This window comes from Syngnathus leptorhynchus, chromosome 22 (genome assembly GCF_054491065.1).
Source record: "Syngnathus leptorhynchus isolate UIUO chromosome 22, UIUO_Slep, whole genome shotgun sequence".
In the NCBI taxonomy this organism is placed as follows: Eukaryota; Metazoa; Chordata; class Actinopteri; order Syngnathiformes; family Syngnathidae; genus Syngnathus; species Syngnathus leptorhynchus.
In genome coordinates this window covers 638,811-775,031 of record NC_141216.1, presented here as the reverse complement: position 1 = coordinate 775,031, position 136,221 = coordinate 638,811, and the positions used below count along the sequence as shown (strand labels likewise).

Genomic DNA, 136,221 nt, shown 5'->3' with positions numbered 1-136,221 from the left:
GTAAAAGTCCTTGTAGTGCTTGCAAATGAGATATAGCAAGGGGGTCCCACATCACACGAGATTGTACATGCCAAAATTTGCTTACTGCCTGAGAGAGAGAGAGTGAGAATGAGCCAGAATGAGAAGAATGGGGAAAAAAAAGCCACAGTGGCAATTGAAATGATTTGAATATTTCCCTCCTCCCATATTTGTAATACATTTGATGTATATTGTAAGTGCATTCAAACTTGAGGTGCAATAAAGTGTTTCACCTTTCCCAAGACACGGAACAGAATCCAGCCTTTAAAGCGTATAAAAGGAAAAGTGCTAAAGGCTACAAAAGAATACGGGCGAGAACCGATCTGACAAGGAACAACTACATTTTAGGGTATAGAGAGGTTTGAGTTTTATAGATTGATTTTTTTTTTTTATGATGAGAAAGTGGACCTGAAAGTTTTCCCATTGAGTCAATTTTTTCACGTAATTCTTCGAGTCACACTAGTCAATGTTTGATCACAAATGCGAATGAGAAATGAGAATTGCAAATGACAGTAATTATGGTGATTCTTGCCAAGTTGCAAAAGATAGAGGTCACATGAAAGATGTCAATCATTTAGATTTTTTTTTAGAATTTCATTTAATCATTGCTTAATATCTTTTCTTATCTTATCTTTAATCATTTTGATTTATCTGAGTCCCAAATTTGAATGGAACAAATGTGGAATTTAAAGAGGGGTGTGTACAGTTTTAATATCCACTATATGCACACGAGTTAGCCTGTGCTTTGCGTTCTCATTGGATTTTAATAATCTACAAAACATCTGTTGTCACACTGATAAAAGGAAAGGATTAGAGCTCCTCCAATTTTTCAAAAAGACAGTATTACAAGTTTTATCAGACCATTGTATCCTCGCCCCTTTGATGACAACAGCAAAGAACTCATTAGCAAAAATGAATCCAAAGTTCAGCTTTTGCCCTCAGCACACCCAACTCAGTTTTTGAAATTCAATTTCCACAAATCAAATTGAAACGAGAGATTAGGAATATAATACAGCCCAATATATTCCCGACTAATTCAAGTCAACATTGTTCAAAACATGCCTATTTTGAAGAGAAATCAATCTCATCATCAATGTTGAATGAAAATAAACAACGTCTGCGGTGTTTCTGATTAGAATCCAATTCTACCACCTTGTCCGCCATGTTTCTCAATAGAAAGTGCATTTCCTCTGGCCGTTTCAACGGACAAACCACAACCTTGATCGATGGGACCACAAAAGAGCTGAGCATATTTCCAAAAGTCTTGCATGCACATGGAGGCCCCTGTGGCAATGGGGATGTTTTGAGTGTTAACCTAAAATATTCAACAGGTTTCATCCTTGTGTCTCAAAAGAGACTGTTTCCAAAAGTTTTCAAGGAGAAACATATCAACACAGACTTCTATTGTGTCAAGCAAGGACCTGCTCTGTTTTAAATCCTCCATAATTTACTATTAAAGATGGACACCTGACTTTGTGCTCTGAGATCCATGTTTGCATTATTTATGTGCAGTATGGTCAACCAAATCTCGAATACTAACTTCATGCCAACTTCTCAAAACTCACCAAAATGATGATTATTATTTGGACTCATTCCATTTAGTGGGACAATTGTGTGAAAGTGAGACGGGGAGAACATGCAAAGTATAAAGGTCTCGGGGTCCCTTGATAGAATTGACATATATATATATATATCCTATTTGTTGCAATTCAAAGGCCCCAAAATGATGCTTGATTTTATGATGCTGATGTATGACTTGATTGGATGGCTTCTCTGGCCTTGCTTCCCTCCCTCCCTCCCTCCCTCATCCTGTGTGCAGGCAGGGTAAGCAGAAGAGAGGAAAATCAATGGTCGGTGTCTCAATGAATATGGCCGGCTCAGAATTGATCGGGACTCTAAATTAGGTCAACAGGATTGTCTATTTAAAGGGCAAGACCCTTTAATCATCGTTTTAGTCGAGATAAACTCTTCAGCGTGTAATGGGTCTTTTTTTTTTCAAACATTTTGATGGCAGCGTTATGATTCGACAAAAAATAAATAAAAGGTAAACAAACACAAATGAAAATTGTCTTGGCTGAGTTAGCATCACATCTATAAACAGTAACTTTCACGTAACTTGCATGACTGTAATTTGCGGTTCGCTTAGAACGAAACCCAACCACCAAAGGGAATAAAAATATGGTTTACAAGTGATGCAATCTATTGCCATCTGCCCTTTAAATGTGTCACTAGATTCATCTGAAAATGTAAACATGATTGATCAAAATGGAGTTCACTTGTTTACAACTTTTTTTTTTTCTATTCACTGAAAATCACATTGACTGACCAGTTTGGAGGGTCAACCAAAGCCACATATTGGAAATAGCAACAATGCTTTGGTGTACGACCAGGCTGCTCGTGACCTTTCCCCTTCAATACATTCAAGGCCGTTGACTACAGAAACACGGTACGGCAATAGAGGCCATTAACAGGCTCCGTTTATTTAGCATCGAAAATGGCTTTTTCTCCTGGGAGCATAAAAGAAAAAAAAAGCCAATTCAGCACTTTTCCTCTGGTGTCCCCTCGGGTCCCCGTGTTTACAGGCTGAGTAAATATAGGTGCGCGTGTGCAGGGTTGGAGGTTAAACAGTGCATGGTGAATGTTGGTTGCCGGTTACACATGCTTTGCAGACAATGTCTTTTCAACTCACAAAAAGCGGCACAAGCGTGAGATGTACTCATTTGCATTGCATAAGAAAGCTTGAAGGGAAAACGCATTGACTTTGAACTTTTGGCAGTGAAGACGTAAACTAATAAACGGCAAAGTTTGTCTCATAAATCAAAAGGAGGCTTGACGTGATTCTCGGCGATATCCCATCATTCAACCTAAAATGAGGGTGGATGTGTAGCTTTCTTGTGTTATGATTTAACGTCTGCCGCACACAAGCACACGCATTGAAGTTGGGACCGTGACGGCTCACACAAGCAAAAGAAAAAAATAACAATGACACACCAAAGGAAGCGCAGCAGACCTCTTTTTAATTAGGAAGCTGAGTTAATTCTACTGGAGTGATGCGATTCCGCCAATGGCTGAAATATTTGACGGAAAATAGAAGGGCAGATCTGCCAGACTCGGCCGGCCCGGCCACGCGGAGCACAAACGCCGTGTCGGCTCAAATCCACATCCCGTGGGTTACACGTGTTCCTGTAGAATCATACATGTTCACGGGAGCGCTGAAGCACGACTGCTGGTGCTGGCAATGATTAGATCCGGCCGGGGAGCACGTACGCTTTGCAGTGGAACATGCAGATCAAGTCAAAGCCTAAACGCTGTCAAGCTTGGGGAAAGAACAGCATCAAAGACAAAAGGAAGGCTAATTAAACAAAGAGCGGAATATATCAAATATGAGAAGCTTGGATTTCAGCAGCCGCTTGCTGTTTAAAATGGAATTCCTTCTAATTCGCCCTTGTTTTTTCTTCGGCCCGGACTCAAACACAGAGCTGCGATGCCCCGATCCCCCGTGGGACTTGAGTGGGAATCTAATTAACCAAGATCAATATTAGCACCATCTCTAACTCTCCTTCTCTCTCTCTCTTTCGTGCTCGCTCTTTGTTGCTATTCCCTCCATTTTCCATACCTTCACTGGAACAGCTGTAGGAAATCATTTCTCCAGTCTAGTGATGATGGCATAAAAAAGAAAAAAAAAGAAAACCCAACCCAGTAAGACGAGCAGTGAGTTTGATCACGGGCGGTGGGAAGGAAAACAAAGAAAAATGACCCCAAATCATAGAGAAGAGGAGAGGAGCGCCGCGGACAGAGACAATGATAAGATTTGAAAAGCGTTAAGGGCCCAGTCTGTAAATGTCGCTTTGTATTATTTCCGTGGATGCAGATGCTTTCAATATACAAAGGCAAATGCCGCTAACTGAATCAACAGATTGATGGGGTTTAAGGGGAAACTTGGCATAAGGCAAGAGGGACTGCATAGGCTTTAAAAGCTGCTTTGCCCAAGTCTCCAGACAAGAATGGCTGGCTCTTTGGGGTTTATGATCCTATCAGATCAGATCAGATGATAAGATATCATAATTCCTTAATCATACTTCACCCACTTCATTAGAAAGGTTGAAAGTGAAACTTGGCAAAAAGTAAGAGGAGTAACAAGCAGCTGAGAAGAGTCGGACGAGCACAGGCGGGGATGAAAGGAAGACACAGAGGGAGAGAGAGAATAGGGATGGTGGAGCGCTGCAGATACAGAGAGAGGGCAGTGTGGGAGCTGCAGTATATGCAAACCCTAGAGCCCTCCTGCTCTCCTCATTAGCCACAATGGAGCACTGGGAGAGTGATCAAAGGACGGGTGTGGACAGAGAGCGGCACACAGCTGTCACACTGTCACCGCTCTGAGAGGACAGACAGACACACAGACCAACGTGACGGCGGTAGGATGAGGAGAGAGCCGAGGAAGGAAGGAAGGAAGGCAATAAGACCATGGAGGAATGAATGGCTGGCCACAAAACATATGCAAAGAGAAGACGTCGCCCAGGGGCCCAAGGAGTGTAAATAGCCATTGGGGAAATCAAGGTGAAGGGTGGAATTTTCTTGTGTGGAAGACAAGACATTGTTATGTATGGAGTTGATTAAAAAAGCAAATGGGAGTCCAAACACACACAAAGTGGGATGTGGAGCACATCCATCATCAACATCCCAATGGTTCTACTGGCTCATTGTCTCTCTGGATTCCCAAGTGCTAATCACTCCATCCAGGCCGCCGAGGTGAACAAAAGCGGATGTGCCTTCTGCAACTCATCAGTCACCGACCGCTCTTTGTCACGCCGCCATCCTCCCGAAAACGCTGTCCACCTGAGGCTTGCAATTTGATATTGAAGTGCTCGACTCATTCATTGGGTGAAAATATTCAGATATGCCCATTAACTTGTTATATAATCAATAAGGCTTATGTTCCAAATGTGCTTTGGCTAGACTACAAATTGATTCAAATTTGAGGGGGAGGGAGAGCGACAGAGAGACGAGAGAGCGCTATCTTTTTTCCTCCCCCCTCAGCATTAATTATGACCGTCTCCGCTTTGAGGTCAATTATCATAAATCAAAGTTAGAATGATAAAGCCCATCAAAGGCTTGTTCACTCATTGGCCTTTCCTGTCCTATCACACAGCTTCATCGTGTTTGATGTTCACTATATCACATTGAGAAGCAGCTTACTCCATTTTTAATTCACTCGGGAATTCCACAGCTCAGAGACGTCGATTGAGAAGAACAATGCGTCCCGATCGGCCCTCATCCATTCTCCGCTGTATTAGTCAATAGACTTGTGATGAGAAGGGCTTTTGCATCGCCCGCCGCAAAAGAGTGTCGCCTGGACCACGAGGCGTTGAGCTAATATTTAAGATGACCTTTTGAAAAAGCCTGTATTCCAATAAATACTCATTTCCTGTTGATCTAATTAGTGCCTGAAGGAATGTGTCTTCATCAATTATTGAGTGAAAACAGGAGAAACTGCCATTGTAATGGATTTATCATGGACCGGGGGGGTATTATTTATGAAGCAGTTCTTTAATTGTGTTGAAACCACCCGCTGACGCAGTGGCAGATAGCGGACAGTCCACATTCACCACAGAATTCAAATTTGGATTCCATTTTGGTAGCACAGGCAGAGAGGTGAACTTTATCGCTAGGGCTTATCTTGCACTTTGCAAAGTTTTCCTTCCACTCCTATTTTTCCCTTTCAATTTTTAATGAACATAAAAACAAAAGCTTTATCAGCTCGTATTTTTGAGATAAATCATCATCCTTCCTCAATTTTCAGCCAGGACAGATAGATGCCTTTGCTTGTCTATTTTCTTTATATTCTGCCTTCCTCAGGTTGGCGTGATAAGAAAGTTAAGCAAAGTTGATAGCACCAAATGCTGGGTCATTTCACTAGCCATTGGCAACTGTGCATCTGCAGCAAAATTCCATAGCGGCGTCGTATGTAAAGTGCTTCCCATCCGACGAGAATTACTCCCCTCTGTTGGCTATACACACACAAGTATACATCTGGAGTAGATGGCCAAGGGGGAGGGAGGGAGGGAGGGAGGGAGGGAGGGAGCGGAGGAAGAGACAGAGAAAAGCTGACTTAAACATTTTTCTCCATTTCACAAAAGTAGCTGTGCTGCTGTCAACATGATGAATGAGAGTATAAAAAGTGAGAGAGAGACATAAAAAAAGAAAGCAGAGAGAGTGAGAGAGAGCAAGGAGAGGCAGACGGGGAAGAATGCACGGAAGAATACGTGCTTTGGGGGCGGTGGCGGCGTAAGGTAGAGTTCTCTGACCTGCGGATGTGACAGCAGCTGTTGAACATTTCCAACAGTGTATAGTACGTGTGTGTGTGTGTGTGTGTGTGTGTGTGTGTGTGTGTGTGTGTGTGTGTGTGTGTGTGTCATCACTTTCTAAGCGATTTGGTTGCAAACATGGCCTTTCACCATCTTAATGATTAGGCACTCAGCACTTGTACAGATGTTTTGACACCATCATCTTCATGAGCCCCCATTAAACAGACTGTCAAGGAACCTCAGTAAGAAACAGCCTTCAGTTTAAAGATCCAGTCAAAACTGCTTACAGAGCATCCATGGCAAAAATGTCCTTTCACAAGTTTAGATGGCTTTTCACTTTTTGGAATAATAATCCATCCAAAAGGAAAAGTTCGTATTACGCTTTGGTAGCACCTTGAATCCAATTGAGGTGACTGTATGCGTGGCGTGTATTTGATCTGCTGGTGTAATTTCGAGCCTGTGTACGAGCGAAACAAAACCATTCATTCTTGCGCCACCAATTCCCCTCTTATTTTTCTTTTAACAATTGAATATGTTGTAGAATCATTCCAGCCAGTTCAAATGAATCATTCGAAAGCCCCAAATGAATACGTAGTTTTGCGCATGAGTGCAGGTCAAAACAATAACTGTGTGGCTTATTCATCCCATTGAATGAAAACACCATCTGCTCGACTAAATGTTGACGTATTGATGGAAAGTCCATCCGGATCAAATGTAAAATGAAATGAAATGAAACAGTTTCTTCGGTATGATGTTACCTTGAGTTACAGATAGTGAAAAAGATCTGGTACCACCCGCTGGCCGGCGAAGAGGAAAAACACGGACAAGCAATCGGAGTAAGTGTTTGGGCTTTATTCAGTCTAATGCTTGGAATGCATTGTCGTCTGAAAATGAAAATGAATATTCATTGCGAAACGCCCGGCGGGCAGACCTGCTTGCTGATTGTGATACATGGCAGCTGACAATCATTGCAGGGGGGCCATAACCTAATGTTTGCACGCCGATGACAGTGTGAGGCAGCGGGCCGGGCACAAATACAGCGGTAATTGGACATTACTCCCGCAGAAAGGGGCTAAAAGCATCTCTGCCAGCCGTTGTGCTGACATCCCTCTTTTACTCTCATCACACCCGTCTCCATTTCCCTTTGCTCTGGCCGGCGCCGCTTTAATTGTAATGGCCTTTTTGGAAGTGTTAAAAGCAGCTCCGAGGCACCGCGAGGCGCATCACTTGAACAAATAGAAAGAGAAGTGGAAGGCATTTACGCCGCAGAATCAGTCGTCTGGGTTGCCGTGCGTTCACGATAAAAGGCAATCAAATCCACATTGAGCACAGCGCAGCACGGCAGCACGGCAGCACAGAACTAACTTTTCCTTCCTTTGCCATTCGAGCTTGGTGTGTACATACACATACGGAACACTGTAAATTTCCCTCCAGCCCCAAATTGTGTTTATTGGTGTTAATAATGGAAAGGTGGCTCTCCGCTCCTTTGTACTATCATCATGAAGGCCAAGCTTGCATTTTTAATGAGGAGCAAACAAACACAGCTTTACACTAACGCCAACTGAGGTCGAATTTCGACAATAAGTACCAAGCGATCGACAGTGATCAGCGTCAGAAGTAGATTTGAGATCAGTTTGGAGATGACACAAAATGGCTCCCTCATTATTAACCTGTATTCTTAGCATCCATCTCTGATTGAAAAAATAGATAACAATTGTGAAATATTGTGAAAGATTTCATTGTGAAACTTTTTGGGACTGGCCAAGCTTTGCAGTTTGGTTTAAGCAATGGCTGGCAGCTTAAGTGCGCTTGAACGTTTGTCTCGGATAAAATACAATGCAATTTAGAAAGATACATTTCATTTTGGCACATTTGGAGGAGAAATTATTTCTTAAGATACACAGTGTTTTTTATGTTGAGCAGCGAGACTGTATCCGAATACACATCTTCAGAAACTACCGTACTGGAATATTGCAGTACTTTTTGCAAAGTGACTTTGTAAAGGATGGATGGCATATTAACATCTTACCACTGTGTTGTTCCTCAAAGGCAATTATTTTAGCTTACCGTTCCGCCAAAAATGTTTTAATCAACCTAATATGCAGAAAATTAATTTTCACTGAAAACATAATTGGGGGAGTTTTGCTGTAGGGGGAAGATCCTCTGGGATAGAGGCTTGTCCACAAGCATTACTCTAATTGACTAAGTGGGGAAATATGCCACCATTCATTCACACAACAACCTTTTGGACATTTCTACCGCGGCAAAATACGATTAGACATTGTACTTTTTATCGGATTGTACCAAGGGCTTGCACTGTCAAAAAGCACATTATGGATTTGAAGGCTCTTCACTTTAGGTGGATGGAATGGAAATGTATACAAATAGCCACATCGCCTGATTTCTAGCCATAGACTGACCCCTCCGACGGAGAAAATTCCATCTCAAATGTAATGCCTATCCCAAATCTGCACCTCTGTTTTGCGAGAACACGGTCAGAGCAGATTTACTGCACAGGTAGAAAACCGCACGCAAAATAAATCGGGGGGAAAAAAAGAACGGGCTTCCATTCAATGATGCACATCAGACACATTGTGACACCAAGCAGCTCTCGCACCATATCACCAAAACACATCAAAGGAAGCCGCAATTCTCTCACCAACATCTTTACTGTGAGTAGTGCGCTACTTTTCAATTAGTTCCATGTCAGCGTGATTAGGCGTCAGAGCTTTTGATGGGCCTGGAGGCCTATTGATGAACACCGATAGAGGCGAAAGAAGGCTGAGCTGTAATTGCTACCATGGATAGGGAACAATGCCGTGTGTGTGCGTGTGTGTGCGTGTGTGTGCGATTACTGAAAGTCTTTTATGAATTCCCGTCAGTTTTCCGGTAAAATATTCAAGGCATGGCCTCTTCTGAAAAGATGTACAGTCATGCTAAAAATCATGGAATCAATAAAACATATCATAATAATACATAAGAATAAATAAATGTACGATGAAAATATATCTAGATATGTATTTAAGAAAAAATGAATCTATCTAGAAATAAATATATCTACATATACGGTGTGCCGCAGAGTAATTGCATGCATGCGCCGTGTATATTTCCACACATCTAAGCTAGTCGTCAGTGATCCGCCCCTCTTCTATTAGATTAGTATGGACGAGAACAGATGGCCAAATGTAACATTTCTCAGCAGTCACCTCAACCGCATATCTCATTGAAATCATCATCCTAAATTTGTGATGATCAAACTGTATGATGTATGCGTGCTCCAAGTGTGTTGCGGGCGAGCCATTTCACATTTCACTCCAAAAAGGCTGCAATGAAAGTGACATTCCATCATCACACAGCAGGAAAGCCAGAGGAAAGAAAAGCCAACGGATAGATGGATAACAAGAGGAGAGAGAGGATGTCCAACAACATGGCCCAGGCAGCAGCTGAATTAAAGAGTCTCTTTTTTTGGTGCCGTTTAATATCCATTCATTGGCTGGACTGCTGACACAGTCAGAGCACTGCGCTCAGGATTTATAGCCACTAAGAGTGGGCATGCCCAGAACCAAAGCGCTGCAGTCAGCACATTTGCACTCGGAAAGACAGCTGGCTGCACGCACGCACGCACACGCACACGCATAAAAAGCCTCACCTGGGTACCGGAGGTCTTTTAACATTTGGGGAAATTGTATGCAAAAAAAAAAAAAAAAAAAACACCACCAACCTGCCCAAATGGGGGTCTCCATGTACAGCCGACTGACTGGTCGTAACCAAAGGCCCTGTTGACAAGCACAAAAAGAAAGAGAGAGAAGCATTTGAGATATTTAAGACATAAACTTGGTGCTTCCATTGGCTCAGACAAAGAGCAAGAACAGGATGTTATACTTCTTGCTGCTGCTGTATTGTAGTAATTAGTTTGGCGTAAAGGCAAGGCGAGGCCAATTCTGATTAAAAATGTATATGGCAAGCGCAAGATGGTGGCAATTGTGGGAATGCGAGCATTTCTTAAATGGCCGGTATTCATCTAATGTGTTGCTCTTATTGGACGTGATAGGGAGAGCTCGAGAGGGCTAGAGAGGGAGGGGAGCTCAGAGACAGATAGAGAATTAGGCTTTCCATTTCCAAGGGTGCTGTGATGCCTTAACCCAACAAAATGTGTTACCCAATCCATACGGTATGTTCCAGCACATTGATATTCTTCTCTTTCATCATAACTAGCACTAGATTAAAAAAAAAAACAAGATGAAAAGATAGGACTTAAAAAAAAGAAACATAAGCATCAAGATAATATTAAAATATGTAAATGAGTCATAAAAATCCTAGAAATTGCTAGAAGACAAAAGATAAGAATATGAAATAGTCATGAATTCCACAAAAAAAAAATACAGATCATTAGCTCTCTCCATTTGCAACACTTGAACCAATAGAGACATATTAAAGGCATGGCCACACCGGCGGTGGTCACAATGGCCTCTAATGAATAGCGAGCGGGAGGACCAATAACAAGATTAGAAAGAAAATGAAAGCAACAATCCTTCTAACTGACCGTATTGAATGATGTCAGACATCAGCCAGTGATGTCAGCGTGTTTCCTTATCTGAGCCACTGCCAGCTTGTGCACTCGCTGGCTGGCTGGCTCGTGGAACATGATTGGGTTATGTGCGTGCTTGTGTCTGCGAGAGACTCGTCAAGGGGCCACCCGGCAGGTGACTGGGCCTGATTCCATTAACCATCCGGTAATTTGACCCATGTTTAATCAAATCAACTTTAATACCTCCAATCAAATTACATCAGCCTCCTGTGTCCTATCACACACTGAGACGGAGCTGAAGAGATAGCGGAAGATGAGACCCAATTTGAGTCCAGGTATTGCCTAAGTGCAAAAGGGAGCGTTTGGGGGGGGCATGAAATCAATGAATAGTCAGCAAATTCCAAATATTTAAGATGAAGAAAGTATGGGAAGTCTCCCCAGTGTGCAGATTCCATCCATTCCATGATCACTTTTTTTTTTTGGCAAACAATGTGTCAGTACTACTTGGCAGATGAGTGATTGCTTATGGGAAGGTTGTAAAATTCAAAGTTAAAAAAAATACCTAATTACAATTTCTTTTATCATAAATAACGTACAAAAATAATTCATGGATCATTAAAAATCTTATGCTAACCAGCTTGTGTGGATTTTTAAAAAATGCATCAAGACATAAAAGGTAACAAGCTGCAATAAAAAAAAATAAAAAAATCATGTCATTCATTCACTAAATCCCTCCTGATTTGGAATGAACGGGAAAAGTCATTTGCTTAAGGGGGAGGACTGGTTGTTATAGTACAGCTGAGGCGCTACTTTTCCATTAGTGATTAGGAGGATAAAGAGCACTGGAAGTTCCTTAAGGGTGGATGCTTGACAATGGAGTAAGGCTGTTTTCCTTTTTTGGATGATGATGATGATGATGAGAGCAGAGCTCAGAGGATGTCAGCTTTTAATGCTGGGATCACAGCTTCCCCACCAGCAGTAATCTCATAGATTTCATCTCATTTAATTGGAAACTCCTTCACTTCAACGAATGGGCCTTTTTATTTTCAGATCTCCACATGCTGCTGGCCACTGATGAGACTTCCTTGGCTACGACCCCACCCCCACATTTAGTCACATAAAAAGATTCAAGTTAAAAACAAAGATTTCAAAATAAATAACAGATTTTAAAGCTAAGTGTTCATTTATACCACAATAGTACCATCATTAAATTCATGAATACAAGCAGACATAACCTTTAAATTTGGGTCTAACGGTTGCAGTTCTATGAGTGTTTCATAAATCTATATCACGATACATTTCCAGAAAGTGATTGATCAGGTTGTGGTAGTAAAAAAAAAAAAAAAAAAAAAAAAAAAAAAAAAAAAAAAAAAGACATAAATATCATCCAAGAAATGAATGGCTGAGTAAGTTCCAAATTTCAAATGTTTGGTCATTTTTGAGCGTCACTCATTTAGGATCTTTCCTTCCCTCCAGTTGACTTGAAGTCATTTCCCACAAATGTAACTTTGTGGTTGAGTGTGCTTACTTTGTGAAGAGCCAGAGTCCACAGAATGGAGCTTTGAGTTCCCACTAGCGTTTATTGTGCCAGGGCCACATAAAAGCTTGATTGTGGCCATATACTCCAGTATGCTTGGCTGTGCGTTATGGCCACTGATCTTTATGTCTCTCTGCACAGGAGGAAGACCATAGCCTCAGCAAAATGTTGGCTACATAGGCATTTGTGCTTGCCTTGTGTGACTTTGCGAGTGTGGGTGTGTGTTTGACTGAAGTCCCATACGCCGCCGCCGCTGCCGCAGCCGCAGCCGTCGCCGCCAGTTCATCTGCATACATTCTCCCGGGGGATGCATACAATAGGAACACTTAAATGAGGCATGCATAAATGGATGAAGCGCCTCTTGCATCTTATACAAGGCCTTGTGTAGATTTTCCTAGTTGCATGTGTTTTATTCTCCTTTCTCACATGCCTAGCGGTGGCAGTTAGGTAATTGAAAGGGGAGGAAGAGAAGATGGAGAGGGATGAAGGGTGAGGGTGAAGCATCAAAAACAATTAACCCCTGAAATAATTCAGGGATCAAATGTGCTGTAAACACCTAGAATGGAGAAAGGCACGGGAATGGTGTGAGAGGTTGAATGATTGAATGGAACATGAAAATGTAATGAGTCCCACTGTGGCTACATGGAACAAAGACAATGCTGTATTACTGCATGGATGTATGTGTGTGCGTGCCTGCGTACAGTGGACTTGTATTGAATTTCACTCAACCTCTGTCTTTTTGTAAACATCCCAATGCCTGGAGGTACAATGGGTGAGCGGTAAGCTGCCATCTCTGCTAGGGTGAACTCTATTTCACGGGTTAGTGCTACAGTGAACAATAACAGCATCAAGCCTCTTGGCTTCATAAAACATGCTACAGCGCAGCTTCCATTGCAAACAACTGTCAACAGAGGGAGGGAGGGAGGGAGGGAGGGAGGGAGGAAGCGAGGGAGGGAGGGAGGGAGGGAGGGAGGGAGGGAGGGAGGGAGGGAGGGAGGGAGGGAGGGAGGGAGGGAGGGAGGGGAATGAGTCAAATATTTCATATTTGATCGGGTACAGAGCATCTAATATGAAGCTTGGAATATTCATTTCAGACCTTTCCCCACTCAACGTGCATTTCCCGCAGTCACCCTTACTTGCCAGCTTGGCTGAAACTATGGCGGAATAGCAAGTGGGAGAAAAAAATGGCTCTTTTTATGTCTTGATTGATTTTAAATAAGAAAACTGCAAACATGTCATATTATTATACTAACTCGTCAGTAGCTGTGTTTTGCTGATAAACACTCCCAAAGTGACACCCATTCGTCTATTTTGACAAAATTCATTGGTTGAAAAGAAAAAAGTTAGCAGAAGCATAGAAATTCCCCCAAAGAATTAGACTTTCAAAAAGGCCACGTAAACATTCTATACAGCCTCGGTCATTGTCAAAACTGCTGATCTCAGAATAATCCAAGCTAGCATTAGCAACTTGTGTCCGTGTTGGAGGGGAACAATGCAAGACTAATGGGCGAGTGAGGGAATTAATGGTTGCGTGCACATATTTGTGTGTGTATGCGTGTATGCATGTGTGTTGGCCAGTCAGCACGGTTCTTACCTACATTTTAACTCAAGCGAATGATTATATCATCAAACAGACCCCAGATGAATGAATGCGCACCTCAAATGTGTGAGCAAAATGACTGTTTCCATCACTTTCAAAGTCATGATCAAGTCCAAAATACTTTCCAATCAGCTGTAATGATTCATTGAGTCTCAATCAAGCAACAATGATTTGGGCTGTTTTTGGACTCTCAGCGCCCGCACTGTGTGTGTGTGTGTGTGCGTGTGTGTGTGTGTGTGTGTGTGTGTGTGTGTGTGGTTTTAGTACATCACTATACTTGAGTGTGTGTCAAATAGAGAGGAGGGCCATTTCGCACCCCATTCTGCTGACAATCGCAAAAAGAAACCTAATGCCCCCCCCCCCCACACACACACACAATCCTCCACGTGCACTTCCACACTCATCCTGCTGCCTTTGCTTTATTGATTCTTAAATGACACCGGAGTCTCTGCTGCGACCACTCTGCTGGCCTGTCGCTTTCATGAAATCAAACAACACTGAGGATTGAGTGGGCACGCTTACGGGGGTTTGCGTCGTTGTGAGCGTCAACGCAGACCAGTCACAACATTCGAATATTTGCCAACTTTTCCATCTCATACCTCCTCTTCCCTTGCTCAAGTGTATGAGTCCGACAAAGTTGCTGGCTAAAAAGGGGCTTATTTAGCAAAGTGTAAAGTCCACTTTAGCCTTGGTAACTCAAAGGAGCTATTGCTGTACTGGAAGACTGCTGCTATACTGATGGAGCTCTCCCCAGAACTCTTGGCCCAGCAGCCCCGAGGCATTTAATAGCGTAGTAGTGGCAGGGAGTAGCGGCTCAGAACGGCCATGCTGGCAGAAACCAATTCCCGCCACAGCAATCTCATTCTTTCACTCATTCCCCACAGTGCCTGGCAATAGGTGAGGAGCAAAGTTAGGAACCTTTTGGGGTTTTTTTTTCCCCGGAATCGTGGTTGATACCACAACAGTACATAAATGATATAAAACATTATTAAATTGAATAGTCCTTCTTCAAATTAAGTCTAACTTTACTAACCACGATTATTTGTCAACCCAGATGTTGACAGACAAGCAAATTGAGTGTCGATATATCAGTAATGGCTAAATTTGGAAAAAGGTCAGGCTATGACACTGAGCTACTGAAAACATAGACATTGTATAGCATTCTACAGAAACAGACAAATAAGCGCACGCACACACACACACTTGGCCAGAAAATACTGTTTGCTCCTAGTAAATAAAACATAAAGCCCATGTTTCCCAGAAGAATGGCATATTACAATTTGTGCACAGGACAGCAAAGTTTGCTGCTATTGTGGAGACATCTCTATTGGCGATGTCCTCTCCTACTCTTTCAATTTATTTTCATTCAATTCACCACAATGCATGGACATAGAACAACACTGTCACGGAAATAAATCAACATCCTAGGCTGGAATTGAAGGTTGCTCTGGATGAGGAAATCAATTCAGACTTGGTCTTTATTGTCTTCATATTTGTATTTGAGACATTTTGAGTGGTGAAAAGCTGATTCTCTCCCAACACGGGTGGTCTGCAGTAGACTGGATGAAGTTCATTTATGATCATGCTATTGCGGCTTCTGAAAAAGCCTTTTGGAGTGCTTTATGTCACCCCTCGGTGAGCCCGCCATAAGTAGCTGTCGTCATTCATGAAGAGTTACGGCTCGTAGCCGCAACACTGATGGAACAGAAACACCGGAGAGAGAGAAAACAAAAAAAGCTGCAGACAGGGTATAATTATGAGGAACACAAATTGTCTTCAACAAAGTGATTTTGGGGATGTCGTAAACCAACCTGCCAATGATTGACTCCATTTCATCTCAAGTGTCAGTTAAAGTTACTTTAAATTCAATCAATCAATAAATCGAGTTTCTCAACAAATATGAGAAGAGAATCATGAGAAGAGAAAGAAGTGTGCAAAAGAATCCAAAGTGGATCAAAAGAGCAAGTGTCTGATGATGAAACGCTATCGGAAATAAACGGAGCAAGAAACAGAGAGTAAGTTTGGACGGAGAGAGAGAGAGAGAGGGCTGGGCTTCTTAAACTAATGAGATATTGATTTGGGAGATACACACCTCCTCAGGGCTTCCGCCTGACACTCAGATAAACGGGCGGCCATTCATTACCAAGAGAGAGAAAGATATAACACTCATGCATAGAGGTGGATTCATGGATGGCAATAGGAAGGAAGAAACTGCCAGAAAATCAAATCAACGAAAAGAATGAAACATTTCCCGTAGAAAATTGAAACATCACAACAACTGTCAAACAATCTATCCTTTGCCCCTTCCTTGCTTTGATAATAGTCTTCTCAATTACTGAGAAAGATTTCCAATGAATGAAGCAGGGTGATCTATTTTTTTTTCCTCACTTCTCAACCTGAGCCCCAAAATAGCCCATTGATCCTTACTGGAGTATCTGGAGTTGGCCTGTTATTGCCACTCCACATCTTAATGGGTCAGCTATCGAGTGTACACTGATTGTCTTAGCTGGTCGGCGAGGGCCATTGACCCAGCCGGCCTGTCCAACAATGGGCCCTGTGGGATAACAAACCAAGTCCACAGACAACAGCCACGGAGATAAGTGCCCTCCCTCTCCAAGTAGGCAATCAAAAGGCTAAACAGATGTTGAGTGGCAAAAGAAGAGTGCCAGACTACGAGTACTGAAGGTGAGCAAAATCGACAAGGCTCAGAAATAACACAGTTTACAAACCTCATGAAGCGCATTGTGTCGGGTTTCATTTATCTGAGCAGTCGTACAATGTTGCAAATGTTTCCAAGGAAAAGTCAATAAATGGTGTACACCACATGCGGAATTATTGTTTGAATGGGACAGGAAAAAATGAAACCAATTTTACCTTTCTCTGGACTACCTGCGCCACCAGAACAATAGCATTGTCTTACAGAATGCCATTATGAAATATAACCTCATTCACACGGCCAAGACAATATTGGCTTGTGATAAATTGTTCTCGCTTTACACAAAAGGAAAACATGTATAACCAAAAGATGGGAACAGGAAGTAGCGTAAGGTGACCATATCGGGAGGTGAAAAAGAAGGGAAAATGTGCATTTGTTTAGGGATGGTGGCGGCCCTGGTGGAGCGAGAGAGGGGGGGGGGGGCAAAAAAAATAACCCTAGTTCCGCCACTGGGTAGGTTATTAAACTAGCATAAACATAATTTCTGGCAGCCTTTTGGCATGATCAATGGATGGCTAGTTTTTCTTCAGATGCTTTCCATGTTTTGTTTAGTCATCAAAAAATCAATCAGATGGTAAGAGTTAGTGTCAACTTAGTCCCGCAGACATCCAAACAATGAAACAATTCTGTCTTCATCTGTTTGAAAAGATTTACTTTCAAGCCAATATCTGGAAGCTCAGCCATGCTTCAAGTCCCTCTCCATTTCACTCAATGGTCAAATCATGATGACAAACAAAGCTAAGGGACTTGATGGAGAGCAATTTCCATTTGTGCTTGCGAGGGGCTGGTGTTTCCGTCAATCCTCCATCTTCTCTGCAAAGGCTTAATTCTCCCTTTGTGCCTCTTGGATTGTTTGGAAACTTGAATATCCTGCCATATTAATTAGTCTCTGCACTAATTCAAGAGCTGGCAACGTTGTAGCTGGAAATGCAGGACATCTGGGATTGAGTTGACATGAATGATTTAAGTCTCAAGGCTTGGATGCAAAGCACTGTCACAACATTATCCCCCTTGTGCTTATTCTGTTTGCAAGGATATTTTTCTTCTCTTGGGAAGATTTATTTGCATTGAAGGCATTTGTAACAGACAATTCATTACGACAATAATTCAATATTTTTCCTGCAAGAGGAAATTTCCTTGATACTCATCGTGCATTTTCTTTTAAAAATGTTGAATAAGTGCCCGTTGTTTATATCTTTGTTAGGTTACAACAATGGGCTTTCTGTATTGAATTGAAAAACTTTGCATAATCTGAATAATTCCAGAGTCAACAATTTCCATTGCAGCCATTAGCATAAGTGTAGCACAGCACTCCTGGTTTTATTATATAGGGTTATTTTTACTTAACTGCAAGCCAGCATATCCTTTAACGTGTCAAAAAATAGCTGAGTAGCCCAAGTAGGAGACGTAAAATAAGTTTGGGACCATGATATTATCGGCGAAATACAAGCCTAGTCACATCGGTTGTGCGTCTACTACAAAAATCATTCCCAAAAAAAAATGTAAACATGATCTTAAAAGCTTTGTCGGTGGAATATTTCATTTATCCTCTTCTCATCTTCACCTAAACTCGCCCTCGTTCAGCGCAAGTTCAATTTAATTGTGCCTCATAATAAAATCTCATTTGAATGGGAACAATCCAGTGCTGTTCAAATGAACAAAGTCCTCCTTTGATTTTCAATTATCTCTGCTCCATTGGCTGCCAGCCATGAGGCAAATGATACTGTACGTACAGATTGACGAATCACACTTGAGAAGCAGACCGACTGTAAAAAGGAGACCCATCACCTGACATGCCTTATTGATTTACTTCCCAAAGAGTGGCCAATAAAGGCAATTAAAAAAATGTGAAATTTCAAATCATGACTCATTTTGTATGATCAAACAAAAGTAATGAGTTCATGTCAGTATGGGATTGGCAGTCATAATTAGAGCATTAGCCTGTCAATCTGGGATTGACACCGCCATGATAGGAGGATTAGCCTGTCAATCTGGGAAGGGCGCTGTCATGATCGGAGGATTAACCTGTCAATCTGGGAATGACACCGTCATGATTGGAGGATTACGCCGCCAATCAGTCAAACCTCATATCAGAGCTCACCATTCCATTTTGCTCATCAATCCAAGGCCCGATTGGCTCAGTGAATATATGATGTATCTGGTGGGGTTGCTGAGGTGGACACGCAGGAGAGAGCGAGATACGAGCTGGCCCAACAGCTGAGAAGATTCATGTCTTTTATTAGCCTCTGACAATAACTGTCAGCCAGCATTTCATATTCAAAGTAATGTGTATAATTACAGTTTTATGAGCAGCCTCTGAATACATTTAGACAGTGATTTGATTTCTGAATGTGATGCTTTTCCACAGATTATCAATAGTTAATGTGCTGAGAATGATAGCGCGAGGGAGAAACACCAGAGCGTGCCGCCAACTTACTTTATATCTGCCAATTTTGATAGAAATGACCTGCTGCAAATCTTATTGATTTATTTATAGGAGTCATTCTAGTAATAGTGGTTTATGAAAGGGGAACACTAGCACAAAAATCTGTGACGCCTCGAGTTGATGCTGCTTTGGTCAAACTAGAAAATAGAGAAGTTAACACGAGCGAGTGTATTTTTTATTTTTCGGTCAGGGCCCAAAAAAGTGTTGTTATTTTTTTTTTACTTTCCAGGATGATTAAATATTTAAGGTATTACCTCGGTAGCCCTGGCTCCCTTGTTTCCCAGCATCAACCCAACATTTTTCTTTAGAGCCCCTCGTGAAGGCCATTATTGCTGCCAAACAACATTATTTCTACACTGCTGGCATATTTGAATTTGTTTTACTCTTGGAAATGTGGCACGTCTGTGGGAGCAAATTAGTCAAACATGAGAAGAGGACCGACCAACCCAAAAAATAAACAAGTCAACGATGACATCGTACCAGCAGAATGTAACATTACAATGAATTGAAGCTTTCTACATTTCAATCTTCAGTTCCAATTGAAGACAAAATCATGCATGTTGATGGACGGTGAGATATTTCAACATTGTCTCCCAAAGTCATCTTGGATATCTCACCCACAAACGCTGTGTTCAAGTTAAATCCTCCATGAAGGCCTCAAAGGGAAGCCCACACACCAAACATGCAATCCTTTGATATAATTACAATCCTGACCTTTCGGTTAAATGACTGCTGGCATTAACGGCCACATCTGCTGACACACGCGTGCACAAGTGGCTTTTCAACTGATTCAAGCAGAGCTCAGCAGTAACAAAAGTGCACGTCATACCAAATTATAACAGTGCAACAAATACTTTCAATTGGAGCAAGTGCGCCAGGTTGCAGAATGATGGGAGGGAAGGAGGGAGGGAGGAAAAGCAAACGCTTGGGAGGACGCTGACGACGGTGATGAGAGGCTTGACAACCGGCATAATAAAGCACGCTAAGTGGAAGCCGCTAGATTTACGGGACCTTTACCCCAAAGCCCAATGTGCCATTATTTTTCCCTCCCAAAACATTAATGTCACACAGGGCGCTCATAAATACATCTTTGCCTTAATTTAAGGTTCCACAATGGAGAAACTCACTCCATTGTTCTTCCCGGAGGCTGGAAAAAAAAAAAAAAAAAAAAAACGCTGGAATAATGGGACTTTTTATGAACATGTGGGAAAAATGATATGCTCGATGACACTCTCGTGGCCCTGCGGCGGACGTGGGCTAACAAATGCCGCCAGGCCGATGGCTTCTTGCTCAGATATGTCATTTCTGTTGCTCGGGCTAACAAGCAACCTTTGGCAAATGATTACAGCTTTTATATCCACCTTATATTTTTGTGTACGGCAATCTCAATGGACAGATCATTGAAGAGATTACCTTCTTTTGTATCATTTGTGCGCCTTCAACATTCATTTTACATCCTCAAAATAAAGGGCCTGTTCCCACATCTGTATGCAGGCAAAAAATAAATATGGCACATTGCAATTACGCAGCATCACGTAATGAGAGGTGCAAGTTTAGACGACGCTTAATAAGCAAAAGAGGACCAATCTGCACTTCCCGGGGAACTAATGAAGGCTTTAATTAAGTGTCAAATGGAACCGAGGCCTCGGAGGCAGAGGAGAAAGCAACAAAATATCTCCCACTGGGTATTTCTTCATATTTGGCTGGAGGTTCCAGGAAAAACTGACGTGTGGACCGCTGCGCTGCCGGAAGAAAGTAAGGGTATTAAAAATGTAGCATGTTTTGTAGTGTAGTCTTTGTTTTTTGCACTGGACTGGCCTGAGTCAGGAGCAGGCCACACACTGTCGTCAGCATTCCTGTGTTATCGGCCGAGCTCCAAAAGGTAGACAGACGGACGCGTGGCGGGCGGGCGCACAATGATAAGAAACGTAATCAAGACTCTCACCGACCGACAAAGGGATAACAATCGTTTTAGCACTGTAGATTCAGCGACAAAGTTGCAAGATAGACACAAACATAAAAAGCAGGTGTGGTGACAAAACACAAAGAGCATCCAAGCAGAACAACATATTTTGCATGAATGAATTGCATGTTATCAAAGTCTCCACCAGCTGTTTATGGATTGTTGCGGTTTAAAATAAAATAAAATAAAAAAGCAGGGAACGGATAAAGCCAGGTGCAGCAGACAGACCAGGAATTTAAAAAGCTTGACTAATGAGGTCAGATTGGCAATTTTCATTTGAAATAATGATTTCACTATATGAAGTATTTCTTCTTATATTGTCCGGGACTGAACTTTTGAATGACATAGAAATGCAAAAACAAGTCAAATATGTTACCTTAGCGCGCACACAAAAAGATTGTCAAATATATCAAGTTACTTGTTCATCAACAGTGATTTTATTGCGCTGCTTTCATGCAGTACCAGTACAGAACCGTAGCGAATGTTTACACTGCCATCTCTTGGCAGATCCCAAACATGGCTCCAAAGCACAAGGGATTAGATTGGGTTGGTGTTAGTAGGGAGGGATGAAGATTTCAACGGCTCCACAACATTGTATAATAATAATGATAATGATAATAATATTATGATAATAATAACAATAATATAATAGCAAAGTACCATTAAAAAGGAGTACTGATATAATGTAATTAGGGCTTACAAATACCAAACTAAAATTGCATAAAAGTAGTCACGCGTTCAATCAATTACAAGCGTGTTTGCCTGTGGGGCAAGTGTGCACAAGTTGAACCCATTTGCAGTAAGCAGCCTTGACCACCAGGTGGTAGAATCTCTACAGTAATAGCTACAAACCTGTCCTGGGTTTACCTCATGATCCAAAAACAGGACCTCTCTTTAGCATTTCATTAGTTTTTTTAGTTTACAATGATAAGTGTTGATACCTCCTCCATGCGCAATTGCTTGTATAAATATTGCATCCGCCGACTAGTGATTATTTTTCATGACAATGACGACATCTTCTGCTCCCACAACTACTTTCTTGTCACCACTTCCATTATTTTGACCTCTGAATCACACGCATTCATCTTGGGACGGAGAATCGAAGCATTCAAATGTCAAATTTCGAGTGAAAACAAACCTGAGTTGGACAAAGCATCAAGGAAGGTGCTGCAGTCTGTCAAACTCCAGAGGAGAAAGGGCCTGCTTGGGCTTTCCAAACATCAGAGGTCAGCGAGATATTAAGATGAAGAAAAGATGGGCAAGACTTGATCCAGGCAAAAAAGAAGAATGAGACGAAGAACAAAGAGAGGTAGGAGGACAGTGAAAGACAGCTTCCATGCTAAGCAGTGTGGATCAGAGCGCTGGCTGCCTCCTATTCTCTGAGCAAAACAATCTTAGACAATCAACTGACTTAGTGATGAGCATGCACAATCTTCAGCTGGAGGACATTGAATAGAGGTAAGACGCTTATTTACGTCCTCTTTTTTGTCGAGGGCCGCGAGCTAATAAACCTTTCCGTTCAACTCGGGGAATCTCTTGACTCGTTTGTTTGCATCTTAAAGGGAGGAAATACTTCAGACAGTAGTGATCTGTGAGTCTCTTGCAAGAAAGAACTTGCTTGGGACAGGACACTGTAGTTCTGCTAATCACATAGGAACCCATGTAGAAACATCTCCTTGCTTTGACATCAGAGTGTAAAGATGTGCGCTGAGGTGTGTAGAATGCTGAGCGTCTTTGTCTATGAGGAAGAAATGGATTCAGAAAATGTTATTAGAAGCATTATTATCCAAAGATTTTAACCTTAAGTGTTCATTTATACTACAATAAGTTTTGCTTTTCTGAAGGATACTCTGCCCAAATGAAATAGCTTGGATGTCGTTGAACTTCTTTGGTCATTTTGTGCTCCTTTCAATTGCTACGTTTCAGGTCACTAGGAATTTTTCTCAAAACAGCTTGACTTGTTGAATGGTGTACATAAAACGTTGACCTTTGCTTGGTAAAAACATGACCAACTGTGTCTGCCCCACAGCCTTTCAAATCCAAATTGTAATATGCCTCTTACAGCTAAGAAGGGAGCATTTCCTCATCATCTCCGGTTTATACACAGACAAACACACCTTGAGAGGAAAAGGCCACGCGCTGCTTTCAATTTGATTTGTATTTGAAAATACATTTTTCCCCCCCCTTCACACTAGGCTTAAATCCCTCCCACGGGCGAGGAGATAGTGCAGGTAAAGCCACTGTGGACAAGCAAATAAGAGCTGAATTGCTAAAACTGCTTCTGCTGCTGTATTCATGAAGTGAGCGAGGGAGGGAGGGAGGCAGCACGGGCAAGGGAGGCTTTCCAAGGTCGCCAGTGAAAGTAATTTCAAATCCCTGAAGGTGTCTCTCAATGAATGTCAATAGAAAGCATAATGCTGCTTTTATTCGACACTTTCAGATGTGGAATGATGGCAGGAGGCTGTGGGATGGCGGGGGGAAACATCTACGAGGGCTGACCGGTAAACAGTCATGCTGAATGAAGCGAGTAACATGGGATCTGCTATTTACAATGGCTAGCGTTCCCTTCCGACACCTGAGTAGAGGATTAGTGGAGACCCAGTTCTTCCCTTTACGCCGCTGCTATATCTCCCATAGCACATTTTAATCCATAAAACAGAGCAAATAGAACATCCATCCATTTATCTCCGGCTTATTCTATTCAAAGTTATGTGTTGCTGAGTGCCTATCCCAGCTGAATTGAAGTCTTTTTCAATTGTAATGGCACATCCACTACAGTAGGTGGCAGCGGCGCGCTCATGGTCAGACTTTAGGCGCAGGAAGTCCATTTTTTCTTTTCCTATTTTTCTTGGCGAGGGTCGGCAGAACAGAAAACATTTGAGAGATGTTGCACAAGCACTCGTGCAGCGATTCAAAAGGATACTATTCTTTTGATTCTACTACACATTTAACAGAATAGGCTGGTCAGCCTGATAGAAAAAAAGGAGACAAACACAAATGAAAAATAACCGCTATTAATCATCGTAAGTAATGGCTGGTAAATGAATTTCTCCCAGAAAAGCCATATCACAGAACATGAGTAAGGAAATTACCCTTATAGTCGGCAAGTCATCATTGAAACTTTGTGTGTGTGTGTTGCAGTTTTGATTAAATTGAAAAGGCGTGCTGGGATAAATGAAGTGAGGAGTTGGACTGTACAGAGCTGACATGTATTAATGGCCACAATAGCTTCTCCAGACACTGCTAATAACCCATCCAGTGCTAGCAAATAGCGGGCGGGAAGGAAAGGCAAGGAGGAGAAGAGGAGGGAAGAATGAATTACGCCAAGTATGCTGATGTTTGCCTCCGATGCTGCAATTTCTGCAGAAAAGAAATGTATCCACAGTATTTTGGTAGAAAATGTTTGGAAGGCTCAAATTGAGGTCAGAAATCCCAGGCATGCAAGCACATTCTCGTTGCACATCCTCCCTCTAGTGGCTCTAATCCATCTGGGGCTTTTCAGCCGTCGGGGTTTAATGTAAACATTGTGATAACACAATCAGCCGCAGTCCTCTCCATCCTTCTCTCCATCACTCTCTTGCTTTTTCTTCTCCTCTCCTCGCTACTGGGCCAGATAATGAAATACATAAATGCAAGATGTATTTCTTTTTGGAGACAGTGGGCCGTGTTCCTCCCCTTTCCTATTCTACCTTTGATGTCAGCGCGTGTTTGGCTCCAAAACAAAATGCAGAACAGCCGATGAATAATGGAGCCAAGTGCCAAACAGCCACCTTCTAATCTCAGCAGGCCTGCAGCAGAGTGCTTCAAAGCTTTATGAGCTTGCAACAACACCGCACTGATCATCTGCCGTACGGTCACAGCGCCAGCCACGGAGGGACGGACGGACGGTGGCATGGGGGAAGAGCCACTCACCGGACTGCCATCCTCACTTCATGTTGCCATCACAGCACAATTGTCAAGTGCTAAAGTGAAACGATATTATCTGGACCAACACCATTTGGATATTAAATTGGCCATTTCTAATTGGAGAGATACGTTTACATAGTTGTGTCACTGGCGGCCCCCCCAAAATAGGTTGAACAAAGGAAAGGACTGAGTATGAGCTTCATTCAGGCTAATCGTGCACAATGGCAATCTTTGAGACATTGCTTCACATTTAGAATCAAACGCAAATTTGTGTAGGTTGGCACTTTTGAAAAATGTATTGAACAACTTCTTCCATTCCAAATCACATTCCGTATGTTGCCAAATCTCACCATTTATTCCCAATCTGTTGTTTGAGGTTTGTTTGTTCTCAAACAAATGCTCCACTTGTCTGCCTTGGACAACACTGCCATAATAAATGACAACAAGCCTCACAAGCAGATGCAAATGAGGGTGAAATTACAATGTCATTATTCAACGTGAGGAGGAAGGCAGTTCATTATTCCGACAAAGGTTCTGAAAGGCGGCAAAAATATAAAAGCACAAACAAAATCAAATGAAAGCTTCAAATCGTGGACCGTAGCCTACCCAATCTGACTTTAGGCGAGAAGCAGAGTGCAAGCGCCTTTCACAATCATATTTAGAGTCCGGACAATTTACATTTCAATTAACTTGATCTACTTGAGTTTTGGAAGGTGGGAAGAAGCTGCATGGAGAAAAGACACACAAGATTGATTGGAGCTTATGGAAGTCGATTATTTCAAGTCATATCACGTTGCAAACTAGTTGAGAATGGAATCAAGAGCATTTCCGCGACTTAAACCCCGGCCTCTGTTTTGATCTTTTCTCATTCCCCTGTCCCCTAATTAAAACCAAAAAAAAAAAAGATGAATCAAGTAAAGCCACACCCAAAGCCCTGTACGGCAAACCGAGATTTGGACAGGACCCTGGCTTGGGTGATTTTGCAAAAGGGAGCTGGCAATTAGAAAGAGGAAAAAAAAGAAAAGAAATTAAAACGAGTGTACTAGTTTTAATTTGTTCCAAACCAAGATAAACTGACCACTTCATAAACTAATAAATGACAAATAAATCCAATCAAACAATCCAATCAAGAGAAATAGACTCACTGAGGTCTGAGCGTGATTTTGGCAGGGAAACTGCTAGACCCCCCCCCAGGATTGTGACGTGGGCAATTGGAGACCCACGACCGTGTGTGGGAAATATGAATCATTTCACGGTAAGACTCGAACAGCCTGACCCTTTTATGAAATATGTGATCATTTCAGCGACATGCTTTCAAAGCACTTTGAACCGATGTCCTAAATGTGTTTTTTGATGATTGGCTTGGACGGGGTGGGGGGGGGGGCGAGTCAGCCTTACTTACCCTGTAAGAGTTAAGTGTTTTCAAATGTATCCCGCAGCGTCAACACTGCCACTGCTGCCTTAGCTTCATTACCATAAAGAAATTTAGCGCTGGAGATTCCAACGGCAACAAAATGGTGAATAGATGAGGTGTGAGTGAGATGGATGAAGTAGACGAGAGAAGGACGGATGAGAGGGTGAAGCAAATGCAATCCTATGGATTGGAACGCTGGAAGCACAAGAGATGTAGCGATTGCAAACCTGCCTAAAGAAATTGTTGGAATATTGTTTACTACATGTTTTTGCATTAACAAGTGACCCCTCCCCTTGGGCATTAAATAGATTTTTGTCGTGGCTTTCAAAGTTGATATGAAGAATGCTATTTCCAAAAGAGAAACAGCAGCGATGTTGACAATAGAAAAATATGAAGTAAATAAATAAATAAAAATACGCTAAATAAGAAAAAAACACCAAGGAAAATATTTTGTTTAGAAGCTGATAATTGTGAAATTTCACATTCAACACTCCTGCCGAGTTAAAAGCAATGTTGGCTTTTGTCATATCTATTATTCATGTTTTGCTATTTCAGAGGATTGCTATGAAAATATAATTAAAGAAAAGACAAAACATTCTCCCAAGACCTTGCCTTTGAAAATGTTGCCTGCCTGGAGCAGAAAAAACCTGCCACATGCCTTTCATGTTTTCTTTTCGTTGACAAATGTTGCAAGATAAGACGTGCACACACGCTGGCTGGCTGGCCGACCTTGCCTGGGTGTCAATTGTGACCTACGAAGATGTACAGCCTGGATCATATCACGGGTAGTAAGCACTAACGCACAATGGACTGATAAGAGAATGAGTGATTTCGGGGGACAGTGACTGGAAACGTCTACCGTACATTTGTGTAAAGGGGGTTTGCACTCTTAACTAGGTACAAGCTGCAATATATTCCAAGCGTCTCTCCCCGTGGAGCTTTTACTGAACACAAGCGAGCCTTCCTTCCGCTCGCCAAAAGCTCCAGTTGAAAAATCTCCCATTCCTAATCCATCTCTTTCTTTTGATTTGAAAGATTTCACAACAGCGAGAAATCCCATCGGTACCGTCGGCTCCACCTGCTCGGGTAGCTTTAATAGACACAAACGCCTGACAGATATGTTTGAGGAAGATACCCTGGGGGAATCTCAGCAGTTATGAGTTATTTATTTGCACTTGTTTTGCTCATTACAGAATCAGAAGAGATTTCAAGTGCAGACAGAGGAGCGGAATAATTCAGCACCAAGTATAGCTCTCCCTCCCTGTTCCGGTTCCGTGGCTTTGGAGGGCCGGAGCTCCCTATGAGAATTCAAAAGGTTTTCAAACTGACAAAGAGTAGACACACCCAGTGTGATATACAAATGGACTTTGACAAGAAAACCACCTCCAAAAAGCATTGTACTACTGTACATGTATATTACTACAATGAGGACAGGACAGCATCTTGTTTCATAAACGCCAATGCTAAGGAATAATGGAGTACATCAGAGTCCATGTTGTCCTTTTGCATGGCATTACGTCAAGCCTTATTATAGACGCAGACACAAAGACTCTGATGACTTCTTGCCTGGATATTTGATCACTTTCTGACTTGTTCTGTGCCTGTTTGATTGTCTCTGCGTCACAGGTTATCCGTCTGTTAGCTCCACTTTTTTTCCCCCCGTTTCATGCTGCAACCGTTGCACATCGTCTCAGTGAAGTACATTTTACGTACTGGAAAATCTGAAACACATGCAATCCTGGTATGGCGTGTATCTTTTGAAATATTTATTACAGAAGAGGTCTTTGTAAAACAGACAAAAAAGAAACAACTTAATGAAGACTTGCAATTCATTTCACAATACATGAACATTTGCAACATTTAACATAACCCACACCAAACCACATACCATACGTACATTCTACATTCATACATTCAAGTTCACGTTGTTATTTTAGGCAGTAAAAGTCTCAATAATGACAGATACAGGACTTAGCAGAGACAATAAAGCCGCTTTAGTCATATACAATACACCTTTGGGCTCATCACTGCGTTAGTCTCCGCAGGCGTCGCAAATGGTGGTCATGAGCAAATTCAAACTGCAGGTGAACCTCAAAATGGGTCACGTCGGAAACAAAAGACCACACGCTGCTCAATACATTTTGGATTATGATACGCTACGTAAAAGACAGAGAAATGCCTTGTTTTCAGCGGGATTCAAAGACCTGAAATGAATAAGGTTTGCATTTTTGGATTGTTGTGACCTAGGGCTGTGTTCAATACAAGCCCACCATTACACTCCCACTAATGAGGGAAAGGCTATTCATTCCAAGGTGAGTCGGAGAATATCAAGAGGAAAAAAAAAAAAAAAAAAAGACTCAGACTCATTTTTTGAGAATACACAGTGTGCATGCGGGCATCCTTTTTCTTGCTGTCCCCCTCCCTCGCTAAGTACTTAGCGTACAGTCGAGAGCTCATCATCATCGGGAAATTTCAGATAGTTCTGGACACCAAATTCACTTTGTGTCTGACTGAGCATCCTTCTTCTAATATCTTTCATTCAAAGCAAACTGATTGGAAATTTGACACGACAATGATGTAACAAAAAAAAAGTGTGTACCTACTTACTGCGCTGGACAAGTCTTAACGTGTCTTCGTTGAATGGAAACCTATGGAGGAAAACAAAAGGCAAAATTTGAAGTGGGCTCAACGCTCTTTCACTCCTAATGCAAGAACATTGGAGCTATTCATGTGGTGCTGTGGGTGTGTCCAGCCTCGAGTTTTATAACAAATAAAATCAACACAGTGGTTGGGCGTATAGGCCGTGCTGCTCAGGTCAACAGCACGGAAAGATGTGGTGTGGTGTGGTGTGGTGTGGTGTGGTGTGGTGTGGTGTGGTGTGGTGTGGTGTGGTGTGGTGTGGTGTGGTGTGGTGTGGTGTGGTGTGGTGTGGTGTGGTGTGGTGTGGTGTGGTGTGGTGTGGTGTGGTGTGGAGGAGTTGGAGGTAGAAAAGGAAAGATGATGAGAGAAAGACAGCATCCAGTTTATAGCTCTGACTGCAGTATTGTCATTGCTTCATCTGTGCATCTGGTGACAATGAGCCAGGTCAACAAGTTCTCTGCTGACATTCAGCTATTTGAAGAGCCAGACGAGTAAGATGGCTGCGATAACCACATTGGATCTTCAATCGGGTATAACATCCAAGACTGGAAGTCATCAGCAAACAAACAGGCTACGGCCTTGTCTATCCCCCGAGGGTGAAACTCATACACATTCACTGGCACGACATGATTTATGGAAATATTACGCCAACCAAATTAACAAATGACGCGGGCCCATTCTCTTCCTGCCTGCCTGCCTGCCTGCCTGACTGAATAACACACAGTGGGAATTCATGCAGAGCAGGGCAGGGCAGAGCAGGGCAGGGCGGCCCAGCACCCTGACACAACTCCTCTGGATATTCTTCTTTTCTTTCCCTGCCATTGGTTATTTATTTATTTAGCACAGTTGCGATCCACTTTCCCCGAGGTATTGAGCCAATCCATTCTGTCAGATTCATGTGGTTAACCAGGGATCACCAGAGTTTGACAGGATGCATTTCAGCTGCATGGGCGAGGGTAATGAGGCTCTTGCAAGAATGCTATTAGAGGCTTACTGGGGTGGGGCATTTTGGACTTGGAAAGTTACCCATAGGGGACAAAAAGCTATGTTGACCACTTTTTCTTTCTCAGCTCAATACTTCATGGAAGGGAACAGTGAACCAGAGGTGGACAGAAAAATACTTTCAATGGGCTCCATCAAAATGAAAGAGTTTGCCACTGGATGTGACAATCCAATTTTCTCCGATCGATGCCATTGGCATTGAGCGGGGTAAATAAGGATGGATTGTTTGTCCGTTAGCCCACTGCGCTGTGTAACCAGCACCTAAATGTAAAGTGACAGCCACCACCACCGTACCAACCCCTTTAAGTCAGTTTTTCTTCTTAACCTCCCTCTCTTGAATTCAAGTTGTTTTTCTCAGTTGCACTACTACTATTATTACAGTTCCTATGATTGTCATTAACTGTCCCGACTCAGTCCATTATGTGTCTGTTGTCATGGTTTGTGTCAGTGTGTTTGCCCCTCCCCTTCCCTCCTGTGTGCCCATGAGTCGTTTGATTGTTCTCACCTGCCTCGTGTTACCTGTCGTGTATATAAGTCCTGTCTGCCCCGCCTTCACCCTCCCGGTCGGGGCATTGTTGCCGTCACGTCTCGATGTCGTCACGTGTGTAGTATTCTTGTGTCCCGTCCCGGTTTGTTAAGTTGTGTCAGTTTGCCTAACCCTGGTCTGGAGTGTGAGGTGGAAGCTTTTGCAATATAGCATTGGAAAAGATTGCTTGTTTTTTTACTTTCAGGCTGAAGGATTACACACAGAGGTTCATGTGATATCGGCACAGTTTGAGAGCCCAGCTTAGCTGAGATTAGTATCAACACAGGTGGGAGGCTGTGCACAGAAACACACATTTGGTTACAAGGTGCAGAGAATAATCAATTCCATTGCCGCTTCATGTGAATGGCTTGCACAGCTGCACACACACACACACACACATGCACACAATCCGTTATTGCTGAGGTGCTGTTTGCCATCATTCATGTTTTAAAGAATGGCTCCATGCACACACTCATCTGTCCCTGTCTGTGTGTGAGCCGCTTCCATTTTCTTGGCCAGCCACCCAGTCACTTTATTTTGCAGCAGGTAATCACAGAATGACAAGGTGTGGCCTGCTCTGATTTACTGCACCACCATGCCTGGAAGTTAAAAATGGAAAAGTGATAAACAAGACAGAGGGAACGCTCTCCGGGTCCCAGCGCACGGAGGGAGGGAGGAGAGGAGAAGCCATACAGTATGTGTCTCAGGACAAGATTGTGCAGGAGAGCGGTGTAAAAATACATGTTTGTCATATATTAGAAGCAGACAGGAAAGGAGATTGTAGTTTTTCTCTGCTGCTATTCCAAGCACTGTGAGACAGTCACATACACACACGGGCGGCCAGCCCAGAAGGGAAAAAACATTTCAGGAAAATGTTTCCAGTTAAAGTAACATTTGGTGTCAAATCAGCATACAAGCAAAGCACTTTCTTTCCAGAAGGAGTGGGCCAAAATCCTTCCTGAGCAGTTTCTCCACAACTGACATTCTGTCCATGACCATCATCAACAAATCTGAGACTATTCATTTCCTTGTAAATGTGCCAATTCAGCAGGGGGTTGGTACATATTTGGATTTATTAGTGTGTTAACTGCATTGACTTTTGACTTTTAGCGCAAGGAGAAGCACTAACTCCCTTCTGTTCTCTTCTCTTGACTTTCCAGAGCGCTTGTGCTATCTCCACCGGAGCAACTGGAGGGTTTGACTGCACAAACAATAGAATCCCTCCTACTAACATTCTCATTGTAGTGTACTTGAGGCTGCCCACAGCTGCCAGCCTGCCTCCGCCACGTCCCACTCCTACTGTATGGTTACAGCTATAGAAATAGCAAGGCGTTTTTTTTTTTTCTTCCTTGTCTTTTTCTTTATTGTTACCAGTGCTAATCCCCAAATCAACAAGGCGTTGAAGAAAGGGCTGCTTGGGTTTTCTTCCCTCACAGATGCGGTGACAAAAATAAATCAATAGCAGGGTGTGTAGGTGGCCATACTTAGCGCCGCTATCGGTCGGTCAAGTCACTTTCCGTTTGCAATTGGAGATCACTTGAAAAGAGGGATAAAGAGGTAAAGAACCATGTGAGGAAGATAAAGGAGGGATGGACGGACAGGAGGATTAAGATGATCATTCTGGAGTGTAATAATGGTAATTGAATTTCGATTAATTGCACAGCCTTAATGCAAACCATTAGCAAAGCGTTATATAAACTGCCGTGAGCACATGGCCATGTGACAGAAATAAATCAATTTAGGGATGATGGATGACAAAATGGAAGAAGTCATTATGACTTTGTCATGTTGATAAGTTGACAGTCAAGACTTGAAACAGTTAAGCCACCAACCTTGCAGGATGAGCGAGAATTTCAAAAGGTGAGATCACACAATTGCGCCCGACAGAGCAAAGCAAATCGGAGCGGGGTTTTGTCAACTAGAGGTTGGAAGTTCAGGTCTGCTCACTGAGTGATTGGGCAGATTATTGGAGTAGTTTTGGTAGGCTGACTGCTTTTTGAAGAAAAGCCATCCAGCTCTGCTATTGACTTGTCATTGTGATTGATTGGCTGTGAGAGCAAGCCCTAATGGCTTCATCAGCCCCAGGCCACGTACACATAGTACCAGAACAGCACAAGCTGACTGGCAGTGTCATTGGAGCTAGCCCGGAAAAAAAGTTCACCTCCAGTCTGGAATCCCCCAACCCTAAATCACTCTCCGAAAGACACACTAATTAAAAAGAGTTGATTTGATTGCCGCTTCCTCCTGTATAAGTGATTTCAACGGACTCCCTATTAACGCTGGAATTGTTTCTTTTTCGCTTGGCTTACTTTGCCTCATTCTTTTTCTTCTTAACTCAAGCTTGGTCCTCAGCGAGTGATTCTTTCAAGTCCCTAACAAGCCCTTTGAATGTCTGAATTGTCAACTGTTCCAATGAAAACAACACGTCTTCTCTTACCCTTTTTCAATCACTTAGATATTTTTCATGTTGATTCTTTTAAACGCTAGACACAAATACAAAGAACATGGCCACGGGTAAAAAAACAAAACAAATAAAATTACAAGTGAAGAAATTAGAATCAGGCATATTTCATATTGTAATTTAAGTAGCACAAAAAAACAAAATCATCCACGACAGGCCAAACAAGGATTAGGGTAGGAAAGGGGTGCAAAATGCTCCCAGGCAAACAAAGCCAGGTTTTATCCATTTCAGAAAAGAAAAAAAAGATAAGACACAAAGATCAAAACGTCAGATTGTAAAAACAAAAAAGAAGTGGAAATTTCCAATTCAATTCCATCCCTGCGCTCTTAATACAAAGTGGCCTCTGCAAATGTAAACTGACCTCAAAGCGCAACGAAGGGTGTTAAAAATACCCTTTGCAGAGAAATGGGATTTCAAGAGCAAAGAGATAATTGTCTCAACTCCAATCTCGTTATCGGGGAACACGCAATTAGAGAAATGAAGCCATCCATTAATTAATCTTAAATGCAAGCCTCCGAGCGGCTGGTGCCTCACAGCTGTCTCTGTGACAGATTGCGATTCAATTACGCAACCTTATTGGAACACCAAGAACTCAAGTTCGTCATTCTGTGATCCCCCCCAATTAGAAGAAGTTCACTTTTGCCCAGCACTGTTAGACAGAAGGCTTAAATAAACTCCTGGTTGCATAGCATTCATCAAATAATGACTCAAATTTGTTTCGGAAGACGTGCCTACTCCAATCGTAAATTGAAAAAAACAATCTTTGGACTGCACTAGCCGAAAGTCATGATGTCATCAAATTCAAAATGCAGCAATAATCGGGACTGCTCAAGTTAAGCCAGCATGGAGGAAAAAAAACAATGAAAGTTTCACAGGTACAAATGAGCAAAAGAAAATCACATTTCATTCATCCCCCCTGAAGGAAAATATCTAAAAATATGCAATAAGAACATGTTAAGACAGTGATATTAAAGAAAAAGCGTCTTGCTCAAGGGCACGACAACTGCCATGAGCTAGCAAATGAGCCTGAATTTCCATTATTTACTCCATTGCTGTTCATCAATCATGCAGAATGGCAAAACATTTGAAAATAAGTCAAGACTATCATCAATAAATAACCAAATTCCCTCCAAAAGACAGCAAAGAGTATTGACCCGAATGAGCTGCAGACTTTCCCCTTTTGAAGGCTGGAGTAGGCAAGATGGAAAAGTCAGCTCTTCAATCACTCCCCAGCCATCACCCTAACTGCTCATAAATCAGACCTGTGGGCCCCATTTCAAACTAATTAGAGCCTGATTATGTTCTATCATAAAACATAACTGCAGCCACCATTAATTAGGCTCCGATGGCCCTCTACGGAACGGAGCTGCATATGTGTGTGAGTGCGTGCGTGTATAGCCACGATGTGGCAAGAAAGTGACATGGAAAAGGCTCTGATCCTACCAGATGATGCCACACAATCCTTGTTATCTTCACCTTCAACTCTGTTGTTGCTCAAGGGAATAAAAGGCTTTAGGAGGGTGGTAATGCCTCAGAGATCAAGGTTAAGAGATTTAGCCTGCCTGACACACCTCACACCTGAGGCATGTTCTCTTTTTTTATTTTTTTTTCCAGAATATTTTAGGCCTCATGTCCCGGTCTGATGCAAGACCGACACATTCACTGCAGAAGCTAGACACTGTGTGGTTGACATCCAAAAAGGAATTGCCTGTTTTTTCCGAGCGCACGCCGACCAGAACAAATAGAAGACGAGGACCTAGTATCCAGTTAACATCCATTCTCTCAAACAAAGACATCCTAATGTCACCTGGGTTTTTCTACCTCACACGAGGCCACGCTATCTTGAATGACAGTCGAGCTGATGCGCTGTCATCCCCTAAGAGCTCCTGTGACGTCTTCTATCCAAAGCATCTGCACATGATTTATGTCAGAGACCTTAAGTTCACTTGGAGACACAAGACAACATGCAAATAAATAGCAAAAGCAATGACACTGTCAGAAGAATGTGACAGACTGAAGCGCCTTTGCCAAGTGGCAATTGGGATCCCCGTCCTCTATGGGAGGGAGGGAGGGAGGGACATCAGGACCAATCAGGTCGAGACACTTTACAAGCGTGACCGGGATGGCTCACAAGCTTTACACTTGTTGGCATGTGACATTTGGAAGACAAATATTAGTCCATGGAATTATTGTTTGTTTGGATGAGACACGAGCTGTGTTTCGTACATGGGAGCAACGTCAATCACCCGCTGGCACCCACTGGTGCCACTGGTGCCACTGGCTCTGTGCCATTGGAACAAAGTCGCTTACGTTAAAAAAGAAATCAGCCGTTTCATTTGATTTCTGCTTGGGAGGGGTGGAGGAAAAAGAATGTGTGTGTGTGTGTGTGTGTGTGTGTGTGTGTGTGTGTGTGTGTGTGTGTGTGTGTGTGTGTGTGTGTGTGTGTGTGTCCCAGCGCATGTTGTGGCTTCTCCTGGCCCTCACCTCTCATGCTCATGAATGAACAGGAATGAATGGTTTGATCTGCTCCCAGTTCATAAAAGATTGCCAGCTGGGCCGCCAATCTACTCAGTCTCTTATCTGTGAAATTGTGTGAAAATGTCAAGAAGCCAAATTAGCTTCAACAAACACATCACACTCCTTTCCTGTCAGCTTGCCAGCCAATCCGCTCGCTGCCGGCAGACACGCAACTGTTCGCCGATTGACGTACACGCAGATAGCGTCGCCCAAGTGCTAATTACTACTCCGACGCCCTGCTATTCATTTAGCCATTTCACATTTTGTTATCTTTGCGCTGGAAAATGTAGGATTAGGCCTCGGACTAGTCGGTGGAACCTGAATGAGGTCCATTGGGCATGAACAGACACACCCATTCCAAATTGCTTGACAGCTGCATGGGTGCAATGAAACTCTGGAGTCTTCTAAATGAGGCTGCTGGCTGCTCTAAAAGAAAGCCTGGGGGGCTTATTCGCTTCTTGGACCCAAAACAAGAGACAAGAAAATAATCGGTGTCCCAGCTCTCCACCGAGACACTCAGTGAGCCCCTCCGTGCTGGCTTGCCCTCTCAAAGTCAATCAGCTCTGTGACTGAAACTCAGTGAAGGGGAAAGAAAGCATGGTGGAGGGTGGATTAAAGAGAAGTGGAATTGGCAAAAGTATGGAGAAATTAAAAAGACGGCTCTCTCGCTCCGTCCAAACAAGTCAAGGTGACGCATTTAATTGCGAGATGTGATGGCGGAACCGACTTCTAGTCTGTCCCCTTCGGATATGTTTGATGAAATAATTGCTCATCTTTACGTGAGTGTTTTCATTTTGAAACATACGGTGGAAAGAAAATCAGATGAAGAAAAATCAACAATGTGACGCTGAAATGACATTTTTATATTCCTTTAAGGATCAAAAATTGTATTCAAGGGGAAACCCCAAAAACAAATGGCTTGACTCCTTTGCAGTTAAAAGTCCGAGGATAAAAGATGCTCGCTCCGTTCGTCGGTGTGTGTCAAGGCCTCTTGAGGAGCAAAACTAGATGTGCATGACAACATATTGTGAATGGCTTTACAGCGTTTTGCCATATCTGTTTTGCCAAGCGTACTTTTCTCTCCTTTTGTCCTTGTCTTTTAGAAAACCACACAAGGAACATGGTCTTGGAGAGCAAACAAGTCAAGTGAAGAAGGAAGAAAAAGCCACATTCATTGGGATTCCACCTCCAGCCGTGTTTGGCCACTGAGATGTGACGGACGGCAGCCAACAAAACCAGAATCTTCTCAAGTGTCTTTTTTTAAATTCCGTTTAGCTACAAGCAATCATTTGGCATTGTAGTATGTTCATTCTATTCCTGTTAGCGGCACACATACGTCTACTTGAAAGATGATTGTGATCAAAAATGGACACGTGTAGCCACAGCGGCTTGCATTTCAAAGCCAAGACCAGTTGCCTTTCAAATGGGAAATATTCTCCTTTATCGCCGCACCAATTAAAATGAATTTGCCTCTGGAGCTCATTGTGTGCCCGTGGCAAAGATACTGCATGCCAATGAAAAGTCATCTTTTTCACCTTTAGCTTGTTGGAGCGTATCAAAGAAAATAAATGAGTTGAATGCAGCGTGTAGTACCAGACTGCCAAGAGCAAAGATGTGAGGCCACTTTTCGCAGACAGTGACTAATCCTATAGTTCTGTCTTTTATCAGAGATCATTTTATCTCGAGGTCTTAATATGTCCATTTTTGAAACGAGCACAAAAAAAGAAACACACATGAATAGAAAAGGTCCTTTTTTTCACTTCATTCATCTCTGATTCTTTTTCATGATACCGTATAATTGGTGCATATTAGATCTTGGTGCAGATCTTAGATTCTGTGGGTTGAAGAAACTGAAAATATGTGTCGCCCTTTTTTGTCCTGTGTGATTCTTTCTCGACCATGATTTTTCTCATTCGATGATATCATCCATCAAACAAGTGGACAAAAATCACATGAACAGAGGTTTCAAAGTCAAGGGCCGGGGGCCAGATAGGGGGGGGGGGGGCAGATACCAAGACATCTTTCTTCCTTTCAATTCTGGTAATGAAACGATACCATCATCTGACAGTGAAATGATACGAGTAGAAAATGTGCGAGGAGTAAATCAAGCCGTGTGAGTCATTCAGGCTGACAGCTCTTCAACTTGACTCTGGCTAAGTAGAAATGCCGATTGAAAGTTGCAAAGTTAGCCCAAGGACACAGCTCTGTACATTTTAATTATAAGAGCATTTTGAAAGACTAGACACAAAGAGAGAAACAAAGCAGCAACAGCTTCAGAGAATAATTTGTAACCACTCACCGGACACTCCATGATGTGCTACACCGGCACAATCTAATGAGATCCCATACATGAGCAGAATCAAGAATTCTGCCTTCACAAAAGCGGCTATGACTGACATTGGCGGTTCACTGTTCTTTTAACTGGCTTATCGCTGTCGTTGGAATTTCCACTGGCTGCTGCTTTGCACCTCATCAGAAATTGTCAGTCAATTCATCTATCATGGTTGACCTATCTATCACCAAGGATGGGCTGTGGAGCTAACCTACAACTTTACCTGAGCTCTTAAGACTCAAGTTGGATTGGATGAAAATGTTTCCAGTTCTGGTTGTTAACTCATTCAGTGCCATTGGCGATTCTAGACCATCTTACGTATGTGGGTTGAATGAGTTCATATTGAACCTTGGGCTTCGTAACAGTTTCTGTTTTTTCAAAGACCTCCGTTATCTTTTTCCATTTCTAATTGCATATTCTGCCACGTCTTTGTACAGCACATCACTGTCTCCCCCCGCTACCTTTCATCAAGGCTCTGTTCTGTCAGGTGAACTTCTGAAGGGACGCGAGGGCTTAACCTGACACCATTCATCACGCAGTCATGAAACATTGGGACTATAATGACACGCACCTATACAAACCTATGTCAACAAACTACAAAGAGTCTTTTCATGTATTTATAAATATGCTGTCGCAAGTATGAGAAGGAATTACTGTTAGTTTGCCTTTTGACATGCTGGAGTAGGTTAGACGGGGAGTAAGTTCCAGACACTGTGCAAAAGTCAGATTTTGGATCAAATAGGTGCGGGGAAACAATGAGAATTTTTTTTTTTTCCCTGCCGTTCACCTTTTTTCAGAAATAAATACTTTCCCATTAAACGACAGGAGGTGGGAGGAAGCAGCGAGCAGATACAACAATGAAACAATCTAAAAGAGTGATTGTGGTCCTGTCCTTTTAAAAAAACAAGTTCATCACCTAATAAATCTGCCAGAGACTAATAAAACTGTCATCAGTATGATTTTCCTGGAGAAGGAGGAATCCGGGGGAAACAAAATATGACCCCATCAACCTTATCTGGCTGCTCTGTTTTCTTCCAGCTAAGGTCACGATGAACCAAATTCATTTGCTATTTTTTTTCCCCAAGAATTATTTTTTTTATCATGATATTAATCTGACTGTAAATAAAAATAAATAAAAAAAGCGGGGGGGGGGGGGGGGACTTCACTCCTGTGCATGAAGTCAATTACAATGGGAATGTTGTCCTCCAAAGAGGCAGGTATTGTAAATAACCAAACAAAATGTGTTTTGACGAAGTCTAAGAAATATGTGTTTGGAGGCCAGAACCGGCAGGGATGGCCATACATTGTCACCTTTTCACCTAACAGCCTCCCTCCTCTCATTGAATCTGTATTTTGCACGGTGGGAACTTGCTATTCCACCGCTGCTTGGCTTTTATCCCTCCCTCCCTCCCGCTGGGCTGGAAAGTGATGTGCTTTCCATCTATTCCTGCCAAATGTGTTTATAGCAGTGAAATGAGACTCCCATTTATGAATGTACCCAGGGCAGAAGGAGGTCCAACGCGATGACTTTTTGGATGGGAGGGAGAAGATCGGGCCGATTGGGTGTGTGGTCGGGGCGCCCTTTGGAGAAAGTCGTGATAGTCAGCCGTGATTATTCTTTGCTAAGCTCTATAGTTGGATGGGATGGGATGGAAATGGACGTGTGATAATAAAAGACAACATTTGTATCCCTGATTGAACTTTTGAGCTTCTCGTTTTCAGCTTGCCACTGCGCCCGTGAGCGGAATCTGCCGGCCGCTCTGCCGCTTTGCGTGGTCACACAAAAGAGCACCTGGTCGGGCATATAATCATCACAAACCGCCTTTAGTGCCTGGAACTTCCCCCGGAGGCCAAAAGTACCTCCGAACAACTTGGTGCAGCTGGCCTTTATCACAAACACAATTGAACGTGAGATTTCAATGTGGCATTGCGTAGATCATTTTTGGGAGCACATTTACAGCCATGTTCAAAGGGGTATGTTGGTAATTAGGTCAAATGGCCAAGATACAGAGTATTGCTTTAATAAGATGCTTTTAAATCCTCCATGTTGTACAAATTCACTCACACACGCTTGTGTTTATTTTGACAAGTCCATTTCTGTCTTTATTTTCCTTTGTTGCCTCTTTTATTTGAAAGAGGACAGCCTTAAAAGCAGTCATTATCTAACAGAAACTGGCAGCTAAGTAGGGAAATAGGGGGAGAGCAAAAGGCACTCCCCCGAATCTAAAAATGAGCCGGGAAAGGGAAGAAAGGCAAATAATGAAACGTAATCCCCTTGTGCCCAGTAAAAAGGAAATGATCTATCTCCTTTATCTAAGTGTGCTATTTATAGCTCCCTGTACTTTCTGTTTTGGTTCTCTGCATAGTTTGAACACGAGAAGATTGTAGGCTGGAGAAAGGTTGGAGGGTCACAAGATGGTCCAGCGTTGATAAAGGGAGTCTTATGTGGCAGGGAGATGGTTAGAGGAGAGGTGGATTGGAAGATTGGAAGGGTTCTTCCCGAAGGGAGCTTCCCAAGCCAATTTGCAACAGCACGCCGGCTGTCTCGCTCAAAAGCACAGTTTGTCCATCCCGGCCTGTCAGGCACGGCTGCAGTCCGAGAAACAGCTTGTCCTCGCTGTCACGTTTGAGAGATCGGCATACAGTTGTAGGATCTGCCATTGTTGATGTCTGAGGCATCATTATTATTCACTTCAAATGGTAGGCTATTTTCAAACGGCTCACCTAACATTACATCAGCGGCAAATTGGCTCGTGGGTTTGTTTGGTTTTTTTGGAATTCCTACAATGCTAGACTAAGCGACGCACGCACGCCCGGCCGCCGGCCCGCGAGTACGCACACGCTGGTGATAATATTTGGCGATGTGGGTTTGACTGCCTTTGATGTGAGCTTCCAGTCCCTGCATGGTGCCTCGTCCGCCCGCAGCTCACCAGCTTCAAAAGCCGAGCTGCTGACCTCATTTCCGAGTCCTCCTGCTGAGTCTTACGTGGCGCAGATGGTCAGACACAGGGAGCTGATGGTCACGTTTGCAACATTTTGTTTGAGTCACCTTTGCTCTCTGAATGGAACGCAGGTCCGCGCAGGTCACGCTCCCTCCCGTCTTTGACGCGAGTTTGGAGCTCTGCGGGATGTGGTTCCCTTCGTGTCTTTCCAAAAGGCTTTTCCCTACCAATGTCATTCAGAACAATTGTTTTTGGATTTGTTTTTTTTTTTAATATTCACACATAAATAAATGGCCGGGCGTGCGAACGCGACTGAAACACTAACATACTGACCGTATCAAGCCCGTTATCTCTTTCCATTTTTCACAAGCTGTGCGGCAAGCTTCAGTGCACATGGAGAGAAAATGATGGAGAGAGATACCAAGGGACGGGAACCACGGAATCATGTATCCATCCCGCTTTACAATCAACGCAAGCATTGTCAATTCATATACGCATCATATTAGCGAGGTGAGAATTAAGGTTAGAAAACATTTGCTCGTTTGGCTTTACTGCACTCGTGAAAACACGGTGAATGGCAGCCTGGGGGCAATTTCAACGGTTTCCATCAAGTTACTTGCCGCTGGTGTCACACTCCAATGAGTCACAAATCTATCATACCGCATGTCTAGGAACAGTTGTTGCGTTGCATTGCTTTAGGCAAAGCATTTCCGACTCTGAAGTCAGCGGCCCCTCTCCTACAAAAAACAAGAACTTTCCTGTTTATATCCCAAAATCAGATTTTATGAAAACTAGGATCTTTCTTTTAACATGTGTCTTTACACATTTGGAAAGAGTAAACTGGGCAATTTACTGTCTTAAGTGACCATGAAGGAGTGCCCGGAGAAATGATAGAAAAGTACAGACAAAAGACCGGCACTTTCACATGAAATGCCAAAAGCCAAATTTTCAGCAACATTTGACGTCATAAAACCATGCTCTACAGCTGTCTTTCTCCCGCCACACATGGAAAAGTACAGAATCAATGAGGACCAGAAAGCCCGAGTGTCTGCTTTCAGAGTGCGCATATCCGTCCGTTTTTACGGCTCAGATCTGACTCTGGCAGAGCGTTAGGAATGTTAAGCGGAACGGCGAGGGCTAGTGATTCATGTTGACACAGTAAGAAGAGGCCACCCTGTTGATATCAATTATTGCTCTCCGCTTAACGAGGCCAGCCAGCCAGTGCTGCAGATCCACAGGCGGGGCCGGGCGGGCGGGCGGGGCCAGGGTAGACACAAACACACGTGTATGAGAGCATTTACAGTATGCCCTCAAGAGTAACTCTGTGTGATTTAGACTCTGGCCTGAATTCCTGAGACTTTATACGGTGCACTCATGCCTCCCTCCGTAAGATCAAATATGGGATGTGCTTTGGTTTTAGGATCAAACTGTATCAACATCAACAATGGGATTGAATGAAAATCAAAGTTGTCCAAGTATGTATTCATTTTAATGAGGACATGTGCGAGTCCACCGCATCTCTTGAAGAAGTCAGAGTGCATTGATTTGTAATTGATTGAAGACCCAGGGACGCTTTACAACTTGTAATTGACCAGTGCAGTAATCATGTTGAACAAAGACACATTTTTATCATATACAAAATCACGTACCAGTTTTAGAATCGATATGACTGTGTGGGAATAACTGATCTTTCATTGCTAAGTACCGCTACTGTTTGCCCCTCCTTCACTGTCTGTCTTCAGCCCCTTTTTATCACCTTAGACAGAGAGAATTGTTCGATTAATTACTGTCTGCTGGATGGTGTCAGCGCAGAGTCTCGGAACCCCGGGAGAGAAGGCAGCTGCTGCTGCCGCTGCCGCTGCCGCCGCCGCCGCTGCTGCTGCTGTCGCAATTACAATGCTCTACAACAGCTCCAGCTTTTCTCTTTCCCCTACTCCTTCAAGCTACCCTCTCATTATCACAAAAGCCCATCTTCTCTTTGAAGAGGGGGCCCGGTGAGAAAGGTAGATCGTGATGCAACTTTAGGCCCTACCTGCCAGTTTGACAGAGTCTGATTCGAAATCAGCACAGGGATGAATGGATTGATGGATGGATGGACGGACGGACGGACGGACGGACGGACGGACGGACGGATGGATGGATGGATGCCAAGGGCTTTTAGGACCAAACCGGTGGCCACTTCAAAGGGGCATTCACTTTGGTCTCAGAATGGACGTGTTGAAAGTCAGGCAAATCTGACTGGAAGTTCAATTACCTGCGGGGAAGATGATTGTGGAAATGGGAGCAGGTTGAGTCGTCTGCTGGGTTACTGTCATGAAAGATGGCTGTTTTGTCCTTCTCTGTGAGCCTGCACAAGTCAAAACCAAAAGGACAATGTCAACACTTGAGAGCATTCTGCGCAATTCATATCACATAACCGTATTGTTCTCAAACACAAAAAGTGACCTAGATGCACGAAACTATGGTCGCTAACATAGCTACTGTTAAAAGTTGCATTGAAACTTTTGTAAAATGCTTTTAAAAATGTGACCAGTCAGGAAAACAGAATTGAGAGCAAGCAACATTGAAAAGAAACTAAAAGTAAAAACAGGAGAAAGAAAAAGTCATCTAAATAATTCTTTCTTTTTTTTTCTCCCCCAAAGTCCAGTCTGGGTTCCCATCTCCACCTTGTCTGGGGTCTGATTGTATCGATTGGAGCCAGAAACTCCAAAGAGACGGGCATAATTACAAGAAGATAAGGCAATCCACTGCAATTAACTGTCCGTCTCTTGGCGGTCTTGGCTGGGGACCATCTCTCATCCGAAGCAAGAAATAAATTACCCCAGCCAGCCAGCCAGCCCGCCTGGTGCCAGCCACCGCTGCACTGAAACATAGGAACAATTCAATCAAGGAATTCCTTCAAATTCCTGCAGAACTAAGGGGACAGATTTGAACAAATGTGCCGCTAGAAGACCAAATGTATTCTAAAATGCAGTCTGTGTGCCCCTCTCCCGTGGAAAAGATCACGTTAACACTGTTGTAAGGTTAGCGGGTCATTGGCAAAGGTCCCTTGAGGAGATGTTTTTCATTAGGATAAATGAATCTTGTCATGTGTGGCCTTCACGGAGAAGGACGGGAATTTCCTTTAAATGTCATTTGCCCTTTTATATTGCATGAATCCTTTTATCCTGATTTACACAGATAATGACTCTGAAAAAGTGTTTGTGAGAAAAGCTGGATATAGGACTGCATTTCACCCTGTTCACCATAGTTTTTATATCCGAAATGTAACCAAAAAAAAAGGGGCGCTATTTTGAGCGCACGCTTTCTGATTGACTTCTAAGGGTTGGAACAAACTTTTTAAAGGGGAGCGAGGGGACGGGGGTGGGGGGGTGAATAAGCAAACAGCCACTCTGCAGGTAATTAGCTCGTGGATGAAGAGAAAGCTGCCGACTTGAATTTGGCTTCTATTTCAACGACGCTTGTGTTGGATGTGAGAGCCCGTCGCCAGCCAGAAAGGAAACAAGCCATTACATTGAAATGCATTCAATTTTGAAAAAAAATTCCCCGAGCTCCCTTTTTGTGCTTCCATAGAAATTAGGGCTATTCCCAATTTGTTTGCTATTTTTGTCTTCGACTGGTGCTTGACAAACAGACTGATCGTGTCGACACAAATATGCAGTATTTAGAACGACGTGAAAGTGTCAATTTGGAAAATATTACAAACAGAGCAAGACATGCTTATATCAAAATAAAAATTCTAATGGTAAGATAGAATGTCAGAAATTGGCACTGCCTGGAAAAAAAGAACATGCTCTCTGGATTTCAGGTGAATTACAGTCCGTATGGTATAAATGTCCTAACGCTGCAAAATGAACGTCTGTTACATTGCACTTGACTGTTTTCAGTTTGTTTTCACATTTTTGATTGATGGGTTTTTATGGGTTTTCACAGCCTTATAGTGGGAATTTATAGTTTGTGCAAGTGAGAGAGTGAGAACTCAGGAATTCTTTAAAAAAACAAAACAAAAAAAAACCAATATCATTACTAATACTACGAGGCACAAATACGGTCACCGGTGGGATGTCTCCGTCAGTGGCTTAGCGACAGAAGGGAAGATGTGGCAAGTGAGAGTAGAGAAGTGCGGGATGAACTGGAAGAGGAGGGGTAGCTGTCAGATGGTTATGCATGGCTGCACTTAAGTCGCATTGACGCAAGGCCGAGCTGAGCTGTTCCCAGACGCTAACCTCGACACACACACACACACGCACAAGGTCCAGCCTGGCTACTGCTGCAGAATTTTTTCTCCCCCCCCCCATTCACAATAGGCAATTATTTATCTCCAGCGGTGAGTGACAGGAATGGTCAACTACAAGTGACCTCTAACCTAACAATCACTCCCAGGATGCCAGAACATATGTCCACACTTCTGGCCCACTTGACGCATGCGGCTGAACTTTAACATGAACTCTCACTGTGTAACTGCTGTCAGTTTCTAAGATGGCCATCAAAAGCCGAAAGCTACATTTGCAGCCGTATATTAGGAGAGGGGAAAAGATTGAGCTCCCCAGCAGAGTAATGGAGAAGGGCTCCACGGTGAGATTGATAACCCAGAGGTCACAACAGATCCACAGTCATTTTGTTGACCGCAGGGGGGGCCCGACCACTCCAAAATAAAGAGGCTAGAATGAAGCTTTTGGCTCACTGGCCTCATGGATTTTTGCCACGGAATTCATTGACTGAAAGTTTTCGATAACAGACGAAAGCGCACAGATCTGAAGATGCTATTTGCGGGATATTCCTGATACTGTACATAAAGCATGTTTTGTCTCTTTCCTTTTTTCATAGCATCCATCAATCAAGCCACGATCTAGCCGTGTGTCCGGGTTTTACGAGCCTATCCCGGCCGGCTGATGGTCGCATGGACAGTAAATCAAAAGGTACAATATTGGACACTCTCTCTCTGGCTCTCTCTATGGTCTTTGAAGAATCCAACATACTTTTTCATCTTTTTGTTTTGTGCCGCAACACCAATTGGTTTTTTTATTTCGGCTCCGGGCTTTGATCAAACAAGAAAGCTGAGTGAAGTCAAAATTTCAAGGCAACAATATCTACAAACTGCCTTTGTCTCTTTCTAGATAAGGAATGCAAAACCATGTTAAATGAATCCCACAGTAAGTTTGTCCAACCATCAAACACAATATATGCATGACTAATCCAAATACAATACTTCTCTTGAAAATGCAAATGCTATCAATCACCTGAAGTGTCATTTTTGGGTGGACAAGCTAGAGCATCTCAAGTGGGCTGGCTACTGTGCTGTTTTGATGCTGCTGCAGCAGAGGATGCTTTTTAAGGAGGGCTTTAATTTCACACTACATTAAGTCTTTTACAAAACAGACATTTGGGCAAATAGTTTGTGGAATGCCCCCCCCCCCCCAATACACCTCTCTTAGTCACCATGTGGCAAAGATAACAAAACCCACAGGGGATTAGAAATCTCTTTCTTGTTTTCATTTCTGTTGAAGACAAATTTGGTTGAGTTTGCTTGTTTGATAAACACTGACAATTTATGGGTTTTGACCAATCGAGCGTAGCTTCTTTAATTCTGCCATCAGGGCCTGTTCTTCAAGCTGCAGTTTGAAGGCGCTCCAAATCTTCAATCTACAACCACACGTAACAAGTTTCTGCCATTGGCTCAGCACAACAGATGCCGAAACACAGTGCCACCAACAATTACGCTGATGGAGTCTATCACATCAACTTTGTGTTCGTTTAATTTCACGCTGACTTAGTCTGAAATCTTGTCACTTAATGACATTAATTCATGCTTTAGGAAAATCTTTGACCTGACCGAGGAAATACCATCTGAACCCGGAGGCCAATGACACAAGTGTTATCCTTCACGCTGCACTGGAAATTCCCTTTCATGGCAACCTTTACAAAGCATCTTTTTCAGCCCTTAGCACCATCTGGTGCATCATGTTTTCACTGACATCCACATTTTAGAAGGACCTCCATCATAGGTGTCAAACTCAAGGCCCGGGGGCCACATCCGGCCCGCCACATTATTTCACGCAGCCCGCAAAGGCAAACCACGTGTGTCGACTCAATGTTTCTTATCAAAATATCCAAACTGTAAATTGCCTTCCTTCTAATAACAGTGAGCTCTTGCAGATTTTTTTTGTCACAATCCCACTTTTGAAATAAATGCTAGAACTTTTTATCACTGGATTCTGTTGCGCGTATGTGATAGTACGATGGGCCATCCATTTCTATTCAAGTCTTACGCTGTGGCCCACAACGAAAAATGAATTTGACCCCCCTGACCTCGAGCCCCGCAGGCAGACACCCCCATAATCACCAAATGTTGCCCTTTTAGTGTTTTTCTTTGTATTTGTACATTTCCCCTTTCCACCTGTTATTTTATCTACCCTTGGCTCCAAAAAAGGGCACAAAAGAAAGAAAGAAATGGTATTCCCCCCCTCTCCCTTTCTTTGTTACCCGTTGTCCTCGCCACGCCAATGAATTAAACATTAGAACCTGCTGATGGGACAGCGGTCTGACTTTGGATATGCAGAAAGGTTTCGGAGGAGGAGGTGAGGTGAGGAGATTAGACGCAAAAGAGGGGGAAATGAAAGTGAAAGCAAGAGTCTTCGACCTCTATTTGCTGTCCTCCGCGTGCCCCCCTCCGAGTCGTCTCTCTGTCCCGTCACATCGTCTGATAAGTCTCGTCAGCCAACTTTGTTCCCCTTCACCTTTTCCACCCACATCTTCAAAACCCCGCCGATTGGTTTTCTAGGGTGCCTGATGTTGTTACGCTTTCCCCATGCATCGGCTTTTGTTTTGCCCGCTTCAATTCTCTTTCTCACTCTCCAAGTGCTTCTCTGCTTTTTAAGTACAAAGCCTTGGTTTTGGCACACACTGGTCGCTGTAAAAAACCTCTCCCTAAATTTGCCCATGTTTTGATTTATACCCTAAAGGAATTTCTTTCTTTCTTTCTTCTGGTTCATTACCCTGAATGCAAATTTTCTAGACCTAAGGCATTGTTTTACACTCTTCATATTTATTGAACATTGAATATTAAGTATGTTCCAAAGTGCCTCTAAAAATGGAGTGACACACTTGCATAGCTAAGTGTATTCTGAAGAGACGGATATTGGACGGAAACTTCCATCGTTACTCAGCTACGGTTATCCAGCGCAATTAGAACACGCTCCATTGAGCGACCTCTAATTTGTTCAAATTTACAAGATTTCCCAGAGGAAAAGAAAAAAAATGAATACGCCTTAAAAAAATGTAATGAAAAAAGAAGATGGTGTGAAGGGCGCGCAGAGAGAATTACAACTTGTGTTTGGAAGGGTAGTCAAGCATATGCTATTCTTGTTGCGCAATCTTTTGGGCACAAACGAAGTAATGGCAGACTAAACTAGTTCAAGTGGATGACGCAAACAGCCATTAAGAAAGGAAAATTGCCAAAGCACTCAATAAATCTTTCCAAGTGTACTGCACACGTACGTAAGTAAAGTGTGCGTATCCTCTGATGCCAGATGTTTGGCTTGAGCTGCCTGCAAGTCCCAAGTCTATCTGAAATGTAGATAAAGCAACGGCATCCACCTTGTATCAGCAGTAGCCTGCAGGCGAGTCCTGAGATAATTGAAGTTATTAGCTTGCTGCCTCTTAGCTGGCACTGAGCTCAAGGGTGCTCAGTCAGGTTTCACCTTGCTACAAACGACACACATATGCACAAGGTTAGCCTGTCATCGTGAAGGCTGCTGCAAAATATGCTCGAATGGGATGTGCGCTGGCTAAATATCTCGGGGGGGCTTTATTCTGCTGCATATTGGGAAAGACTTGATTGTTTTAACAGTAATCCAGCTACCTTTTGGCCGAGGTATAGCATATCCGGACATTGTGAAGCAATCGGAAAAAAGGAAGTTTTATTTTTGCAACTTTTGCTCATTTTTAGATTTTGGCAGAGGTACCGTTTCGGTACTGGTATCGAGGTACTTCATTCAGGTATAGTCATAAAGTCAAAATGTTGGTATCGGTATTTGGTAGGATGAGGAAATAGAAATGAAAAGAATGGAAAAGGGTCAATCATTTTGGGGGGGATATTGTATTTCTCGGTGCTTGGTAAAAGTTGTATCAAACATCTCTAAAAAGGTTTGCCGAGCGTTACTCTAAAGCCTCCCTCTGTTGATGTACCAGAAACATCCCTCAGTGTGGGCAATAAGCACAACAAACACCCAGTCAGGTGGTGCAATGCACTCCGAGACTTCCGATGTGTTTGTTTTCACATTTCCATTATTTAGTGCTAAATGTGCTCATTAAAAGTCAAGATGATGCCATCTTGATCCACTGCCGAGCCGCGGGGGGAGATGGTAAACTAGTTCAAAATGACAATGCAAGAATGCAGACAGTCACCAATGTCTGTCTCAAGCAGCATTATTTTCTCTTTCGTACTTGCGAGGAGAAGTGAGCCTTGGAAACGCTGCTGCCAAGACATCCAGTACTTTATGTTCATAGTGAATGCCACCATACTGTAACGTTCTCAAAAGCACCGTGCCAAAGAGAACATGTTTTAACAAGTGTCTGGTGCAGACATGCCTGGACAGAATTTCATGCAATTTAAATCTGCTCATTATTTTTCAAAGTGGAAAGCAAAGGGTAACCACAGATGGCCTTTGCCTGCTAGGCAAACTTGTTAGAATCTAACCTTCTCTAATAGGGCAGAGGCGAAAAGGTACTTGAGGTTTTTGGGCAGACTAATACGGAAAGCGTAAACAGGTTTGCTGATACTTATCTCGAATAAGTTGCCTTTTGGCTATCGGGGATCAAAGTTGAGCTGAGGGCCTGGATGAACTCAGGCCTCTCATCATCTAGCCTCGCCTCTTCCTCCTTTTCGAGATGTCCATATTGTTGCAGCTGGAATTGGATGTTTAACAACCTGACACAAATAACCTGCGGTCGGTGTCAAATGCATGTACACTGCCTGTTGTACAGTGTGACAGGCTTCTCTAATGACCTGCCGTGGTCATTAGCGTGTAGCCAGATGGCAAGCGGCTACGCTATTGCATTCCAACATGTAGGGCATGAAAAAAGGTCCAAAAATGATTTGCCTGCCGCATGTGGTGAAAGAAACGCAGCTGGAGCTTGTAGATAGAGTCAAATCACTTTCAAAGAATCTGCTTAAGCTCCTCGCAGGACAGCCACCCAAAAAAAGGCCATCTAACAAAGTGGTGACTGTCTCCTCACGCTGTATTTTGTGACTCCTCTCCCTTCCCCAGTGACACCAAAGGGAGTTAAGAAGGTCAGGAATGAATCGCTGTAGCATTTGGGGTTTCTGTTTACCTCATAAAAGAGGCAAACATGATCATCTCAGTTTGGGATCCCTCATTTCACGTATCTGACGATAAGCTTCATTTGCTCGACTCGTAGCGTCTCGTCTCGGCTCGGATATAAACAATGCCGTCACCTCGAGCGGAAAAACGTGATCCGAATCAGACCTGTTGCTCTCTGACCGACCGGTGTTACAGAGCCAACAAGACAAGGGGATTCATGTCAAACTTGAATCCTAACCCAAATGGAAGGGTAACCAACCTTGCGTACGAGTTACGGGACGAGAGACAAATCCAAGTTGGGCCATCAAACACTCGAGACAGGGAAAATTCCCTCAAAAGCAGTGAAACGAGACACTCCAGAGCTAGATAAAGCATAAGGGGAGACTTTCAAATTGTTCATGTAGTTCAACAAAGTGTGGAGACAGCCCAGTAGGCGGTTGTTACAAAAAAAAAAAAAAACACATTTGCCCAACAACCAAAACAATGTTGCAACGAGGCTTTTTCATCCCAAATGTCGGTCATTTCATGCTGGAACAAACAGGTAGGTATCAAAGGCATTTTGTCATGTAGAATACCCAAATGCCAAATTTCCACTGTGTGGATATTAATACGCTTGCGTGAGCCCCGAGGCTTCAGGCGGCGTGTCGGGGACCTGTAGCTGCTCTAAACGCTCAAAATAGATTTCACAGCTCCACATGGAGATATGAAGGATGCCTGCTGAGGAGTCATGGGGGAGGGGGGCGCACAGCCAGAAAATCAGAAATCCAAGCAGCAAACATATGTACGCTCTGAGCCCAGACACTTGGCTCAGCTACTTGTCCGACTTGAAAGTTTTCTTTTCTTGTAACTACTTGAACTCTCCCGCTAACAATGTAGCCCTAAAGTTCCTCCAAATGGATTGAAAGTTATCAATTATCGTTTTCAATTTCAAGTCGATTGCCCGCCTGACGTCTATAGCCGTCAATGGCGGTGAAGGAAATCAAGCAACATTCCCTTAAGGATGTGATTTCCTGAATTTCGTGTGAATTCAACTGGATCCTGTCATCCACCTGAAATGGATTGGGTCTTTATAGCTCATCTAGCTGGGCTGACCTTAGTTCAGCTTTAATTTGGTGTCATGCTCTCTTGCCAGCCAGGATATTAAAAGCTAGCGCTCCTGCTGTAATGGAGGGCATTAAAACACCTGCAATTACCATCAACTGTCAATGAGATGACTTGCTCACTTCACAAGAGCCATCCAAATACCAAAAGGGATATAAAGGAGGGCGAAGAAGAAGAAGTGTTGGGCGGCAACAATGGATGAGCCCTTCAAATGAGTGGCAACATTCACATACTACGGACGGACCGTTTGAATTTCACTCAAGCTAACTAAGCAATAAATATTTGACAGCAATAATCAAGGTGAAATTCAGGTGAAGGGTGCTGTGGATTGAGTGAGTCAGGTGGGGCATCCTGAAGCTGAGGTGGAGGAGAGGCCGGGAGAGAAGGTCAAGGGCTCCCAGATGGGAACTTTTGCATTATGCGCACGGCTGCATATTTTTTGCATATTTGCTCGGCTAACCAATCATGTTTTCACTATTCTCCCCATATGGTTTGATTGGTTTCACTTTGGCAGAGATTTCTTGTATGTATCACTCTTACGTTCAATCATTGACGTGGAACAATAACATGGTGATATTAAAGGTGCATTATTGATTTGCATACTCAAAACATTGGCATGTTCATTAACAACAGCCTGTCGGCTCTCATTGATCTGAAGTTATGGATGAACTGGAAATGTTCATTTTGCTACACAACGCCCCAAATGTGGCCAAATTTGACCTTCTTCTATGACACTTTTTTCACTCCCTCTTTCTCCGTTTTTTATTTTTTTTATTATTTTGGTTTAGCAGTGGCAGTGGACCAGATATAGTCTTGTTTTTATATTACAAATAATACAAGATACCCGGTACATGGCTATGGATTAGTCCAAGACAAGCCATATTGCGTTTGCATTTGCTTTAAGGCATCTTTGCTTTCTTAATCCCCCCAAACTAATCTAACGGGATTTAAGACACGAAAAACAAACGTGTGCATAGTTTGTATAAAGCATACGATCATCAGTCTCTTTTAGCAGAGCAAAATGACCGCAATTATTTGAACAGACCGAAATTAAAGTTGAAATGACGATACATTTTTCTTCAAGCTACCCAAAATAAAATACATCGTACTTTACTAACATTGAATGGACCGCTTTGATTGTAGTTTTTAATTCTTAAATCCCTGTCTAAGTTGAACATTTTCCATTTCTAGTGTAGCTAAGCAACGTGGCTCTGACCTTGAAGTGAACCTTTTGCTGAAATAATCTTGTTGCAGGCAGGAAGGCAGGATGTGTGCGAGTGTGCTTCAAGAACAAAATCATATGTATATTTTTCTATTTGTGTTTTTTGAAGCACTCTCGTGGGCTGACCCAGCTCGTATTGCGTCTGCTCCATCTCTTGTTAATAGCAACCTTGACCTGACAGGGTCAAACTCTTTCACAAATAAAAACATTTTTTAAGGTTTTGTCATCACCACCTTTCATACAAAATGTTGACGATTTCACTGAAAGGAAATTAACTTTTTTTTTTTACCCAAATGAGTTCCTGGCTCTTACCTCAAAGGTAAATGCATCAAGCGGTCACTAAAAGCAAATATACAATAGATGGCTGGAAAGCATTTGCATGCACAGTGACACGAGAAAACATCGGCGCTATTACTCATTTTAGTATATTAGCCTTGGGCAATTTCAGGTAGAATCAACTAAAGTCTGGTGGATGAATCAATTAGTGGAGATGAATCAATCGGTGGATTCCACCCAAACATGGCCAAGCAGCATTTAGCTGTTAAGCTGCTGCACAAAAAAGAAATCAAGTCGGCCCAAGTGTCAATGCTTTTACATCCCAGTTAAAAATCATAGATTATTTTTTATTGACAGTACGATTAGACTAAAGTATGGGACATTTCCCCCTGGGTTTCCTTCTCCAGACTTTTGGCGGATGGAGGGGAAGATGGTAATATGTCTTAATTGGAAAACGGGTTTGGAGCTCAACAACGCACTACAAATCCTTTGGCTTGACTGCTCGTGACAGGAACTCGATAATGAGACGGGAAATGCTGTCTGATTCAATATAGTCGAGAGAAAAAAAATAAAATAAAAATCCAAATGAATTTCTTCAAAGTTCTTTGGGGCGTAGTTGCTGTCTTGGAACCTAGATTATTTTAACTCGAGTTTTCATTGTGGATGCTCAACCATCATTCCAAGACCAAGAATGAACATAAAATAAACAAAGAAATGTCCGAGTCAGCAACCTGACCTGGACCAATGAGTAGAACATTTCGCAGATTGAAATGGTCAAACTGAATGGACTCTTTTAATGGCACTTTATAGTAGCTACTCCTTCTGGTGTCTTTCTTCCCTCCAGCCCTGTCAACTCATCCCCTCCCTGCCTCCCTGCCTGCCTGTGTCTCACAATAAAAAGGGTCAGCTGTCCTTTCCCATAGCTGTCAACGTCCAGACCCTTTACAAGAATATGAAGACCCCTCCTCTTCACATACATCCTTGCTTGGCTGTCAGGTGCACCAGGGATGATAGATGGGATGGGAAGAAGGACAAATAAAAGGAGAAGAAGGGAAGCTTGGGTGAGTTGCTTCATCTCCATGGATTTAAGGGGCCAAAAGTCCTGCTTGTAAGCTGTCACCAAAGCATACTAGCAGCTGGGCCAAAGGGCCGTGACCGACGCATCCCACTGGCAAAGAGAGGAGATTGGATGGTGCCGTTTCCTTTGGAAATCTTTCTCTTAATCTGTGTGCACATTCATGGGAATTTTTAAAAGACAAGAAAATGAAAACACCACATGATATTAATAGTTGTTTTATTTCATTTTGACATGAAATATATGTGCCGCAAAAGTGTTTTTTGTACTGTCTTGCAATCTTACCTTCTTTGTAACAACAAGCTCTATTAAGCCTTTCTTTAACTGTCTGGATTTGCCTTTGTGAAAGATGCCCACACCATCTCCTCTGTGATTCCTGGTGCCAACCCCTTTTCACCAGTTAATACCACTTCAGCTCCCCCCCCCCCCACCCCCACCCTCGTCCTCCCGCCCTGGGGACTTGCATTCAATTGTGCTATCTTCCCGAAGCAGACCTGTCAAACGCCCCGTCATCGAGCCAGGCAAATCGCTCTGGAAGTGTGGGTGAGGGGTATTAAGGTTTGTGGATGAAAGAGGAGTTAGGAAAAGATAGTGATGGAAGGAGAAGGACTAAGAGGAGGACAAGTTCTTGCATAGTGGGGCCAAAAGCAGTCATCCCCCCCCCAGCCCCTGCAAAAAGCCGGTCTCAACAGTCAATAAAAAGAGAGATAACTTCAAATGGATGCTGGGTGTGTTGGGCCATTGATGTGTGGTCTGCAGCACAAACAGATTTATGGGACTATGTCGCCGCTGCAGTCTGTTGACATAAATAAGGCTGAGAGGAAAAAGCCTGCCATTGAACATGGACATAATTTAGGTCCCTTTGTCAAGACATGCTTGGGGTTTGGTGGTGAAGAGCCAGCCCACTGCGCTTGGAGGAGACTTCATCAATCTTTTCCCACATTTTTGTCACGACGTGAACTTCAACAGTCCATGCTTGGACAAATTCTCAAAAGCAGACAAAGCAGGCTATACCTAAAAAAAAAAAATCATTTGGAGAACACCTGTTTCTGAACGTGCCAAACGTTTGGCACATTAGCAGCTTGCATATCCCCTAAAGCCCTTGTTCACATGCAAATCCTCCTCTTCCTGAAAGAGTGTATTAGTGTGTGTTCATCCCCAACATACACAATACTATTTTGTGACTTTTTTTCATACACGTCTCTGTTGAGTTCTCAAAGAGTTCTTCATCCATCTGGCGTTGTTGGGGAGTGGAGGGATTAAGCTTCACGCAGAAAGAAAAAAAATGGACTTTGTCAATGCAGAATGGTAGCCAATGCCCACATGCTTCCGTACAACCTACACTTTCACTTTACTACAACAATCATCATTTAAAGATGATACAATACTGTGCAAAAAAATAAATAATCAGATGGAAGGGTGCTCCACACTTCATCCCAGGTTTCAACTCTTGTAAAGGATTTTCAATGAGTACTTTCCCCCAATACTATAAATCTAGTGGAGCAGAGGCAAATCCTGATCATGAGCCAAACTTGGGCAGGATTTCCTGGAAAGTAGCTGCGTGAGTTCACAAAGTTGTCCATTTTTTTTCAATCTAGATGTAATTCTTCTCATTAGAGTCACAGTCTCACATGATTGACAAAAAAATATCATCCCTCATTACCATTTAGGCCTCATCTCTGTAGCATGTGGTATTCAAAACTGCAAGCACCCAGCAGTGATTCAATGCCACACCACTATGCCTTCACCCTGAAAAGTTCTCCTCCCTTCCCTCTTAAATCAAATAGATAAGCATCAGTGACCCCACTTGCTGCACCTCTTTTCATTGAAGTGGCATCCACTATATCTTAGGTGGAAGAGGAAATCCCAACAAAAGAACCCAGTGCTGCAAAAACACCATTTCAGTGCTTCCTCGGGGGAGCCCCCCCACACACACACACACAGACGCACGCACACTTCCCCTCCTTGACACACTCACACCTACATTTGCGGAACTCCAAACACTTGGTGTTTTCATGTATTGTCTCTCGTGGCGCTCTGTTTAATATTTTGAAAACATCTGCATTTAGATGACATTTCAAGCAGGAGCTTTTTGACTTGATTGTCGAGACGGTACGATATGCCTAACGGTGCAATTTTCTTTTCACCCTGGAGAATTGAATATTTCCTTGTAGAAAGAAATTCCACGATAACGGTGAAACTCATTTCGCACAATAAGTGAGTTCAACATTGATTCAATTTTTCTTTCTCTATGATCCATGCAAAACGAAAATACTTTGGAGAGTTATCAAATGCTAAACAACGACAAACAGTCAACAGATGCAAAACAAAAGTGACACAAACTAAGAAACAACTCACAGTATCCCATTGAGCAACACAAACAAACTCCAGCCAACTCCATTCAAGTGATGCCATCCTCTGCACTTCTTCTGAATTGCTACTCTTAATGCAGCAGGTGTGGATGGATGGATGGATGGATGGATGGATGGACGGACGGACGGACGGACGGGCGGGCGGACGGACGGACGGACGGACGGACGGACGGACGGACGGACGGACGGACGGACGGATGGATGGATGGATGGATGGATGAACAAACTTCATTTAGTTCATGAATGGAGAATAACGCACAGCCGAGTACTTACAATGGTCAGGAGTGGCGCTTTTTTCTCAGTCCGCTCAGTCCCGCCTGGTTTACGTTCACTCTCCCTTTCTATCTGTTTCGGAGTTTGCTACAATCGCGGCTGCCAACACAGGCGCCAGCCAGCCAGCCAGCCAGCAAGCGAGCGAGCGAGCGCGCCGCCGAAAATGCACGCCGTATGCAATGTAACGCGCTCTGTCCAACAACTGCTGTGAGCAACGCTGAGATGGAGACGGAGAGAGGGAGGGAGCGAGAGGGATGGCTATACAGTAGCCAGAGCAGGAGGAGGAGGAGGGAAGATTAGCGGGAGGAGAAGGATGCTGAGCAATGTGTGGAGGGAGGGAGGCAGGGAGGCAGGAGTGTGGGCTGAGTGAACAAACTACAGTAGGGATGCCGGAGGAGGAGGAGGAGATTCAAACTATACACAGTGTCAGGAAGAGCGCGTGGCAATTTCTGGAGCTCCACATACATTCCGACGTACATCACTGTGCCAATTAGAGGAAGAACTCAAAAGGTACTGTGGAAGTTTCAGCACTGCTTATGTAAGACTAAAAGCTGACAGCAATGCTTGCAAAGGGAAAATACTCTACCAGGGCTCAATTGACAAGGTTGAACTCTTCAAATAAATAACTGACCTGGAAATCATGGCGTGCAGTAAATGTTAAAATATGATGGACATTATGAAACACATTCGCCGCAGTGCGCTGGCTATACATTTTGCAATTTGCATGAGAAGTTTTTTTACATGTATATTAGGGATACAAATAACGTTTAAATCATTCAGTGGTTCAGGACATTATTTCAAATGAACAGTGGTTTAGTATGTCATCATATTTTCCAAAACAAAAGCAAATATTTGGAGTTGATTCATCACAAAGATAAGACATCTGCTATCATGGACGACAGAAACCTGAAAGTGTTTATCGTTGAAAATGTTCACATACCGTATCCAAGTGATTCATTGATTGGCAAAAGTCATTCATTAACATTTTGACATTCAATAAGTTGTCAATGATTACATCAGTAAGTCAGACCACAAACGTGATGGGTGCCATGCTATAAATAGGCATATTAAAGATATATTTATAGACTGAAATGACAGTCAGCAACCTGGAAGTCAGCAGAGCGTCTTTTGCAGCTGTGGAGCACGAGCACAGCCGTTGATGAACAAAATGCCCTCTGAGCCTTTGGAAATTCCCAATTTATTCGTCTTCGTATTTGTAAATGGTAGGCCGCCCTTGCATTGCACCGGTGCTATTGTGAACATTTCATAAAGATGAACCAAAAAAAGAGGAAAACGAGCGACAAATCAATCCTACAAATAAATATGACTTCCATGTCTCAGTCTGGCTTTCTTCCTCTTTATCTGTTTTACTGGCTCAGCCAGCCCCCACAGAAGGGCCTTGGGATTTTGTGGGTGGCATCTGTAAATAGATCATCATCTCCCTTGGTAAGGTAACACGCACACATTTACACGGTCTCACACAAAGTGGCCACGCATTCTTCAAACGGGCTAGGAGACTAGCATTTGGAGAAGTAGCTGCAGCCAAACTTGCAGCAAGCGCACACACACCCAGCTAAATAATGAAGCCCCATTTATTATGAGTGAAAATGCTGAGAGCTCTTTCAAGTGCTTTGGCGATACCTTCATCCCTCTTTCTGTCACACTCATGTTTTAATTCTCTCTGCCCTATTTATTACTTCACAGTGTATTTTGGTTCTCCTTCCTCCATCTTTTACTGATGACTTTAATCTTATGGAAGAGTCATTATTAGAATCTGAAACGCATCAAAGGTGAAAAGCAGAAATTTGAAATGAGCCCAATTTTGTATTGGAGGCCACAATTCAGATGAACATTTCACACTAGGTTCAGACTAAATTCTGAATTGTAAATTAGCCCGCTAAGGTGTATTTCTGATTCAGAATTGTAAAAGCTCCGCCGTTCGCCAAGAGATGATTCTCCAGTCAGTCCTTCACACACACCACAAAATTCTATTTACTCCCCGGAGAGACAGCTCGGAAAAGTAGCTCATTTGGGGCCAAGTCGATGGCGGTGGCGACTGAAAGTCATTTGTTGTACTGGGAAAAACCATTGTGCTATTCACTCAAAGCCACTAAAAACAAGTCAAAAGGCCATCCGTCATCCTCTAGCGGATATTTATGATGAAGTGGGCCTAGACAAAAGACTTGCATTGGTCAGTGTATCCACTCGCTTTCATATGTTAAAGTCATGCATTTAGAATGACTCTATTTGAATCAAGCATTGGTAATTAGCTCATCATGTCTCCCAGGTCGTGAGAGTGACAAGGACGCAATTGCATTGCATTGTTGATCCCCTTCGGGCTTAATGTTTTGATATGATTTGTTTTTTTTAGGATTCCAAGTGCTACCTTCACATTGCATTTCTACAAACTGACATTGCATCAATAGCTCCCAGATGCATACGGCAGGGTATGAGTGCGCTTTATCAAATAAATGCAATTTTCTTTTACGCTGCTGGGAGAAGTTTGTTGTTTAAAAGTTGGAGAGATGCCAGCTGGTAAATGAAAGTGAGTGTTTAGAATAGCGCTGATGCTTTGTTTGCTAGCTAGGTAATATTCTCTAAGTGAATATCCTGTCAAGCTCTTTGCCACACCATCCTTCTTAATTGGCAATAACTCACTTTCTTTTTTTCTCAATAGAGAAGCGGCAGAATATTGGAAAAAAGAATTTTAGAGACGCTCAAAAACAACACTACAGCAGCCCATGTGGTTTCCAATGTTGACATAAACTATCAGGTAAAGGGCAACACACCAAAGAAAATAAACAAGCAATAAATAATGAATGGCGTCATCCACATTCAATTTGCTTTTGTTCACTTTGTGTGTTTATTCAAGAACAAACTTCACCCTGATCAAATGGAGCTGCCAGTAAATGTCATGAAAATCATTTTGCTCTTTCTGAGTCAAACTGGTCTGATAAGAAAGTCGGAGCAGCAGTACTCCAAGAAGGGAATCACTTCACAAACTTGTATTGATCTGCGATCCTACACAGAAAAGATAGAGTGGAGAGCTAATGAGTGTTTAAAAAGGATGGAGAGAGGGAGTGAGACTCACGCCGACGCCAATGAGATGATGAACAAAGATGACTCAAGTGAATTTCAGTGGAACTAAGTCAATTCCCACTCAATAAGTGGATTCCATCTGCTCATATTTATATGATAAAAAGCAATTCGTCGCTCGAAGACGTATTAAAGATCTGTTTGATTGCTGACGTAAAAATGAAAAAATCAAAACACTTTTTATCATCTCTACATTCATAAGCAAACTCTGCTTTCTCCCAGGGATCAACAGTGATTACAAGTCCAGCGGTGCAAGGCGAAGCAGTAAGATGGCCGCCCAAAAAGATCGATTTCCCTTTTAACCAACTTAATTTAATGCGGGCTATTTAAACTGGCAGGGCAGGGAGAAATTAGATTGTATTTGCTGGCTATAGATTTTTTGCCTTGCCAGAGGAGCCAGAGCAAAAAGGGGGGGTGTTACAAGGCCTTTTGCCCATTTAGACTCTCCACACACGTAGCGGAGTAATCAGAAAGCATTATCTCCTATTGATTATTCAATATTTTCCCAGATCATGTTGTTTTCATCTCTACTAAAAGTCTTAACTGGTTATTGATACTCACTAACCGAGGTGATGACGGAGAAGAGCGGCTAAAGGAATGCGCTTCTCAACGTCAGGTGATGATGACGGGAAATTGATCATGTCCTTTATCTGAGGTGAACGTGTGTGTTCCTGGAGAAAGCGGGCAGAACAATACAGATTTTCTTCACCTATTCCAGGTTTGGGTGAAAATCCGCCAAAAGTTGATTGATTTCATGTAGTGCACCTCAATGGGTCCAGTGTTTCAAATCTGGAAGACAGTCCGTGTCGGAAGCCTTCAACCGTGCTCCGACAACTCGTGTCATTTGGGAGGAGAATTAAAGGCACAGTTGAGAGGTCGTGCCGGAGCTCTCTGGGCTGCAGGTCAAAGGAAAGAGAGAGTGAGATTGAATTGATCCCAGGTGGTCTGATCACTACTTCCATTTGGGCTGTCTATCTCAACAGGATGCTTCTTCCTGCCACCGTTGCAGTCCAGTAGAAAATAAAAGCAAACAATATCTATAGCAGGAAGACAAAAATAGTCATGCTGAGTGGGGCACCATGCAGAGCTGATACCATCTGGTGGAAAAGGACCATCAGGTGAATTCATGAATATTTTCACGGTACACGCACAAGACACGGTTATTAAATAGGTCAATAATGCTGATCACGCCACGCAGGTACGTCGCTCCAACCACATCCAGCGATTGTATCCAAAGTCAGCAAAAGTTTGTGCCAACATTTGTTTTTCAAAGCCCGCGCCATCAATCAGGAGAGCGGCAAGAGTGAGAGACAAACAGAGAGATCTATGGCAGCAGATGCTCCGAGTACTCGGCGCTAATCTCGCTTTCCTTCCCAAAACGCCGACAAGCCTTCAAGGTGAGTCATATTTCAGCTATACCTTGGTCATTTAACAAGAGGAGCGATCCTTCACCTCCGCTGTAAATGCTCTAGTGTCCATTACAAAGATGAGGTGCTAAGGTGTCTGACCCCTGTTATCTAATGAGCTGTGTCGCCATTAAATATGTCCCTTGTGCCCTGCTCTGGCCTGAAATAAAAAATCCTGATTCACACAGCATGGAAGTTACGGGTGGGATCTGTTTTTTTTTTTTTTTTTTTTTTTGCACAAATGTGGCCCGATCACAACGTGTAAAAATAGTCTTCAACATTCAGGTTCCACCTTTCATCAGTGCACTACTAGCACCCAATCCATTTACGCATAGCATTGGAATCTGAAGCACTGAGTCAGAAAATGAGGTCTGTGCTCAAATATGACCCTTTTCACAATGCTAGATTGAGATTCAAGCCATGCTTATGCTTGATAGTGTGAAACATACAGTCTCAAAGGGATCCCGTGCACCAAAATTCATCTCCTTTCATTCAGAACTAATTGCACTCTTTGCTAATGCTGATTAATGGAATGGCAAGAGCAAGTTAAAAAGGGAGAAATGGCCATAACAAAGAAAGTGCAGCAAAACTTTGAAAAAATGGGAGAGGTCGGTCGCCTTGCTTCTGGAACAGTGGTCCATCCACACATTTTGTGAGCAGTAATCAAGAAGAATGATATTGCCACCAGCTTCCACAAATCTGGTGAGTGTATGACATTTCTATGTCCAGAGTTGAGGGCTTGGAAAGAAAAATGAGTCTGTAGGGTTTGGGTTTTTTTTTTTTCTTCCTACTGGACTTGTTTACGCGTTAACTTTGGCTTGAATAAACGCTAGAAACAGCTTCTCAAGTGTTGCAGTCTTGCATAAGGTCTGAAAATGCAAACTCTATTCCTTCTGCTGAAATGATCATCAGTTTCCAAGAGCATCCCAATTTGCCGTGCTGTGCCAGCTGCAAAATAAATGTCTGACACAATTTCCATCAACTTGTGACCCGAATCAATTAACATTCAGGCCGAGATTAATTTTCAGCACGAGGCTTCCATGATAAATGGAGGCAGGTAGGATCACAGCCAAGCGGTACTGTCAATCATATGCTAAAATATGTGCTGAGGTAGGGCGCTCGTTATTTTTTTTCTCCCTTGGGTCTTATCCTAGGGGAGAGATCAGAGACGGAGAGAATTACACATGTCAGCACCCTATCAACTGCCAGGAAGAGGTGAACCTGATTATATCTTATAGGGCACTCCAGGTCAGGACAGGACAGGACAGGACAGACTGCATCTGGACCTTCTACTCAAGTGTTTAGGCCAGCAATGCCCACTGCCGCCATACTCCGTATCATCTTAAAGAAAGACTTTTGCATTCATAGACAAGCTTTTCATACCTATCCCATGGTGTCCCTCAATTTGCTTTGGTTTGAACCAACAGGAGGGGCTGAAATAAAGATGAGACTTTTCAAACTGAAAAGCAAATATATGCTTTTCAACGCCCAAATACGTTTAGCACAGGATCTGGGAGAAGGGGATTAGTAAGAGAGACAAGAGTATCATGTGTGAAATCTCACAAGCGCTTTGATTATTCCCACAGAGAGAGGAGCAGACATAAAATCGATCTTTTCATTTCTTTTCCTTGTATGAAAATTAGAAATAAGGTTCAACTTCAAATCTCAGCTTTCATTTCTCCTTCAGGCAACTTGAAAATAATCCTCTCTCAGATCATTTGGTCATAGCTTCAGATATTGTGCATGTGGGAGGTTTTAGGAATGTTCACATCAAATCTACAATGGTGACAGCCTGGAAGGAATTTTGCACTTTTCCATGGGAAAATGAAGATAACTTGGCTGCATCACGTAACAGCTTCCTTCTCGTTCTTCCAAGCTTTGGATTTTCCCACAGCCTTTTGGAGAGCTGTGTTGTGAGTGAGGATGTAAAGCCCCGCTGATCAAGCTTGCCAATAGTCGGTCATCAATCCATGTCATCCCGCCTATTATTGGTTCAAGCAGCGTCGCCAGGAGGATTTGATTGCACTCTTCTGTCCAACTCTAGCAGTCTTGGTGGGATTTAAGCTTGCGGCAGGCACCTGCCGCTCAGCGTTTGACACGCCTACTCTAGTCAAATGTTTAACTCTCTCTGCCGCCCGCGTCAAATCTTTCTCTCTCAACCCAACAAGTTCAGCGCTTACTAGTTGTTTGATAACATTAAAAGTCAGACCAATTGTATTGTAGGATTGTTTTGCAACCAATGCACTGATCTGCCTAATGGGCGCAAACTAAAATGGCAACTGACTTGGTACATCTCTGCAGAGTTAATCAAGCAAGTTGATCAACCATCTGTGGACACCATTTAACCCTGGCAAAATTTTAAAATCACACTTTGTGAGTTGAAAGCAACTCCCCGAACCCTGAAATTTTAACACTGCAATTTTTGCTTTGCATTTTTTGAATGAAAAGTAGCTCACGATGGAATCCAAATACTACAAGGTGACAGAATAAACCTCTTAACTAGTCTTGCACCAGTCATTATTTTGTTGATTTTCCATATCCCTACTAATGGATTGTTTTCCATTCCAGCTTTGGTTTGAGCCCATGTGACAGCTCATTTTATACAGAGCGGCAAATATATATACATTTTTTGCCCCGCACTAATGAGCATCAGCTCATCAGATCTCCACCATGTTCTGTCTTCATATCTCAGGTAATTAGCCCTCTCTTTCCCATAACCATGAGACAGAAGTTGCTTTCATTAGAGCGGGATCGTTATTATGCCGTGGAAAAACATGTTACCAAATCAAATCATTCCAGAAATGATCATTACTGTGCATTTAACAGAAGTATCCTTCAGCATTCTTTGGAAACTTTTGAAAGTGTTGTCTGTAATATCCGTAACGAGTGTGCGGATATGTTTGCGTGCAGATGAGTTTTCCCAGTGCCGGAGGAGCAACGGGCTGCGGTTGGCTGACCTGCTCGCCGACCGGTGTGTGGAAAAGAACAACTTTTGAAATTAGCCATACATCACTGTCACGGCAGCACAGACGAGGGTGACAGCGCTGTGATCGCACGCGCACACAAAGCTCTCCTCACTCAACCAACTCCATGGCAGGTTTCGAAGAGTGACACAAATGTAAACAATTCCAATTTGAAGACTCTTTTGATGTGACTATAGCATAGCCTTCACCAGCTTTCCTGCCATTTATTTCCACACCTCCCAGCCCGTCCCCGTTTCTCCTCATCTAACAAGATGAATCTTAATTGCTGGGAATGAAACTGCTCATGGATTACAAAGTGGGAGAAGTAGCAGCAGCATATGTTTGTGTTAAAACCCCGAGCCGTCAAGGGTGATGATTCTCAGCACGCCACTTCATTACTTCTCTGGTTTGTCCGCTCAGTCAAATTACAATCTGTGGATTTGGGGGAAAGCGTGTCAAACACACATTGTTGCAGATACGCTGTCTGTCCATAACGAGCAGCACAGGCATTTTACCAGAGCAGATTGCTTGTGCAGCAGAGGAAGGATGATGTCATGAGGCTCAACTGGGATAGGCTCCACCAAATCCTAACGAGGACAAGCGCTATTGAGAATTGATAGGTGGGATTCACCTTGGAATGAATTCCAACTCAAGAGCTTATTTTTTGTGTGTGTGTGCATTTAACAAATGTTCTTCCTAATATTTTAGTTTGGGTGACTGGGTGCAAATTCACTCTAAATTGAATGAATTTAGAGTTAGCTAAACTAAACTGTTAGCTTGCAAATCCAAATCAATGTCATTTATTGAAGCCAATGGAGTATTGGTACAACCTGCTGGTAATGCAGAGTAGTGTCATTCTCATTCTGGTTCCAAGTCCATCAAAACTTGATCAACAGGTAGACGGAATGGTGTGCCTCACTGGCAATGCTTGAAATTCTCATGCTTCACCAAATGATTGATCATAATTGCACGACACGCTTGCTTTTAAATTAGAAGGGAGCCATGTTTGTTTACCTTTGTGCATATGCGCTTGCCAAAATGTCAAGGATGACAGGTACCGCACTTGTTAGTTCTCCAACAGCTATTCATTGAATTAACATATTTAAAAATGGCAAAGATGGCAGCAACACATTTTTATCATAGATGCGCTGTACTCACAATATTTTAACAAGTTTAAATAGGACAAATAATTTCAAATTGACGTTTTAATTGCTTGTATGCAAATCCAGAAGTCTTCAGCAATGCTGAATTGACCCTAAAAGATAGGATGACAGATAGGATCCTCTTTATATTGGGACACGTTAAATAAAAACATAAAAATTAAAATAAAGAAGGAGGGGCGGGGGGAGGGGGACTAGTCCCTGAAGATAATGCTTCAGGTTAAGACAGGATTTGATGGTACCTATGATAACCCTTGATTGTTTATTTCACTCTTCAGGCCATACACTGAAACGGTGGACCTTTAAAACATAGGGTTGTATATGAAGATCTCTCTTTATGAGTTGATAAGATTTTCAAAGTGTCGTAAAGGCGGATTAAGTCTGATGTGATCTGCAGATTAAGTCTGATGTTATCTGACATTTGCGCGAGGTTGCATTTTACTCGGACGTCATCCGTTGAATTTGAACCCTGGGGTTAAAGCGAGGGCTGGATCAGTGTCCAGCCACTTTTCAGGAAACAATGTGCAGGCCTAACATCATCATCATGCATTTGCTGCGCACCGTTGTCTTCGGACTGATTGTCGGCACACCTTCTGGCGCAGCCCCGCTGGGAGTTTTTGTTTCTGGGCCGCAGTCTCCCCTCAGTGGATCAAGCAGGAACAAGCTACTCCTCATCTCTTTCGATGGCTTCCGCTGGGATTACGACCAAGATGTTGACACCCCTCATCTGGATCAAATGGCCAAGGATGGCGTCAAAGCAGAGCATGTCACGCCACCGTTTGTCACCATCACCAGCCCGGCACACTTCACCCTGCTTACAGGTATGTAGGAAACATCTTGATTGAAATAGGCAGTGTTTGATAGATAAAAACCCATTTGACTTTTCTATCAATTGGTTTTCTTGTTTTGATTTTTTCTGGACAGGTCGTTATATCGAAAATCACGGCGTCATCCACAACATGTGGTTCAACACGACGACTCAGGAGAAGAAGCAGTACTACATGACGCAGTTTGTCGATTCCTATTGGGACAATGGTAGCTTGCCCATCTGGATAACAGCACAGAGACAGGTGCATTGCGCCTCCAACTTCCACAGAGGAGAAGCATGTTTCAGTTCACTGCTAGAGGGGGCTCTGCACGGGCACTGTAGGAATATAATTTCTGAATAATGGTTTGGTTTTGTCATATAAATCCAACAAATATGTGTCATGTTTGACTTTGTCTTTTTTAATCCTCATCCAGGGACTAAAAGCTGGCTCGTTCCATTTTCCCGGCACAGCTGCAACGTACAAAGGAGAAACTGTGAAGGTGAAAGAGGTGGAACCTCGTTTCTACGACTATTCAAACGAGACCGAATGGAGGCATAACATCGACAAGGTGATCGGAGAGTGGTTCCGCCAACAGGATCTGGACTTTGTCTCTTTGTATTTCGGGGAACCAGACTTGGTTGGGCACAAATACGGACCAAATTCCCCAGAACGGAAGGCGATGGTCCGACAAGTGGATCGTACTGTGGGCTACATCCGAGACGAGATCCGCTATCACGGTTTGACTGAGCGACTCAACATCATCATTACCGCTGATCACGGGATGACCACAGTCTTCCGGGGTGAGCAAGTTCAGGAGATCATCCTGTCCAAGATCCCGGGTTTTAGCTTCAGAGATATCCAATTCCATCTTGTGGATTATGGCCCTGCTGGAATGTTGCTTCCTAAAGAGGGGAAGCTGGAGAAGGTTTACCAGGCTCTAAAGGGAGCTCACCCTGGTCTTCACGTGTATAAGAAAGAGGAAATGCCAGAAAGGCTGCATTACGGTCATCACCCTCGACTACTTCCCATCATCCTTTTTGCCGATCCTGGATTTGTAATCAATGGGGTGAGAAACATTTTTCAAGGTGCCATCTTTTTCTGCGTATGGATTTCGATAACTTGAAAATGAATCGATGATCGAATGAATGGCTCCGTAATAATTGACTCGGCGCCATTTTTTTTGTTTTCCCAAACCTAGTTTTTTCCTGTGCAGTTCCACAAAGGAGAGCACGGCTTTGACAACCAAGTTCTGGACATGAAGCCTTTCTTTAGGGCAGTGGGGCCTGATTTCAAGGATAACCTGGTGGTTGGACCCTTTGAGACAGTCAATGTCTACCCACTCATGTGTCATCTGCTGGGAATAAATCCAGAGGTCAATGATGGCCATCTAATGAATACCAAGCATATGCTGAAAAAGATAGAAGAGCACAACAGTAAGTTAGCAAAGACTACACTCTTCACACCACGAGAAATAAGGAGTGAGCTGTGTTCACGCCCACGACGGCGCAGAAACATCACGTTTCAATTGCGCCGAGACGCACGCTAATCGTAATCTAAACCGACCTGGCACAGTTGAGTAACCGCTGCTTTTTAGGCCACTATTTATTTCTAGATATCGAGATGATTTTGATTTCACATCATTTTCAAGGTGGGAATCCCCCAAACCACACATAGACCAAATAAAATCAAAAGTAGATATGTTTATGTCCCACCTTATTTCATTTGATTTCAATCGCTTTTGTAATGCTGCTGGAATAATGTATGTTTCAAATAAATGGAGGGAAACTAAGTCGAAAACTATTTGTGGGAGGCGTAAAATATGATTGTGAATGCTTGTATCTCCCACATTGACACAATTATAGTGACACGGACGCTGAAATGTTGTCAGCTCAACTCTTATCAAGCAGCCTGTGTGTTGCGATAAGAGGCTTTCTGTGTGCTAATCGGGAACTTTCAAGTGATTCATAAGCTTCGAAAATGTGTTGGGTTTGTTTTTTTTTTCTGCCTGCAGGTCAAAAACGCACAAGTTGGTCACAAATTGTCATTGGCTTATCAGCGGTCACTGGGTTTCTGGCATTGGTGTTTGTCGCACTTACCTCCCACACCTTGTATAAAAGGAACTCGGCAAGAAAGAGGTGAGTGACGTAAACTGTAATCATATGAAAAACAACCTTTTTTGGGAGGGGGGGGGGGTTATTGTGTAAAATTGATACTGGCCTTATTTCAGGGTGTTCTAATTGTGTTAAATCATTTACCCACTCACACAACTCTACTGTTATCACTTCTTTCAGTTCCAAACAGAGGATGGCTGATGATGTGGAGGAAGACAGCAAGCAAAGCAGTTTTTGATTAACCACATGTACATTTGTGTTTTCCTTGATTTTACTTTTGTACATTTTTTTCAGGTTTGTTTTTTTGCATGCGTCCAAGATGTGAATGTCACGACGGGATTATATTTCTTAGATTTGGCAGTGATTTAGTGACTCGTTGGCAAGTTTTACCACTTACCTGTAATGTCTTACCTTGATAAAGCTTATCAAGCACATAAAAAAAAACAGGCCTCCTATCTCTTCATTGAGATTCCAAAATCCATTCTTTATTGAGTCCACGTGTGAAAGGTGTTTATATTTTAGTGACCATTTAGCTGTTTTCTTTTTTCCTTTTGTGTTCCTAATCGCTCATTAAAGTATCCATGCAAAATTATATTTGATCTGTGTGTGTTCTGACATTTTTGGTAAAAATGTCCGCATATTGATGAAGAATGGGGTATCTTTGTGACTCTTCTGTGTACCATTATGTTGGAAAAATGGACATGGGTGTTATTACCATGGTTTGCACATTATGAAATGTGAAATATTGTACCTGATTAGCCTTGGGGGAACTCTGGTGGTTGTATTTGGTATTGCACTTTAGTCCAGTGTCCAGTTGTTGCACATCTGCACCTTGAAAAAAAGTTGATCTATTCTTAAGAAGAAAATCCAAAAATGGTGGCTCTCATTTCATAAGCGTACCTCTTGAGCAACTCCATCACAGGTTAAAGGTCTATCGCTATCACCAATTATCAGTCAGTCACATCGTGAAGTCATATGAACCTGTTTGGTCGTAGTCCAAACTACTTTTCTCAAATGGAATAATAAGCGCTGTACACGTTATGTGGCGGACTAAATATCTAGCAAGCAAAGATGTGTCGGATCAAAATGTCCAATTTTGTAATGTTGTCCATCTGTCTTGTCTTCTGCTGTGTTTTTTACCCACCTTGTACTTCAGCCCCAGTGTGGGCCTCTTCAGTTTTCAGTGGGAAGAAGCTGCTCCTCATCTCCTTCGATGGCTTCCGCTGGGATTATGACCGAGATGTGGACACTCCTCATCTGGATCAAATGGCCAAAGATGGCGTCAAGGCGCTTTATGTCACGCCACCTTTCCTTACTATCACGAGCCCTGCTCACTTCTCGCTCCTTACAGGTAATGATTTTGACTTCAACGCTGTTTCTTTCCATTCATTCTTTTCATTGTGCAGTAAGGTCGTAGAAAGAAAAAGCAGAAATTTGAACGAACAAAATGAATCGCTATATAATTGGTTATCAAATGAATGGACTTTTTTTGTCTTTTTACCTTGTGAAAATCAATCAATCAATCAATCAATCAATCAATAAAATACTCCTATGTCAACGTCTTAACAGTAGATTCAGTCCTAACTTCCTTGAACACAGCAAGTGGTAAATGTTGTTATTATTATGATGGCGCTTGTTATTTTGTTTGACTCAGGAAATTACGTGGAGAATCACGGAGTCATCCACAACATTTGGTTCAACACCAGCACTCAGGAGAAGAAGCAATACCACGCAGCTCAGTTTGTTGATTCTTACTGGGACAATGGCAGTTTACCCATCTGGATAACAGCACAGAGACAGGTTTCATCTGATCTTTTCCTCTTTCTTTGCATGTCTGGAGATTTGCATGTTTCTCATACTAATCCCACCCCGATACAATGAAAGTACTTTTGGGTGCCAGCTTTCCTGTTGTTCTTGCAAATGAGCTATTTGAATATTCTGATGCAGCCTCCGCATGACTTTTTTTTTTTTTTTCATGAAATCTTCTGCAAATACACTTGTGCTTTTTCAAGGTTGTTTCTTGTGTCACTCAGGTCTTTTTGATGGCTCTGAAATGTTTCTGTCATCAAATGTTCTTCCTGTCCCTGACTTTTATTTTGTTGCAGGGACTAAAAACGGGCTCTCTGCATTTCCCCGGCACCGCCGCAACCTACAAAGGAGAACGTGTCAATGTGAGGCAAATCGAGCCCGCTATCTATGACCACGGAAACGAAACCGAATGGAGGCTAAATATCGACAAAGTGATCGGAGACTGGTTCCGCCGGCAAGATCTGGACTTTGTCTCTTTGTATTTTGGGGAGCCAGATTTGGTTGGACACAAATTTGGACCGGAGTCACCAGAACTTCGGGAGATGGTGCAGCAAGTGGATCGTACCGTGGGCTACATTCGGGATAAGATCCACGAGCACGGTCTAACGGAGCGACTTAACGTTATCATCACGGCTGACCACGGCATGGCCAACATCCTGCCGGATAAACAAATCCAGAGGATCGTCTTGTCGAAGATCCCGGGCTTTAGCTTCAAGGATATCCAATTCCAACTGCTGGATTATGGCCCTGGGGGTATGCTGCTTCCCAAAAAAGGCCAATTAGAGACAGTCTATCAGGCTCTGAAAGGAGGCCACCCTCATCTTCATGTATATAAAAAGGAAGAAGTGCCGTCTCGACTGCATTACGGCTCACACCCGCGACTCCTTCCCATCTTCCTCATGTCTGACCCCGGATATGTCATAAGTGGGGTAAGAAACAACACGGGTGGGGTTTTTTGGGTTCATGTTTCCGATTCAACCTTTCATTTTTGTGTCCCTCTAGTTTTTACCAGTGCAGTTCAACAAAGGAGATCATGGTTTTGATAATGAAGCCATGGATATGAAAGCCTTTTTCAGGGCCGTGGGGCCCGATTTCCAAAAAAACCTGCTCATCCCTCCCTTTGACCTGGTTAACGTGTACCCACTCATGTGCCATCTGCTCGGAATTCAACCAGAGCGCAACGACGGACACTTGGACAAAACCAAACATATGTTGATCCACAACGAGAACACAGGAAGTGACCATGAAGGTAGGTGATCAATCATGAACATAATAATAATAATGTCTTTCTGCTGTTGATGTTGTGCTTTTTTCTGTCCTTTTAGCTGACGCTCAAATGGAGGTGCTGATTGGCTTGGCATCGGCGATTGGGCTACTTGCCCTCGTGTTTATCGTCATCATTTCCTACAACATGCGCAAAAGGATAAAAGCCTGAAGTGTTCTGGAAGTACTATGTCACTTTTAGACATCGTACAATAGGAACGCGTACGGCACTTACATGTAAAATATCAAATAAAGGCTCATGATTCCATGTCAAGCCAGTTCCTCTTATGTTGGAGCTGGATTTTTATTTTATTTTTTTCCCCTCAAGAGGCCCAATGATATCACAGCGAGGGCTGCAAAATAACCTTTTATACTGAGGTTAGCAAACACCTCTTATGGTCAAGAGATTTTGTCCATATAATTATTGCCAAAGTCTGAGCAAAAGAGTCCATTAGTAGAAGCCCTGTTTTGCATTATTTTGCATTATAAAATACACCAGTCCGTCCTCTTACTGGCATTGGATTGTTGTTGGGTTTTATTTTTTCAAGACACCAGATGGATTTAAATACATATACCACCCCAGTGGTCATTTTGGAAGGCCTCTCGTCTCCACAGTGACCAAAGACAGAAGAGGAAAAAAAGAGGCCCTCACACAGCTGGTTCCTGGCAACCAAGAGGGAGGGGTGGAAAAAAAAAAAAAAAAACCTGTGAATGAACGCTCAGAGTTACGCTCGGCTGAGGGGGAGTAAGAGCAGCAGTCAAAGCGTCACTTTGAGGAGAAGTGGAGGAGTTAAAAGGGGGAGAGGCTTGAAAGAAACAAGAGAAGAGAAGAGGCACAAAAAGTACAAGCAACTTGAACACCACTCTGGACCAAATGTTCTTGCGGGAAACACTAGCGACCTAAAAACACTCTTGCAGACATCCAGCAAGTAGTCTTGATCTTAATTTGACGACTGCAGGAAAAAAAGAGGCACTGAAGAAGAGGTCTGCAAAACATTGCAGGATCAAATTTGACTGAAACTAGCTGAAGTAAGTATGCAATTCCTAACTTGTTGTTTACCAAATGCACTGCATGTACGGTTCTATCATCTTATCAGAAGTCAAATTGGCTTTGTGTACACCCTGATCTTGGTGTAAACGTTTTTTTCTTCATTAGCGTTAAATAGTACACATATTATATTCAGCATCCGAGGGGCACAGAGGTCACACAGTCTTCTCACTAAATTTAGCAGGTGGTTCACAGCTGGAAAGACAGCCAAGGCTCCAAACCACAGGAAATCGATTTCTGTATCGATAAATATCGGTCGATCGGTTTTGATTGAGGCAAAGGAGTAGGTCATACTGAAAAGTGGGAAAGTTGACCTATATTGTGCAGTTTCATTGAAAAATGTAAGATGAAACAATAGCTTCAATATTGGAAACAAAATGGTTTGAAGAGTAAAAAGACAGTACAGTTCTATTTTGGGCAATAAAGTTGTATATTTTGAACATCAAAAGCCAAACGTATTTTGAGATTGTAGATATGAGAGGAGCAGATTTTGCAGCGCACACGACCTCCTCCACTTTTACTGACTTAGAAATGTCGAAACAACTTTTTATCGGGCCGCGTGTTTGATTGACACGTATGGCAGCCAATGAGATTTCGCCTTTGTAAGATGACGCGCTAAACTCGTTTTTCATTGGTTATTTTGACTTGAGGGTCTTTAAAATGATGCCATAAAGTGCACGTAAGTGGCGGATGACAAGCATGACTATCACTCACAAATGTCACAAACGTCACTCGAGCACACTTCCACGTGAAGCTGAAAGTCAAATGAGCACGTTAACTACTGACTGCCCAGTGCATGCAATATGTCTGGTTGACATTCCCGTCGGTTTTTTGCCAACATGCAGAAATGTGAAGTACTTGCGACAATGCCAGACTAGCACAGTGAGTGAAACGTCATTCTTGCTGTTGGATTTGCCTGAAAAGTGACACAGAGCTCAATTGTTTACTTTTATTTGGGGATGTAGCCAAAGTTGGTGTAGATTTTTATTGTCATTTTTATTTAACTTGAGCGTTCCGTCCCCTAAAAGGATCTGCAAAATGGAAGCATTTTAACCATATTCCAATTCTTTCATTTCACTTGACTCAGCTATTTGAGGCATTCTCCAGTTGCATACTGACGACGTTCATGTCCAGTTGTCTGTGGCACACGGCTGCTCCAGTGCGCAGGCTTGAAATAGGCCGTCCTGTTTATAGCTACCAATGCACACCCACGGTTAGGTTAGGTTAGGTTTCTTTTCTGGGGATGATCATACAGTCTTGATAAACACGTTTAGGTGGCAAATGTGAAGAAGTGAGCAATCTAGATCCAAAGGCTAAAAGGCAAATGTTCTTTTCAGGCTTGGAAGAGGAGGATATAATTATACGTAGTTAGACTGTGCGTGGTTAAGGGTGGAGTCGTCGATGAAAATAAAATGTTGCTTTTAGAGCCACTAACTCTTATGGTCTCTTTTCCATTTAACTTTAGCCAGCAAAGTGCCATCTTCCCAAAAGAGCATTTTGAGCATATCGCCTCGGCGGGTACAAGGATGGCTCTCGGGGATGGAGACATCATGAAGGTGCTTGAGAAGCTTCAGCATCTGTCAGAAGCCACTTCACTTGAAATTGGAGGCTTCTGCGTGATCCTTCTCTTTGTCAGTAAGTCAAGTTGAAGTGTATTCCATGACTTTTGTGTGTCCTTAATAATGTGGCTTTTCTCTTTTCCCAGTCACGTTCGTTAGCTTGATGATGGTCCCTTGCCTTCAGTGCTGCTGTTGTGCCGAGTCAAATTATCAAAGCTCCAGGGTGGAACCGCACCAGGCCATTTGAAGATCAAGAAAAGGACAAATCGTTTCCCAAATGAACAACACGGAGCAAGGATTTTTTCATTCTTTCTTCTGTTTTTGGAGATCTTTTGGGATCATCAGAAATGATCAAGACTCAAATTCAATCAGAATATCCTTTGTTATTCTGTGTTTTGTTGTATTCAAGTGTACATGTCTCAATGCGAGAAATGTCATAAATGTTATACTTGTTCTTGTATCATATTTTATAAGAGCATGTCAGAGAGCGCATGTTTTTTGCCCACAAATTTTCTACGAATAAACTATGATGAAAATCTAGGGTATTGTACTATTTGATATATATATATATATATATATATATATATATATATATATATATATATATATATATATATATATATATATATATATATATATATATATATATTTCTTTTATTGTCAATATGGATTCACTAAACACAGCCAAGTCATAGGCGGGGTTTATTATCAACTTCCTCTTTTGTCTTAACCAGTCAATATTTTGGGTAAACATTAACTTTTGTTGCGTATGTTGGAAAGGCTTGAGGCCTACTTGTTCTCTGCATACACGCTGAGTTAGGAAAGCGTCACATTTGGCTTGGACTGCTCCAGCTGCCGGATGACCAGGGTCTCGCTCTAAACTAACTCCCTATTGACATAAGCTATGGTCACACTTTGTTCAAACTCACTGAGCTGTGAGAGAACCATTTAGTAGGACATGGCTGTGGAGAGGTGAGTTTTTGAACTGGAATGTGTTTGGTGACAATGGTTGTTGACATCAGCAGGTTGAAATGGATAACAACTGTCAATGCAATACATTCAATCATTTGCTATGATTTGGAACTAATGCTCTGTCTTCACCGTACGCCGGCCGGTATGCGCTTCTCTCAAAAGACCCAGATTGTTCCTCAACTGAGGGTTTATCTCTTTGTGCAGCGTACCAGGACAGCAGCAAGCGGACGACTGGATAGAATGGTTCCTCGTTCGTTTGAATCAAGAGCCCTGGGCGCTGGGAGGTTTCGTGGTCATGCTGGTGTTTGTGCTGGGAGCGCTATCTCTGATCATCTTTGCTCTGTTGTATGGATGCTGCTGCAGCCCAGCCACAGGAGAGGACACTCAGAGGAAGAAGAACTGGCAGCAGCAGCAGCAGCAGCAGAGAAAGCGCAAATGTGATGTCATCTAGACATATGAGAGACATTTGGAGGAATATTGGGGAGTTTGAACTAAGGCTTTTTTTTTTCATGGCAACTTTGCAAACAATGATCTCATTTGAACATTTCTACGGAATAAATTTGACTTCTGTTTATCATTGTCAACATTTTACAACCAATATACGGTTAAACCTTTTACCCATTGAAATGTAATCTGCGAGATATTTGGTCGAATTCTAATGATAAAACAGTCACTTGGCGTTGAAATTGAGTAGTCACCGTTAAACTACATTTCCCAGTGTTCATTGGCTCTTAAGTCATAGCCTCGTTATGACGTTAATTTTCTGCGCCCGGAGGTGAAGCTCCATTCACGAAACTATGGCGAGTGCCAAGAAGAGTGCTCTCCTTTCTTCTTTGGCGGACTATGGGGACGATTCGGAACCCGATGACTCTGATCCCGAACCAGAAGAGACAGGTCGGTAGAGACAAATGTGATTGTGTAAAATAAAGGGCTACAACATTGTATTCTGTCGTTAGATCATATACTTTAGCTTCATGTGGTCGCTAAATTAGCCACTTGCTAACCGCCAATGCATTTCAGAAGATGTTGAGTTGTATCGTTGTGTTCGGAATCATGCACGTATTCCCCACTGCATCATTGCAATGTACAGACGTTTAAAATTTGGATTGTATCGTTCACTTATTAATTAGTCATGTAAAATGAACGAAGCCCACTTGGGCGCACTGTTGATGACGTCATTACGTTGCGTAAATATAATGGACTGCAAATTTGTGAAGTAGGGAACCAACGTAAAATCTGTAATAAATATTGAACAAATCAATTGTTTTGTTTTAAACTGACTATCGGAAGTAGATTCAAAACAAAACACAATGAAAATCTATATGATTGTCTACATTCGTCTCGTCTGAATCTTTTTTGCAACAGTGCAATGCATACGTTGCTTTTCAATTCCTGCTGCTGATGATGAACAGGTCTGTTTGGTGTCTAACTGAAAAGCTTCCTCTTCTAACTGGTTGTTGTCCTTCTTATGTTTGTTCCTGTTCATCAGAAGAGGAGGAGCACACGGGAGCAGGAGGGCTTGTGTTTGGCTACAGCGATGAGGACCTCATTCGAACTGAGGATGTTGTCGAAAAGGAATCTGGAAATGAAGACAGCAGAGAGAGCAACTCGGTAAATATTTGACTTCTGAAATGGCTGTCGGGTTCGTCAAATAGATCCTGTTGCTGATTTTGTTAGTCGCCGGTCAGCTCAAACTGCAACATCTTTTTTACATGATTTTCCCCAAACCTTTGTCGCCCCCTCGCTCTATTGTCAGTGTTGTCACTCCCTGATGGAAGTTTCCCCCCCCCCCCTGCCCCCCTCGAAAGGCTGGTCGCATCTGTGCAACCGTTTTGGTTTTGTATTTATAGGTGTATCGGTGAGAAACCACGGCGGCACCTTGGCGCCATAACTGGTCTCAGTCTAGAATAGTTAGGTCATCCGATCAGTGCAGCCGCTCTGTTTCCCCCCTGCCATCTCCTTCACCGTCGGATCTTGAAGGAGTTAACCCCCTTGCATTTTTGTTTTTATAGGAAATGACCAATGACGAGTCTGAGGAGGGAAGGGACGCAGATGAAGTTGAGGTATTTGAGCACAGGACTGAATGGAATTTATAAGGTCATGCCTGCTTGAATCATCACTAATATCTAACCCAAAAGTGATAAGGGGGTTGAGTGGCCACTCACACCTAGTATATATTTGCACACTAGGTGGTGCTGTTGGGCTTCAAATAGTGCTCTCCACTCAGATTGATGCTGCACTTCAAAATCTACAGAGGGACGGAAAGACATTATTTCAAGTTTGCAAGTAGAAGACAATGTAATGTTTTGTAACTTCTTTGGCCTCAATATGAGAAAAGACAGCGATTATTACATGATTGAAATTCCGTGTGCCATGATGAGAGTTCTCAGTATGACTTGCACCGACATGTTTGTCAGCATTCCCTCGGAAGAGAAGTCAAAATATCTGCATAATTGTAGGTTAGCATCCAAGCACAGTTTCCACTTTTATTTTTCTTAGCTGTGGCGCTGGGTAGGAAGGTCAGGAAGGATAATCAGTGTTGATTTCATCAGAAGTGGACCATTGTTTAAGCACAGCTAATGCCTTTGTGCTCTACTTTGCTAAATTCTGCAGCGATTAACGACGCACGTCCCATGCGAATTACGGTCTTAACAATATTCCATCTTGAAACCATTTGAAATGGTATCTGTGTTTATTGATCAACCTTTTCATTTGCCACTTTCTTTTTAAATGGGAAAACAATTATTCATGACTTGTTGCAGTTTTGCTGAATTGAAATGGCCGTGTTTTTTTTCCCCATGCTGTTTAAAAGTAACAGTCAGTGTGCAGGTAAAGTCTTCATCTTGCCACCTCGTCGATGCTCTTGTTCCAGGAAAGGATGGGGTCAACATTTCTGCATTTAAAGTGCAGAAGCCATCCATCCATCCATCCATCCATTTTTACCCCCCCCTGTTAGGGCTTCAGGTGATCTGGAGCCTATCCAGCTAACTTTGGGCTAAAGGCCCAGGTACGCTCTGGAATGGTTGCCAGCAGTAATGGATTTTAATTAGAGAACCATAAATTAGGTTTATTATCATAAACCAGAAATTTTATGATAACCACAAATGATATGTGTCATGACTTTGCAATTCTGCTGAGCACACTGCAAAAACCTCATTTTTCAGGGTGTCTGGGGGGAAAAAAGCGACCTACTTCTGAGCTCTTATTGGGCAAGTCAGTTTCAAGCTCAGCACTTTTAAAATTGCTATGACCGATCACCAATCTGATGTATTTGTAGATTTAGAAGAACAGAAAATAACAACAAATTGACTGCTCACGTTTTGATAGAGGCTCCGCTAGGTGGCATGAAGTTGATCACCGCCACACGTTTGCTGAGCTTGCACGTTTGTGTTTGCCACCCTCGTGTCAGGCCATGCGAGTTGGCCACAGTCGGAACAATACTTTGATGTACCCGTGCAGTTGCTAAGTGATAACATGATGCCCGTGAATAACAGCACTGTTTCTTTGTGCTCAACCTGTTATGCAGTCAATGTTGGCACAATATGCAGCATACTTTAGAGGTTGGGAAAGGCTCCACCTTTTTCCAAACTAAATATTTTATCCATCCATCAATTTCCTAAACTGCTTTTTCATTTAAAAAAAAAATGTGTCTGCTTCTATGATATGTTCAATTAGGAGATAACCTTTGCAGGCTTTCGCAGGTTCCGTTGTTCCGCTATTTTAGAAGCTCCATTGCAGAGCTCATGAAGTGAAATGTGTTTGTCTTCCTTTGCTTTTTCCCCACAGGTACCAGAAGTGGAAACTAAAGATCCCAACGAGCTTGTTGGTAAGTGTAAACGCGCACAGAAAGGTGGATGTTGCACATTTTGTTTTTGTCTAGAAAATAAGAAAAATTGTGCACTGTTCTCAAAATGGAGGAACAGAACTACGTAATGCAATTCTAAAGCACATCTAAAAAAAAATCCAATTCAAAACAAAATGAAAAAAAACAACACCCTAATCGTTTCAGTGACATTTGGGTGCTGTCAACGTGTGAAACACTAACTGGACTCGTATTGAGTTCTGAAAGGCTCTTTGTTTGCCGTTTGAAAGATGGGTCATGAAGGTCGAACACAGGAGTTGGCAACGCTTAGTGAGTAATCACTGACCCGTGCAGGTGTGTGTGTGTGTGTGTGTGTGTGTGTGTGTGTGTGTGTGTGTGTGTGTGTGTGTGTGTGTGTGTGTGTGTGTGTGTGTGTGTGTGTGTGTGTGTGTGTGTGTGTGTGTGTGTGTGTGTGTGTGTGTGTGTGTGTGTGTGTGTGTGTGTGTGTGTGTGTGTGTGTGTGTGTGTGTGTGTGTGTGTGTGTGTGTGTGTGTGTGTGTGTGTGTGTGTGTGTGTGTGTGTGTGTGTGTGTGTGTGTGTGTGTGTGTGTGTGTGTGTGTGTGTGTGTGTGTGTGTGTGTGTGTGTGTGTGTGTGTGTGTGTGTGTGTGTGTGTGTGTGTGTGTGTGTGTGTGTGTGTGTGTGTGTGTGTGTGTGTGTGTGTGTGTGTGTGTGTGTGTGTGTGTGTGTGTGTGTGTGAGTGAGTGAGTGAGTGAGTGAGTGAGTGAGTGATCAGGCAGGAAATGAGTGATACAAGGAGTGGTCTTTTATTCACCCTGCATAGAGTACACAGCGTTCCCACTCAGCCATTTGTTGATTCTGGCCTGGTGCTTAAGGCTATCATTAACTACACCTTTCTTTTAAAGACTCAAGCGCTGACTAATTCCCCCCCCCCCCCCCCCCAAAAAAAAAAGATGACGCAAAAGCCTCATTTAACTGATCAACAAGAGGAAATGCAGCATGTCTGAAATACAAGATGACTCCGTGGCTGTTACGTGGGGGTCTGAGCGTGACACTCGGCATTCCGGCGGCGGCGCTCGGCTGGGCTCGGCTCGGCTCCTCTGTGTTGTCTGACAGTAAATGTCACAGTGCGCCCGCCTCTCCTCTCCTGTCATCAGGCTGAAGACAGCTCTTTGTCTAGTCGCTGAAGGGACGTGCATTGTGGCGCCGCAGGGCACAGATTTTGACTTTCTGTTTTTGAGCAAAACAGATGGCCATTGTGAAACGGGTGCTTATTATGGACTGCTTTTTGAAGCGGCTATTTCTTACACACAGATGCGTGCGTGGTTGATTCTCACTTCCAAAATTTCTTGGAATACTTTCAAATAAAGTCACGCCACAATGCCCAAAGCTTGTCCTAGCTACAATATGAAATTGTGGATGACGACGGCGTGTGCAAGATTATCTTGACCCAATTGCCTGCCAAGTGGGCGAGTTTACCTATCACAACAGCAGCAATGCGGTGGCAAGTCTGTACTGATCCGAGTCACGCTTGAGCAGTAGACCACGCTAACCGGGATAGAGGCCTGAAAAGCCCTCCCTCCCTCCCTCCTAAAGTTCAACTTTGCCATATGAAACGGAATAAATCGGACCATTGATAGTTAAACAGGCATGCTGCTTGATTTGATCTAAGAATACAACATGAAGCAAATTTGAAACTTCATTTTCCCATCACTACCTGTGATCTAAAAAAACGCTCCAATTCAAATGGGAACCGAGAATCTTTACAAATAGATTTTATATCATCAATTCGGCGATTTCTTTTGTCTCCTTCCTGTGTCGTAGCAAATGACAAAATCATTCAAACACAGAATCCGTCGCGCTTGATTGACGGTAACATTCCCAAGCACGCAGTCAGCTACCTGAGTAAATGATCCGCCGACGTCCAATCAAGTCGTAACTTGTCTTGCGTGAAGCGCACCGTTTGCAAAAGTCACTCAGAATGTGACAGGCACCTGAATAAGCCAAAAAAACATGTTTTGAGATGGTGTGACAGTGGAATGTCTGGCTTCAAGAGAACACGCTGCGAAAAGCAAAACCTGCTGGTTCCTAAGGGAATGATGGAGGTGGCAAAAGAGTCGACTTTTAACTCCATCATGTCCAACAAAACTGACAAATCAATTCAAGTCACCAGCATTTACTTCCTACGACTCCATTTTTCTAGCATTGGGCTCATGTTATTTTTCTTTGTTCTCCACAGCTCTCTTCTCAGAGAAGGTGCGAAACATGTCACCCGACGAGATCCGAATTCCACCCGAGCCCCCGGGACGCTGCTCCATCCAACTACAGGTAGACAAGGCATTCATTCGTTGGTCGCATTGCTTCCCTGCCATCATTATTCAAACAGGAGCCAACTTATGTTGAAGCAATACCCAATTAGGTCTGAGCTCATCATCATCATCATCATCCTCCTGCTGCTGGAATAGTTTTATGTGCACACCTAATAAAAGTGTCCTATTCAAAGCTGAAGACTTGGCAGCAGTCAACACATGCCTCTTATGCAACACTTTGGTGTTGAAAATAAAAACAAAGCTCTTTAGAATTGATGGAAATGACTTTCCCAAAACAGGTCCACAAAAATTCAACATTAGGTTTATATCCCTGAAAGTGACAGGAAGAGCGGCTGCAACCACCCAGATGTCAACAATTCCAAATAGGCCAGTCGCGATGGTTTGAAAAGCTCAAAGGGTTTTCTGCATTCCTCAGCTTTGATTTATAGCTCTGTATGTCTTCCACTGTTGATGTCCAACTTGTAATCTGCCCTATTGGTCAGACTTGCCATTTAGCTCGTCATTGGTGTGTCGGCAGAGTCGGCGAAAACCTTAACATCTAAATTTGCCTCTGGCCTGAAATTCTGGTGTCTCCATAAATTCAAAGATTTCTTTCGTAAGGCGCAGAGGCATGTCGGGACACAAAAGGCGAAGTTAGTAAGCGAACAGCTCAACCCGCGAGCAAGGCTTGCTTGCACTCCCTCGGCTATCCGGTCGCGCCTGGGTAGCCGTGGCCTCCAAAAGTGAAATTGTTTCATTCTTTTGCTATTTGGCAATTGCGAGAATGTATCCGCTATGAGCACTTCCATTCCTGTGAAATTGCAAGGGAAATCATTCTCGGTTGCCGGGTGGGATTGCACGTATCTCCCGATTGAGATAAGAGAACTCATCATTCCTGGGAAATGCCTCCCTCACCATCGACGGACTGTGCAACAATTATAGTCATGAGCCTCCAAATTTGTTCTCAAATTTCATGCTGAGGTTCTTATCTGGAAGCACATGATTTCCTGGCTGCTTGACAGACAGATAATTCCGTCAACATTTTTTTTTGCTGTAAAGATAATTGGAAAAGCTTTGGACTTGTTTTCACTTGCTATGATAGAGAATGCCCAAAAGACCTCCAATGAATGAAGGAGACAATTGCCACCACAAAATTGGCCGTACAGTAAAAAAAACAAACCAACCAATTCATGAACATGAATACGCAATGCACCATTTTCATTGAAACCGTTTTTTACCCAAAAGTAATTTTGTACCCCAAAAATATTTTGGGTTCGTTTGTTGTAACAGGAGAAGATCCACAAGCTCTACGAAAGAAAGCTCCATGGAGATTTTGACACCAACAGCCACATTCAGAAGAAAAAAGAATTCAGGAACCCAAGGTATGCCACTACTTTAAATGAAGCAATAGTCTGTCTTTTAGGTTTCATTTTTTTGTTTTTGTTTCATTCTCTCTAGTATCTACGAGAAGCTCATTCAATTCTGCAGTATAGATGAACTGGGCACCAACTACCCGAAAGATATGTTTGATCCTCACGGCTGGTCAGAGGACTCCTACTACGAAGCTCTCGGTACGTTTGTCCTCCCTCTTTCGCGATCTCGCCGTGATTACCGATGCATACTAATGGATTCGACTCATTTTCAGCGAAAGCGCAGAAAGTGGAGATGGACAAGCTGGAAAAAGCCAAAAAGGAGCGGACCAAGGTGAGCCCGTGAAGATATGCTCCTAACTATTGCTAATGCCGGGTAAAGCCTGTAAATGTAATCAAGTATGCACAGGGAGAGCCTTCATTGACACATCATGCTGTCATCAGTACCATTCCAGCAGCTGCATATTAGTCAGGAAGGCGGACTAGAAAGAACATGTACGCTCTTCTCTTGGCTGTGTAATGTGCTATGCACGTTTCAATCAAAAATGTGTGAAGAACAAAACGTGAAAGATACATCTCGTACCCTTAAGCAAGATCTTTGGAGTCGGGAGCCGGACATTCCAATGATCGAATTCAAATGTGCTCATTTGCGTTTGTACAGATCGAGTTTGTCACGGGGACAAAGAAAGGCACCAACCCGTCCAACGCATCAGCGTCAACCACAAACAGCAGTAGCAGCACAACCTCCACATCCACAGGTGAACAAACACATTTCATTTTGAAAACAAAGGGACTCCAACTGACTCGTCTCAACAGATGCTCAGAAGCGCAAGAGCAAGTGGGACTCGGCCATCCCGGTGACGTTGGCCCAGCCCGCGCTCATCACCACCACTTCCACCTTGCCGGCCGTCGTGTCCGTGACCACCACGGCCAGCGGCACCAAGACCACCGTCATATCTGCGGTGGGCACCATTGTTAAGAAAGCCAAACAGTGAAGCCAGCGGCTTGGGCCCGATGGGGTGCACGGCACGGTTAAACACCTTTCTTTCTTTCTCTGGGATTGAAAACTGCGCTTTTTCATGGAAACTATACTCAGCATAAGGTTTCATTCTTTTGCTGCAAGATTGTCATATACATGATTTTGCTTTTTAGCATGTTGGCAGCAGTCTTTAAGAAGTGGATTAACAAGCTTAACTGTAAATAAGAAATTAGACATCACGTTCCGAGGCAGCCGGCGGCGGCGTACCTCTTAAAGCTAAAAGCCATTTTGAGGACATGTTTTTTGTTTTTGTTGTTTTTTTTCTACTGTTGTAAATACTAGACATCTTTCTGATAAGATAAATAAATGGATCCGATATTTTCAGCGGAATTCCTCTCGTGATTGTCGTATATATTCTTGCATTATTTTCATGATATCGAAATGAAAATAGAAGAACCTCAGAAAGTTACATATGTTCCAGGTGGAGGGTACAGCCTCTGACCCTTCGATGATCGTCTTCATCGATGTCCGTGCGCAGAAGGGGCCACTCGGGTGTGAGTCACCTTAAATATCATTCTATATGAGCGATACATATTTTTGATCATATAATGTACCACCTACTGGCGATCCTGTACTTTTTTTCCTTGCATCACAGTGAATGTTGCCATTTTTATGGTAGCATTCAAATGAATGCAACTAAAGTCACCCCTGGTTGTTAGTGTCATGTTCTTTTATGAGCGTGCACGGTTATATAACTGAAATTATGAAAGTGATAAGATTCAGACGTGACACTGGTGCTTACTGCTTAGCGTCCAAGACACATGCAGGTCGGAAGCTTAGTCCCGTGGGCAAAACAAACGGCAGCACGTGCTGGGGAAGTACAGCCAATCCGACCCACACTTGTGATGCATTTATTTCAATGCCAAGCGATTGGGCATAAAGCAAAACCTCACCCCTGCTTTACAAATACAGAGTTTGTTTCATGTATTCAAAGGAAATTCCCAGCACTCTTTCTTTCCACCCCCCCCCCCCTCAAAAAACCCTAAAAACGCCACTGACTGGTTGCCGTGGTCCTCTCCTCTGCAGCTAATTTAATCATTTTTGGGTGGATGAGTTAAGGAGGGGTGTATTCCTTTGTGAATGAACTCAGTGGTCCAAAAGCAGGCACAGTTTTTTTTTTTTTGGTCATGTAAATTGGCGAGGAGGTCTCCGACCGGGCTCACACCGAGTGTGCAAGCCAAGAGATAACTGTCTCTTAATTTTAGTTCAGTAGTTTTCCAGTAGCAGCCCCCGTGGAACTTCATGCTTTCACTTCACCAGGACAACATCTTGTTCACTGTAAGTAACATTCTTCATGCTTTCATATGATTGATACATTGTTGGAACTATGGATAATGAGTATGGCGGTGATACTTTGAAAAATGCTTTTCCAAAGAATCTAGTAATTGCAGACGAAATGGAGACCAGTTTAGGGTGTACCTTGTCATTGACTGTTTTACATAGATTCTACTTTTTCGTTTATCCTTCAATGCTGTTTACACCAGCATCACAACTAAAGTGTCAGGAAGGAAGATGAGTAGCTCCGTGTAGAATGTCCCCCTCCCCACACTTGGCTTTTGTAGTCAACCCGATCTGGTTGCTAGGCAGGAATTTCTATGCCACTATTCACACTGGCCATTGTGGTATGTACAGTGGGAGAAGAAAAGGCTCCTCTCTTACGTCCGTCGGCTGGGTTAACCCACTGCTTCCCACAAAAACAACCTTCTCATAATACAATTAGAAGTTTCCCTTGAAATGTGTTGTCTTGTTTCCAGAAACGCGGGCGGGAATGTCTAATTGGTTTACACAATGCAATCAACTTCCTGTCAAGTGATTCACATGAAATAATGAGTCAATTAAATCAATATGTCATTTTGCAATCACGAATGACTTATTTCCGTATTTGAACTCCAAATTGCCAAACAACGTATATTGGAATGCACCGCCCGTTGTCGCTTTGCGGCTCAGTGAGCCTTGGTGGATTTTTATAGGATGGAAATATATGTGTAGCCCAACTTCCTGGGATGAGTTTTTTTTTTCTTGGCAGACGTAACGGCCACGGCTGGTTCCACAATAGCCGTTGTTTATTGCCAGAAGGAGACGGCCAATGATTCACATCACTATCACTTGATTTTCTAGATAACTCCAAGATTTGTTTCAAGTTGCCGTCCTCTGATTGGTCAGTCAAAGAAAAAAATCTTGAAGGATTGAATGTCACGTTCTACGCTTTGTTTTGGGCACGTGCAGCAAGTCTACTTATGAGCTTGTGTTGATAGCAAATATTTAACCAAGAGGAATGACCATCAGGGATGAGTGTAGTTTTTTTTTTTTTTTTTTTTTTTTTTTTGCCTGAACACAACATTCACACAATGTTTCTGGTAGCCTCAGGGCAGAGTTCTGCTCCATGTGCCACTCCCAAGGGTTTGGGAGGAAGCCATGGAAGGAGGGGCCTGGCCCCCACGCTCAAGCCCACACAGGTAACGGCTGTCGGAGTGGAATGTGGCAGAGGTGTGGAACTTTTAACTTCTAACAGGGTGTGGAGGAGATAGAGGTTCAGGAAGGGAGTTAACCCTGCGTGTCATTGCTACTCACCTGGATAGGGAGCGTGTGCAGGCGCTGACGTTTAAGGAGGGCTCAAGTCACTGCATACAAAGTCTCAGTCAGGAACTCGGAATCTCTATATCACACGCACACACGTTTGAGTCCCTCAATTTATGAGCAATTCAGTCAATATTTGACCGGAGCACACTGTACAGGAGGGAAGAAGCAGAACTTTTCTGATACTAGGAGTTGCAGATTTGACTTTTCACTGCAGGTGGACAGACATTTTTTCTCCAAAACTGTTGGATCACAGATGCCAAAGCGGATTCAGTGCAAGTCCCACTCCCACAATTAGTTGTTGTTGGACTTTTGAACTCAGACTGGTGTGGGATCAGGAACAGGTTAGTTTGCTTTAAAATCCATTTTTCATAAATGATGTTGAAGTTGACATTGTTTTTACAGCAATTCACTTGTTCATATTTAGGAGAGCAACGTGACTGGTGGTTTAGTTGCATTGTAACTTTAAGACGTCCGCAGGATTCCTCATACATTCAACTATTGAATATTATTTGTCATTTATCTCATGTCACGTGTTCTGAAATGTTTGAAATGAATTGCCAGTATCATCCACAATCCCTTTTTTTTTTAACTGGGCTAGTGAATGAGTTAACAAATCTACTATACTGGATTAAAACCATGATGCAGAATTAAAACATTTAATTCAGTGATTCTTTTGTGTATCACTAGAGGGCAACCTCGTAGCACTTTTGGTATTTATGACAACTGTGGCAAAGTCAATTTCTTTCCCCAGTGCTTTCATTAGAAGAAGAACAAGAGACAAACTTGTTGAAATAAATAATAACTCAAACATATGAGCAAACAAAGGTAATGATTAAATTCCAAGGCAAACTCTGTAAAGGTATGTTCAGGTTGCCAGCTCAATGACAAACTGGTTCACAGGAAACAAAGATGAAAGAATGCCAAATGTTGATGTCGATCCCTGCATGCCGTGTTGGATTCCTTTTTTTTTTTTCTTTTGTTCTAAGATGCTTACACTGGTTGTCAATGTCAGCCGGCCAAGCAAACTCGAGACAAACACCTTTGACGTGTCACGGTGGGGTCAGGCCCCTCCCCTCCCATGGCTTGTTTTTGTCTGGAGGAAGGGCAGAGTCACTTTACTGTACTGCGCCGTTTACTCAAATGGCCGCGAGTACAACTTCGAATTTTAAATGATGATTATTGCCAGTGGACTGAACACCTGCATTCTTTTTTTTTTTTCTAGCACGTTTCTGTGATTGATGGTTATGTTTTGTCGTAAAGAAACTGATTTGTCTTCCCAAACCATCCTTGTGGTCAGCTCACACTCACAAGGAGGTGTGAAGGTGTCTTTCCCATGTGTGTGTTTTTTTTTTTTTTTTTTTTTTTTTTTTTTTTTTTTTAAACTTGGACTGGTCATTCATTCTCTCACCTTGAGGAGAAATTCTTTCTTGGAATTGTAAATCATCCCGGAACAAATAGACTTTCTTTTATGTAGTCATTTGTTTTCTGTCTTTTTCATTCTTCCCATTTGTGGCGTCTGCCCACAAAAGTTATTCTAGATGATTAACCAAAGTGAATATTGAAAAAAAAAAATGTTGCTGATGCTTTGGATAAAAATGGAAGTGCTTTCAAAAGAATCTGCTCAATTTGACAAATGTTTTAATCTTGCACTCAATAAATAGGCCATCCATATTTTTTTAAACTAACACTAAAATTGAATAATCCCAAATGATTACTCTTCCATTTTCAGGCCACACTTCCTCTGTCTTTTGTTCATTTCTTCACGCGTGAGTGTAACATATATTGAACACACCCCACCCTATATTTGCCCCTTTGCACATATCAGAGCAGCTGGAGCTGCGTGAAACATATCATAAAAGTATGAAGTTGTTGCAAATGCAATGCAATATTATGAGAAAATGTGCTTAGCACTGTAATTAATGAGATCTTGCGGCAATCTGCATATCTGATTCTATTTACTTTAGCTTGGCCTTGACCCAGGGAACGTCCAGGTGGTTCAAGTGATACCTTTCTCGGACTTCGTACTCCCCCCCAGCCTTGTCGTTTGTGTACTTGTAGTCAAGCTACTTTGTATTTCAGGTGCAGGAAGGCGATGGGGAGATGGACGTTACATCTCTCGGTGGGGCTGGGGCTTTTGCTCATTCTCGTGAGCCGCTCTCACGCTGAGGGTACGTGCGTCTTCTTTGTTGTGGTTCCACACTTTTATCCTTACTTTGTGTTTTGTCCATCTCCACCTTCTGAATTTCCGTTTGTCCTCCCTCCACAGCCAACTATTGCTATGCCACCAGGTCCAAAACCTGCTCGGAATGTTTGCAGGCAGGAAAAGGGTGCGCCTACTGTCCTGATGAGGTCAGAACCGAAAATGGGAACATCAAAGAACGCATTGAAAAGCCAAAAATCTTCTGGCTAAAGAGCCCTCGTGAAAATTTTATGCAACATCTGGGAGGGAAATCAGTCCAAAATTGTTCAAGCTATTGTCTTTCTTCTTCAGACCTTTAATGGACCTCGCTGTGACCTGTACGAAAACATTATGGCTCACGGCTGCAACGCTGCGGCCGTGATCACGGCCAAAAGCCGCATGAGGATTGAAAGAGTAAGTCCTCTGACATCACACACAAATGCTCGAATTTGACTACTCGTTGGTTTTCCACGCGCAGGAAGAACAGATCAACGTCCGAATGGCCCAGTCGCAGGTGTCCCCGCAGCAGATGAGTATGTCTCTGCTACCGGGGGAAGAGAAGATGGTGGACATGGAAGTCTTTGCTCCAACCAAAGGCCCCCTGGATCTTTATATTCTTATGGACTTCTCCAACTCCATGGAAGACGATTTGGATAACTTGAAGAGGATGGGTCAGGAGCTGGGTGAGCGAGCGGCTGTGCCGGGCCGGGGGCTCTACGGCTTTGCTACTTTTTGTCCTGTTTGTGACATGATTGTTTTTTTCCTACAGCCTCACTGGTGAAGAAGCTATCAGATGACTACACCATCGGATTTGGAAAGTTTGTGGACAAGGTTATTGAGCCCCAAACGGACATGAGACCCGCCAAGTAGGAAACAATTTGGTAGCAACGACTTGATTATACTCGGGTATGACTCAAAGTGTCTTTTGTCCCCGCTCCTCCCATCAGACTTGCCCAACCATGGCCCAACAGTGACCCTCCCTTCTCTTTTGAAAACGTCATCAAGTTGACCAACGACTTGAACTTCTTCACCAGCGAGCTTCAAAAGGAAAGAATCTCCGGCAACCTGGACGCTCCTGAGGGAGGTTTTGATGCCATACTGCAGGCTGCAGTCTGCACGGTAAGAACACATGCCATTTTTTTTCCTTTCTGAATCCAAAACAAGTTGATTTTTCCTTCCGTCCCAGGATAATATCGGTTGGCGCGAACAGAGCACGCATCTGTTGGTTTTCTCCACCGAGTCGGCCTTCCACTACGAGGCGGACGGCGCCAACGTGCTGTCGGGCATCCTGCCGCGCAACGACGAGAAATGTCACCTGGACGGCGAAGGCAAATACACAGAAGATACCAAGCAGGATTACCCCTCCATCCCCACGCTGGTCCGTCTGCTGGGCAAACACAACATTATTCCCGTATTTGCCGTCACCAACCACTCCTACACTTACTACAAGGTTGGTGATTGTTTTTGCAATTCTTTTGTCCGGCCAAATATGTATTTGTTCGATCAAACAATCTGCTTTGTTCAGAAACTCCAAACCTATTTTCCCATTGCTGAGGTGGGCCTGCTGCAAGAGGACTCATCCAACATCTTGCAAGTCATGGAGATGGCTTTTGAGGTAGAAAGCGGAACCAACTCTGGCTTCACCGCGGACAAAACCACTCGCTCCTTCTGCTCTGTCTGGATTCTTTCAGAGTATCCGTTCCAAGATGAGCATTCGTGCAGAAGACAGACCCAAAGCCTTTGAAGCGGAGTTCCTGTCCACCAGTGGAAAGGTTGCCAAATACGGAGACTTTGATTTTAGGCCTGGAGCCATCGTAAGTGGAGAAACAAAGTCGTTCCGAAGCCTCTTAGTAAACGATGGGATGGAACGTGACCCATCGGTGTTCCTCAGGGCAAATTCAAGATGCGACTCAAAGCCCATCGAACGCTGGACGATTCTCCGGTCTGTAAAATGGATGCGGATGAAAAGTCGGGCCTCATGAGAGTTAAACCTACCACCTTTAACGCCGCCATGAATGTTCAAGCCACCGTGCTCTGTCCAACTTGTGACTGCGAGAAGGTAGGGACACATCAAGAGTTCTCAGAGGATGGGACTCCTAATTCTTCTTGCGCCTTTGTCCTCCAGACTGCCATCGCTAACGCGCCCAGATGCCATGGCAACGGAGACCTTGTGTGCGGGAAGTGTCAGTGCCACGTCGGCTGGTGAGAAAAAAACAACAGCGGCTGTATAGCAGAAATGATGGTATAGGTATTTTGGGGAATTCCTGGTGTCTTCAGGTTGAGTACGTTCTGCAACTGTTCAGCGAGCGCTTCAGCCCTGGACACCCGTCTGTGTATCGGTCCGGGATCCACGGAACCTTGTTCGGGTCGCGGGGACTGCCGCGAGTGTGGAAGATGTGTGTGCTACAACCCGGACCAGTTTGAAGGACCTTACTGCCAGTACGATCGAACCCAGTGTCCGCGATTCGGAGGCTTCCTCTGCAACGGTGCGCCAGCCACCTCGACGGATTGAAAAGGTGCTTTTGTAGGTTTGCTGATTGCTTTGCATTCCTCTCTTCTTGAACCCAATCAGACCGCGGCTCCTGCATTATGGGCCGCTGCGTGTGTTCCGACGGCTGGGAAGGAAATGCCTGTGAGTGTCCCAAGAGCAACCAGACCTGTTTAGACAGCAAGGGGGTCAGTCAAAATCTTTTTCCATTTGGATTTCATTCATCACGTGGTCCATCCCACAATGGAGAGCTTACTGTTGTTTTCAGGGGGTGTGCAATGGGCGTGGTAAATGCCTTTGCGGTCTCTGTGAGTGTCAATCATCTGGTCTTGAAATGACGTCGACCTGTGAGCCCAATTTCCAGGTATGTGGACATCATATATATACATATTGTGTACCACCTTCAAAAAAGACTTTGCCATGCAAATAAGTCAAGTCAAGTTTTTATATAGCCCTAAATCACAAGCAGTCTCAAAGGGCTCTGTCCTCTGCATTTAACACATCCCCATGTGATTTTGATCCATCCCCTGGGGGAGAGGGGAGCAGTGAGCAGCAGCGGCGCCGCGCTCGGGAATCATTTTTGGTGATCTAACCCCCCAATTCCAACCCTTAATGCCAACCAGGGAGGTAATGGGTTCCATTTTTATAGTCTTTGGTATGACCCGGCCGGGGTTTGAACCCACAACCTTCCAGTCTCAGGGCGGACACTCTACTACTAGGCCACTGAGCTGGTCAATACAAATACTACCAGCATTACGACCAACATTGAAAGAGTCATCTTGTCGCGTTTACATAAATGGAGGCTCAAATGTATATTAAATATTATTCGAAGCCACGGTAACATTAGCAATGTTAGCACTACGCTTAGTGAATATAGGAAAATGCAGTCATCATTTTTTGTTGAAATAACAACCATATAGAAATAATCAACAAGATGAAATGCAAAGTTATTGAAATGAATTGTCGTGTGACCCCCAAAATAATCCTAAACTGCTTCTGATCTGCTCAGGCTCAACTCGGTGTTTGTGAGGCCACACGGACTTGTGCTCAGTGCCAAGCTTGGAAGACAGGAGAGAAGAAGGACAAGAAGGAATGTGACAAGTGTCCTTTCAAAGTCATCATGGTGGACGAACTCAAAGAAGGTGCGGGGAAAGATTGTTTTCAAAACACACACGCACAAGTCAGCTTTTTTTTTTTTTTTCAGTTCGATGAAATATGCGTGTGCTTTCAGCGGACAAGGTGCTGGAAAAGTGCAGTTATCGCGACGAGGAGGACGACTGCACATACCACTACACTTTGGAAAACCCCAAAAATCCAGAGTCCAAAGACTTGGAGGTCCAAGTGCTCAAGAAGAAAGGTCATCTGAAAAATGACTTGACTTAAATCAAGCAAAGTTGTACTTTGTCTCATCATTGAAGTGTTTCTCCAGATTGTCCAGCTGCCAGCCTCCTGTGGCTGCTCCCTCTCCTCTTGTTCCTCTTGTTACTGCTGGCACTTTTGTTGCTCTGCTGCTGGAAATACTGCAAATGCTGCAAAGCCTGCTGCCAGGTAAGGAAAGAAGAAATCCTGTCGACTATTGTCTCCATTTGACTTGATGGATGAACATATGTAAATGAGCAAAGATTGCAAAAGAAAATCTGCTTTTACGCATCAATTGTTTGTGACTTCTCCCTTCTCTCATCCTTTTTCATTGTCTTTCCAAAGAGCTGCCTTGCCCTGTTGCCTTGCTGTAAGAAAGGTATGTATGGATGGATGGATGTCGTCAACTTTGTCATCCAATTGAGATGCCTATTGACGTTGGCTCTTTGTGTGGTCTGTAGGTCGCATGGTTGGATTCAAGGAGGATGAGTATCTTCTCCGCCAGTCCCTTCCCTCAGACCACCTGGACACTCCAATGGCGAGGACAGGCCCTCTGAAAGGGACCGACGTTGTTCGCTGGAAGGTTACCGACAATGTGCACCGGAGTCCCAACCACCCCCAGGTTCTAGTCAACCCCAAAGAAACAAGTAAGCGTTTTTTGGGGGGGGATCCATCTATCCATCCATCCATCCATCCATCCATCTTCTTCTGAAAGCTGTTTTAATTCTGTTATTCTTCCTTTATAGTTCAGTATCCAATCTCCCTGCGGCTTAACAGGCGCTTTTCCAAGGATTTGTCTGATCCTAATTCCAGAGATGCGGAGCAGCTTCGTAAAGAAGTTGCAGATAATGTGAGTTGGGATTTGAGTACATACTATGTTGACTAATGCACATGTCTCACTGGGGTTTCTATTGATTGACTTTTTCTTCCCAGCTTAATGAGGTCTACAAGCAAATTCCTGGAGCCCAGAAAATGCAGAAGACCTCATTTAGGTAAAGTCCACGTTCACGTAACCCGTGGATGATTTGAATTCACTACCTCTCTTTTTTGAAACAGAACACAGAGAAATGCAGGCAAAAGGTAACATGCATGCAATATCGAGTTGTGTGGTCCCAAAGCAGGCACTTGTCTAAATCCTGCTCCTCCTTGTGATCTCCAGGCAGGACTACACTATCATGGACACCATCCTGTCCGCCCCTCGCAGCAGCTACCCTAATATTGTCAAGCTGACTGAGAGAAATGTCCAGTCTGGATGCTTCAGCGACCTGAAAGTGTTGCCTGGCTACTACACGGTTGCAACAGATAGAGGTGGGATTGAAATGATATTTGATGATTTGGATGATTATTGTTTTATTATATGAGGATTTATTGATTGATTTCTTACTATCATTATGACAATTTTACCTTAAAATAAATGAATATATGTTATTATTTGGATGATTTTTGTTTAGTTTTTCTTATAGTTCTGTTTATTTGTTATTTTATGACTATCATTCTTCCATGATTACAATTTGACCTTGGATTAACATCTCTAAAATCCGATACTAGTTTGTAATATTCGAGGTTTAATCATGGAAATTGATACTTCACATGACTTGTGTTAACAATTCAACATTTGATTTTGAACTCCGCAGAGGCGGCAGGTGCTATCGAGTTCCAAGAAGGTGTGGAGTCGGTGGATGTTCACGTGCCACTCTTTGTAAAGGATGAAGATGATGACAAGAAGCAGCTACTGGTGGAGGCCACAGATGTGCCTCTGGGAATTGCCCAAATTGGAAAAAGTTTGGTGAACATCACCATCATCAAAGAAAATGGTCAGGAGAATCGCCATCATGACATCATCATCAAATATATAGCAAGCACTGACAGAGTCTTTCTCCCTCTCCCAAGCTTCCAACGTGTTCTCCTTCCTCCAGTCGGCCTACACGTACAGTCGACAGGACGGGGTGGCAAATATTCCAATTAGCAGACAGATCATTGAAGACGGATGCACGCAAGTCTCGTACCGTACGCGAGATCTCACAGCCAAGGATAAAAAGGTATCAACGATGCCGTCCCAATTTGTTCTGCCGAGTTGACAAAAAAAGAAAAACGACTCCAGAACGACGTGACTGTGGATGGAGGGAGATCTGGCTTACGCTCCTAAAACTCCTGTTTGTATTTCAGGACTACGTGACTGTAGCTGGAGATCTCACTTACGCTCCTGGTGAGACACAAAAGACCGTTCCGGTTCGTCTGCTGGAGCTCGGGGAGAAAGACGCGCTCCTGAATGACAAACCGGTCAAACAGTTTGTCATGGACCTGAGTAACCCGCGACAAGGCGCCAAGCTTGGCCGCTACCCTCAAACTACGGTCACGATTGCCGACCTACCGGGTAAGAAGGCTTCCATCCATCCATCCATCCAAATGGCAGAAAAGTGACGTGAACTTCCACTCTGCCTTCAACTTCTGATACATTCAGAGCCCAGTGTGATCATGTTCAAGAGGGGCAGCCAGAGCTTCACGACAGCCGACCCAAATTACAGCATCCCCGTGGTGCGCACTCGCAACCAGGACAGCCCCGCTACGGTGAAATGGCGCACAAAGAAGGGCCAGCGCTTTGACCTCTCTGGCCTTCTCAAGTTTAACCCCGGAGAGACAGAGAAGAATATAGTCATCGATCCAAGGAGCCACCTCGCTCTGAGTCAACCTGACTCCTTCCAGCTGGAGCTTTTGGAACCCAGTAGCAACGCCACGGTCGGCGAGAGGAAGACCACCATTGTCAATGTTGTAGAAGGAGGTTGGTTGGGCGGGCTCCAGTAGTAGTTTGAGTTTGCAACTAAATACTTTCAATGGCTTCATTTTCTCCTGTAGTTCCAAGGTCTCCTGAGATGGCCCAGCCAAAAGGTTTCAGCGGTCGCCTTCATGCGCCAGGCAACCCCAAGGCCAAGGCAACTGGACCCAAAAGCATCCGCCTCAACTGGGACCCACCGCCGGGTAACCCCATGGGCTACAAGGTGCGTCCAATGAACATGAAGGTTTTTTTCCTGGACGGACGGCGTTTCTCAAGTTGTTTGTATTTTAGGTGAAGTATTGGATCTACGGTGACCCCGAGAAAGATGCTCAGGTCTTAGATGTCAAGACACCTCAAGCCGAGCTGACCAACCTGTATCCCTACTGTGACTATGAGATGCGAGTGTCTGCCTACAATTCCTTTGGAGATGGCGCTGAAACGGACATTATTCCCTGCCAGACTTTGGAAGATGGTAATCAAGTGTGCTCTTTGGTGATTGTTATCTGATTGGCTGATGTTACAAATCCCCGCAGTGCCTGGCGAACCGGGACGACTCGCCTTTAACGTCATCAGCCCGACGGTCACTCAGCTCAGTTGGGCGGAGCCTGCCGAGACTAATGGCAACATCACAGCTTACGAGGTCATCTACACACCCATCGATGACGATCTGAGTAAGACGACTTTTTTTGTTGTGTTGTTTTTTACATTTGTCCCCACGCTTCATATTTTGTCATCATACGGCATCTCTGTCATCTATAGAGCAAGTCGGTGCGGCGAAGAAGGTGAAGATAGACAACCCAAAGAAGCGAATGCTATTGATTGAGAATCTGGTGAGTGCCCAGACCTATCAGTACAAGGTCCGTGCCAAGAACGCAGTGGGTTGGGGCCCCTACAGAGACGCTACCATCAACTTGGCATCGCAACCCGCCAGACCTCTCTCCAGTAAGTCCACCCGCACATTTTTTTTTGTTTTTTTTGCTTGCTCATCATAAAGCCACTATCCATCTGTTTTCTAGTTCCCATCATTCCAGACGTCCCGATCGTGGATGCCGAAGCAGGAGACGAGTATGACAGTTATCTGATGTACAGCAACGAGGTGCTGAAGTCTCCTGCGAGCTCCAAGACGCCCAGCGTTTCCGGTGACGGTGGGTGTCTGTCGCAAACCGCAAACAGCCCATTTCAACACATCGTAAGATGAAGGAAAGACATATATGCAGAGTAGAGCCAGTGCCCTCGCAGATCCCCCCATCCCTCCTGATGACCCTCATGACCTCAATTTGCAAGGCTGGCAATATGTCAAGTTGGTGGGGTCCAACCTGGATCTCCGAAAGGTGTCGTGGACAAATCGAGTGGACGTCATCTCCAACGGTCGACTCAGCACAGACACAGAGGCCAGCACAGATGCGGGCCCGTGTTCCAGCTTCACACAAACAGCCGCGCCAGGTGAAGAGCAGTCAGTCAGGCAGGCCAGGCAGCTGCCGTGGCTAAATCCCGCCCCCCCCTGCCCCCCCTTCATGTCTGTCCTGTCGCATCCCAGTAGGAAAGTAGTCATCTTTGGGTAGCTTGCAGGTGTGTTGACTAAAATAAGCTATGGAGCTGGATTTTCAACATGACGCTCCGTCACTGCAGGGAATTTTCAACAATGCCGCCCAACGCTAACAGCTGACCTTCTGACAATCCTGGCTCCTATCTTGCTCTTTGACAGATTACATGATGAATGGAAAATGGGACCAGAACTTCCTCTTCCCAGGCGGCTCGGTCACACGCAACTTGTCGACATCCTCCACTCCGATGTCCACTATGAACTCTCACTACATGGGCGGCAGCTCCTTCACCACAGAAACCACAAGCAACTACATGCCGGGTACGACACCCGACGCACGAGATGGATGGAGTCGAAAGGGACGGTCCCAGATAGCCACTCTCCTCTTTTTTTTTTCAACAGGGAGCCCTCGTCGACCCGATATGATGGGCGGAATGCACACAACGGACGTCATCATGAGGAAGCGCTCAGAGAGGGCTTACGCCGACGAACACATCAGGGACTCCATCGTCATGGGAGATATGTCCAGCAACTTTACGGATCTAGGTAACGTCGTAAGAACAGGATGGCGTCGAGAGCCCGTCCGTAGGCGGCGTCCGAGAAGGAAAAAGCGCGTGCTGTAGGATGCATGTCAACGGGCTTGGTGCTTGCTGTTGGTTGCATAGAAGTCTTTGCAGGAGCTACGCTGACTATCGCTCCGTCTTTTGACATTCACACGGCAAACCGTCCCTCCCTCCCTCCCTCCTTCCTTCCCTGCCTCCCTCCCTCCTTCCTTCCCTTCCTCCCTGAACCTCTGCATCGTCCTTTTTTTTCCCCCGCCTCCTCCATCAGGTGTGTACGGCTTCAGTGGGTGGCAGAATACCTCTCAGAGCCAATCCAGCTACGGCCTGTCTCAGGGTCCCAGGGCCAGGACTCAGTCTTCCGAGGTCAACGAAGCTCTGTATAATTTGGACAGGGTGCTCCAGGGTAAGTGCGCTCGGTGCATGTCAAGCATGAAGGCTGCCTGCCGGTTATTTCCCACTCTCCTCTTGGAAGCTCCACACGGTTTACTCGTCGTCTGCGCCGGGCAACTAATGAGTTGGAAATAGTGGAGATGCGTCCTTTTGGATGCTCGTCAGTACGAGAGAAGAATATAAATCCACGGAGCGGTTGTTTTTTCGTCTGGAACGGAAACGATATGAGATACGGCAGACATTTTGAAAAGTGAAAGCGCCACTGCTACCTAATGTAGCGGATGACACTTGTAGTGAGACGAAGCAATGCAGCATCTTAGATGGGATCTCATTTGATTGGTGAAAAATGCTATGCGAGTGACTCGTTTTCCAAATGTCCCCCATCAGATGCAAGACTCACTCCGGGCGTCCCAGACACCCCCAGCCGACTGGTGTTTTCAGCGCTGGGTCCTACGGCACTGAAAGTCAGCTGGCAGGCGCCCCACTGCGAGAAGGACATCTTGGGTTACTGTGTGCTCTACCAGCCGCTCAATGGAGGTGAGATTGGGCTTTTGGACTGCGTGGGCTTTTGCTGTATTTGATGTCTTTTGTTTTGTTTTGTTTGATTCTCCTCTCGCAGGTGATGTGAACCGCATCAACGTGACCAACCCGGCGGACAACTCTGTGATTATCCAGGATCTCCTGCCCAACCATTCTTACCTGTTTAAGGTGAAGGCTCAAAGTCAAGAAGGCTGGGGCCCGGAAAGAGAAGGCGTCATCACCATCGAGTCGGCCGTAGACCCCAAAAGTCCTTACAGTCCCATGCCAGGTTCGGCCGCTCCTTTGGGCTCGCCGTGTACAGTCCGCTCGTTATTCTCCGTTCTTTTGCGACAGGCTCTCCTTTCACTCTGAGCACCCCGAGCGCACCGGGTCCCCTCGTCTTTACGGCTCTCAGCCCCGATTCCTTGCAACTGAGTTGGGAGAAACCCAGGAAGCCAAACGGAGACATTCTCGGCTACGTGGTCACCTGCGAGCAGCTTCACGGAGGAGGTGGGGCTACGGTGGCTCTTTTGGTTTTTTTCCAAAGGTTTAACCTCTGTGACTTTGCTGTTATCCAGGTGACACACGTTCCTTCCAGGTGAGCGGGGACAGCGCGGAGACCCGGCTGACCGTCTCCAACCTGAGCGAGAACATCCCCTACAAGTTCAAAGTTCAGGCTCAAACCACACAGGGCTTCGGCCCGGAAAGGGAGGGCATCATCACCATCGAGTCTCAGGATGGAGGTAAAGTCAAGTCAAGTCATGGTTTTTCCACCAGGAATTGCAAATGCACACAATACAGAACCATACATCTCCTCGCAGGCGCTTTGTCTCAGTACAATAATCAATCCATGACAAGGAGGGACGTTTCCAACATGCCAAGTGACATTAGCACCATGAGCAACGTCTTTGGCACCATGATCAACGACCCATACTTTTCAGGTAATAATCAAAGCAAAAATACAGCAAGTTTTTCTTTCCAAATCATGACTCCATGTTGGCCCAAAAAATACATGGATCACAGAATCCAATCCAGACCTGCTCCGACCAGATTGACCGACCGTTTCAACTGGCCACAAATGACAGACAATGAATCTTAGATTTAGATTGACCATACTCAAATGTCTTCCATTTTCACAAAATGGAGCATTTCAACTGGCTCGAAAACATCCTTTTCAAAAAGGATTCCAATGAATTCAATTGAGCATTTTTGGATTTGATATTCTCTGTTGACTTTTTCTAGCAGATGGAATGATGATGAGCACGCAACACACAGAAAGCAGCGGCATGATGAGCCGCCAAATAACTAAGGAAGTTAAGGAAGTGGTCCAGAGGAGCGTCATGGGAGCGACCGCACACACCGTCACAAAGAACATGTTTTATGAGTCCTAAAGTACAGTACAGTAAGGTTTTGCCTCAAATATTGGAGATTCTCTTTTAAAAAGAGTCGTTTCGTGATTGTTATGCAAGTGGCTGAGAGAGAAATCTGGAATAGGTAGGAAAAAAAACAAAATAATCCTGGTTGCGTCTGTTACAAGCTTTCCTTGAGATTCATCTTTGACTCTTTGTTATTGCTTTCACTCACGTCTCACGGGAAAACAACCCGAGGTGAGGTGCTCGTCGTACACACGCTCAAAGCAGCCAGGTAATCTGAGCGCGGCTAATCCACAACGACACCGCGCCCTTGCCGTAAATCTCTTTTGTCAGGACGTCTGTCCGTATTTAGAAAAGCAGAGTTTTTTCTGGATGCTTTTTATTTCTGAGTGACTGAGCAAGTTGTGGCACATCAAATGAAAGAATTGAAAAATACAATGGCATCAAGTCCTACAAGCATGCCAAATATAAAAACAACAAAAAAAAAGGATTCTATAGTCAAGCACGTTTGTGCTCTTGCTGTATTTTCTGGTCATTTCTACAAAACGTTTGCATTTGAGTTCACATTTTGATCCTACTTTTTGTCATTCTAATGCATTTGGAGCAATTGCATAGATAAGACAAAAGGATTGCATTTGCTTTGGTGCACAAATATAGTCAGGCATTTTCATTCGATATCTTTGCTTTTACAAAAATTCAATCAGAAAAATGGATCACTTTTTACACAAACGCGCTTTTTTCTCTGTATGTCCGATCTGTTGCACTTAATAAAAGATCTAAAGGAATTTTCCTCGGCTTATTTATTGACGTCGTCAGCGTAGGCTGGCACAGAGGCAAAAAAAGCAAGCAAAGCACAATTCATAGTGAGTTCAGGTTTGTTTAGCTTGCGCTTTTTCTTCCTTTGTATTTTGCCTTTAGTCAGTATCCAGCCTGCAAATAGCCCATTCCATTCTCACATCCTTAAAAGAGTAGAAAAAGCAATTGCATTGGATGCACATCATCCACAGAAAATCCACCAATTTAGCCCTTTCTATATTTCCCTGTCCAGTATCAATCAAAGTGATCCTGAGCCAGTCGCAGATTTCGATTCTGTTGTTTGCTGAAAACTTTGGCACTTCTTGTGCTCCATAGCTCCATGCCAGGGAACTATGTTGAATTGAGAACACAGGATTTTCTTGCATCATAGGTGGTGCTTTCCCTCTATCTTTCTTATGAAGTGAGTTGAGGAATTTCTTTTGAGACAAAACAGGTGCCTTGCCTCCATCTTAATGCCCTGGAAGGAGAATGAAGCCAGTTGAGGAATTCCTTGTCGACAAAAGGAGTCATTTGCCATCTGCCATTTATTCCTCAAGTGTTGCTTTTCACAGCAGGGTTCTCTTTTGCATTAGATTTTTTTTTTTTCGTCATCAATAGTCGTTATTTGGAGAGGTCCCCCCTTCCACTAAAGGCTTGCCTGCAACTTTCTCCTAGCATAACAAAAAGAGCGTGGTGGAGTTAGTTCCAGAGGCACGGTCCGGGACAGAAACACCGTTGTTTGAGCCCCGCTGGCCCGATCACCAGGTCCTTGAGCACCTCCACAGTCCCAAATATGGGGACAAGCTCCTCTGTGAACTTGTCGTTGAAGGTGTACACGTGGGAGCGCTTGTCCACATCGTAGAAAGACAACTGGCCCTGCTCGTAGTCCAGGTACACGCCAACTTTCTTGGGCGCCAGCGTCAGAGGCAGCCAAGTGGCGGGCACCGTCAAGGCCTTGAGCTCCTTGCCCCTCTCCAGGCGAAGGCTCCAGTAGCCCGTGTCGGTGTTGAGAGAGCGGAAACCGCGTCTGACGGCCGAGGCTTTGGCCACGCCCAGGCGCCAGTCCCGCTGGCCTACCTCCACCTCCCAGTAGTGGCGACCGGAGGCCAAGGCTTCCTGACCGGCGGCGCACCACCAGCCGTCGAAGCGGGCGGCGCAACACGGGACATCACGGCGTTCCAGGCCGCAGCGCATGCTCTTTTGGTCGCTGGAGATGAGCAGCTCCGGGTTGGCTGAGTCCGGGTCCAGCGTCACGTCCTCTGGGGTGTCACACACGCAATATGACAACCCGAACGAGTCTGCTGGCAGAGTCGAAGAAAACCTACACACCTGAGGCCTCCCAGATCCAATTCCACACTGTCCAGACAAATCAAAACATGAAGTTAGCTATGCTCTATTAAGAAGGAAGATTTTATTGCTTACCGCCATGAGGGATGTAAGGAACAGCATCTGAGAAATGGAGGAGGACAACAACAACAAAAAAGACTTGTTTCATCCATCTTCCAAAAAGTCCAAGGTGCTTAAATGCATTTCCTAATGCTGAATGTTTTCATTTTGACATCTCACCGATGTTCTGATTCCTCTGCTTTGTGACCAGCCATTCCTTCGTCACATCCTCCTAAACACACAGTTAGATTGTTTGTGAGTTGGTTTTGTTTGGTTTTTCTTTTTCAATGCGATCAAAGCACGGACCTTGACAGGCCTGTCTGCATTCAGCACGACCAGCATGACAAGCTCCAAAGCCAGGAGCAGATTGGGCAGCCGCTCCCTCTTCCACTGGAACTCCAAATCGTCCAGCATCATAAGCACCGGCTCGCCGGGCCACACGGTGGGCTACGAGAGATTACAAGGTGAAGGACAGGGTTTATCCTAATCATCTTTCTCATCTCAGACCGCCCGGTCACCTGAGGCCTGCTTTTAATTTGTCGCGTCCACTCCATGATGACGCTCTTGTGAGGCCCCGTATCGCAATCCCCTTCCAGGATGCAAAGGAGGTGACCCCTCCAGTCCTTCTTCTCTGCCTTATGGTAGCGCCAATCCAACAGGCTAACTTTTGACTACATTGTGGAATTGCCCATGTCACAATCTTTTCCACTCCTTGGCCCGCGCCCCCGTAGTCGTTCGTACCTGCGCTTGTTTCTCCAGCACAGCGGCCCACTCCAGGATAAAATGCCGACACAAGGCGGCCGGCCATACGTCCTCACCGGCCCATATATGCTGGAGAACATTGGACCTCTAAATGGGACAATCACAATTGATGGTCACTGCGCAAAGTGCAACGTGTCCGTGAAAGGCACGAGGAGGTTACCTGGCAAATTTTGCTGACTTCTCGAGCCAGCTCCATGATAAATAATTGACTTTCCACCAGCTGCTCTTTTTTTTCCAGCCTCGCTCGCTTGCTGGACTCCTGGAGCCGAGAAAGAGCACGTTAAAGCACATTTTGCGACGCTGGCGTTCAGCGCAAATCCACCTTGAGTCGGCTCTTGAGCTTTTTGGCCGGTTCGATGAGGAATTGCAGGCATTCTTTCATCATGCTGGCAGATTTCAATCGGTGGTCCTGTGGAGTGATCATAAAAAGCTTGAGGGGACTGGCACTCGCTCACCCTTGCCAGGAGGCTGACTCGGCTCACGTCGCCTCCACAAATCAATGCCATGGGATTTATTGAAAGAAAGAGAGTGCACCCGCCACTGCAGGACTTTTAGGATGATCAAGTCCATGATATGAGGCAGGCGAGGAACACAAAAGCACGCCGACCGTCCTACGCAGGCCCAAATACACGTGGGTTGCTTTCCAGATAAGACGTAGGTGGCGTTGAAGGGGGAAAGGAAAAGGCAGCAAGTAGCAGGAGCTGTCAAATGGGCATCTCCCCCCCCACCCAGAATGTTTCACTTTCTTTCCATTCTGTACGTACACCAAAATGAACATGCAGTCAGAAAATGGGCCCCAGAAGATAGAAATGGAAAGATGGAACAACCTGATGACCTCACACTGAGCCCGTTTTTAGTTTATATGGTCTGAGGAAGTTTCAGTCATGTGCAGGCAAGGCGCTGAAAGATTAAGAGGAAATCCAGGATTACTTCTGCTGGACCAACCCAGCTCGTTACTTTCGACCAAACAAGTCACCACAACATGCACATTTGCTGATATGTACGAAAAGATTCCTATGTACCGTCAAAATACACATGTGTAGAACATAGGATGGATGAGGTCAATAACAACAAAACGTGCAAGCAGTAGCAATTTGGTTGCAGAATATTTGTATTTTGAAAAATACTGACCTCTGACAAACGTCCCTCGCAAATGCCTTTGTAATGTGCCCGCGGTGGTGGCGGCGTTTTTTTTTTTTCCTTTTCCCCGAACTAACTCCGCCTAATTTAGCGCATCATTCCGAGACCCGGCGAGCACTTGGACTGCGACAAGAGCGAGCGACTGACTGACTGACTGACAGAGCGCTTTCCAGTTATCCGTCTTGGCCGACACAGAACTGCGGTTCACTATGATAACCGCTAGAGGGAGACATATGTATACAAACAATGGCTTTGGATGTTTTGATGGTCTTCGTATTTTTGGGGGGCTTAGCAGTTAGTTAGAATAAAGAATAAAGTGAGGAATCATACAAATGGTAGTGCGTTTGGTTTCACATTGCAGATTAAACAAATTTAAAGTCATTTACGTTTCCTAATTTTGTCATTTACATTGCTGTATTGTAAATAGACGTTAGCGGCTCTTTGAACTGCAGTTAACTATTATAACCGCGAGAGGGCGACATATGTATACAAACCAATGGTTTTGTATGTTTTGATAGTCTTCGTAGTTTTCCCTTTTTTTTTTTTTGCTTAGCAGTTAGAATAAAGAATAAAGTGAGGAATCATACGAACGGTGGTGCGTTTGGGTCCATTTTGCAGATTAGACAAATGTAAAGTGATTTACGTTTCTTAATTTTGTCATTGACATTGCTGTATTGCAACTATATTGATAAATATACGTAATGAATTAGTGGTGCCAACTGCATGTTTGCATTCTCCTTTTCTTTTATTTCTGCTTTTTCTCGATGACGCGTCGCGTCGCTCTAAAAGGCATCCAATTCGAAAGAGTCTTTGAACGCACCATGCTATTGTTGTCCCGTTCGCCGCACGCAAGATGCCCCCACCGTGGACAAGCTGTTTCCAAATCAAGTGGTGAGTAGCTTGAATCCCTCCACATGTTTTGCTGCATCTTCTTAAACTATGATTTGACGCCGAGGCGGTGTATGAGGAAGGTTCGTTGAACGCAACGCACTACGCGGAAGGGAGGAAGGAAGGAAGGAAGGAAGGAAGGAAGGAAGGAAGGAAGGAAGGAAGGAAGGAAGGAAGGAAGGAAGGAAGGAAGGAAGGAAGGAAGGAAGGAAGGAAGGAAGGAAGGAAGGAAGGAAGGAAGGAAGGAAGGAGGCTTTGATGCCAGCTGATCGCTGAATATGGCACCCAAAGATCCACTTCTCAGCGCACTCAAAGGTAACGACGACTTCCACAACGTGTGGCCGGGCTCATCATGAAGGGAGTGGTGTTCATGGGTTGTTGTTGTTGTTTTTTGTTTTGTTTTTGTTTTTCCCCGGCTGCAAGTGTGCTTGTTGAACCTGCAGTCTAACGATGGGCAGACGGTGACGGACAGCAACCCTCACCTGACTTCTTGCTGCCAGCTTCTTGAGCTGCTACTCAGGAAAGGACTCCAACGTGAGCGAGCGTGCTATTTGGAATACAATTGCAGCTTTTATTCATGTTTTCAAAGCGGAATGTGCGTGCGTGCTCTGGCTCTCTCTTTCCAGAGCCGGTCCTCAGTCTGGTTCAGCGAGACTACTGGCAATGTTTTGAGCAGCTTCTTCACAAAGACACATGCGGCAGGTAGAAAGAAACATTTGCAGAGAAGAGGTGGAAGGAAGATCCATCACACGAATGCCTATTATTTGCAGGCTGTCCACCGTGGCGTCGGCCGTGGAACAGACTAAAACGCGCAGGAAGCTGATCTCGGCTCAGGGCCGAGGCCGTTACCTGCTCAGGTTGGCTCTCGGCCGCAAGACCCTGCCACAGTTTGTGGCTCACCTCCTGCACACTCCCAGAGTCCTGGAGGTCAGATATATTTTCATTTCTTGACCTCCGATCAATGTTCTATTTTTGTCAGTCAATCCGACAACTGTGATCCCTTCTCATTTCAGTGGTACAGCCCAACTTTCTCAATTCTCAGGAATGAAGAGTTTTCAGGTGAATAAATCAATCAATAGTTCAGGTCGTCAAATGTCAACAGTATATTTGACTCTCTCTTCCAGAACCTTTCATGTCCCTGCTGTTGGTTCTCTCCCAAATGGATTTCAAAGTGGACATGGAGGTCAGAGCTGTCAATGACAAGACTATTTGAATGAATGTGTGCCCCCTCAAATGAACATGTCTCTGGACAGAATTGCAGTTTTTTGGATGAAAGCTGGCTTTTACCGGTAACAATACTGTCTACTTGATTCTTCTTTCAATATCAAATTCAACATAATACAATCTGAGAAATATGATTTCCAGGTGTGTGAGATATACGAAGTAGTACCGTGTCGACAGGTGGGAATGGTCTTCAGGTTTGTATTTTATATACATACGTATGTATATATTTTGGATTTTTATTTTTATTTTTTTCTAAGTGTTTTGAATTCATTGCATCTGTTATTTGAAGGTGTCCAAAACATGATTCGATGCCCTTTTGTTAGCTACCTCAATGGACGCGTCTTCCTTCTGGACATGACATCTGGCGGCCAAGCGCACGTTGACCAGTTTATCAGCCGTGGCGACGTCATTGATGAGATCAATGGCACCTGTCTGAGAAACTCCAAGAGCGGACAGGTACAAAAGTCCTTACACATAGCGCTTGCTTGTGTAATTCCAGATGACTCCAAATCATTTGATTGCATGTTATCACAAGCGAGTCAGTCCCCTTGGAATGAAAAACTAAGGGGTGGGGCCCCACATTTCAGGAACAAGTTGTCATCAAACCTGTACATCCACATCCAAACTTTCCATGTGTAATTGTCCAATTAACAAAAACGCCAGAACTGGTTTGTAGGCAGATGTGCTTCTATCGCGATTGAAAGGCTGCTTCCTGTCCATCCGCGTTGTGCGTTGGCGGGCCCGGGATGGAACAGTGTATCGTCCTCTGGTCAAACTGCTGCGGACTCTCAGGATAGAGAACCCGTGGCTGCAACTTGGTCCTGCTCCCTCTCAGCAGCCTGCTAATGACCAAAGAACTTCTCCTCCAACACAGTGTTTCAAAGAAGGAAGGCAAGTCAGTGAAAACAAATCAATACAACTCCAAATAAGATTGCCATATTCTCCATCTCCTCTTGGCAGGATTGTGTACATTGTCCGCTTCTTGGGGGACACAAACATTGGAAAGGTAAAACCTTTTTTGTTGTTGAGGAAAATAATGAAATGGTGTGAAAAGCTTTTGATTGTGACAAATATCTGCTCTATTTTTAGTTTGGAACCAAAGAGGTGTTGCCCTTTGCAATTGCACACGTGTTGCAGGAAAACCAGCCAAGCAAGGTGAAGCTGGCGCTCCCCGGTCTAAAGAGCTAGCTGTTTTTTGTCATCCATTGAAATAGAAACACTGTGTTCCTTGTTCCACAGGAAGTGCATTTAGATTTGAAAGAAACACATTTAACGTGCATCGAGAGCAGCAGTAATGCGGTGGGTGTATATATATATATGCACTTTTAACTGCACGGATTGAACTTTTTCTCAAACATCAATCATGTTTGATTTTTGTATAGACACTGTGTGAACATCACTATCCGGATATTTCATGTGTCGGGAGGTACGCGCAGCCAGATTACACCATATTGGCTTTTTGTGTCATGTAAGTATCCCCCAAAAAATGACCACAATAATTAGATCCTGAGATTTCAACAGGTGATGTGATGTCATTCTCAGCAAAAGACCACCAGAAACGCCATCCACCAGCTCTCCGACAAGCTTCAGTTGTGTGGTGCTCAAGGCTGCTTGCTCTAAAGAGTGTGAAGAGATTGTTAAGCGAATAGGTAAGACGTGAACTGACTGACATTCATTAGCATAGTCCGTGAAATAAGATTCAACTTTCTTCTGCAGCCACCGGTTTCAAGCACACAGAATGGTTTGTATGAAGTAAATAAACAGTTTAAACTCAAGAGTGACTCATCAATAAATCACACATACAAGAAAGTCTACTCATAAAGTACTTTAATAGAAAGACGTGACAATTCTCGATTATTAAAATGTAGCTGCCTGGGTTATTTTTTTTTTTTTTTTTTGTTCAATCTTGGAAAACATGTAAAAAGCAGTCCCGAAAAATGAGGTCTGCTCCTTGCACCAAGTGTTGTGTAACAGTAGTGAAGAGATCTGTTGGGCAAGCTGCATTTTGTGCCAGAAAATGGTAGCCAATAGGTGACACGATCATCACGGATGGAAGCGGTTATCCACAAAAACTCGAGGGAAGGGGCTGTGATGTCTTAACATGAAACAATCCACAGAACAGGCAAATATTCCTACGCAACTACCCATTAACTTGTGGAATGGTTGATGGCTAAAATGCGATACAAAAGTCAAACTCGTAACCCAAGAAATAATAATTAAAAAAAAAAACGTCCACAAAAAAAAAAAAAAAAAAAATTGTTAGGTATGATAAATAGGATTATTTGTCCCGACACCACCGTCAAGAGGTTTAGGCTCTTTCTCCCCTTATCCTGCGGGCCAGCTGGATGTCCTTGGGCATGATGGTGACACGCTTGGCGTGGATGGCGCACAGATTGGTGTCCTCAAACAAACCCACCAGGTAAGCTTCACTGGCCTCCTGTTGGGAAACATCAGCAGATTGGCTCCAAATAAATGCAAAAAGAAAATCCCAGGTACCATTTTCATGTCGTTTTCTTCCATACCTGAAGCGCGCCAATGGCAGCACTTTGGAAGCGCAGGTCGGTCTTGAAGTCCTGGGCAATCTCTCTCACCAGGCGCTGGAAGGGCAGCTTGCGGATGAGCAGCTCTGTGGACTTCTGGTAACGACGGATCTCCCTCAGAGCCACAGTGCCCGGCCTGAAGAAAAGCTCATGTTGTGGATGACGTCATGCTTCAACGCTAAGTAGCGGAAACCCACCTGTAGCGATGAGGCTTCTTCACTCCTCCAGTAGAGGGCGCACTCTTCCTGGCTGCCTTGGTCGCAAGCTGCTTCCTTGGCGCCTTCCCTCCGGTGGATTTACGGGCAGTTTGTTTGGTACGGGCCATCTTGGACTAACCTAGAAGAAAACATTGCACCCAAATTTAGCACGACACAAATCTAGACGTCCGCGGGACAACGTACGTTCAGCGATTAACATGGTAGCCTAGCCCACAACAAGACGGACGCCCATCCCCCTCCCACCTAACAACTGTCTGTCCGCTTTTAACGTCGGCACGCTAAACACAAACAACCGGGCACAACGATGCTAATCCTATTGAGCGAACTTCATTTCGACAAACCCATTTGACATCCAAAACAACTCATTCAATTGGTTCATTTGGGATTCGGCACGTTTTGTTTTTTTAAACGAGCCGGCGGCTGTAGTCTGGCGCCAAACACAACAGGCCAGGCCGTCCGTCGCCGCCCGCCATCAGCCTCACTCAGTTTGTCGTCGTCTTCGCCATTTTTTGCTCTCGTTTCACCCCCACTCGACATTGCGTATACATTTTCCACGCTTTGAGCTCGTGGGGAGATAACGCTACACGTATCGTATTTCCACAGAGAACATATTTACAGCTATCTTACCAATAACACGGGGTGGGCGAAGATTAAATAACCGTTTTAGTTTCGAAACGAACCCATTGTCCTTGTAAGGGCCAGCAAAACCGTGTTCCGTGCGTCAGTGACACAAACAGACGTCACGTCACGCTAAAAGAAATGAAATCATTGTTCGCAGGGGAAAAACGGCGACAAATGAGATGATTTACCTTCGTGACGTTGCTGTTGTTGTGAAGCGAGGAAGCTATACAGTAAGCAGGTGGCGGTCACCTCGGCTTGGGCAAACGATCAATGCTGCTTGGAAGCTCGAGGCCAAGTATTAATAGTCTGGCGTGACGTCACCTCTCGTAACCACTTCACGCTCATTGGTACATTTTGGATTACGGCCATATACAGCCAATGAGATGCGCCAAATGAAATCGACACAACAGTCTTGATTTGATCGAGATATAGGTTTCTTGTTTTCTTCCAATTGTGCGTGATTATAAACATCGGTGCATGACCCACTCTTCTGTTCACTCGGCATCAAAGGCACGGGAGATGTAATTTCTTCAATCTAGGCTCCTTTGATGTCAGTCAATAAACTTGCGTTACTGAAAGAAGCTTTTATATGGAACATTTGGGAAGGAATCTCAAAATTCCAACAATTCCAAAATGTCTTGAATGCAGCATTTGTACTCCTTCCTCCAGTCTCGCGCAAACTCACATCGTTGTAGAATGCGGATTTCTATGCTAACTTTACTAGCTAGCCCCTTTTGCTAAAAACAAGCTCTTAGCTGGGACTTTTACCAGGGTTAATTAAGATGTCTAAAACGCACCCGATACCCCCATTATCCTCATCAGGGACTACCGGTGGTCATTCGTCGTCCTCGTCGTCTTCGTCCGCTGGGGGCTCGACATCTCCCGCAACCGTGTTGAACGTTCAGCCCGAAAAACCTCAACACTACACGTACGTAATGTTAGCCTATTAGCCCGTAAGCTAGCTAAAATGTACACAAACTCACGTGCGATCAGCTTTGCATACTGTACTTAACACTCACTTATAACCTTTTACATAATGCTTCTCAAACAATATTCTCTTTTGACTATGACTACGCTTGCAAATCACGATTAACTTGCAGACAACAAAATGATATTTTATTGATTGATTAGTCTTGAATGCAACACGAACGTATTTAAGCCTGAAAGAGCAGAAAATATGCGACACAAGTATGGAATTGGCGGTGGGGTCTGTATTCATGAAATGAATGATAGCTTTACAACCATGAATTTGTGTCCCGTGTGATGCGTTTTTTAGATATCTCAAGGAATTCAGAACGGAGCAGTGTCCCCTCTTTGTACAGCATAAATGTACACAACACCGGCCTTTTTCCTGTTTCCACTGGCACTTCTTGAACCAAAGGCGTCGCAGGCCGGTGAGAAAACGGGACGGAACATACAACTACAGTCCAGATGTCTACTGTACCAAATATGACGAGGGAACGGGAACCTGTCCTGATGGAGACGAGTAAGGGGAAAACAAACACACTTGGTCAAATGATTCCTGACTCGAAAATTCTTTTCAAGATACAAAGGACAATTGTAAAAGCAATAGCAGCTGATGTATGGTTATCATCCGAAAGCCGCCCTTCACTCACATGTATTTTCTTCCATCCAGTAAAATAGCGGACTCGAGAAATGGAAGTGCATTGTGCCGAAGAAGTGCTACCAAAGCACTTGTAGTGCTAGAGTAAACGATTCCAACTTTACATTTCAATTCATGCACCGTAAACAATGTCCCCTCCAGGTGTGCATTTTTACATCGGACAGCCGGAGACACGGAACGAAGGTATCACCTCCGCTACTATAAGACGGGATCTTGCATTCACGAAACGGATACAAAAGGCCACTGCAGCAAAAACGGCTGCCATTGCGCTTTTGCGCACGGTTCACACGACTTGCGCAGCCCTGTGTATGATGTCAGGTGTGGAAAATTATCCTTCAGGTAAAATAATACTCTTCGGTAGGATACTGGAGTTGACTTTGCATTTGTGGACAGGGAAGCGCAGGTCATTGAGTGTCAAGGCGGCGCGGGGCCCTCAGAAGGAGATGCGCAGTCGGGCCAGGCGGCGAGTACGGCGCTCATCGAGAAGATTCTGAGCGAGGAACCGCGTTGGCAAGGTACAGCTGACCCAAATGTCAACATCGGCGCATAGTTCTGATCCTTTGCCATTTTCCCGTCTCCTCAGATAACAACTACGTGTTGTCCCACTACAAGACGGAACTGTGCAAGAAGCCGCCACGCTTGTGTCGTCAAGGTTACGCCTGCCCGTATTATCATAACAGCAAAGACAGGCGGCGCAGCCCACATAAGCACAAATACAGGTGCGTTGGAATGACTTTTGCCAGCCAGCCAGCCGACGCTGATGCTCTCGCTCGCTCGCTGGCTGGCTCGCTCGCTCTGCTTGAACCATACTCGCCGTTAACGCCCGCAGAGCTTTGCCTTGTCCGGCCGTGAAACTAAGCGAGGAGTGGGGCGACCCCAGCAAATGCGAGTGCGCCGAGGGATGTCAATATTGCCACACGAGAACAGAACAACAGTTCCATCCTGAGGTGCCTTTCCGAATCGGTGCTGAACTTTGGGGAAAAGCCAAAGCTCTGACGCTTGAACTTTTTTTTTGGCACAGATTTACAAGTCCACAAAGTGCAATGACATGCAACAGTGCGGCAACTGTCCTCGAGGACCCTTTTGTGCATTTGCTCATGTCGAAAGTAAGCCCGCGGCCACACATCAGCGGTTTCGAAAACGTACTCGTCTGACTTCAAATTTGAAATCCGCTCCAGAAGCTTTTGTCTTCGAGGAGTCCTTCTCCTCGCCCAGATCCCCCCCACAAGCCGGTGCCGTGGAGGAGCTGGCCGACTCGAGAGGACACAATAAGGGGCCGGGTCACGGCTCTGATCCCTTCTCGCCCCCTGCCGGCTCGCATGTTGCCGAGCGAGGCCTGCTGGGTAGTGTGCTGAGTTTGTGTGAGGACATGAGGGGAGCAGCTGAGCCTTTGTCTCCTTGGGCGGGAGAAGGAGGCTATGGCAGGGCGCCTGGATTTGAGAGGGAGGATCAGGTGAGATGAATGAAAAGGGAGCAAATGTGATGGAAGCTTCCAATTTGCTTGATGACTCCTTTAGCCTGAACAAAAAGATGTCATTATCCACGCGTGCTCCAACTTCAAATGTGCTTCACGAAGCATTGATTGCATTTTGTGGCTCCTCCAATGTGGACGGCACGCTTGGAGGAGCCACAAAATGCAATCAATGGTTCATGAAGCACATTTGAAGTTGGAGCATGCGTGGATCACGACATCTTTTTGTTCAGGCTAAACAAAGATGTTTTGCCCTCGAGCAGCGCAGCAGGGAAGTGACGTCCGCGCCAAGCAGTAAACAGGTAGATGGATTCGCCGCCATCCGTCTTTTTGATGTCCGTCCCACACGCTCAGTCTATCTATCCCCTTCAGGATCTACTGGTTTTTCTGCCAGTAGGCAGCCCTTTAAGTCTGTCATCCAGCATCCCCTCCAGTCTGGCCGCCACCCCGCCGAGCCCCGCCCCCCTGGGCCCACCAAGCGTGGCATCAGGCATGAACGCCAACGCCTTGCCCTTCTATCCCACCAGTGAGACTGTGGAGTCTGTCGTCGGTATGTCCAGATGCGGTTCTCTCTTTTGAAGGATTCAAATCATTGTTGTGCCGCTGTGGTCTTTGATGCAGAGTCGGCGCTGGATGATCTTGACCTGAATGATTTTGGCGCTTCAGCCTTGGAGAGTAGTTCAAGTTTGCCGCGGGTGGGGGTGAGGCCAGGTAATTGTGTCGCGTCTACAAAAGAAATGCTTCAAAGCAGCAATAGTCTATGATCTCATTGGTGTTTTGGTAGGTGGGAAGCGGCTTCAGAGTTCTGCCCCAGTCAACATCCCGGGATCCTTTAGCGCAGCGGCTCCTTTTAGCTCTCCTTCGCCGTCCCCGCCGATCAGACCACGCGCTTCCCCATTCTTCTCCACTCAGCTCTCCCAACCTGGCCAACAAGAGAGCCCCTTCCTGGGCCCATCTCATAGCTCCTTAGGTTTGTGGAGCTTCACTCCAACTGCACCCATCATGTGTGTGTGTGTGTGTGTGTGTGTGTGTGTGTGTGTGTGTGTGTGTGTGTGTGTGTGTGTGTGTGTGTGTGTGTGTGTGTGTGTGTGTGTGCGTGCGTGCGTGCGTGCGTGCGTGCGTGCGTGCGTGCGTGCGTGCGTGCGTGCGTGCGTGCGTGCGTGCGTGCGTGCGTGCGTGCGTGCGTGCGTGCGTGCGTGCGTGCGTGCGTGCGTGCGTGCGTGCGTGCGTGCGTGCGTGCGTGCGTGCGTGCGTGCGTGCGTGCGTGCGTGCGTGCGTGCGTGCGTGCGTGCGTGCGTGCGTGCGTGCGTGCGTGCGTGCGTGCGTGCGTGCGTGCGTGCGTGCGTGCGTGCGTGCGTGACACAACATTCCATCTGTGTCTGCTCTGTAGGTCTCAATGGTATGAGCAGTAACATCTGGGAGCACTTCCCCTCAGGGCAGGGCTCCCCTGGCACCCCCCCTGCCTTGATGCCCTCCGGCCCCTGCACAGAGACGTCCAGGCTCAAACAGGAACTCGAGGAGGCTCACAGGGCGCTGAAGCAGTGGGGACACAGCTGGAAACACACAGCTCAGGTAGGCCAGACGTGGTCGTGCGTCAAGCAGGAGCAGCGCAGTGAATCGAATTGACAAATATCTCACCGACACTGTGCTGTCCTGCAGTCGTGGGCCACGCTGAAAGCAGACGCTGAGGAGGCGCGTGCCCTCGCGGGACGCTTGGCCGCGGAGGCAGAGAGATCCAGGCATTGTGAGGAGGAGGCGCAGAGACAATCCTCTCTCCTGGAGGAAGCGCTGGAGACCCTGAGGAGCGGAGACAACCCCCACCTATCGCTACACCAGCTCCAGATGCTCCACAGACTTCCTTTGGAATCCATCCTCAGTCTGCAGGCACAACTCTGCAGCTGCTTACACACGGTGGAACAGGTAATAAATAGCTCGCTCACCCTGTCGTTTGGGTTCTATTTGTTGGAGTGATGCTTCTCTCCCGACCGAGGTGGTGTACAAGAAGCAGAGGCAGTGTTGTGTGTCGTGTGGAGAGCAGGGCTCCGTCTCCCTGCCCTGCGGCCACGGACTACATTGCGAGAGCTGCTCTCCAAGCGCCGCGTGCCCCCTTTGTCCTGAAGCCTCACTGGAGGAGCAGAAGCAGCAGCAGCAGCAGCAACAGCAGCAGCAGCAACAACAGCAGCTCTCTTGACCCTCGGGACCAGTAGAACCACCGCGCCGTGGAAATGCCACATGGGTCAGTCCCCATTCTACCAGCCGTGCATCTTTGACACCGTTCCAGACTTTGTTTTTACTGCAACAGATGATTCCTGACAGCAAAAATCCATACCGTTTTGACATCTACCCTCAATTGCCCAAAGATACCACCAGATGGTGATCAAGCACTTGAATGAAGCTTCTCTCCTCAACCCAGTTCCTTGGCACCAAGTCGGCACCAAAGCAATATTTCTATTTTCGACATGGCCGCGGCCTCAGCGTAAAAAGAGTAAATAGGTGGGATTTCCCCACTTAGTTCACTGTACTCACAGTGAATCCTATTTCCAGTCAGACCGACGGGAACAGCACTATCAGGATATTTGAATAGCTATCGCTCGTGACCAGCAACACTGTCCTTCAAACATACTGTAGGTAGGTAGGTAGGTAGGTAGGTAGGTAGGTAGGTAGGTAGGTAGGTAGGTAGGTAGGTAGGTAGGTAGGTAGGTAGGTAGGTAGGTAGGTAGGTAGGTAGGCAGGTAGGTAGGTAGGTAGGTAGGCAGGCAGGCTTGACGTGTGATGATGAACATCCTCAATTTCTTGTCAAGAGTCTGCTCTATAAGGAAGGATATGTGGCCACATTTTGGCCCGTATCAACAACGGGCAAAAAGAAAAGAATGCTGACTTTATAAAGGGAAGCATTCGCATTTATTTTTTGGGCTCACAAATTTCATAAAGGCTAACTTTTCTACATTTTTGACATTGTTTCTGTCCAAAAGGTGTCATTTTAGAACCATTATCTCAAGCTGTCATTTTGATATCTTACTGAGTCTTACTCAAGTGATGTGCGACAGTCAACCCTCATAAATTGTATATGCTATAGCTACAGCCAAAGGGGGTCAACAGATGAGTTATCGCAGGTCTAGCTAAGTCAGATTGAATTTCTTTTTAGGAGCAAAAAAAAAAAAAGAGAACATCTAGGAGCAAAGTAGTCAAGTATGGACAACAGGCAGCCTCTGTTAACACACTCAGGTTTCTGGAAGAGGAATGAATGCATGTGAACACAATCAAGTTAAATATACTCAGTCGTCTTTTAAGTGACGTTTTTTTTTTTCATACCTTTTCACTTTGTCTCAATGACTCACATTTTTCTTCATACCTGCCATTTGTCATATTTGATTGCACTGAATAGAAAAAGCATTAGGAAGTTGATTTTCATCTTTTACCAGTGTTTCATTGTAAATGGATTTAGTTCAATAAAGCAAATTGTATATTTTTCAATGAAAAGCAAGTGCTCGTGTGTCACGATTGACTTTGCTCCCTGGACTGTTTCTCTCTTTGTCTTCTTTTCTTTACGAAGGCTTGTATTTCTCGCTCGCCTTTTCTGGACTCCAACAGCTTCAGGATGTCGTCTGGGAATATACACACGCAAGCAGACACGAACACAGTTAGTTGCTCTACCGTCGGAGCCTCGCGTTTGTTCCTTTGTGTTTGTTCAATGTCCGACCACTAAGGGGCAGTCTATTCACTTTTGACTTACCTGAGCCGTATGTGGGCAGGTGGGCAGGGCCCACCTAGAAATGGACAGGTGTGACTGATTTAGCAGAATGAACCATTTTTCGTTTTGTGCTGGAGCCTTTTTTGACACTTCTAAAATATAGTTTGTTTACTTTCAAGAAAAGAAACGTCACTTATTCTCGAAAGCATTTTTGGGGATGACACAGTCAAAAATTGAATTCATCAGTTTCCAAGAGAGGACATTCGAATGGACGTCGAAGCTTCAAAAACCGGCCAATGTGACATATCGTCCTTCATCCAAAGCAAAAGCGCTCGAGCCATACCATTAGGTTTTGGATGCGTGAGAGCTAGACGTATTTGGGCCGGGATGGCATCGGGATGAAAGCCCACTGCGTCTTTTTCTTCCCCTCCTTTTGCAACTCCCGGGATGTCTTTAAGGGACAGGAAGGCTTCACCTTCAAAGTCATCTGTTGTCAAGATGTCATGATCCAGAACCGTCACAACCAGGCAGGCACCAGGAGCCTGGCACTGATCCAGTCCAACCAGGCTGTTCATTGATGAGGACGGGCGTGTGAGTTAAAGAGCTCGATCGAGAAAAATAATGCCAGCAAAAATGACTCACAACTCAAAGGCTTCGTCAAAGAGCGGATTAAGATCACAGCTTTTTATCTGGCTGCAGCGAGGTTGGACAAGAGGGAAGGTGTGGTACGGCTCCAGACATAATTGCACGTATGGATCACTGAAACCTGTGGATGATCGTATACACTAATTATTGTGAAAAAGATGGGGGGAGGACCTTTCTGCTCAATTTTACCGTTGGAATCCATTGGCAGCAGGTTGACTGCATTCAAAACCTCAACTCTGAGCCTTTGGTCTGATCTCCTGTATGAGGTTAGAAGAGTGACAGCGCCGTATTTCTCGCCGGCAACCACTCTCTTACGGCAGAAAGAGGAGGGGAGGGAGGACTAGTTTCAAAGAAGCAGCATTCAAACGTAAATGCATCTCAAGGCATCTGACCTGCTCCCATATTTTCCCTTGGAGAAACTCGTCCACAAGCTGGTGACTGCTGAGAGAGTGACGAGTCAGGTAGGCCTTGAGAGTCTGAAAGCATAACCAGTCATCGTTTGGAGTCGGAAACGCACTTCACGACGACGGCTCCTCACCTTGTACTCATCCGAGTGGAGTGTCTTCAACGGAAGGCCGTTCCCCTCGCCGTGGAAGCATTGCTCCAAGCACTGGAGGACGTTCCAATTGAATTCCAATGTGCAAATACAGACTGGCTGAAGTGACTGACCTGCAGCGTGTACAGCAGCCTGTGACAGAACACCACGAGCCCATCTTGCCGCGAATGCTCGGCAGCCATCTGGTGGAGGATCTTCACCGAGTTGTTCCACAAAGGAGTCAGGAGGCTGTTGAAGTTCTCCTCAACCAAGTTTTCATTCATGTCATGGAGTTCTTTTTCCAGATAGCGCATAAGAGGAGTTGCGGCCTGAACATCATCACGAGACGTTATGGAATTGCGCTACACAAACAAAAGTACTCTCCTTACATCTTGGCTGGATTTGGACAGAATGCGGCTTCTGCTTGACATTCCTCTGACGTGAGTCTCGATGTCTGTATTCAACTGAAAAGACAAAACCATGACGGAGCCTTCCCAGAAATGGCACACATATGGAGCACACACCGTTTTGCTCAGCGTGTCCAAAGCAGAGCGGATCTCCCGGCCCAGGATGCTCTGAGCTTGCTGCACCTGCGACGGCAGCGTGTTGTGGAACTGACTTTCCCCGATGACGTGCTGGATGCGTTCCTGAAGCCCCGCCCAATTCAGGTTGGAGGGAAGCCGCGTCAAGACGGAGCGCAGGTACTCCAAGTCGTTCACCACAACACACAGCTTTGAGAAGGAGGAAGAACTCGAATGTACATTTCCTTTGATAAGTGCTGGAGCAACTGCTCCTCCTCACCATGTTAATGGCGCTTTCGTGGTCTGAGTTCTCTGAGAGCATCCTGACTCTGGCTTTCAGACAATGGCAGTAGGTCACCACGATCTTGCAAACATCCTGCAGAAAATAAACAAACTGTCAAATTGCAACAAAATGCGTCAATTGCGGCCATAAAAAAAAATGAACTGATGAGCGAAATCTTCTTTTAAATGGTCAACAATAGATCTCCTCTAAATACGAATGACATACGTAGGTCTCGAGTTCAAAATCGGCTCAATCTTTCCATTCCCTTTGCAGCATCTTTGCTATTCATCAAATGAGAAGTGATTTCAAATTGACCTCTGTGATTTTAACCATGAGCATAAACGCCTCCTCGGGGTCAGGCCAGGACATCTGCTCCCAAAGGTCACACACGGGCTGGATACAAGCGACCAGGTCCACTGCCGACGAACTGTGTTTTACCGGCACCGCACCCGAGTGCAGAGGCTGGAGCTGAGGGTCGTGTTTAGAAGATAGTATTGTGATGTGTAAACAAACAAACACAAGCAGTAGATGAGTGGATACCTTGTCGACCTTGACGGCCCTCTCCACCCTGTCCATCGTGGTGTTGAACATTTGCTTGAGCCAGTAAGGCTGCGCCTCTCTGAAGCTCACGTGAAAGTTTGTCAGCTTCAGTAAACCCCTGAAATGAAACATTGGCTTGTATGGAAATGATTTGAAAATGGAATCAAATCGAAAGCGGCATCCCAGTGATGCAACTGACCGTTTCTGTAAGAAGGCCTTTTCTTGGTGAATGGCTTGCAGGCTCAGGTAAAGTGGAAACAGGCTGTTGGCTAGACTCTGATCAATGTGACCTTCCGTTTGAGACAAGATTTCTCTGACTTCTGTAGCAACCTACAGACAGAAACGGGAACAGGCAGCACGGTGACACGAAATAAATGTCCAGGAGACGTTTTCTGTCCCACTCACCAGCGAGTCCAGCTTCTCGTAGACTGCGGTGAACACATCCACTTGCACCGCACTGTATGTATGCCGAAAAAAACGTGGTGGTGGTGGTGTTGTTGTTTATTTCTATCCCAACAGCGATCGACGATAACTGCGTGACAAATATATTTCCAAAAAATCTGACCTGACAAATGTTCGATTCCAGACGTCCTTGTTGAGTTTTACGTCGTCGCGTACTTCGTCAATCAACCTGGACAAGGCGCCGATGATCTCTGGTAGCTCCTGTGTGAGGGCAAGATAGAGCTGAATGAGGCTGAATAGGGAGCAAACAAATAATCCTCTTAATCCCGATTTTGAGAAAGGTTGACCTTGGTCATTGGCTGGTGCAGCCCCTTTTTGTTGGTAAACCACTCCTGTGTGCCTGTCTGTTCAAAGAAATAATCATCACTAGAAAATCAATTGATCATTTTTCTTTTTTTATGATTATTGTTGTTACGTACCTGTACGGCATCAGCCACCTCGTCGTGCAGTTCAAAATCAGCCGGGTTCATTTTCTGAAATGGCTTTGTCTTACAGATCTGGACTAAGATTCTGCAATCACAAACATTTGTCGGCTGGGCAGGATCTGATTATGTAAAACCGATTTCTATCTATACCTGAGCAATGTGTGTAATTTGGGAGTGGCGCTTGGTGTTGGCGGGAAAATGTCTCTGTATTTTGACACCAGATGGAGACCGTAATGCAAGAAACTGTGAAGGGAGTCGCCAAGTTCTTGTTTCTGTTGACATGGTGAAATCCACCATTGAATGTCATGGTTTGATGAAAAAAGAGAAAGAATAATTGTGCATATTTAGTGGTCCTACCTGTTGGTGTGGCAACTCCTGTTCCTGTTGATGCCAGCGATACTCCACGCAAGTGAGCTGTTGTAGCAGCAACGACGAGTCCACCTCCACACTTTGATAAAGTTTACTGTACGCAACCCACTTCCTGTCACCAGGACACACAATTTCAACCACGTTGAAAGTCATGAAACCGAAGAAACTTTCTTTCAATCTTACTGGCGGAGCTAGGATTTGGGGGATCCAAGCAGATTTCAGGGTGGCAGTGCCCCCCCCCCCCCCCCCCCCCCCGACAACAATATCCCATCGCCAAATTCACGTTTCTTCATTTGAATCTGCCTGTGAGCAACCCAGTTGTGCTTCTGTGATGATCTGGGTGAAAACATCTTGTATTGACTGCTGCTTACTTACGCCAGATCTTGCAGAAAAGGTGAGAGGTCAGTCTGTGTGGCATAGTGCTCCAGGAGAGTTAGGGCTTCACCACACAATTCCCCTTTCCACGGAGTAGAAGTCTAAAAGCAATCAAACTAGATGTGGCATATACATACGACAATGATTTGAAAGAGAATGGAAACCGGCTTTACCTTTTGTTTGGAAATGTAAGACAGAACAAAGTGTTGCAGGATTCCACAGTAGTTGATGTAAGCGTTTCGACCTGGGCTTAATGTGTCATCTCTCTGCCGGTCACGTGATACAAGAGGATCGTTGTCAACAACTAATAATGGTCCCCGAGGGTGAATTGAATTGATTATTTTGTCCGCGGCCAATGGTATACATCGACAATTGTCGGCGAGTATCGATGCCGGGTATCGGTACTTGCCATACCGTTCTATGGATGAATTTGAGGTTCAGGTGACATCGGCCTCGATCAGGGTACGTCTCTGTTCTCGGCTCCAGAACGTACCAGTCGTCCTCAGTACAATGGAGGTCCTGAAATGAAATCATTTGTCAAGTGAGGCCAAAAGAGATTGGGGAAGAAACATTCAGCACCTGAAGTTTGATGACAATTTTCCCCAGAAAGTCATCAGTTCCTTTTTCCTTTTTCACCTCTTTAATGATTCTGTCGAAAAAAAGCCAAATGTTTTTTTCATTTGATTGCACTTTCAGGCCAGATTTGTCAAGCGAGCACGCTACCTGCTTAAACTAGAAAAACTCGTGGTGATCTCCTCGAGTTTTTGACTGAGTGACACCTCCTCGTCTTTATCCCTGCAACAAGGATGAGCTGATCTGAGCTTTTAAACCGAACAAAGCAACAAGTGGTGTTTTTATTTTTTCATACCACATCTCAAGGTGAAAGCTGGCACCCGCGATGTCTTCAAACTCCCTGAATTGGAAAAAAAAAAAAAAAAAGCAACCGTCTGAATCACACAAGAAGTCGGATTCTTCTACGAAGCAATGCATTGAAGTCTCACAGTAGAAATGTCTGGTTCCAAATTGGATTGAGAGTCTGCTTCATGATGTGGGTCTGATAAATCTTATCAGCCGACACGGCATCCTTGACCACGTATTTTGAGGCCTTGACTCGGGAACGACGTGTACGCCTCTCTTCTTCGTCCTCCAGTATGGTCAGCAAGCAGTATGGGTCACTTAAACCTGGCCAAGGAAAGATTAGCCTTCATGTTTCCTGACAGCATAGTTTGACGGCCAAAAGATCTTTGGCTCGACTTCCTCTTTAAATGCCACCAAAGAACGTGAGATGCCGTGTGAACTCACCACTGATATCTTTTCCCAGAATTCCTCTGGCTTTCTTTACAGTGGCCATTAGGCAGTAGACAGGCGGCTGGAAATTTCAAACTACAATTCAGTTGTGAATAGAAACTTTGAAATAACACGAAATGGCAGCAAATATATTGATTTCTTTTGTGAATGTAGTCCGGACTTTTCTCACCTCTGAGTTTTGTACTTTCTCCATCAGAGATTTGTGCTCAGATTCTGTCATTGTGAGAGCCTGGTAAAAAAAAGTTGTTTTTTCTTGAATAGTTTTGTGCATTTATTTCTTCACTTTTATGGAGACATTTTAGGACAAAACTACAGAACACTTCACCTGAAAGCCGGGTGTAAATAATAATAATAATAATAATAATAATAATAATAATGTGCAGGCGGTCACCTCTTTGATATATTGATGAAGTTGGCTATCGGCAAAGACCTCAGTCGCTGCCACTTTTCCCATCTTATGTGCAATGGTGTACAACAACTCCTTATACAGAGGATTGAGCTAGAAACAGAAGCAATATCAAAGCTTTGAATGAAGCACCCAATATTAAAACGCACGTACCTCCACCTGTTTGATGTGACGGGCTTTCTTTTCGGGGTTTTCCTCATCTTTCAAATCCTGAAAAGTAAACAAAGAAATAGGTGGACACGATTGGAATTGGGTGGTGTTTTTTTTATTTTTATTTTTATTTTTTATTTTATTTATTTTTTTAATATAAGCGTGCTCACCCTCCTGTATCGTATCTTTCTTGTCTGCCCCAGTTTACGCGCATGGCCCGGGGAATACTAGCAAGGAGAAAACCATTTGAAAAGGCACTGGAATGGCGGAATTGATATTGCACAGCGAGCGCTGTTACAAGAAATGTTTTTGGAACGGTTGGACATACCTGCTTGACATTTGAAAAGCCACCATTCTGTAAAATAGGTTACAAGTAGGACTATTCAAATATAGGATGTAATAATTGCGATGTTAACATTTTTCTTGCTATATTTGTGTTCAACTAGGAAGATTTTTTTTTGGAATCTTTTAATCAGAGCATCTGTTGCAAACTTCCTTTTTTGGCAGATTATGAAACTGAAAGTGAGGCAACAATGAGCTGACAATATTCAACAAAGAGAAAAGCGTCAAGTCAAATTTATCAACCAACACTTGTAAAAAAATATCATTTATATGTATGTATTATGTGTAGTACTAAAAATAGACTGCTTCCGCTCTGCATCATCTGATCAGAGCTCACATCCTAAAATAAAAGTGATTCATAGTGTCACACACAAGGAAAGGCTATTTTTGTCTTTTATAAAAAAGAACAAACATGAACTGTCAATCCAGTTGGATTACAAATCTGGAGATGGCACAGAAAAATGAATTTACAGTCTGAACATTCGTGATGCATTATGAGATTGGTTGGAAAATCTATTGAAATGTACCTACTACATATGGTTTTTTAAAATAAATATTTGTTTAGCTGGTAACTCCGATTTTGATATTTCAAAAGATGTCCACTTTTTGCACCACACTGGTAAATCTACTTTGTACACTTTTACACAAAAGGCACCGCTCTTTGCTCTTTTTAAGATATTTTTCCACAGTGCATTAAAGTACTGCAACAACTTGTAGTTTTTGAAGAATGACTATTATTATAGCTCTATTCACAGGCTTGCATTTTGGACCCACCCCAGTGAACAATGCCAATTCTTACTCGTTCAGGTGTTTTGAGTAGATGGTCCACTGAGCTGCTGGTCTCCCTTTGACTTGACATTGATGAGCTGCCAGTGTGTCCTGCGTGTACGAGTGACGATAGATGAGCAAGGCTTTTGACAAAAGTGCCACACAGGAAGTCATCACTTCCTGTCAAAATGTGGTAGTGCATCTGACTGTGACTATCCAACACTGTCCTACATTGTGCCTGAATGTGTTTCATGTTTGTGTGTCAAAAGCAAAGCCCATACCACCAAAGGCACTCTTGGGATGCAAAATGTCAGCTGCTCTGCAGAGAAGGGTCGACTTGTGTGGAAACGCCGTTGTAAATGAGATGTGGGACTCTCCAGTTAAGTTCCTTGCATAGCCCATTAGAATGAATGAAGATGATAAGAAGGATGATGAAACATCAAAAATGTTTAGACAACCATTTGGATCCCTGAGGAAAGTCTTATCAGTGCAGCGGTAAGAATGATTTTTATTGTAAGGAAATATTTCTAGATTTTTTTGCACAGTTTGGCACATTTTATGGGGATAAGTGAATAATAATGATAATCATTCTCGTAATATTTATTATTCTAGATTATTTGAGCGCTAATAAGACGAAGGACAACATTTGTCATTTGGAAAAAAACTCAACTACAACTTTATTTATATAGGGGATCTTTGGACACAAGCGTCCCGAGTGACGTAATAATGACGAAAGATGTGGGCGGTTCCCTCGACTGTCGTACGCGCAGGTGCAGCACTGAAGTTAGCGGCGTAAACATCTTCCCAAATAGCGATTTGTTTTCCTTCACGTTTGAACCGTATCAACGTTGGACACACACACACACACACACACACGCCTGCCTGCCTGCCTGCCTGTTGTGATCAATTTACGAGAGACGAGGCCCGTCGACATGACTCTCAACCAGAACCATTCGGAGTCCGGCGGAGTCATTATCAACAACAGTGAAAGGTAGCAATTAACCAACGGGCAAGCTAGCCAACGCCGCCGCTAACATCAAGAGTAGACTGTATCATGTCACTTTACGCACATAGATGGTCTTTAGAGGCACCACTTGGAATGACGCATTTCAGAGTCGGCTAGCTTAGGTTCCCCATGACCTCAGCAGATACGTCAACATTTTGTTCCAACAGCGTGCTGACACATGTAACATGTGCTATGCGATTGACTCAATCCAATCGAAGAGTTAAACCGTGTTACGACAAAGACGTCATGGGGACTCGAACATCAAAACAGTCAACGCAGATTCTTTAGAAGCAACCAGAACCAACAGCTCCTTAACAGCTGAGCCACAATCAGATTAGTATGATCTTTGAAGGAGATAGATAGAATGGGAATCCTATTAGAGAACTCAAAAGTGATGCAGTGTTTGCTCACCTGGCATTTCCTCTTATGTAATCATCTCATTTTTAATTCATCATTGCAATTATTTGTAATGTAACTCAAAGCTTCTCTGAGTGAGTGAGTGAGTGAGTGAGTGAGTGAGTGAGTGAGTGAGTGAGTGAGTGAGTGAGTGAGTGAGTGAGTGAGTGAGCGAGCGAGCGAGCGAGCGAGCGAGCGAGCGAGCGAGCGAGCGAGCGAGCGAGCGAGCGATCCCCTTTCGGAACGATCCAATAATAATGCTTGTGTCAGCGTTTTGATGAATCATGACAACGTGGAGCTGGCCTTCTGCGATGCGGACGGCTTACCCGAGGCGTTCAGAAAAAGCAAGAAGGGCAGCATTTACCTGACTCCATACAGGGTGAGATCAAATACATGTGTGCGGTATTTCTTCTGATGCATTTTAATTGTTCTCTTCTGTTACAGGTGATCTTTGTGGCTAAAAGTCGAGATGCACTCAGGTCTTTCATGATGCCTTTCTATTTGATGAAAGGCTGCGAGGTCAAGCAACCTGTACTGGGGGCAAATTACATCAAGGGGACCATCAGCGCAGAGCCGGGAGGTGGGTTTCTAAGTGACCCGCAAAAAGTTCCACTTTTATTTGATTCATTGTGTCGGTGTTGTTTGCGCGCAGGTGGATGGGAGGGCAGCGTGAGCTTCAAGCTGGTCTTTGCGGCGGGTGGAGCCATCGAGTTTGGCCAATACATGCTGGAGGTTGCCACTCAGGGTGAGGGCGCAAAATGTGCCACTATTTCCCTCTTTATTCTTGACAGAATGAATGCTTTTGTGAACAGCTTCCAGAGGTCAGCCGGTCATTCCGGGCTTTGGCGGTGGATGTCCTTTCATTGCCAACGGAGCCTACGCTTATCCGCCTCCCCCTTCCAATGGGGAGTATCCCGGCGCCGGACCCCCGCCGTGCTACGCCTACCCCAACGTGCCTCCTCCAGGTAGCTTCTCAGACAACCCCAAAATAGCGAGTCCCTCTATTCTGCTACTTTGTGCACCACACAGATGGCTTCTACCCCAACCCTCCGGCGTTCAATAACTCCGCAGCCTACATGGCTCCGCCTCCGTATTCATCCGCTCTGGGTCAGCAGCCCCCGCAGCACCCCGAAGGCCCCTCATCGGCTGCCGGTGAGCGTCGACCAGAAATGCAGGCGAAAGTGTGCCGTCGGGGTAATCTTGGTTTTTTTTTTTTGTCTCCCCAGCCGAGGCTAAAGCTGCTGAAGCCGCGGCGGCCAGCGCCGCTAGCTGTTCCACGCGGCCCCCGACGCACGTGTACTTGCCTGAGGTGAGCCTCGCAACTTTCTGAAATTCAAAAAAAGAATGTGGTTATATTGGTAAGTCCATTTTGTATCACTGATGACCACTTATGTATTTTTATTTTTATTTTTTTTTGATTGTGTGCAGGACAAGCCTCCCCCCTACTCTCCTCCAGAAGACAAAAAGAACCAGTAGACCTGATTCAACCATTTCAATTTCATTTGTTCAGGTCCTTCCTTCTTTTCTTGTCTTCCGATAGTTATTGTCAATGACCCATTCCTTTATTTTCATTCCAACCCTTTTAAGCAATCTAATACCGGCTAAAAATGAATGAGAACAGCTATTATTTATGATGATGATTATTAATGTGCTGCAAGATTCCTTCTCTGCTTAATGTAGCTTTGCTATGTGTGACTTGTGTAACGTACTGCACAGTACAACTAGCAATCAGCTATGACAGAATTTTATGGTACGCTTTGCTCTGCCAATCAATCCAGTGAGCGAAATGAAGTCATTCTTTTTTTTTTTTTTTTTTTTTTTTGACCATTTAACTGTATATATGTAGAAGATAATATATATAGGCATCCTGCTTTGGATGAGAGGACGGCATAGATTAAGAGTGAGTCAATGAGCCTGATCCAGGATTAAGATCAGACACTGAGACAGACACAATGTCCAAAAATAAAGCACAGGACGAACCCAATCAAAAGTCATGATGGAAAGTAGCGTGCGTGGATTCGGGCATCAAGTTTTTGTCAGAGATTGCCTGTAATTCCTACTCTAGTCATTTGTGTACTGTACGTTAGACGCGGCCGGCCGGTTCCTTGCTCATCTCTGGGCTCGCTCAGGCATGGCTCAAAGTATGAAGAAACTTCAAAATCATCAATGACTGTTCTAAGGCATTTATTAAACGGATGCTGTTTAAAGTCAAGTGTGATTTTTATTTTTTCCAATTTCATCTCACAGGATGGATGTCGATTTTTTTTTTTTTATGTTTTAACGAAAAGCAGGAGGCATGGTTGTGCCTCAGCCTTGAAAACTGCGGATGATATCTTCTGTTACACATTTGTGCAAATTTCTCAAATACTAATTGATCATTTAAAGATGAAAAGACATGTTACGCTTAAAAATGAGTTGCGTGTATCTACAGAATTAAAAAACGTGATTTGTGGTGCGCTTGAACGTTAAAACAAAAGATAAAAAGTTGCGCTTAACTTCGAACATCATTTATAAAAGGGGGATATCAAAAGCAAGACTCCCCATTTGTAAACAAAACACTCCATAGCGGAAGGAATCGGAAAACCATTTGCTATAATGGGAGAATGAAATTTGTGCCACCAGAATCGGAATAATCGGCTTGTTTACCGAACGACTATTTTTTCTTGGGAATCTATCTGGCAAAAAAAAAAAAGGTGCATTTTATAACTTGCTGTCTTCATGCATTTTGACAAATTCAGCAGGAATGAAATAGTAATTGTCTCAAACAAGTTCTTTGCACTCATGTGGAGCATAGCGTGATGCTGACGCCTTCTCCTATCCAGCAAGCGGGGAAGAGCTCCTGGTTGAAGGCACAGAGGAAGGTGTGCAACCTGACGCCCCCATCTCCGTAAAAGGTGAGCGCGCCCGCATCGTAGTCCAGCAACACGGCGATGCGGCCGTGCTGATGAGAAGATTCCACCAGGGTCTCCTTGCGACCGTTGTGCCAGGCGTTGAGCTGCTTCTCGTCCAGCTGCAGACTCCAGGACACATCGTTCATTCCCAGCATGCACCTCCGGCCCTTCTCTTTTCTGGGGATGGTGCTGTAGGTGACCTGAGGAGAACAGGAGGAGCTTTGAAAACGTTGGACTCTCAGAGCAGCACATTTGAAAGATGCTCAGTTGGCATGTACCCCCAGGTAGGCCCACGGTTTGGAGACCTCCAGCTCCCAGTAGTGCTGGCCGTCTTTGAAGCCCTGGCTACACAGCACCTGCCAGGTGTGGTCAAATCGAGCTTGGTTCTCGACCACGTGACGCAGCCCTGAAGTCAGGTGCTCGGCTCTCCGGTTCTCTTGGGACAATACCAGATGGCTATTGACCGTGCTGGGGTCAAATGTCAGCGAGCATCTGTCTAGGGGTGAGGAAGACAAGAACATGTTTTTTTTGTTTTTTTAATTGTGCCTTTGAGGTGGTGAACTTACAAGCACCGAGGCCTTCCTTCCCATCGGGGTGGCTCGGAGCAGCTGGACTTGGAACCACAGCCAGAATGGGCCTCTTCTCCTGAGGGGAACCTGGTGGAGAATACACAGACAATAAGGCGGAGGGAGGAGAAAATGAGGTCAGCTGAATTCTTGGGCTTTACCTTCCATGTCCTGACCCACAACGGCGCAGACGGCTCTTTCGAGGTCCTCGACCACCAGCTTGGAGATTCGGGTCAGTACCTCCGTGATGGCGCTTAGGCGATCCTGCAGGTGGGGCGTGAAGTCTGAGGAGACTTTCTTGAGGTGTGGCAATTCAATGAGCATCGATTCCTATTGGAAGAGATGGCATGGCGTTCATGACGACGATCATTTGGGACAGCAAAGTCATCCCGAACCTTGATGAGCTCTGTATCGGAGAGGTTGTGCAGGGCTGCCATCTTAGCCTGGCTGGCCCTCAGCTTCTGGCCGTTCTCTTCCAGGTCAGAGAGGCGCGACGTAGCCTCAGAGATGGCCGCCTCTTTTTGCTGCTCCATGAAGCGCTCGGTGGCTTCCTGCCGCTCAGCCAATATTTTGATCACGGTGGAAAATTTGGCCGTGACCCGATTGGATGTTTGCTGCATGGTCTCCTGAATAATTGAAAATAACACCATGTCGGGAGAATGTATACGAAAGCTCTGATGAAAGGAAGGCATTGCATTACCTTAGCTTGGTTGATGTTTTCAGTTAGTTGGATGATACTTTGCTTGGTTTCTTCAATGAGCTTTGTCACCTCCTCATTCTTCTTCTCCAGTAACAGCTGTGTATCAAGAAAAAAGAAAGTTTGAATCCGTGGTACCGTGCGTTCCTTGTGCGAACCATGACAAATACGTACCTTTTGGTTGTTCTTTTCCGTCTCCAACAAAGCCTTGTCATGCTTTCTGCAGTCTTTGATGGCACACTCGTAGCACACAGACATTTGATCCTGCTTGCAGTAATAAACGAGAGGCTTATGATGCTGATCACAAAGCATGGCTCCACCGCCTTCATCCTTTCCGCAATCTTTGCAAGATGCCGCCATGTTGCTGTTGGCAGCTTCGGTCAGCAGGGACAAGGACACATTACGCTTCACAGTGGGCCTGGTGGCAAACTTCTCATTGCAGATGGGACAGTCAGGTCCAATATCTGACAGGCGTTTAGTGTCCCAATGGGTAGTGATGCATCTCTCACAGAACGAGTGTCCACACGGGATGGTGGCAGGAACATAAAAGGGCTCCAAGCATATGGCACAGGTCAAGTTTGAGCTCTGACAATCCATCTCTGGAAAAACAAACAACAATGAGTGTGCGTGTGTGTGACAATAACAAACGAGGATGCATAGCTGTGACCATACATGTAGTGCGTATGCTAGGTAGGTAGGAAGTGACCGAGACTATTTAAAGCAGCATAAATCATAGCCGATCCTACTTTGGAAATGTCCGTCTCATCCAACAACAAAGCAGTTCAGAATGGGACGAGCGCAGTTAGCAGAGAAGCTATTGTTAGCCTTGGCCTGGTTGCTTCAGAACAAAACACACATGCTGGTACACATTCAAAGGAAATGTTATTATTCATTCCGAATGGGGTTGGAATAAAGGAGCAATAGAAATCATTTTCACCTCTCGGCGAAATTGACAGTTCATCGAGAAGGATGAAAACATCAGCTGATCATTTCCTACTGAGAGGACGATGCCTTTAAGCGCTATCAGAAAAATTGGAACTCATCACAATACGATTTGGGATGTGCGCTATATTTCATTCATCTGCCTACGTACCTATATGACTAAGTGTAATATTAATATTTTTAGTATCAAAAGTAGTAGTTGTGTGCCGTTATGCACCGTGCATCTCTTATATATATAGCCGTGGATCAAATTAGACAATCTGGTCAATTTTTGAAACCTCCTCGGCCACCGTAGATTTATTCTCCAGCCAAGATGGCGCTGCGCTCAGTATCTTGTGGTGTGCTAAGGAATTGGTATGACTTCAGGGTCAGCAATGCGATGAGTTTTGTCACAACAGGTACAAAAACGACCTTTATTTAACATTGAATACGGTATTTGTTGATATGCGTTTTGGTGTTTGGCGTGTGTCCATGCTGCGTGGGGTCAAATCCGTCGGTAGGATGAATGTGTCGGTAACATTCATTGACTCGTCCTGTGTAGTAAACACAAGTCGCAAAATACTTCAATAGGAATAGATGGGCTTTAGTATTAAAAAAAGACTTACTTTAACAGTGCTATGTTTACTTTTCATTATACTGGAGAAGTGTGCAAAGAAAAGTGAACTACATGACTTCACGCCAACCACACCACACCACAGTACTAACTTTGTGTTTGCACTTTACAGCGTTCCTCTGTCGACGGCGTCCTCCTTTGGGTCCAATGCCGAATGAAGATATTGATGTTGAAAACATTGACACGATCGAGAAATATCGCAGCTACAATCGCTACTTCAGACGAGCCGAAGAGGCAAAGAACAAGCCGGTCTGGTGGAAGACCTACCGAGCATATGTGGAGAAAGAGGATGGTGAGAATCAATGTGTACCCAAGCCAGCTTTGGCCGTGGTATCTGATGCCCCGTCCCGCGCCTTTGCTCAGGTGCCACGCGGGTGAACATCGGCCTACCTGCTGATCGACCCTCCAGAAGCATTCAACTGAAGGAGAGGAGGCAGAGGGTGAAGGAGAACAAGAAAAATGTCCAACTGGAGAGGGCCTGTCGTCTACGCACGTGTAGGTTCAATCCAGATGATTTGCACGGGTGCCAGTGCGGGCGGTTGGCGGTTGAACACATCAACCGCTAGAAGATGGTTTTTCATGAACCTTGGTTGTCCTTTTATTTGTCTCTTTCTGCCTGCCTCAGTCAAGATATCTCTGGATGAAGTGCAGGAAATGTGGGAGAAGAGCAGTGGTCCCTTTCATATAAGAAGACTGGCTGACCACTATGGGGTCTTCAGGGATCTTTTCCCGATGGCATATTTCCTGCCCCGTATCCCTCTGCGTATCGCTTACGGACAAGAAAGGAGCACTCGAGTGCATTATGGCAATCAACTAACACCGACAGAAGTACGGACAAAGAGTGCAGCGATGGATTCTTGCCACTGTTTCTTTGGTCTTTTTTCAATGTGTGCTTTCCTTTGTTCATCAGACAGCATCTGCTCCTGTGGTCAGCTTTAATGCGGATGAAGGCTCCCTTTGGACCCTCCTGCTCACCTCCCCTGGTCAGGCGGCCCGTTTCTAAACATGGATGGATGGATGGATGGATTATTGTCTAATATGTTTGTGCATTTCAGATGAACATCTTCTCAACAACCAAGCAGAATACCTGCACTGGCTTGTGTAAGTCATTGAATATGAATCAATGTCAATTTGATTTCACGAGTTGCATGGAAGCATTCCTCAGCGAATCACTCGAAATGACATGTGACTTCAGCGGGAACATACCAGGTGGAGCGGTAGAGGCTGGAGAAGAACTCTGTGACTATCTACCTCCTTTTCCCGCAAGAGGAACGGGCTTCCACCGCTACATTTACGTTCTTTTCCAGCAGGAGGGGCCCATTCACTTCCAGGAAGATTTTAAGCCGTCGCGATGGTGATCAATTTGCGCACACACACAGCCGTTGCCTTGCATGGCTTGGCCAGACAATGACGTCCCAGAATTGTAAACAATCGTTTCTTTTTCTCCTAGTCATTCACTGGCAGAGCGTACGTTTAAAACAGTGGATTTCTACAGAAAGCACCAGGACAGCATAACACCAGCGGGTCTGGCGTTTTTTCAGTGCCAATGGGATGAATCGGTCACCGGCACCTTTCACAACACCCTCAGTGAGCAACAGACCACCCAAATCCAGTCAATATCATTAATATTGTGTAATATTTGTGTTCTCTTCACCTTTAGACATGAGGGAGCCAGTGTTTGAATTCATTCGTCCTCCGGTGTACCATCCCCCACAAGTCAAATACCCCCACGGACAACCGCTACGTTACCTGGACAGATACAGAAATGGGAAGGAGCAAACCCATGGCATATACTGATGTACAGAAATGAACCCACAAAGGAAAGAAAAGATTCAAAGGCTTAGAAACGCTTTTCTTTGAGGAATATGACATTCAAAATGATTGGTATGATACCAATATGCCTACCAATTTTCTCACCTATCAAATGACTGTACGTTTTGTTTTAGTGTTGTTTGTACCTTTTAGGTTTTTGCCCATGTTTTTTTTTTTTTGTGGTTTAAAAATAAAGTATAAAGCAATAAACCACACAATTGTGATCCCTCCCTGCACAACTCTCAACCAAAGAAGCTTGGATGGGAGGGATGGATGGATGGATGGATGGATGGATGGATGGATGGATGGATGGATAGATAGATAGATAGATAGATCATTTCTTTGAATGTTTTTTTATGACTCATACAGCGAGACAAATTATCACCAAAATAAGGTATATTGTTTTCAAATGGAGGGAGTACAAGTATACAGAAAGAGTACCTGAAATATCTCATCTACAAAAATATTTCCATATTATAGATAGGAATCCATTTTCTTCCCTTTTTAATGAAATGCAGAATCCAAGGTGTGTCATTTCCTTTCATTCAAAGTCTTCTAATCTAAGCGATATATCAAATGAATATATGAAAAACAAAAGCCTGAAAATGCTCAAGAGATTGAAATGGACATCCTTTTTGGGTAGGGCACGGGGTGCGACAGGTGAGCCTGCTTGGAGCCAATTAGAACACCTGCGGACACTTGTCACCTGCTATAAAGCAAGCTCACGTGGATCCTCACTAGTCAACCACTCCGGAAGCAATGGCTCAGCTTTGGCTCCTTCTGGTTCTGGCATTCGCTGTCGTGACAGACATAGGTGAGCAACACTTTGCTTTGTTTCTTCTTTGACATTTTGGATGCTGGAACTCATTTGTGTCTGCAGGCCTTTGTTTTCCACCTGGAGCAGCAGCCCAATCGGAGGCACAGCTTGAAAATGGTGTGTCTTCAGATGATCTTTCACTTCAGCGGGTATATGAACTCCTCAAGTCTCTGGAGTTTCCATTGGTGCAAGAAGGTAAGTAGGCTTGCTTCACTTCTCTATTCCAGTCTTTCTTTACCTCTTTGAGTCAAGGCACATTTTAAGCTGAGAAAGATCTTGCTGCACATCTCTAAAGTTACTACAGAATAAGTAGTTTTTAGAAAATGAGTCAAGCTTGTTTCCTTCAAGTTCATGTTAGTGACTATTATCTTCTGAGTAAGGACGAATAATGTCAAATTCAACTAAAAAAAGTAATTTTTATCATTTGAAATGAGGATGTGACCTATTTGTCAAATCTGAACCTGCTAAATTAACAAATGGATAGATTTTCTAAGATGGGGGTGCTTACGAGGTGGTGGGCTGCTTGAACACTTTATTTTTCCATTAGAAATTAAATCAATGTTTTAAATTCTTTTAGACAGACTTCAAATTGAAGAAGTGGAACTTGATGCTGCGCTTGGACTGACTGACCACAATATGACCGAGGGACACCAAGAGGACACCGCCAGCTACATGACCAATGGCCACCAGGAGGATGCCAGCTCCAACATGACCAAGGGCCACATGCAAGAGGACGCCAGCTACAACATGACCAAGGGCCACATGGAGGAGGACGCCAGCTCCAACATGACCAAGGGCCACATGGAGGAGGACGCCAGCTCCAACATGACCAAGGCCAACATGGAGGAGGACGCCAGCTACAACATGACCAAGGGCCAAATGGAAGAGGACGCCAGCTACAACATGACCAAGGGCCAAATGGAAGAGGACGCCAGCTACAACATGACCAAGGGCCACATGGAAGAGGACGCCAGCTACAACATGATCAAGGGCCACATGGAAGAGGACGCCAGCTCCAACATGACCAAGGGCCACATGGAAGAGGACGCCAGCTCCAACGTGACCAAGGGCCACATGGAAGAGGACGCCAGCTCCAACGTGACCAAGGGCCACATGGAAGAGGACGCCAGCTCCAACGTGACCAAGGGCCACATGGAGGAGGACGCCAGCTCCAACGTGACCAAGGGCCACATGGAGGAGGACGCCAGCTCCAACGTGACCAAGGGCCACATGGAGGAGGACGCCAGCTCCAACGTGACCAAGGGCCACATGGAGGAGGACGCCAGCTCCAACGTGACCAAGGGCCACATGGAGGAGGACGCCAGCTCCAACGTGACCAAGGGCCACATGGAGGAGGACGCCAGCTCCAACGTGACCAAGGGCCACATGGAGGAGGACGCCAGCTCCAACGTGACCAAGGGCCACATGGAGGAGGACGCCAGCTCCAACGTGACCAAGGGCCACATGGAGGAGGACGCCAGCTCCAACGTGACCAAGGGCCACATGGAGGAGGACGCCAGCTCCAACGTGACCAAGGGCCACATGGAGGAGGACGCCAGCTCCAACGTGACCAAGGGCCACATGGAGGAGGACGCCAGCTCCAACGTGACCAAGGGCCACATGGAGGAGGACGCCAGCTCCAACGTGACCAAGGGCCACATGGAGGAGGACGCCAGCTCCAACGTGACCAAGGGCCACATGGAGGAGGACGCCAGCTCCAACGTGACCAAGGGCCACATGGAGGAGGACGCCAGCTCCAACGTGACCAAGGGCCACATGGAGGAGGACGCCAGCTCCAACGTGACCAAGGGCCACATGGAGGAGGACGCCAGCTCCAACGTGACCAAGGGCCACATGGAGGAGGACGCCAGCTCCAACGTGACCAAGGGCCACATGGAGGAGGACGCCAGCTCCAACGTGACCAAGGGCCACATGGAGGAGGACGCCAGCTCCAACGTGACCAAGGGCCACATGGAGGAGGACGCCAGCTCCAACGTGACCAAGGGCCACATGGAGGAGGACGCCAGCTCCAACGTGACCAAGGGCCACATGGAGGAGGATGCCAGCTCCAACGTGACCAAGGCCCACATGCAAGAGGACGCCAGCTACAACATGACAGAAGACGCCAGCTACAACATGACCAATGGCCACCTGGAGGACGTCTTCAGCTACAACATGACCAAGAGGCACCTGGAAGAGGACGCCAGCTACAACGTGACCAAGGCCCACATGGAAGAGGACGCCAGCTACAACGTGACCAATGGCCACCTGGAGGACGCCTTCAGCTACAACATGACCAAGAGGCACCTGGAAGAGGACGCCAGCTACAACATGACCAATGGCCACCTGGAGGACGCCTTCAGCTACAACATGACCAAGAGGCACCTGGAAGAGGACGCCAGCTACAACATGACCAATGGCCACCTGGAGGACGTCTTCAGCTACAACATGACCAAGAGGCACCTGGAAGAGGACGACAGCTACAACGTGACCAAGGCCCACATGGAAGAGGACGCCAGCTACAACATGACCAATGGCCACCTGGAGGACGCCTTCAGCTACAACATGACCAATGGCCACCTGGAGGACGCCTTCAGCTACAACATGACCAAGAGGCACCCGGAAGAGGACGCCTTCAGCTACAACATGACCAAGAGGCACCCGGAAGAGGACGCCTTCAGCTACAACATGACCAATGGCCACCTGGAGGACGCCTTCAGCTACAACATGACCAAGAGGCACCTGGAAGAGGACGCCAGCTACAACGTGACCAAGGCCCACATGGAGGATGCTGACAGCTACAACATGACCAAGAGGCACCTGGAGGATGCTGACAGCTACAACATGACCAATGGCCACCTGGAAGACGATGCCAGCTACAACATGACCAAGAGGCACCTGGAAGAGGACGCCAGCTACAACATGACCAATGGCCACCTGGAGGACGTCTTCAGCTACAACATGACCAAGGCCCACATGGAGGATGCCGACAGCTACAACATGACCAAGAGGCACCTGGAAGAAGATGCCAGCTCCAACATGACTAATGGCTACCAGGAAGACAGCAGCTCCAACGTGACAGAGGGCCACATGGAGGAGGACGCCAGCTCCAACGTGACCAAGGGCCACATGGAGAACGCAAGCTCCAACGTGACCAAGGGCCACATGCAAGAGGACGCCAGCTCCAACGTGACCAAGGGCCACATGCAAGAGGACGCCAGCTCTAACATGACCAAGGGCCACATGGAAGAGGATGCCAGCTACAACATGACCAATGGCCACCAGGAGGACATTGGCTCCAACATGACCAAGGCCCACATGGAAGAGGATGTCAGCTACAACCTGACCAAGGCCCACATGGAGGACGCCAGCTACAACATGACCAAGAGGCACCAGCCTAAATACATGAGTAGCAAGCAAGAAAACGATTAAAGTCTGATTTTGAGCAGTGACTATCAGAATGAAACCTTCAGCCGTGACCTTCAGTTTGAAGATGAGTTAGATTTCCAGAATGACCTTTGATGCGACCGATGGTTTTGTGGCTGTTAATGTTTAAAGTATGCAGTAGTATCCATGATTGACAGCATGGAAGAGTTTAAATGTTCATGTATCAGTGTTTGTCTTCATAATAAATTCCTTCCCATGATACTTGTTTCATTTTTGTGATAAGACAAAGTTCTCTAGTTTTGGGTAAATGGTGGAAGACTTTTAATTTCTGCATTAAAAGTGGACTGATTGTATCCTGTGACTTGTATAGGGTCAATGCAGTGATTTGAAACCAATAGCTGTTCCAGATGTGAGAAACTTTTCAATTACCTATGGAATGGTTTACAAATTCAGCGTTATTGAAAATCCCCACCCAAACTTAATTCATACTCTTAAAACTGCAACTCTTTGGAAAAAACAGAAGGCGTTGAAATCGAAAGATAAGCTTGAAGATTTTTTTTTTTTGCACTGTAGGTGGGTTATGTATTTTTAGCATTGGTATGGTGTGA

General features: G+C 44.5%; 13 protein-coding genes and 2 long non-coding RNA genes across 38 annotated transcripts; 11 read left to right on the top strand and 4 right to left on the bottom strand.

Annotated features, from left to right (window-relative positions):
* Positions 1-65,640: 65,640 nt before the first annotated feature.
* Positions 65,641-68,411, top strand: LOC147039088 (ectonucleotide pyrophosphatase/phosphodiesterase family member 7-like). Its single transcript, XM_085904162.1, has 6 exons — positions 65,641-65,941; positions 66,045-66,190; positions 66,363-66,995; positions 67,128-67,362; positions 67,941-68,064; positions 68,221-68,411. Exons 1-6 carry the CDS (start codon positions 65,641-65,643, stop codon positions 68,276-68,278), a joined length of 1,497 nt encoding a protein of 498 aa, XP_085760288.1. The 3' UTR covers positions 68,279-68,411.
* A 715-nt stretch (positions 68,412-69,126) lies between these two features.
* Positions 69,127-71,284, top strand: LOC147039087 (ectonucleotide pyrophosphatase/phosphodiesterase family member 7-like). The gene is made up of 5 exons (XM_085904600.1): positions 69,127-69,391; positions 69,695-69,840; positions 70,146-70,778; positions 70,852-71,098; positions 71,175-71,284. Exons 1-5 carry the CDS (start codon positions 69,127-69,129, stop codon positions 71,282-71,284), a joined length of 1,401 nt encoding a protein of 466 aa, XP_085760726.1.
* A 1,557-nt stretch (positions 71,285-72,841) lies between these two features.
* LOC147039086 (uncharacterized) lies at positions 72,842-74,244 on the top strand. Its single transcript, XR_015063367.1, has 3 exons — positions 72,842-73,042; positions 73,626-73,795; positions 73,866-74,244. It is a non-coding gene; the product is annotated as an uncharacterized LOC147039086 (long non-coding RNA).
* Positions 74,245-75,357: 1,113 nt separating this feature from the next.
* Positions 75,358-83,560, top strand: sap30bp (SAP30 binding protein). Its single transcript, XM_085903751.1, has 10 exons — positions 75,358-75,585; positions 76,181-76,302; positions 76,704-76,754; positions 78,478-78,517; positions 80,752-80,840; positions 82,112-82,203; positions 82,280-82,392; positions 82,467-82,525; positions 82,853-82,949; positions 83,008-83,560. The coding sequence occupies exons 1-10, from the start codon at positions 75,489-75,491 to the stop codon at positions 83,184-83,186; spliced, it is 939 nt and encodes a 312-aa protein (XP_085759877.1). The 5' UTR covers positions 75,358-75,488; the 3' UTR covers positions 83,187-83,560.
* Positions 83,561-83,580: 20 nt separating this feature from the next.
* itgb4 (integrin, beta 4) lies at positions 83,581-99,782 on the top strand. Of its 7 annotated transcripts, none has more exons than XM_085903729.1 (43): positions 83,581-83,724; positions 87,890-87,978; positions 88,077-88,159; positions 88,302-88,403; positions 88,468-88,672; positions 88,759-88,855; positions 88,937-89,108; positions 89,176-89,439; positions 89,515-89,604; positions 89,681-89,803; positions 89,881-90,048; positions 90,115-90,191; positions 90,267-90,475; positions 90,562-90,665; positions 90,746-90,841; positions 91,487-91,619; positions 91,709-91,834; positions 91,907-92,025; positions 92,182-92,215; positions 92,298-92,483; positions 92,583-92,686; positions 92,770-92,828; positions 92,893-92,916; positions 92,996-93,144; positions 93,471-93,650; positions 93,727-93,875; positions 94,003-94,210; positions 94,298-94,615; positions 94,690-94,832; positions 94,901-95,081; positions 95,143-95,280; positions 95,369-95,551; positions 95,626-95,754; positions 95,894-96,052; positions 96,315-96,473; positions 96,555-96,698; positions 96,984-97,118; positions 97,493-97,642; positions 97,725-97,913; positions 97,979-98,134; positions 98,203-98,367; positions 98,446-98,565; positions 98,867-99,782. In XM_085903729.1, the coding sequence occupies exons 2-43, from the start codon at positions 87,903-87,905 to the stop codon at positions 99,013-99,015; spliced, it is 5,955 nt and encodes a 1,984-aa protein (XP_085759855.1). In that variant the 5' UTR covers positions 83,581-83,724; positions 87,890-87,902; the 3' UTR covers positions 99,016-99,782. The 7 variants fall into 7 exon arrangements, with proteins under 7 accessions (XP_085759855.1, XP_085759851.1, XP_085759849.1 ...); XM_085903723.1 differs by lacking the exons at positions 83,581-83,724; positions 95,894-96,052 and adding exons at positions 84,308-84,508; positions 86,025-86,151; XM_085903725.1 differs by lacking the exon at positions 95,894-96,052.
* LOC147039083 (uncharacterized) lies at positions 99,372-104,011 on the bottom strand. Of its 3 annotated transcripts, none has more exons than XM_085903744.1 (10): positions 103,901-104,011; positions 102,263-102,349; positions 102,101-102,199; positions 101,920-102,027; positions 101,697-101,849; positions 101,485-101,625; positions 101,359-101,410; positions 101,215-101,241; positions 101,122-101,148; positions 99,372-101,051 (listed from the first exon to the last, which is right to left on the bottom strand). In XM_085903744.1, exons 1-10 carry the CDS (start codon positions 104,006-104,008, stop codon positions 100,492-100,494), a joined length of 1,362 nt encoding a protein of 453 aa, XP_085759870.1. In that variant the 5' UTR covers positions 104,009-104,011; the 3' UTR covers positions 99,372-100,491. The 3 variants fall into 3 exon arrangements, with proteins under 3 accessions (XP_085759870.1, XP_085759872.1, XP_085759871.1); XM_085903746.1 differs by lacking the exon at positions 103,901-104,011 and adding an exon at positions 103,072-103,351; XM_085903745.1 differs by lacking the exon at positions 103,901-104,011 and adding an exon at positions 102,475-102,737.
* LOC147039082 (uncharacterized) lies at positions 103,746-107,740 on the top strand. 2 transcript variants are annotated; one of them, XM_085903748.1, is made up of 16 exons: positions 103,750-104,283; positions 104,392-104,502; positions 104,595-104,670; positions 104,739-104,895; positions 104,982-105,027; positions 105,093-105,151; positions 105,222-105,257; positions 105,334-105,386; positions 105,516-105,648; positions 105,869-106,083; positions 106,153-106,198; positions 106,282-106,347; positions 106,432-106,491; positions 106,575-106,660; positions 106,735-106,841; positions 106,909-107,738. In XM_085903748.1, the coding sequence occupies exons 1-16, from the start codon at positions 104,247-104,249 to the stop codon at positions 106,941-106,943; spliced, it is 1,323 nt and encodes a 440-aa protein (XP_085759874.1). In that variant the 5' UTR covers positions 103,750-104,246; the 3' UTR covers positions 106,944-107,738. The 2 variants fall into 2 exon arrangements, with proteins under 2 accessions (XP_085759875.1, XP_085759874.1); XM_085903749.1 differs by lacking the exon at positions 105,222-105,257 and having other exon boundaries at positions 103,746-104,283; positions 105,370-105,386; positions 106,909-107,740.
* On the bottom strand, positions 107,003-108,924 carry LOC147039081 (histone H3.3A). Of its 2 annotated transcripts, none has more exons than XM_085903754.1 (4): positions 108,760-108,924; positions 107,930-108,068; positions 107,715-107,868; positions 107,003-107,629 (listed from the first exon to the last, which is right to left on the bottom strand). In XM_085903754.1, the coding sequence occupies exons 2-4, from the start codon at positions 108,055-108,057 to the stop codon at positions 107,501-107,503; spliced, it is 411 nt and encodes a 136-aa protein (XP_085759880.1). In that variant the 5' UTR covers positions 108,058-108,068; positions 108,760-108,924; the 3' UTR covers positions 107,003-107,500. The 2 variants fall into 2 exon arrangements, with proteins under 2 accessions (XP_085759880.1, XP_085759883.1); XM_085903757.1 differs by lacking the exon at positions 108,760-108,924 and adding an exon at positions 108,578-108,602.
* unk (unk zinc finger) lies at positions 108,751-115,149 on the top strand. 5 transcript variants are annotated; one of them, XM_085903739.1, is made up of 16 exons: positions 108,753-109,499; positions 109,848-110,057; positions 110,337-110,513; positions 110,589-110,710; positions 110,779-110,914; positions 111,025-111,142; positions 111,217-111,301; positions 111,374-111,648; positions 111,900-111,968; positions 112,039-112,216; positions 112,288-112,377; positions 112,451-112,636; positions 113,057-113,238; positions 113,326-113,586; positions 113,657-113,902; positions 113,969-115,149. In XM_085903739.1, the coding sequence occupies exons 1-15, from the start codon at positions 109,354-109,356 to the stop codon at positions 113,855-113,857; spliced, it is 2,436 nt and encodes an 811-aa protein (XP_085759865.1). In that variant the 5' UTR covers positions 108,753-109,353; the 3' UTR covers positions 113,858-113,902; positions 113,969-115,149. The 5 variants fall into 5 exon arrangements, with proteins under 5 accessions (XP_085759868.1, XP_085759865.1, XP_085759867.1 ...); XM_085903742.1 differs by having other exon boundaries at positions 108,751-109,499; positions 110,337-110,378; positions 113,657-115,149; XM_085903741.1 differs by having other exon boundaries at positions 111,930-111,968; positions 113,657-115,149.
* Positions 114,786-122,860, bottom strand: unc13d (unc-13 homolog D (C. elegans)). 8 transcript variants are annotated; one of them, XM_085903735.1, is made up of 33 exons: positions 122,518-122,735; positions 121,705-121,731; positions 121,547-121,603; positions 121,380-121,436; positions 121,212-121,319; positions 120,990-121,049; positions 120,815-120,881; positions 120,514-120,694; positions 120,381-120,425; positions 120,236-120,307; positions 120,092-120,161; positions 119,927-120,031; positions 119,686-119,778; positions 119,513-119,613; positions 119,126-119,249; positions 118,919-119,040; positions 118,763-118,853; positions 118,631-118,687; positions 118,447-118,544; positions 118,287-118,338; positions 118,081-118,211; positions 117,882-117,999; positions 117,657-117,809; positions 117,339-117,434; positions 117,062-117,268; positions 116,927-117,001; positions 116,672-116,866; positions 116,541-116,612; positions 116,395-116,478; positions 116,192-116,312; positions 116,000-116,123; positions 115,701-115,924; positions 114,786-115,271 (listed from the first exon to the last, which is right to left on the bottom strand). In XM_085903735.1, exons 1-33 carry the CDS (start codon positions 122,686-122,688, stop codon positions 115,162-115,164), a joined length of 3,468 nt encoding a protein of 1,155 aa, XP_085759861.1. In that variant the 5' UTR covers positions 122,689-122,735; the 3' UTR covers positions 114,786-115,161. The 8 variants fall into 8 exon arrangements, 7 of the variants coding, with proteins under 7 accessions (XP_085759861.1, XP_085759862.1, XP_085759859.1 ...); XM_085903736.1 differs by adding an exon at positions 122,768-122,860 and having other exon boundaries at positions 116,927-117,268; positions 117,657-117,999; positions 122,518-122,597; XM_085903733.1 differs by having other exon boundaries at positions 117,657-117,999; positions 122,518-122,738.
* Positions 115,303-122,363, top strand: LOC147039079 (uncharacterized). The gene is made up of 3 exons (XR_015063316.1): positions 115,303-118,127; positions 118,208-118,340; positions 121,580-122,363. It is a non-coding gene; the product is annotated as an uncharacterized LOC147039079 (long non-coding RNA).
* wbp2 (WW domain binding protein 2) lies at positions 122,726-126,113 on the top strand. 2 transcript variants are annotated; one of them, XM_085903752.1, is made up of 8 exons: positions 122,726-122,981; positions 124,159-124,267; positions 124,333-124,468; positions 124,541-124,633; positions 124,701-124,853; positions 124,918-125,040; positions 125,115-125,197; positions 125,317-126,113. In XM_085903752.1, the coding sequence occupies exons 1-8, from the start codon at positions 122,893-122,895 to the stop codon at positions 125,362-125,364; spliced, it is 834 nt and encodes a 277-aa protein (XP_085759878.1). In that variant the 5' UTR covers positions 122,726-122,892; the 3' UTR covers positions 125,365-126,113. The 2 variants fall into 2 exon arrangements, with proteins under 2 accessions (XP_085759878.1, XP_085759879.1); XM_085903753.1 differs by lacking the exon at positions 122,726-122,981 and adding an exon at positions 123,200-123,477 and having other exon boundaries at positions 125,317-126,112.
* On the bottom strand, positions 125,379-129,117 carry trim65 (tripartite motif containing 65). Its single transcript, XM_085903743.1, has 8 exons — positions 128,980-129,117; positions 128,217-128,641; positions 128,046-128,141; positions 127,741-127,971; positions 127,507-127,675; positions 127,346-127,435; positions 127,058-127,275; positions 125,379-126,979 (listed from the first exon to the last, which is right to left on the bottom strand). Exons 2-8 carry the CDS (start codon positions 128,637-128,639, stop codon positions 126,668-126,670), a joined length of 1,539 nt encoding a protein of 512 aa, XP_085759869.1. The 5' UTR covers positions 128,640-128,641; positions 128,980-129,117; the 3' UTR covers positions 125,379-126,667.
* A 115-nt stretch (positions 129,118-129,232) lies between these two features.
* Positions 129,233-131,619, top strand: mrpl38 (mitochondrial ribosomal protein L38). Its single transcript, XM_085903750.1, has 9 exons — positions 129,233-129,382; positions 129,710-129,889; positions 129,961-130,092; positions 130,223-130,425; positions 130,508-130,580; positions 130,653-130,698; positions 130,793-130,951; positions 131,048-131,184; positions 131,258-131,619. Exons 1-9 carry the CDS (start codon positions 129,298-129,300, stop codon positions 131,392-131,394), a joined length of 1,152 nt encoding a protein of 383 aa, XP_085759876.1. The 5' UTR covers positions 129,233-129,297; the 3' UTR covers positions 131,395-131,619.
* A 469-nt stretch (positions 131,620-132,088) lies between these two features.
* Positions 132,089-135,872, top strand: LOC147039074 (uncharacterized). 2 transcript variants are annotated; one of them, XM_085902982.1, is made up of 4 exons: positions 132,089-132,223; positions 132,290-132,421; positions 132,804-134,778; positions 134,860-135,872. In XM_085902982.1, exons 1-4 carry the CDS (start codon positions 132,169-132,171, stop codon positions 135,656-135,658), a joined length of 2,961 nt encoding a protein of 986 aa, XP_085759108.1. In that variant the 5' UTR covers positions 132,089-132,168; the 3' UTR covers positions 135,659-135,872. The 2 variants fall into 2 exon arrangements, with proteins under 2 accessions (XP_085759108.1, XP_085759107.1); XM_085902981.1 differs by having other exon boundaries at positions 132,804-135,872.
* The last annotated feature ends 349 nt before the right edge of the window (positions 135,873-136,221 follow it).

Excerpts from the sequence above, each read along its gene's own strand:
- LOC147039088 (XM_085904162.1), top strand. The coding sequence starts at position 65,641 with ATGTGCAGGCCTAACATCATCATCATGCATTTGCTGCGCACCGTTGTC. Across the intron at positions 66,996-67,127 it reads CTGGATTTGTAATCAATGGG|TTTTTTCCTGTGCAGTTCCA; the intron begins GTGAGAAACATT and ends TCCCAAACCTAG. Across the intron at positions 68,065-68,220 it reads AGGAACTCGGCAAGAAAGAG|TTCCAAACAGAGGATGGCTG; the intron begins GTGAGTGACGTA and ends CACTTCTTTCAG.
- LOC147039083 (XM_085903744.1), bottom strand. The coding sequence starts at position 104,008 with ATGCAGCAAAACATGTGGAGGGATTCAAGCTACTCACCACTTGATTTG. Across the intron at positions 101,626-101,696 it reads AAATTAAAAGCAGGCCTCAG|CCCACCGTGTGGCCCGGCGA; the intron begins GTGACCGGGCGG and ends AATCTCTCGTAG. Across the intron at positions 101,242-101,358 it reads GCAGAGGAATCAGAACATCG|ATGCTGTTCCTTACATCCCT; the intron begins GTGAGATGTCAA and ends TCCATTTCTCAG.
- wbp2 (XM_085903752.1), top strand. The coding sequence starts at position 122,893 with ATGAATGAAGATGATAAGAAGGATGATGAAACATCAAAAATGTTTAGA. Across the intron at positions 124,268-124,332 it reads TTTACCTGACTCCATACAGG|GTGATCTTTGTGGCTAAAAG; the intron begins GTGAGATCAAAT and ends CTTCTGTTACAG. Across the intron at positions 125,041-125,114 it reads AGGCCCCTCATCGGCTGCCG|CCGAGGCTAAAGCTGCTGAA; the intron begins GTGAGCGTCGAC and ends TTGTCTCCCCAG.
- LOC147039081 (XM_085903754.1), bottom strand. The coding sequence starts at position 108,057 with ATGGCCCGTACCAAACAAACTGCCCGTAAATCCACCGGAGGGAAGGCG. Across the intron at positions 107,869-107,929 it reads AAGAAGCCTCATCGCTACAG|GCCGGGCACTGTGGCTCTGA; the intron begins GTGGGTTTCCGC and ends GCTTTTCTTCAG. Across the intron at positions 107,630-107,714 it reads CTGCCATTGGCGCGCTTCAG|GAGGCCAGTGAAGCTTACCT; the intron begins GTATGGAAGAAA and ends GTTTCCCAACAG.
- sap30bp (XM_085903751.1), top strand. The coding sequence starts at position 75,489 with ATGGCGAGTGCCAAGAAGAGTGCTCTCCTTTCTTCTTTGGCGGACTAT. Across the intron at positions 80,841-82,111 it reads GCTGCTCCATCCAACTACAG|GAGAAGATCCACAAGCTCTA; the intron begins GTAGACAAGGCA and ends TTGTTGTAACAG. Across the intron at positions 82,950-83,007 it reads CACAACCTCCACATCCACAG|ATGCTCAGAAGCGCAAGAGC; the intron begins GTGAACAAACAC and ends TCGTCTCAACAG.
- LOC147039082 (XM_085903748.1), top strand. The coding sequence starts at position 104,247 with ATGGCACCCAAAGATCCACTTCTCAGCGCACTCAAAG. Across the intron at positions 105,028-105,092 it reads CAGGAATGAAGAGTTTTCAG|AACCTTTCATGTCCCTGCTG; the intron begins GTGAATAAATCA and ends TCTCTCTTCCAG. Across the intron at positions 105,152-105,221 it reads ATTTCAAAGTGGACATGGAG|AATTGCAGTTTTTTGGATGA; the intron begins GTCAGAGCTGTC and ends GTCTCTGGACAG.
- trim65 (XM_085903743.1), bottom strand. The coding sequence starts at position 128,639 with ATGGATTGTCAGAGCTCAAACTTGACCTGTGCCATATGCTTGGAGCCC. Across the intron at positions 127,972-128,045 it reads AAAACATCAACCAAGCTAAG|GAGACCATGCAGCAAACATC; the intron begins GTAATGCAATGC and ends TCAATTATTCAG. Across the intron at positions 126,980-127,057 it reads AACCGTGGGCCTACCTGGGG|GTCACCTACAGCACCATCCC; the intron begins GTACATGCCAAC and ends TGTTCTCCTCAG.
- unk (XM_085903739.1), top strand. The coding sequence starts at position 109,354 with ATGTCTAAAACGCACCCGATACCCCCATTATCCTCATCAGGGACTACC. Across the intron at positions 110,915-111,024 it reads CCACATAAGCACAAATACAG|AGCTTTGCCTTGTCCGGCCG; the intron begins GTGCGTTGGAAT and ends TAACGCCCGCAG. Across the intron at positions 112,637-113,056 it reads CCCATCTCATAGCTCCTTAG|GTCTCAATGGTATGAGCAGT; the intron begins GTTTGTGGAGCT and ends TCTGCTCTGTAG.
- unc13d (XM_085903731.1), bottom strand. The coding sequence starts at position 122,739 with ATGAAACACATTCAGGCACAATGTAGGACAGTGTTGGATAGTCACAGT. Across the intron at positions 119,614-119,685 it reads CTTACATTTCCAAACAAAAG|ACTTCTACTCCGTGGAAAGG; the intron begins GTAAAGCCGGTT and ends GATTGCTTTTAG. Across the intron at positions 118,212-118,286 it reads ACGAGAAGCTGGACTCGCTG|GTTGCTACAGAAGTCAGAGA; the intron begins GTGAGTGGGACA and ends TTCTGTCTGTAG.
- LOC147039087 (XM_085904600.1), top strand. The coding sequence starts at position 69,127 with ATGTCCAATTTTGTAATGTTGTCCATCTGTCTTGTCTTCTGCTGTGTT. Across the intron at positions 69,392-69,694 it reads TCACTTCTCGCTCCTTACAG|GAAATTACGTGGAGAATCAC; the intron begins GTAATGATTTTG and ends TGTTTGACTCAG. Across the intron at positions 71,099-71,174 it reads CACAGGAAGTGACCATGAAG|CTGACGCTCAAATGGAGGTG; the intron begins GTAGGTGATCAA and ends CTGTCCTTTTAG.
- mrpl38 (XM_085903750.1), top strand. The coding sequence starts at position 129,298 with ATGGCGCTGCGCTCAGTATCTTGTGGTGTGCTAAGGAATTGGTATGAC. Across the intron at positions 130,581-130,652 it reads CCTCCTGCTCACCTCCCCTG|ATGAACATCTTCTCAACAAC; the intron begins GTCAGGCGGCCC and ends TGTGCATTTCAG. Across the intron at positions 131,185-131,257 it reads CACCTTTCACAACACCCTCA|ACATGAGGGAGCCAGTGTTT; the intron begins GTGAGCAACAGA and ends CTTCACCTTTAG.
- LOC147039074 (XM_085902981.1), top strand. The coding sequence starts at position 132,169 with ATGGCTCAGCTTTGGCTCCTTCTGGTTCTGGCATTCGCTGTCGTGACA. Across the intron at positions 132,224-132,289 it reads CGCTGTCGTGACAGACATAG|GCCTTTGTTTTCCACCTGGA; the intron begins GTGAGCAACACT and ends TTGTGTCTGCAG. Across the intron at positions 132,422-132,803 it reads GTTTCCATTGGTGCAAGAAG|ACAGACTTCAAATTGAAGAA; the intron begins GTAAGTAGGCTT and ends AAATTCTTTTAG.
- itgb4 (XM_085903729.1), top strand. The coding sequence starts at position 87,903 with ATGGGGAGATGGACGTTACATCTCTCGGTGGGGCTGGGGCTTTTGCTC. Across the intron at positions 90,192-90,266 it reads TGTCAGTGCCACGTCGGCTG|GTTGAGTACGTTCTGCAACT; the intron begins GTGAGAAAAAAA and ends TGGTGTCTTCAG. Across the intron at positions 92,917-92,995 it reads CAGAGAAATGCAGGCAAAAG|GCAGGACTACACTATCATGG; the intron begins GTAACATGCATG and ends TGTGATCTCCAG.